This window comes from Homarus americanus, unplaced genomic scaffold (genome assembly GCF_018991925.1).
Source record: "Homarus americanus isolate GMGI-L3 unplaced genomic scaffold, GMGI_Hamer_2.0 scaffold11794, whole genome shotgun sequence".
NCBI classification, from domain to species: Eukaryota; Metazoa; Arthropoda; class Malacostraca; order Decapoda; family Nephropidae; genus Homarus; species Homarus americanus.
Window position 1 is genome coordinate 270,545 of NW_024739301.1, and position 144,179 is coordinate 414,723.

The 144,179-nt window shown below is 38.9% G+C and overlaps 6 protein-coding genes, 2 long non-coding RNA genes and 1 other non-coding gene across 32 annotated transcripts in view; 6 read left to right on the forward strand and 3 right to left on the reverse strand.

The window, feature by feature from the left end:
* Nucleotides 1–1,359: 1,359 nt before the first annotated feature.
* Nucleotides 1,360–8,884, forward strand: LOC121874508. Its single transcript, XM_042378662.1, has 5 exons — nt 1,360–1,525; nt 4,665–4,778; nt 5,141–5,206; nt 6,182–7,511; nt 8,809–8,884. The coding sequence occupies exons 1-5, from the start codon at nt 1,384–1,386 to the stop codon at nt 8,882–8,884; spliced, it is 1,728 nt and encodes a 575-aa protein (XP_042234596.1). The 5' UTR covers nt 1,360–1,383.
* Nucleotides 8,885–10,003: 1,119 nt separating this feature from the next.
* Nucleotides 10,004–15,936, forward strand: LOC121874466. The gene is made up of 3 exons (XR_006090430.1): nt 10,004–10,132; nt 13,238–13,306; nt 15,860–15,936. It is a non-coding gene; the product is annotated as an uncharacterized LOC121874466 (long non-coding RNA).
* A 907-nt stretch (nt 15,937–16,843) lies between these two features.
* Nucleotides 16,844–26,283, forward strand: LOC121874467. Its single transcript, XR_006090431.1, has 4 exons — nt 16,844–16,915; nt 17,822–17,890; nt 18,166–18,237; nt 26,215–26,283. It is a non-coding gene; the product is annotated as an uncharacterized LOC121874467 (long non-coding RNA).
* Nucleotides 26,284–27,847: 1,564 nt separating this feature from the next.
* Nucleotides 27,848–50,421, forward strand: LOC121874471. Its single transcript, XM_042378589.1, has 6 exons — nt 27,848–28,237; nt 30,197–30,344; nt 31,570–31,690; nt 40,455–40,645; nt 44,623–44,772; nt 47,288–50,421. Exons 1-6 carry the CDS (start codon nt 28,106–28,108, stop codon nt 48,271–48,273), a joined length of 1,728 nt encoding a protein of 575 aa, XP_042234523.1. The 5' UTR covers nt 27,848–28,105; the 3' UTR covers nt 48,274–50,421.
* On the reverse strand, nt 37,985–71,107 carry LOC121874469 (small nuclear ribonucleoprotein-associated protein B-like). Of its 3 annotated transcripts, none has more exons than XR_006090432.1 (6): nt 70,981–71,107; nt 64,380–64,473; nt 61,216–61,382; nt 59,908–60,199; nt 59,377–59,494; nt 37,985–38,033 (listed from the first exon to the last, which is right to left on the reverse strand). XR_006090432.1 is itself a non-coding variant. In XM_042378586.1 (5 exons), exons 1-5 carry the CDS (start codon nt 70,981–70,983, stop codon nt 59,469–59,471), a joined length of 582 nt encoding a protein of 193 aa, XP_042234520.1. In that variant the 5' UTR covers nt 70,984–71,107; the 3' UTR covers nt 56,610–59,468. The 3 variants fall into 3 exon arrangements, 1 of the variants encoding a protein (XP_042234520.1); XR_006090433.1 differs by lacking the exon at nt 37,985–38,033 and adding an exon at nt 38,185–38,236; XM_042378586.1 differs by lacking the exon at nt 37,985–38,033 and having other exon boundaries at nt 56,610–59,494.
* Nucleotides 71,108–72,350: 1,243 nt separating this feature from the next.
* On the forward strand, nt 72,351–72,421 carry Trnag-gcc. The gene has a single exon. It is a non-coding gene; the product is annotated as a tRNA-Gly (tRNA).
* Nucleotides 72,422–76,677: 4,256 nt separating this feature from the next.
* On the reverse strand, nt 76,678–87,378 carry LOC121874470 (selenoprotein M-like). The gene is made up of 4 exons (XM_042378588.1): nt 87,227–87,378; nt 78,534–78,604; nt 77,454–77,523; nt 76,678–77,245 (listed from the first exon to the last, which is right to left on the reverse strand). Exons 1-4 carry the CDS (start codon nt 87,332–87,334, stop codon nt 77,096–77,098), a joined length of 399 nt encoding a protein of 132 aa, XP_042234522.1. The 5' UTR covers nt 87,335–87,378; the 3' UTR covers nt 76,678–77,095.
* A 273-nt stretch (nt 87,379–87,651) lies between these two features.
* On the forward strand, nt 87,652–115,379 carry LOC121874468 (pre-mRNA-processing factor 19-like). Its single transcript, XM_042378585.1, has 11 exons — nt 87,652–87,718; nt 92,888–93,037; nt 95,063–95,204; nt 96,868–97,006; nt 101,251–101,445; nt 102,244–102,366; nt 103,120–103,215; nt 107,759–107,926; nt 108,851–108,989; nt 110,568–110,772; nt 113,241–115,379. The coding sequence occupies exons 1-11, from the start codon at nt 87,700–87,702 to the stop codon at nt 113,380–113,382; spliced, it is 1,518 nt and encodes a 505-aa protein (XP_042234519.1). The 5' UTR covers nt 87,652–87,699; the 3' UTR covers nt 113,383–115,379.
* An 11,196-nt stretch (nt 115,380–126,575) lies between these two features.
* Nucleotides 126,576–144,179, reverse strand: part of LOC121874472 (phosphatidylinositol-binding clathrin assembly protein LAP-like) — a 160,557-nt gene continuing 142,953 nt past the window's right edge. For 13 of the 22 annotated variants that reach the window (XM_042378612.1, XM_042378596.1, XM_042378592.1 and 10 more), the window contains 6 exons: nt 140,655–140,687; nt 136,803–137,036; nt 133,808–134,009; nt 129,891–130,095; nt 128,275–128,405; nt 126,576–128,073 (listed from right to left, as the gene is read on the reverse strand). In XM_042378612.1, coding sequence (XP_042234546.1) covers nt 128,283–128,405; nt 129,891–130,095; nt 133,808–134,009; nt 136,803–137,036; nt 140,655–140,687 — 797 coding nt within the window. In that variant the 3' untranslated portion in view covers nt 126,576–128,073; nt 128,275–128,282. The remainder of the gene's footprint in view (nt 128,074–128,274; nt 128,406–129,890; nt 130,096–133,807; nt 134,010–136,802; nt 137,037–140,654; nt 140,688–144,179) is intronic. The other 9 variants (XM_042378609.1, XM_042378608.1, XM_042378606.1 and 6 more) reach the window with 4 other exon arrangements.

A 144,179-nucleotide genomic window follows, 5' to 3' on the forward strand; every position in this document is an offset into this window, starting at 1 on the left:
ATCACCTGAAGATTAACCACCCGCAGAGCTGTGGGCCATGTCCAATATTCTCATTCTGTCTACTTTTCTCCTCCCCGGCCCGTCACCTCTGCCCCACCTCCCACCTGTTCTCAATTCGCCCCTCGTGTCTGATCAGCTCCGTCCTCCTCACGACCTTCTCTCCAGGGACTACTTTACGAGAGCTCGGTGGTCCTCGTCGCCTAATCCTCGTTGTTTTGTTACGATTCGCTAACCTGACGAAGTGAGAGAGAAAATAAAGATACAAACCTTAATTTTCCTATGATGAGTGACCTATGAGACCCTGTGCTGTATATGTAGTGTTGGTTTTCCAGTTCGTCTCATAGTAATTTCATCTGGGTTTGAACAACACGAGGATGAGATCACGTTCATAGTCTTTTGTATCACCTTATAGAAATTGCTTAGTTCTGAGTTAATAGATATATCAACTTTTACTTAATTTAAAGTAAATAAACAGTTAAACATAATCACTTAACATAAAGCACGAATCCACAGTAGGTAAATAGTGGCTGATTCAAGACCATCGGCCAATCGCTGTTAAGGGCGCCCCCAGTCGTCCCAGCGGAGAATGTTTATGTGAATACAATATTAGGAAGGTGAAAGGCAACGGAAGGAAGTGCTGGCCACTCCCTGTAAACCAAAAACCGAAATCAATTAAAAAAATAATACTAATTAGTTGGTATGTTTAACACAGTAATTTGTATTTTAATTTTACTAATTGTTTCTTGATTCTAACGGTATGCATTTTACCTCTTGCAGATGCCATCAAGTCTGGGCGTGTTTTTACCAGCATACCTACAATAATCACTGAGACGACGTCACACTCGCCAGACAATCGAAAACCGATTAGTGATATCACAGTCCATGTAGCCAACCAGCAAGACCACATTGTGACGTCATAGATTAACCATCCAAACAACACCGAATAGTTACGTCACAGACTACCCAGCAACTAGCAACATTTATTAATACTGTTTACGTAACACACCAGGTAACCAACCAGCAAATGTGACCAGAGATGTTAATTACCAGTTAGCCAATTAGCAACATTAAGCTGTGACGTCACGCCCCAAGTTGACACTCAACATACACCGACATCAGGTACTGACTCACCAACTGAATAATTACGTAACTATCCACCCAGCAAACTAACGAGAGGTGACGTCACATACCCCTAACATTGCCATCACACCCCACCTAGCCAGTCAGAATCACTAAGAAATGACGTTACCCACCAAAAAGCCAACCAGCATTACTGAGTAATGACGTCACCCACTAGCTCGCCAATCAGCTCCGAGCACACAGACCCACCAGCCAAGAGTCATCCAGTCACAGGGTCGGTCACGACCGAAGGAGCTTGTCAACATGGGAGGCTCCGGTGGCTGTAGTGGTGGTGCGCCATTAGGCTTCGGGTCCCTCGGGGCGGGGACAGTGAGGATCCTGGTGGGCGCCCTTGTCGTATTCGTCGTCGTTATCGTCGTCAGCTTGGTCGTCTTCTGGCAAGCGGGTGAGTGGTGGCGATGACGTGGTTTTAGAGTATTAATTCTTGCATGATTGTTTACATTTGTGAATTCATGCATACATACAGTACACCTGCATACACGCACACATGCACAAACCCCCCTATATTCTCATGATTATACAAATATACACAGATACACAAATATACACACATAAATATATACTATACACAGTGTACAGTGGGCGCTGGTGGTAGAGCGGTACCTAGCAGCAAAGTAGGTACCTGCTGTAAATCGAAAGTTGCGAATTCGCATTCAGGTACAAGTTGTTGGAGCTTCCAATAACTTGATGACATAAACCATTGACTCTTCAGGCTTCTACGCCCTTAACTCATGAGACATAAAGACAAGCATGAACTTAGCATGCTTCCCTGTTGGGCTCTGTAGACGCTTCTGCGCTTCACCTTACACAAGGATGTAGGGGGCGGGGGGTGTCCTATGAAAAAAAACAGTGTACAGTCATCCACAAAATTACTGTCACCGCCTCACCTGCTGTTCCACGAACCTCGAGATTCACACATTGACTCGTGAACCTAAAGCTGTAAACTCTGATGCATTATTCTGTCCATAAATGCTTCGGATTCACGAGTCTGAATCTCGGGTTTCGTGGATCAGGGGGAGAGAGGATATGACTTTTGTGGATGACTGTACATATATCAACATGGTATACAATACAGTTGTTTGCACGAGTAATCCCCCCCCCCCCGTGACGAATTCCGTTTATACTGCCACAGTAGTAAACGAGACAGGAGATTCCAACAACAATTTCGACGGATTTTTTATCACGGATACTGAATGTAAACCCGTGTATGGAAATAAATAGTGTTAAGTAGTGAAGTCTTAATTAAACGAATAGCAAGTAATGTGATAAGTAAGTGCTTGTTATTTTGCATCTGTTAACCCCTCATACATCAACCTAGCTGTACAGAGGCAGGTGGGTGGTGACATGTGAGCCCCAGTATAAACAAATGAATTATGCTGTTTAAAAGAGAAAAGCACCATAATGCAAAACTAGTGAGATCTACGGTAAATAGTAATTCATTGTTATGTATAAGGTGAAAGTATTATAATATGTCAACCTTGGCCTCCTCTCGTCATTCACTGAGTTAAATCTGAAGGACAATATCACGTGATGGTTAGTGTCATCGGGTGCCAAATGTTCCCACTTGGCCACCATACTGTTGACTCTTCTGATCAGTTATGTGATCCAAGGGTATAGTTGTTTGTTCCCCTCTGTAGTGAGTCGGGTCTTTCATAGCTTGGAATAGGAAATTGTCTCAAAGTTTCTACAAAAAATAGTTGTAGGATTATTAAGGTCATCTGGTGTAATATCTTCCCTCAGTCGATGACCCCCTGACGTGTATAGAGTTGATCGCCGTTGTGGCTCTTAAATTTCTTTTTCATTAAACTATAATTTGAAGATCTGTAAATACATCCAATAATGAGTCAGTTTAATTTTACACCATTTCAATTCTTCAAAATATAATCCCCTGCGCCCTTCATTGGCTGTCTCTAATCCTTTCTTGTATAAATAATCACACACCTCTTACAGTTTGTCTCAGAGAGGTTCAGGTTCGTAAATGATTCATATCTATCTAGTATATTAAATTCACAGTCCTCCGTGTTGATTTTCCTGTTCTTATACAACAGTTCCACAACACCTATATCTGAGTGATGGGTCTTAATAACTCTTCTTTCTTGTCTTGGAAAGTGTCATTGTTTATATGATTTTTGAACCGGAAATGGCTCGCGTGAGGTCGTGACCCCGAACTTGGTAACAGATCCGACCCTAATATATTCTCAGCAGCTGTCTCATTTACTCTCTTCACCATATTGTGAGGGGTGTTTTTATTTATACTGTACTAGGTGTTCATAAAGTCATTTTCCGGGTTTAAATTATTATTACAACAAACCCAACAGAGGTAGAATGATATAGTGTTTTGCATCATGTTCCTTAGCTAATTCGATTGTGCATACGCCACAAAAAGAGCACACACCCGTGCTCCTTTTGTGGCCCACAACACGTCAAAACGTACTCGGCTTCCCGTCACATGTTCACCAGCATACCACGTGTCACTCCTAATACCATCGGTTATCCGTGAACGAAGGGTTTCAGTGTTAGCAGCAGGTGTCTTGTGAACACAATCGTTCACTTAACCCCACAAGAAGAAGTCTGACGGTGTAATGTCGGGAGAGCGAGGAGGCCATGGGATTGGACCTGTATTGCCCAGTGTTAGTACAGGAGGAAACTGGAGTACCCGTAGAAAACCTGCCTTGTTTGATGCCTGTACTATCACTGGAACACAGCGGTGAGAGACGCGCGTTGCCTCTGTACCACCCACTTGTCTACAAATATAATCTATCACATTTTGTCTTAATTTTGTACATACTAAATGCAGGTTGTACTACCACAAAAACTTTATCCACCTTTATACACATCAGTAAGGACAAATTGTTATTGTTAATCTTGCACAGTGGATTTATGGCCAATGGGGATATACTACCCAGATAGGCGCGGAAGTTTTTATTTACGTTTGTGGTTTGTGCTTGTTTTGGCGGACAAGATCTGCCCAGCAGCTGCTGATGCAAGGAAAGAAACCTGTGTTTATTTGCCCTTTGACGCTCACGTGTTCATCTTGATGATGTCACAAAGACTACCGCAACTCTGTAATGCTCGTGGAATTATTGCTTTGGGGGATTTGAACTTTTTTTCTCACTTCACTTGTACTTTCCCCTCATCGTACACAGGGGGGATATAATATATAATAAATATCTAACATATCTGTCTTTCTATCTAGGACCTCTCAGTTGGCGTCTTCAAGAAATATAAAGTTTGATCTTTACTATGTCAGGTGGCTGGCTCCCCCCCCCCTTCTCTCCCACCCCCCCCTTCTCTCCCACCCCTTCCATTACCACATCCCCTAACCCCATCATCCCCTCTCCTACTTCCCTCCCTCCTCTTCCCCTACTTCTACCCCTCCCCCGACTTCCTCCTCCCTCCTCCTCCCTCCTCTTCCCCTACTTCTACCCCTCCCCCGACTTCCTCCCCTCCCTCCTCTTTACATAATGATGAGGCGAATAAAAAATAGTCATTATTGGTATTGATTTTTTTTTCCTCCATTCTAGGCTGTCCTAAGGGAGGGTTCCAGTGTAGTGATGGCAAATGTTTACCTCGGAGCCGCTGGTGTAATGCCGAGGTTGACTGTGACGATCAGGAGGACGAGCTGGAGGACGAATGTTGTGAGTATTACCTCCTATAACCTCTATCTGGAGGTCGAGTATTACCTCCTATAACCTCTATCTGGAGGTCGAGTGTTGAGTGTTACCTTCTGTGACCATTACTTGTGTTAAGGTAACCCAGTATCTTCTCAGTCTGTATGTGACGAGTGATTTCATATCTTAGTTTGAAATTGTCCGATTACCTGAAGATTAGGCCCCTAGCTTATTTCACTTGATGATGAAACAACCTAATATAACTTAACCTAACCTCCTCCAGGTAGTATTTTAGTGCTTAATCATCAGGTGATATAAACTGAGTGTCTAATCTTCATGTGATCTTTATTTGGTTTACGAAGAATTTCATTTTCGACTCCCCTTTCCAGTGTTACGTCAGAGCACCAAACCCAGCGAGAAGACTAACTTCCCCAAATTCAGCATCACCTTCTGCCGTAAGTTTTGTCGTGAGTCATTGTTGCAAGTCATTTATTTGTCATAAGTTTTGTGTTAAGTCAACCTTGTCGTAAGTTTTATCTTGAGTCAAACTTGTAAGTCGCTTTTTTTCACCTTTGATAGACTAGAATTCATAACGTCACTCAGAAAGACAATAATAGTGTCTAAGTGACTTATATTCACACTTGGCTGGTATACTGGAAGGGAATGCAGTGAGAGAAAGAATTAAGTTGAAGGAAAAGAAGTGGGAGGGAAGGAATTGGAAAGGAAGGAAATGGGAGGGAAGGAAATGAATGGGAAGGAAATGAATGAGAGTGAAGTACTGTGTAGCCACGTGTGAGACACTCGGCTTAACAGTCACTTAATAATGAATGACAATGTTAAGCTGGGAATGAAAGAGCGAGGGATAATACACTGGTGTTGATTGACTCGGCGAAGAGGAGGTAAAGAGGTACACGAAGGACTGGGAGAGTAAGAGGGTGATGAGATTTAAACTATGTTAAAGAGTAATAAAGAGGATCATAGAGCTACGCTGAACACTTTGATTCCAATCGTCTCTTCCTTTCACGGGCTCTATTTATAATGGGTAGGTAGTCATGGAGAAGAAAGATACTCAACAGACGTATTCGAAAATTAAAACTTAGATTTTTTTTTATGAACTCTTTATTCGGTTTTAAGGTTGCTTGTGCCTCAATGGTGTCTAGATTCAGGGTCTGTGTCAGTGTAGTTGTAATTTGTTTAGTTTTTATTGTTTGTCTTTTGTGTTTAGTCAAGTCACTTTGTTATTTAAGTCTTTTTTTGTTGTAAATTAACTTTCAATGTACGTTGTATGCCCTTTCATCCTAAATAAATTCATGTAACAAGTCACCCTTTCCTATACAAAAGTAAATCGATGTAAATTAAAAAAAAAATATTTCACTATCATTCTAAAATATAGCGTTTAATCCTTCTAACCCCATGACACCTCTCGCCAGACCTGTGTGTATGCCCACTGCCTTACAATGTGGAAGACTGTCTCCAGCCTCACATAAACAATAAGGGAATCGTCCAATGCAATGTTACCAGCAATCGAGGCGGACTACAAGCTCCCCATCAGCCGTCCAAGAGAAGTATCAGGAGTGTGCAAACCTCTGATGCTAAGATGAGTGGTGCAGGGAAGAGACGGGTGGATAGAACCGATAAGGAGGACACCATAGACAGAAAAAATAAGACGAATGATATAGAGAGAAGTGAAAAGCAGATGTTGGTTGACTGGGGAAGGCAGAATAGTAAGCATGGCTTGAGTAAACCCTTTCACTATCATAATATATTTGGCTCGGTAGAAGAACCCAAGTGTGTCCGTCCCAACATGAGGCATGAGGGAAAGAGAATACAGGAATATGGTTATTTGAGGAAATTACCATTTAAGATTGGTCATCTATCTTACAATCGGCCATTCAAACGTCAACACAAATCCAGAGTTGCGAGGGACTGCAAGTTTGCTGAACATACTAATAATATAAGGAACATATATCAACAACCTACACCACGTCGGCTGGCAACTCGTACGCAGGGTGTAGACCACAGTAATGTTTTTCTTAACTGGAAGGCACGTACTGACAGCCACACTCTTCGTCCCCTACATACAAGGTCTTTAGAACTCTTGTTTTTTAAAATCCCACAAAATCAAACTCAGACTGAACTTACTAGACCTTATCAAAAGAAGAGTAAATACACGAAGGCTATTGAGCTGCTCTATCACCGTCCAATACTGGAAGGCCGTATTGGCCTCCCTGACACTCCAACAAAAAAGTATGATCAAAGTCTATTTCAGTGGAAGAAAAAAGGAAGACTCCATCTGATGTACGATGCAGTACCTGGCGTGGTTGATCAACCAAAAAATACGAAAGCCTCTGAAAGAGGGAAACGTGACTTGAAAGTCGGCGTGAGTCGGGCTGGTAGTGGGTACAGTGAGGGTGACAGAAGGTTTCCTCATGATAAAGTTCCTGGTCACCAGCAGAAGGAGAAACACCAAAAGGAGACACACTCTGGTCACCAGCGGGAGGAGGTGTATAAGACTGTGGTCAGTTACCATCATGGAGACTCCAATATTGGTGAACTGAATACTGGGCTCTTTAACAATGAGTTGGTCGTCTACGATTACAAGACTGGGGATTACGATCACAAGACAGGCAGCTACGACCAGGAGAAAGTTATAGAACAACTGAAGGACATGTGCTACTGTGAGTTAGACACTCAACTTAAGTGTCCTCACACGGGTCTGGCTCAAGTCCCTCACCGTATCGTTGGTGGCATCACTCTGTTGTAAGTACTGTACAGTACATTTTTGTTTATTAGCTTTAGTGGTAATAGTAGTAGTAGTTTTACTTCTTTTCATTTTTCTTTCTTGCAAGCCCAATCTTGCTACGGTGCTGGTTGACCGAGGCAACATAGGCTCTACCCTTATTTGTCATCTTTCAGTCATTCTGCTATGGTGTTCCCTCCACAGCAAGTCCTCAACACCCAACATATCTCACCCCAAAACCAACTGACTCCATGCTTTCCAGTCATTACACTCACTGCTCCTTCCTGGATGTCCAACACCCTCCTTCCATGCCTCACTGACTTGACTCTATTCTTCCACCCATTTCCTGGCCTTCCTCCTCCCTTTGCTACCCCCTTCTGAATTATACATTATTGTATAATCTCTCTCCTCCAGTTCTTTTATTAATGTCGGCGCTGTGTCTGATGCATCCTTATAATATTAAATATTTTTTGTATCTTATTTTCCATATTTTCATCCTATTCATCCCACACATTATTTCTACTCATTCCAATCTACTTCTTCCTTGTTTGTATCTCCTTTTGTATATTACCCTTTGCTATAAGGTCCTCAGTGCAGTTTTTACCTTTTTCATTTCACTCTTTCTAAAATTCATTTCATCGCCCAATGTTCCATAGGCTGACACATTCACTTCCTGTAACATATTCACTCCTGGATATTGAATGCATTCTCTCTCCCTGTTCCTTTTCTCCCTCTGGTTCTTTTTTTATTCTTTTTTTTACATTCACTATTTGCGTCTTCTACTACACACCTCTTCTAACTCACTCACTAACAGCTGCCATTAAGAGAGCTCTGGTTCTTAATAAGTTCATCCATGTCAGTATTTTTATAATTTTCTCTTTGTATTTGACTCTCTGAATCATCGAACAGAACATCATCTGGATTGTGTTCAACTTCAATGAGTTTCTTACCCAAATTCTTACTGACTATGAATTTTTCTCCGCCCTCCTCCATCACCTGTATTGAAAATCCAGTCTCATACTTTTACGTCACACTGCAAAGAAAATAACACTGATCACCTGAAGATTAGACACCCAAGCTTTTTTTCACTTTAATGCTAACATAACCTGTCCCTCCATCAGTAGTATTAAGGTGTCTTCTCATCAGGTGAAATAAGTTAAGGCATCTAATCTTCAGGTGATCCGAAAATAATGATGAAATATAATCATTGCCAGTGGAACAAGTTCGGTAATGTCTGAAAGAATAACCTTGTTTAGGGTATCACTGTAGATCTTCCATATTGTACGCTAAATGATGTTGATGATCTTTCTCTAACAGGAACATCAAGGGCAGCGAGGTGTTCAGTCTGGATGCTGCCGTCATGTCTCAGTACTCCACACTGACAACACTGTGAGTATCTGAGGAAGTGGTGATTGTCACGGAAGACTTGGTGTTCTGTTATATCATATGCAGTATTGGACTTTCCTCTTCATAGAGTCTGTTAAATAGAGGTTTCACTGTATTTAATGTGTTCTAGTGGCCTTAACGTCAAAGTTCATAGTCACCACAGCTAAGAAACTTACTTCTGTTTCTCTCGCAAATTTTATGGACTCAGATTTTTTTTCACTTAATTAAAACATTACCTGTTATTATCAATTCATATATACTGTATACCTTTCAGATCACTGGAGGAAAACCTATTAGAGTCTCTTTCTCATGATGTCTTTTCAAGCCAAAGTTTACTTGAAAATCTGTGAGTATAAAAAGGCAATTGTGAATGGTCATTTGTTTATCAGTTTCTGTTTTAATTGTGTAAGGCGACGTTAAACTAATTCTTGATAAACTAATTCTCAGGTTGTTTGGATTGTCAATTTATAATTAAATGTCGATAATAGTAAAAATATTGTTACTAATTGTCGTTTTTATTAATTTTATTGTGTTCATGTTATGTTATCGTTTTTCAGAACAGTGTTATACTTCCCTGTTGATTCTCACTCCAGTCTCCACTCACTGTCATACTGGAACACTTATCAAGACTGTCACCTATTCCTGTCTGCCTATCTGTGCATTGATCCATTAATTCACCCACCCACCCACCCACCCATGTAAACATTCATCTAGTCATTCTCCTGTCCATAACTTAATTCATCCATTTATCCATTCATTCGTATTTTTTTCATTCATTCATTTATTCATCCACCCACCCATTCATACAATTTTTTACTCATCCACCCATCTATTCGTCCACTTGTCTGTTCATGCAAAACTGTATGGAAATAGTTGCCATGTAATAGTGTATGATTAAGATTATTCCTGAAGTCTTTGAATGCCACTTAGAAAATTGCCATTAAAAACTACAAAGTTTTTTAAAGTTTCTCCTAATTTATCTAAAGGTATTTACTTCTTGACATAAAAGCTGTATTACGTTTTATTTTAACCTGTATTACAAGTTTTCTATGTTTAAAAATAATCTAACTGCATAAAAGAATCATTTAAGCTTTAAAACCATTTCTTTCAGGTATTTGTCAAAAAACTTCATACAAGAAATACATCACAAGAATTGTTTTGGTTTGAGGACACTACTGCGGCTCTTTCTTGATAGAAACCGATTGTACCGTGTTGACCTGACTTGCTTCATCCACACACCAGCACTTCAGGAACTGTGAGTATATTGACTTGGCATGGCTTATTCTACAGTTATTTGTCTATGATTTTATACAACAGTCTTTTTAGAATTAGAAGCCTGAATTTTCACGTGTAATACATCATTATTCGAGGACTTGTGAGTACATTATATTGACTGGCTTGTCTTAGCTCACACACCAGTCCCTCAGGGAGCATGAGTATACAAACCTGACTTGGTATGACTTCTATACAAACCGACTTTTTTTTCTACTTTGTCAATTCTTCATGACTTACCAAGAATGGGATCACATTAAGACTAACACTCCAGCTTATTTCACCTGAAGAGTGTTCAGTATTGTAGATCAGCACAGAATGTAAAGGATCTATATAGATTGAGGACCCATTTGGGAGAATTCTGGAGCTGCATAAGCCAGCTGTACTGAATTATTGTTCGTTATTTTGTTGGCATGTATGTGACAGGGTAAAGAGTTAGAGACTTTATTGATGTTTATTTTTGTAAGATATAATTACAGGAGGTGAAGTCTGGAAAAGTCGGTCTGTCTGTTGGTCTCTGGGAGGAGTCTTGTGGAGGGGGAGAGGGGGACTGTGCTTATTTAGTATGGTATATTCATCAAGTTATTTTGGTATGAGAGATCATCTGTTTTCTTAAAAACTGAACCCAAGGAAAGGTCTTGGTCACTGAGTTCTCCTGCTGGTGTGAGATGGTATGTGTTCTAAAGAACAGGTGGTCCCCGACTTACGAACGCCCGCCAGTATATTATTTGTAATTCGAAACCCATTCCCCAAATATGTAACTGTATATTTTCAGCCTTCTGGCTGCCAAGCTCTTTCAATAAACAGTTAATTATTATTATTATTATTATTATTAATATTTAAACTTGAAATTTACAGTATTTTATTTACCTGATTACTTACTTTCATTTATGGTATTTTGTCATTCTATTTCTTCCTTTGTCTTAAATTAAGTGATTTTAGATGTATATAAGGACTTGGGCTATGGTAAATTGGATTTTTTTTTTTTTTAAAGTACGGTATGCATATACAGTCAGTTCTGCTATAATGCGATAGTTGTGTTCTTGTAAAACATCGTGTTATAGAAATTCGCGTAATAGAAATAACAGAGCTTATGGAGAAAATAGGGTTAGGTGCAGATTACTACTCGAAATCGAAAAAAAATTTAATAGTTAGCCTAACACAAAGGATAGCACAGTCTAAATAAATGTTGCATTCATATCTAATAATGAAATCATACAGTAAATGTAACACTTTACCTTGAAAAAATATGAATATAACTTGATGGGGGAGAAGGGTGATTTTGAGGTTGATAACATCGAGCTTCTCTTCAAGGGTTATAGCCTTTCTTTTACGATCATCACTGGGAATGCGATCACCAAAACGCTTCTTGGAGATATTCTTCTTTACCATATTCACAGTTAATACCACAAAATTGGAGAAATAGTAAGCAAAAATCGCGTTACAGCAAACAAGCGTTCGCGTTACACAAATATCGTTCCTCTATTCATAAATCGCGTTAGAGCCAATTCGCGTTGTCAAAACACGCGTTATAGCAGAACTCACTGTAGCATGTGTTCTGACTTGTATACAAATCCGACTTATGAACGTCCTCAGGAACGGAACCCGTTCGTAACCCGGGGACACCCTGCATTAAGTTGGTGGGGGATGCACAGGTCCACAATCTCCCAGTGGGCTTTCGGCCATTTTTTTTATACATTCGGGCTACTTATCATTATCCTGAAAGCGCCCTCTGAGCCATACTAAAAAATTTTAAACCAAATGATTTGGTTCGGGTTACTATTTAGTAATCTGAATTGTTATTGGAACATTTCAGGGTAAGTCTTCATGTGTGGGTCGCCACCCGAAGACTTATCCTGGAAGTTCCAACTAGTTATACTGTACATGAACAGAAAGTCTCTGATATACAATATATGTAAATTAAAATGAGAAAATAAAGAAAACCAATATATAAATGTCCTACTAACCAGTTCCAACAGAAATGTATATGTTTACCTTCAACTCCAAAGATTTTTCGTCTCTCCGTCGCACTTTTCACAAATTATCTAGCATTGCATTCCTGCAAACATCCTTTCATAGCCTCCAGTACAATAAGAAACACTTTTTTGTGAGATAAATGTAACGTCAATTGCGGTTCTCCAAAATATTATATCGGAAAGATCCAAGATGATAAAAAATATGTTTGGTAGATTGTTGAGGCAATAGTTTACAACAAGTGTCACCTGTGAGACCGATGCTGATAATTACCATGGATTTTTTTTTCCATGTTATTTCACTGTTTGGGTGGTTGTTCTGGTGGTGCATAGAGTAGGTACTACTGTACCAGTGTTAGTTAGGTTAGATTACAAAAAATATTTAGAGGAAATGTTCAAACCTAACTTACAATCAAGGTTGGAAAAAAGTGTCATAATTGATTAACGGTAAGACACTACTGTATATTAAATCATGCCTTTAATATCATTAAATTATAAAAAAAATACAAATGAAAAACCATGAAAAATGACCAATATATGTTTATCCCCATTCCAGGTTACAGTATATCCTTATTCATACAGTAGTACAGTACAGTACTGTATATAAGGCAGATAAAGACAAAACACTAAGTTATTCTTGAATTTAATTTAAAAAGACCAAGAATTACAATTTTGAGAGGAAGAATTACTTAGTAGTTTTAAGCCCGACCTTACGAAGATAAAATTGGATTGATAGTAAAACACTGAACAATAAATAAATTATTATACTGTACAGTATTGCAAATATTTTCTTAATTCAAAATAATTTTGTTTATTTTGCAAACTAGAATAACGTACTGGACTATAATTAACTGACAATATTCCTGATAATTAATCCGACATTCGGAATTGCTCTTCGGACTTGCTGCCCGCAATTAAAAAAAAAAAGTAATGGCCGTTTGTCTGTTTTGATTTGTCTCAGCCCACAGCTGAAGAAGTTAGCAGTGGGATTTAAAAGTGTATTATTGTATTGGAGTTAATTTATTGTGAGTTTCATTTACATATGTGACATTCATTGCATGGTGAGTCATTTCATGTACAGTACAGTACAGGTCGTTATTTTGTTGTTATTTCAGGAATTTGGCCCACAATGAACTAACACTGGATAATCAAAGTTTCCCTCACTTACCAAACCTCACTAATTTGTAAGTACGTTTTATTTATTTATTTATTTATCTTCGTCTATGTTGTTTACTGACAGTATTTTATTTTAAATGTTTTCTTTGTTTTCTTCTATTGTTTTGTTTTTAGCCTTCGTGCTTATTTCTTCTCCTGTCCAACTGTTGAGAACAAGGCAGAAATATCGACATTATATACCTAGATTTTGTCAAGGCTTTCGACAGCATACCCCATGAAAGGCTGAGAATCAAACCGGGAAGTGTCCTAGCGTGGATAGGAGCCTTTCTGCATGACCGCAAACAGTGTGTGGTGATTAATGGCACGAAATCATCATCCATACCTGTCACAAGCGGGGTTACCACAGGGCAGTATATTGTGCCCGTTGTTGTTTGTCTGCTTCATTAATAATATGCCAGAAGCTATACCTGTACACTCCTGCATACAAATGTTTGTTGACGATGCCAAGTTGTTACTAATATTAAGAACCAAACAGACTGTGAAGAGCTACAGAAAGATCTTTGAGTTTCAAGAATGGTCAAGGAAATGGCTCCTAAGATACAAATGTCACGAAGTACAAAAGGATGCACTTGGGTCGCACCAACAGTAAGGAGGCGTATCACACGTCCCAACAGGATGAAGAGACTGCATTAAATGAGACCGAATGTGAAAAGGACCTGGGTGTGTATGTCGACAATGTGAGAAGAAGGTGAATTAGGCAACGAAACTAGTAGGTCTTGTAAGAAGGTCGTTTAGATATCTGGATGGTTCGTCTCTTGCCACGATCATCAAGAGTGAGGTGCTTCCCCGTCTGGAGTATTGTCACCCTGTCTGGTCCCCGAGGTATGCTAAAGACTGTCAATTGGTTGAAAATGTCCAAAGGAGGGCCACCAAACTGGTGCCTGCTGTACAGAACCTCAGTTACCCAAAGAGATTAGAGCGCCTGCAACTACCTAACTTATACTACAGACGGGCAATGGACAACCTAATCGAAGTGTATAAACATCTCAGGGGGCACTATTCGGTTGAATGCACATACCTGGAGCTGGCGGACGTCTACCCCACAAGGGGTCACAGCTCAAGGTTGAAGAAGCCAAGTCCAGAAAAATGCGAGGGCAAAGTTTTTCGGAGTGAGAATTATGAACTATTGGAACAATCTGCCAGAGAGTGTTGAGTCGGCACTGAGTGTGAGCTCATTCAAGGCCAGACTTGACCAACATTGGAGCAGGTTCCGATATATTCAGGCGCCAGTGCATGCCCGGTATTTGCCAACAGTATGTAACAAACATGACCGACTGCCCAAGCGGCTAACGAACTGATTAGTGGCGAAGAGGATGAAAGTAAAAAAAAAAGTAAAAGACCCGCATCTTTCTGTGCTCTCTTGTTGAAAGTCCAGGTTCCTTCATTCGTTCTTTTTTCATGTTTACCATGAGCTTCGTTTTCTTTATTATTATTTATTTATATTATATGCCTGTAAGTCATTGTCTGGCCAGATCGCCTTGTGTTCACATGTGTCCAATACCAGTGTCGAAACTTGTATGTTTTTTGTGTAAGGTATACTTTTTAAAATTACAGTATGTAACATTTTATATATACCATATTATATATACAGTAAGTCAAGATCTTGTAATTTCCAAATGTTTGCATTACTCAATGTTTTATTTCACTTAAAATTCTATTATTGCACAACAAAACCAAAATAGACATTGTACAGTGCAAAGATGCAGGTACTGTATCTTATTTTTTCCTTAAATTATAAATATTTTTGTTTTTTAATACACCTCAAAAATTGCACTTTAGTAGCACGTAGCACATCCAAGCACTATTCTACTTCGATCCACATGTCAAACATATCCCTCATCACATTACTGACAATTGGTTATCCGTGCACAAAGTGTTTCAATGTCAGTAACAAGATATTGGAAAATATAATCCTTGACATTCTCCCACAGGGAGAAGTCTAAGGGCATCACACCTACACTGGTATATCAGGTCCACTTCATCTACCTGGGAAATTCTCGTTAAGGAAGTTGTGCACTAACAAACTGTTGACTTTGGTAGGTGGAGTTCATGTGAGGTATGGAGATTAATAAACTTTCTAGGGCTGCTTTGGATAATCTCTTGACCATTAACTACAGCTACTTCTAAAACACCTGGACATTCACTCTGTGGACTGTTAGTCATACTTCCTGTCTCCAGAAAATTGTGAAACTTTCTCCTTGTGCTGGTTAGAGAGGGAAGTCCTTGCTATATTGAAGGCGGTAATTCCATTGAATAGTTAAATAGCTTCATACCTCACCTAACCTACCATATATAGTACCATATTTGGCAAATAATGCCAATTGCGATTATAAAGCTCAATCAGTGATAACCCTATTCAGCGTGTTATATATACAGCGCAATACAGGGTATATACAGTATATAAAAATAGCATATACAGTATTGTGTGTTTTTGTGTTACAAGATCTTTACTTAAATACTATATGTTTGGCAGGTATTCATGAGGTTCTTACTAGTTAATAGGATCATATAAGAGAACCAAGAATAGTGTGTGTGTGTTGACAGTGTTTACTTCAACTCAGGTACCTCAACAACAACTCCCTCACCACCATCACTGAGAGACTCCTGTTCAACCTGACTGCTGTTAGAACATTGCAAGTATACTGTACCCCACTAAAGAAATTAGTTGATTATTAACATATACTATACTGTATCTGTATTGTGAGTTTAATATACTGTATACCAGATTACACAAGGATTAAAATCATTTAATTATAATGTTATGAGCTTAAATGCATCAAACCTCACAAGGGGTTAGCATTCCCTCCTTTAGTGTAAAGTTATGACACAGCATGTTTTACTTTCAGTGTTGTGGAAGTTTGCAACACATCCCACAACACAAGTAATGAGTAATATATTTTACGGGTATTGTGAGGTCATCACACACCACAATGCTGTATGCAACATTATTATACAACATTGTATTTTTTTCTTTTGTTGTGAACTTCTGACACTGTCAAAAAGTGTTATACTGTACTGTATGACTGAATGTATGTATGTATGCATGTAAGTATGTATGATGCATATACTGTATGTTTGTATGTAACAATGTATATTCTCTGTTGCAACTATACAAACAAACAGAATGTAAACAAATGATGGCCGGGAGGTGAGAGATAAGGAGGGTGAGAGGGGGAAGTCCTCTCGCTCCCTCATCCAGTGATTTTTCTTGTTTCACAGTCTGGAAACTAGAATGGTACACAAATACTCAGTATGTTGCCCAAGCATCGAAAAAACAGAGGACATAATTATAAAGAGATGGGAGATAAGAGGGTCTTTATATAGGTAGTGCTCAAACATTACTTCATTGATAGGCAGAAGAATAGTGTGTAAATTGTCCTGATTCATATAAGTGAGTTATTGTATTTTATTTCTGGTTAATTTCCCCTGATAATCCAGACACTCATCCAGACACTCCTTTCTCCCCTATTATCTAAGTTATTGAGTATTTCATGGAGATGTTTTGGATATGGTGTATATAACTGTTATCCTTTTTTCTCAAACAGACAGTTACAGGACAACAAGATATCTGTGGTAGCGAAGACAGCATTCCGCACCCTCACCAACCTGCAGTCCCTGTGAGTACCGCTGGTGGTAGTGGAGATGATAGAGTTGCTAGTGGTGGTGGTGGTGGTGGTGGTGGTGGTGGTGGTAGTTTTAATGGCAGTAGTAGTGGTGGCAGTGGTTGTGGTGGCTGTGGTGATGGTGATAAAAGTGATCGGGGTGGTGGTAGTTGCATTAGTAGTAGTAATGGTGGCTGTGGTGATGGTGATAGAAGTGGTCAGGGTGGTAGTAGCAGAAGCAATAGTAGTAATACTTGTGTTACTACTGTAGAAGGTCAGCTCCACTTGTCTGCGGTCCTGACCAAGAATGTACAGTCAAAAAACTAATGGGATTTTAAATTACTGATACTACACTTATTGAAAATAATAATGTTAATTTACATTAGAGAATAAAATATCCAGAACTTAAGAAACACACACACACACACACACACACACACACACACACACACACACACGCACACGCACGCACGCACGCACGCACGCATGCATGCATGCACGCGCACATACACACACACACAAACATATACTGTATATACAGTACTTGGAACATTCTGTCAGAGAGTGCTGTGACTGCACCGAGTGTGAGCTCTTTCAAGGCCAGACTTGACCAACACTGGAGCAGGTACAGATACAATCAAGAGCCAGTACTTGCCAACAGTGCGTAACAAAGACGTGACGGACCGCCCAAGCGGCTAACAAGCCGATCAGTGGTGAAGAGGATAAAAGTAAACGTAATACAACAATGTTGAGCATTATCGTTAAGATCACTTCAAAGACATTCAATTCACTCTACAGAAGCAGGTCGGTGTAAAGCAGTCAAGAGAAGGCCACTGAAGGATAAAACCGTGCAATTTCCTCAGAGACTACACCAATAATTTATTTTTAATTATCGGTTTTTACAAAACATTTCATTTACAGAAGTATGTCTGGGAATCTACTGACGTCAGTGAGAGATCTTTTTCGAGGGTTAAGCTCACTGTATATGCTGTAAGTACATCTTTCAGTTTTTAATTCATTGATATGATAAGTAAAATGTTTTGATTCACATGCCAACAGAACTTCAAAGAAAATTACTCAATATGAACGTTAGCAAACAACTGGCCAGTAGCTTTGTGGGCCATAATGAATTAATGTGGAAAATGTCCATTAAACTGTGTTAAAACTACAATACGTATTTTATTATGATTCTCTCTCTCTCTCTCATGTATAAGTAAGTTACTCTACAGATTTTGGTCAAGCATTTACAGTACTACATTTTACAGAAAGTTGGAAGATCTGGAACTACTTGACATCAGCGAGGACCACTTCAGTTTCCTGTCAAAACTGAAGATTGTGTAAATATTTCCTTAACTGTCTGTAGAATTAGTCTTTGTATATATCTGTTTATCTGTCTTTGTGTTTATCTCGCTTTGTAACTATCTATCTTTGTGTCTCTGTCACTGACTATCTTTATATTTTTCTGTGTAACTATCTCTCTTTATCTAATACTGTATACTATAGGACTAGGCATCTGTCTGTCTGTTCTGGGCAGCCAAAACGGCACAATCGTTTTTCATCAAACTTGGTGGAAGAATCGCAAAAAATTCGTAGGGCGGAACAAACCTGGTCCCATGTCGATGTTTTCTTTAGGAAGGCATTAATTAACCATTTTATTTACGATGGAAAACGATGCAAGTACGGACTTGGCGCACCCTAATTAACCATGCAAGTCTACGGACTTGGCGCACCCTAATTAACCATGCAAGTCTACTGACTTGGCGCACCCTCATTCGCCAAGCACGAGCGTTCAAATTTTCACTGGGCACGAAGGTGCCCCCGATCACTTGTATATCTTTATGTATCTATAGCAATCTTTGTATCTGTCTATAACTTTTTATCTCTGTCTATCAATATATCTATCTATATTTCTGAGGTGATTGAATGATAGGAAAGATTACTGATTGGATGTCAGTTAAGATGCATAATATCGAAGTTTAATTCACTAATATTATTGATTCTGATACACTGATGTTTTTAACTGATTCACTGATATTCTTGATTCTAATTTGCTAATACTGTATTCTTTTGTCTGATTCACTAATATTCTTGATACCTATATTAGCGAGGAATAGAACCAAAAAAATAAATAACTGAAACGCAGTAAATAAAAGTGGGATTTAGTTTACACCACAGACCAGCAAGGGAATGCACTGAGGCTTATAATAGCACAGAGGACAGACCAACCGCTTGACTGACTGACTGGTACGCTGACCTGGTATGAAGAAAATAAAGTAAATAAGAATCATTCAAATATTTGGCAGTTGCAGCAGTTATAGTAAAACATTAATCTCTCTACTTCAGATGAGCTATTTATCATTCATCTTATATGATTGGTTATTTTTATGAACTTGATTTACCTGGCATATTACCCATCTATTATGTACAGTTGGCTCCACTCCCAAGTTTACCAGTTAACAATGCCAATGTTCTCTCTAACTGAGGTGTGAGCCCCCGAACTCTGACGTTTGAATTCAAAGTATATAGGCCCCCCTCCCCCCCAAGTTCGCGGATTTTTATTTCACGGTCCTCTATTATTCGCGCATGACACCCTGGATGTACCCAAGAATTTCTGTGGGTAGTTTTAAAATTGTCTGCATTTTCGCGGCTGGGACAGGGAGCCATTCGTTCTAGAGACAGTAATTTCCTTTACCTGTACACCCACCTCTCGTTTTATGCGGGGGTTACGTTCTTGAAAATCACCGCATAATTAAAAAACCCGTAAATTAAACATATTTTTCCCATAAGAATCCACGTAAATGGTACAGGTTAGGGAAAAATCATATAACTGTCACAATAAATATTCTTTTACCTTACCCATTAATAAAGAAAAACAGTTAATAAAGGAAAAAAATAGGAAATACCTCTTAAATAACACTTACATTGACGACTGGCGACTTCTGCTTGCCCAAGGTGGCGTAGAGGATGGAGGCTACAGAGGTGGAGGCGAGAGTATGGGTGAGTCGGTGGTTGAAGGCAGGGGGTGTGGTATTGACCAATCGGCGTGGAGATTACTGACCCAGACGTCGTTTCAGTCATACAGAGGGAGTTTTTCGCTTATAAAATGTCATTGAATTGACTTAGAAGATAACTTACATTGCAGGAATTCTTGTAAGATAATGATTAATTTGAGTAGAAACATGCTATAGTTTGCACTAGACAAAAAAATTGTAAATATTTAGTATATATCGGTACAATACAGGTTTGCCCTTAGGACAATTATTTCTTTTACTTTTCTCACAATATGTATTTAGGATGGTTTGTGCATGTAAATGAGTAAAAATAAATGAAGAAAGTTATGTATTTCTACCCAAAAATACCAGTTGAAAAACGTGTACTTAAATCTTTTATCCTCTTCACCACTGATCGGCTTGTTAGCCGCTTGGGCGATCGGTCACGTCTCTGTTACGCACTGTTGGCAAGTACTAGGCATGCACTGGCTCCTAAATGTACCTGAACCCGCTTCAGTGTTGGTCAAGTCTTGTCTTGAAAGAGCTCACACTCGGTGCTGTCACAACACTTTCTGGTAGATCGTTCCAAGAGTTCACAACTCTCACTTCGAAAAAGTTTGCCCTCACAGTTTTCTGGACTTGCGGCTTCTTCAATCTTGAGCTGTGATCCCTTGTGGGGCGAGCGTCCGCCAGCTCCAAGTAAGGACACTCGACTGAGTAGTGCCCCTTGAGATGCTTGTACACCTCAATTAAGTCACCCCTTGCCCGTCTGTAATATAAGCTAGGCAAGTTCAGGCGCTCCAATCTCTCAGGGTAGCTGAGGTACCAAAGTGCAGGCACCAGTCTGGTGGCCCTTCTTTGAAGATTTTCAACCAACTGACAGTCCCTAGCATATCACGGGGACCAGACGGGGTGACAGTACTCCAGAAGGGGAAGCACTTCACTCTTGGTAGATCATTACAAGGGACGGACCGTCTAGATATCTGAACGTCCTTCTTATAAGACCCAATTATTTATTTGCCTGATTTACCTTCTTCTCGCATTGGCCCGAGAACTTCAGCTCATTGTCAACATACACACCTAGGTCCTTCTTACATTCAGTCTCAAATAGTGCAGTTTCTTCGTCCCGTTGGGACATATGGTACGCCTCCTTACCGTTGGTACGCCCCAGGTGCATCCTCTTACACTTCGTGACATTGAATCTCAGCGGCCATTTCTTCAACCATTCTTGGAGCCCACAGAGGTCCTTCTGCAGCTCTTCACAGTCCGCTTGGTTCTTGATTTCCCGAAATAACTTGGCGTCATCGGCAAGCATTTGTATGGAGGAGTGTACAACGTCAGGCATGTCATTATGAAACAAACAAACAACAGTGGGCCCAATACACTGCCCTGTGGTACCCCGCTTGTGACAGGTATGGATGATGATTTCGTGCCATTAATCACCACACACTGCTTGCGGTCATGTAGAAAGTCTTCTATCCACGCTAGGACATTTCCCCAAATTCCGTACCCTTCCAGTTTGATTTTCAGCCTTTCGTGGGGTACACTGTCGAAAGCCTTGGCAAAACCTAGGTAAATATTGTCGATATTACCACCCTGTTCCATAATATGGGTCCAAATATCCAATACATTGAGCAATTGCGTTAAGCAGGAGCGCCCCGGCATAAAACCGTGTTGGCAATCCTTTACAAGGTTGTTTCGTAGTAGATGTTCCATTGCGGCATCTCTTATAATACTCTCAAGTACTTTACATATTATGCTGGTCAGGCTCACCGGTCTATAGTTGTTCATGGAGTGCCGATCGCCCTTCTTGAAGATAGGACTCACATAAGCCACTTTCCATTCACTGGGGATCATTTGTTCATCCAGGCATTTACAAAACAGGATCTTCAGGGGCTCGGCAAGCTCGTTGCACAACTCTCTTAGCACTCTAGGATGCTCCATGTCAGAGCCGGGACTCTTATGGACCTTTAGCCTGGACAGTTTATTTCTAATAACCTCTTCTGTGAACACAATGTGGGTCAGTGCTGTGTCGAACCGTCTGTCCTCAAACGCAGGAAGGTTAATCGCATCCTCTCTTGTGAACACCGAGGAAAAGAAGCTGTTCAATGCCTCAGCTTTATTCTGGTCAGAATCTGCGTAACTACCATCTTCAAGCCTCAGGTTTGATACTCCTACTTTCGTTTTTAATTTCGACTTTGCATAGCGGTAAAATGCCTTTGGGTTTGACTTGACCTCGCTTGCAACCAGCCTCTGGAACTCCTATTCAGCCCTTCTACACTCTATCTTTGCTTGGTTTCTGGCTCTTGCATACATTCTCCTGTCCTGCTCATCGTTTGACCCAACCCACGTCTTGAATTTCTGGGTTTTCTTCTTAACTTTGTCGACCACCGCGTGGTTCATGTGTAGGGATCCCCTCGTATTCCTAGAGGCACTGGGTTTGATGTTGGGTATACATTTATCAATCGAATGGGTCACTTTACTAGTTATGATATTCAGCATAGCGTCTGCATTCTTGTGCCTTAATGAGTCAGGCCAGTTGATACCCCTTATCTCTTCCCTCATCCCATTGTAATTTCCCTTGTAATATTTGCACCTTGGCCTGGCCTTATCCTGAACTAGGTAACAGTTAAATCTGAATGACAACACTATATGGTGACTGGTGCCAACTGGGGCAAGGTGTTCCAGTTTGGCCACCATACCCTCCTCGTTTGTTATGATGAGGTCTAGTGGCTTGGGTGTTTGCTCCCCTCTGTAATGTGTCGGGTCTCTAACATGTTGGAACAGAAAATTATCTCTCAGAGTTTCTACAAAAAGAGTAGCAGGGTTATTCAAGTCATTTGGGGTGAACTCGTTTCTCCAGTCGATGTCGCCATAGTTAAAGTCCCCCATGATAAGGAGGTGGCTAGGGTTGAGCATCGCAGCGTTGTCTATTAAGGCTCTAAGTTCCTTTGATTTAGTGGGCCACAGTTTGGGGATCTGTAGATACACCCGACGATAAGTAAGTCCCCTCCCTTTAATTTAATTTTACACCACTTGGACTCTTCAAAAACATCCTCTTCCTGTACCCTCGCCTGGCTGGCTCTAAGATCTTGCCTAGCATAGATAACCACACCCCTCTTGCAAGTTTCTTGAGAAAGGTTCGTAAATGAGTCATATCCAGCAATACTGAACTTACATACCTCTAGGTCGATTCTCCTGTTCTTGTACAACAGTTCGACAACTCCCACAATATCTGGTTGGTGTACTTTCAGTAGTGTTTCAAACTCCTCTCTCATCAAGAAATGTGTCAGTATTAGTGTACATGACATTCAAGCCAGAATTTGTTCTTGGTAACGTCTCTGCTCTTAAAAGTAATTCTCCCTTCACCCCCATTCTCAGAAGCTGCAGCATTTGCTAAGTACACTGTATTTTGCAGGGGGTGGTTAGAAATGTCATTGTTTACACAGCACTCGCCTCCTCCTATCTGGTAGGCGGAGCTGGTGCCAACTCCCGGGTGGGGGATAGAACGGGTGGAAGGTGCGCTGCTGCCCCTTGGCCCTATGTCGGCACACTTGCTTCCACTACCCTCCCCCTGAATATAACCCAGGTACACCCGTCCCCATTCCTCCTTGACTCCTCCCTCTTCTGCTTCAAGCCCTGCAGGAGCTTCTTGTGCTGTTCCCTCTGCAATACCGTGAGATTTGGGTGAATGAATACACTCCAAGATGCCTCGCTCCTTGCTAAGTTTTTTGCCTGCCTAATAACCCCTCCCATTTCTCCTCCTCGCTCACTAGTGTGATCCTGAGGGGGCGAGGCTTATCCCCCTGCTTTTGTCCCAGCCTCCTCATAACCTGTGGGGTTGATGGCATCTTCAGAACCTCTGTACAAATATCCTGAAACTGCATCTTCTCGTGTGTTACCTTACTCTCAGTTCCCTTCGCCTGGCTCTCGGGGACTCCAAAAACTATTACATTGTTCCTGTGCTGGAAACGTTCCCGTTGTTCCTCCTCTCCCGAAACAGTAGGTCCGTTAATTTTCATTTCTTCGACACACTTCTTCAGAGTCCCTGGCTGCTGTAGAACCTGTTCTGATCCTGCATTACTTTCTGCCACCCCCCGTGGCCCTGTTAATGCCTCAGCATAACTGCTCTTAGCAACCACCTCCATTCTGTCGGCTACTTCCTCAGTCTTAGCAAGGATCTCTTTCCCAACTTGCTCTAGTTTGGTAACCAGCAGAGCTCCAGCTTCATCTATTTTCGTCCCTAGGGAACTCGTTTCCTTATGGCTTGCAATCGCCTCTTTCACCTTGACTATGCAGTCCTTTAGAAACACAGAAAAATAAAATAAGCTTTCTTAGGGGCGGTAATAGAATGCCTTTACGGATACAGTAGTCAAGTTTGTTGATTTTATTTATTTTTTTATTTTAACTAGTACTGTATTTCCTTATACTTTTCCTGTTCTCATTGATGACTATATCTCTTTGTGCTATCACTGTGTACACTGTATCTTCCTGTGAATGGTGTATTGTAGGCACAGTTTCAGTCCATGAGAAAGCACACAAACAAAATAACATTTAAAGTCTCTGTGGCACCTATAACACTACTTGGTTTCAGCTGGCAGTGGTGCCTTTCCAGCTAGCTTGCCAATTTGTATTCACTTTAAGTTATTTACAACCTCTTCCGCAGTCATTGATGACACTATGAACTGATTTAACTAAAGGCACAGAACCTGTACTACACTCCCTGGTTGGCTTTTATCACAGCCGTGACCACAACTCCGTAAAAAAATAAAATAAAAGTTTTATCATATGGCAATGATTTTGTGGTTGTATGCCTCTTGACCTGGGCTGTACTTCCAACTCGGTGGAGATTGAGTTTTCAAAAATACAATTGCATCTAGCATTAAAAATCCTTCATCGATTTACACTTTCACATCACTAAAACGATCTTGATGATCTTATGTAATCACTGTCCGATTTATGTTGCCCAACAACGAAGGCCCGAGTGCCGAACACGCTTTGTTACAGAGACGCAACACGACCCGACCCGCCCCTATTATAGGACTTAAATTTTTATCTCTTGTGTAATATATATATGATGTATATATTAAAATTATTCGCTGTCTTGCAAGGATTCCAACAATGCAAGTTATATTGCGCTGAGACACAACTGACGCCTCACACCTACGTGGGTCAAGCTTTGGCTGCGTCGGGTAATGTTCGGCGTCACTCTGGGTATGTAAACATTTTCTTTAAATTTGTTTCTGATTATTTGTAAGAGTATTTTCATATTATTATTTATTTGTATGTGTTTTGTGTGTGTGTCTACGCACATATTTACAATACAGGTAAAAGAAATAATTGTCCTAAGGGCGAACACATAAAGGGAATATACATTTCTTTGTACACAAGAAACTCCGGTCAGCAAATGTTATTCGCAGATTTGGCGATTCGCTGCCATTTTGAGAGCCTAACCCCCGCGAATTTGGGGGCCCCGTGTGTTCACTTTTGAGTGGGAGGGAGAGCAGAAGGGTTTGTTGGGGTAGTTGTCTTTCTTTTTGGGGGGGGGGGTGGATACTGGGAGAGATTACAATACAGAATAACGCTTTGACAATACCAACTGGGTTTCATCAGCTGAGTGTAATCGTCTAGTGCTAGCCAGATGAAAATACTTAAGTTACAATAGGAGGAGAGGGGGATGAATTCATGTTCTAAGTAAGGTGTTCCTTTGCAAAATGGGGCATTTATGAGCAAATGACTTATGGATATGATTGAATCTACAGTGTATCTTGTAGAAGCAGTGAAGTTTTGTTTAACCCCTTGACTATGAGATGGAACTTCCCCAGCTGAAGAAAATCGTCTGATGGTAGCCAGAATAAAATAGATAAGAAGACATACTGAAGGGATTAATTAGCAATCAAAACAATCAGGAAGTAGGCACCACATATTTATTGTAATACTGTACTGTACAAACTTGATGTTCACAGCTCAGTAAGAGAGAGAATTGGCAACACTAAGTGGTAAACGCAAGAGTGGAGCCAAACGTACTGTCACGGAAAAAAGTCTCATCAGTCCTCCATCCACCCATGAACCCTGAGACTCATGAACCTCTGAATCCGAGACATCACACATTGTTGGCCCTGTAGATGGTGGTGTGTGTGTGTGTGTGTGTGTGTGTGTGTGTGTGTGTGTTGTCTCAGATTCATAAGTTCATGATGGACGCAGGACTGACGACTGTTTTTCGTGACTGTACATTTTCATGTGTGTTATTATCATGCTAATAGTTATTTTAATCGGTTTTGTTTACCATGTAACTTGTCAATTATATATGCCTTTTCTTCTCAGATATTTCCACACATTTCGCTACTGCAGTTACGTACCAAAAGTTCCCCAATGTCTGCCTAACTTTGATGGTAAGAAACCTCTCTCTTGTTCTATGATTTTCTCAGCCAGTCAGCTGTGATATATGACCATAAATCATAGCAATAGTACAAGTAGGAATAAGAATTAAGACTGGCTTGTTGTCATGAGTCACCATTGTCATTGTCCTCAGATGATCACCATTGTCTTCATATCATCACCATTATCCTCAGAGGATCACCATTGTCCTCAGAGGATCACCATTGTCTTCAGAGGGTCCCCATTGTCTTCAGATGATCACCATTGTCTTCATATCATCACCATTATCCTCAGAGGATCACCATTGTCCTCAGAGGATCGCCATTGTCTTCAGAGGGTCCCCATTGTCTTCAGAGGATCACCATTGTCCTCAGAGGATCACCATTGTCCTCAGAGGGTCCCCAAAGTCTTCAGAGGATCACCATTGTCCTCAGAGGATCACCATTGTCCTCAGAGGATCACCATTGTCCTCAGAGGGTCCCCAAAGTCTTCAGAGGATCACCATTATCCTCAGAGGATCACCATTGTCCTCAGAGGGATACCATTGTCCTCAGAGGGTCCCCATTGTCTTCAGAGGATCACCATTATCCTCAGAGGGATACCATTGTCCTCAGAGGATCACCATTGTCTTCAGAGGATCACCATTATCCTCAGAGGATCACCATTGTCTTCAGAGGATCACCATTGTCTTCAGAGGATCACCATTGTCCTCAGAGGATCACCATTGTCCTCAGAGGGATACCATTGTCCTCAGAGGGATACCATTGTCCTCAGAGGATCACCATTGTCTTCAGAGGATCACCATTATCCTCAGAGGATCACCATTGTCTTCAGAGGATCACCATTGTCTTCAGAGGATCACCATTGTCCTCAGAGGATCACCATTGTCCTCAGAGGGTCCCCATTGTCTTCAGAGGATCACCATTGTCTTCAGAGGATCACCATTGTCTTCAGAGGATCACCATTGTCTTCAGAGGATCACCATTGTCCTCAGAGGATCACCATTGTCCTCAGAGGGTCCCCATTGTCCCCAGAGGATCACCATTGTCCTCAGAGGATCACCATTGTCCTCAGAATGTCACTCTTGCCAACATAGAGTCGTCCTTGCCACCAATATATTATTTTTGTCCCAGGGATAAGATCATTACCCCAAAAAATAATTTTAACCACCAGAACATCACCATTGCTCCCAGAACATCACCATTGCTTTCAGAACATCTTCCTTACCCTTGGAACATCATCTTTTCCCCAGAACATCATCCTTGGCCCCAGAACATCATCCTTACCTCTGGAACATCATCCTTGCCCCCAGAACATAATTTTCTACTTTACATCATTACCTTGTCCCCTTAACATTATGTAAGTGTTCAAAACATCATCATTGCTCTCAGAAAACCACCATTACCATTACATCACCACCATTGCACCCATCTCATCATCCATGGCCATCAGAACATCGACCATAATTGGTACAAAATATCACCATTATGATGAGAACATGATCATCATCATAGCAGCAGATCATCATTGTCATCAAAACATCAACACTGCTTTTTGCTTTGCTTTGGCAGGGGTGTCAAATTCACGTAATCTGATGGGATGGTGGGTGTTGCGGGTGGGCGTGTGGGTGGTGGCAGCTTTCACGGTCTGTGGCAACATCTTGGTTATCTGCTGTCGAGCCATCTCCAGGAATGACAACAAGATACTAAAGCTTTTCATCAAGAACCTGGCAGGTAAGGGTGGGGATATATATCACTTTACCATCCTCATGAGACTGTAACATACCAATAAACAGTTTACCTGGTGTCCTTCGCCTTCCCTAGCTGCAGACCTGCTGATGGGTGTGTATCTGGTGGTGGTAGGCGTGGAGGATGTCAGAACAAGAGGCAAGTTTCATTCCTACGCCCTCCACTGGGCCTCATCCTATCTGTGTACCTTTGCTGGGATCCTAGCACTCGTTTCCTCAGAGGTGGGTCCCCTGTCTTATTGTCTAATTGGTTTGTTTACCTAGATTCATGTTTTTATATAATTTACTATATATATATTTGTCCCTATATCAATACTCTATCTCTATCACTTTATATATGTCATAATTGTTTTGGGGTCATCTTTTTATCTATCTGTTATGTTTATTTCTTTTTATCTATCTTTATCATCTGTATTTATTTCTCTATGCACTCATGTTTAACAGTCTTCTCTATTTACCTATCGACCTTGTAACTGTCTTGTCATTCTTATTAGTCATTTTTTATTATTCTACTTTTATTCTATTACCAAAATCTTATTTTTTTTATCAATCCAGTATCATTTAGTATTGCCCGCACCCGTCTTCATCACCTTGCACATACCTGTCTACTCGAAGGTTAATTAGGTTAGTTTAGGGTAGGGTAGGTTAGATTATGGTTGGTTAGATTAGGGTGAGTTAGGGATGGTTAGGTTAGGTTAAGGTCGGTTAGGTTCACTTTAGGGTGGTTAATTTTCAGGTGATCTGAATCTTTAATTTCTCTTCTCCTTGACCTTATCCTTAGTTGAGAAGTTACTATCCATAATGGGCACAAGCATCTGGTAGCTCCCCCTCTCCTCCCTGCCCTCTCACAATGTAACCCTCCTATCCTCCCTCCCCTCTCACAATGTAACTCCCCTCCCTTCCCTGCCCTCTCACAATGTAACTCCCCTCCCTTCCCTGCCCTCTCACAATGTAACTCCCCTCCCCTCCCTGCCCTCTCACAATGTAACTCCCCTCCCTTCCCCTCTCCAATGTAACTCTCCTGCCCTCTCTCACAATGTAACTCCTTCCTCCTCTCACAATGCCCTCCTCACAATGTAACCCCCTCCCCTCTCACAATGTAACTCTCCTCCTGCCCTCTCACAATGTAACTCTCCTCCTGCCCTCTCACAATGTCCCTCCATTCCCTGCCCTCTCAATGTAACTCCTCCTTCCCTGCCCTCTCACAATGTAACTCCCCTCCTTCCCTGCCCTCACAATGTAACTCCCTCCTGCCTCTCACAATGTAATGTAACTCCCTCCTGCCCTCTCACAATGTAACTCCTCCCTGCCCCTCTCACAATGTAACTCCCCCTGCCCTCTCACAAGTAACTCCCCTGCCCTCTCACAATGTAACTCCTGCCCTCTCACTAACTCCTGCCCCTCTCCTGCCCTGCCCTCTCACAATGTAACTCCCTCCCCTCCTGCCCTCTCACAATGTAACTCCCTCCCTTGCAATGTAACTCCCTGCCCTCTGCCTGCCCTCTCACAAGTAACTCTTAACTCCTGCCCTCTCACAAGTAACTCCCCCTCTCCAATGCCTGCTCTCACAATGTAACTCCCCTACCTGCCTCCCTCTTCCTGCCCCTCTCCCTCCCTGCCCTCCCCCTCCTCTCTCCCCCTCCCTGCCCTCTTTCCCTCCTTCCCTGTCCTCTTCCCTTCCCTGTCCTCTCGCCCTCCCTTCCCTGTCCCTCGCCCTCCCTTCCATCTTCCCTGCCCTACCATCTTCCCTGCCCTTCCATCTTCCCCCTTCCCTGTCCTCTCTCCCTCCCTTCCCTGTCCTCTCGCCCTCCCTTCCCTGTCCTCTCCTCCCTTCCCTGTCCTCTCGCCCTCCCTTCCCTGTCCTCTCGCCCTCCCTTCCCTGTCCTCTCCTCCCTCCTTCCCTGTCCTCTCGCCCTCCCTTCCTGTCCTCTCGCCCTCCCTTCCATGTCCCCTCCCCCTCCCCTGCCCCTCCCCCCTCCCTGCCCTCTCCCCCCCTCCCCTTCCCCCTTCCCTGCCCTCCCCCCCTTCCCCCTCTTCCCTGCCCTCTTCCCTTCCCCTGCCCCTCTTCCCTTCCCTGCCCTCTTCCTTCCCTGCCCTCTTCCCTTCCCTGCCCTCTTCCCTTCCCTGCCCTCTCCCCTTCCCTGCCCCCTCCATGTTCTGTCATACTTGTGTCTCCTCCAGACATCAGTGTTCATCTTGACGTTCATGTCCCTGGAGCGTTACCTTTACATCAGTGAGGCGCTGGACGACCGAGCACTGTCAGAGAGAAGCGCCAAGATGTGTTTGATTGTCATCTGGCTCACTTCCATCAGTCTGGCTCTGTTTCCTAGTGAGTACACTATGCCTTTTGTATCTTGTAGTACTGTATGCATATGTGACTTGGTATTCATTATTTGGCTTGTGTCCATCCGTCTGACACTTCGTTCACTAACATCCTCTATACAATCAATGTACAGAACCTCAAGTTTCAAGAGTTAAATTAGGACTGCCTAAAAAAACTCGCGTAACAGAGCTTTCACACTGCTCTAGAGATGATGCATAATATATGAAAAACAGGTAATTAAAGGAAATACAAGCTAAAATAGATACTGTAATCACTTTTCAAAAGTGTTAAGATTTATAAATTAGCTCCAAATATGAGAGAAAATAATCCAATTTCATATTGAAGAACTCATTCTTAGCAGAACAATCTAATTGACACACACACACACACACACTGTGCTCCACACAATCATTGCCACCCTGTACACTGAAGACTTGAGGCAGTTGAAGAAGCCACAAGTCCAGAAAATTGTGAGAAAATTTTTTCGGAGTGAGAATTATAAACTCTTGGAACAATTCACCAGAGAGTGTTATGATAGCACTGAGTGTGAGCTCTTTCAAAACCAGACTTGACCAACACTGGAGCAGGTACAGGTACATTCAAGAGCCAGTACTTGCCAACAGTGCGTAACAAAGACATGGCCGACCGCCCAAGCCGCCAGCGAGCCAATCAGTGGCGAACAGGATAAAAGTATAAAAGTTTTATATCACCTGTGGTGTAACAGTCAGCATGCTTGCCTTGCAAACAAGTGGTCTTGAGTTTGATTCCTGGGTAGGGTGAAACTATGGGCAAGTTTCTTTATGCCATATGCCTCTGTCTACCCAGCAGTAATTGAGAACCTGGATGTTAATGAATTTGCAAATCATGTTCCTGGATAATGGTTAGCCAGTGCGTTGTCTGGTCTTCTTGGACTATTCCTTGACATTGGGTCATGCAATTCATTAACTTAGGGTGTGATTGTTGTGTTGGCGACAGCTTCTACACTTTAAACAAATTTACGCATGGGTGGCCCTTGGGCCGGCCATCCTCGAGGGGCAACCATTATTATTATAAATTTCACTACAACAGTCTTAGCAAGTAATTGATTCTGACTGGGAATGTTTTTTTTTTTTTGCAAAATATGGTTTGTATGTATGGTGAAATGTTTCTCTTTTATTGAATTGAATTTCTTTAAGTTACTATATAAAAATGTTATCCCTGTAAGATCTTAACCAGACAGTATCGTTGGCAGCACTGTGGGTGAGCAGCTTCTATGGCAGCAATGCTATGTGCTTCCCACTTCACATCAACGAGCCCTACCTTGTGGGCTGGCAGTACTCGGCCTTCATCTTTCTCGGCCTTAATATTGTAAGGTGAGTAATGACCTTCCTGCATCATGTTAGGGATGACTTCCCTGAGTCATGTTAGTGGTGACCTCCCTGATTCATCTTGGGGGTGACCACCTTGAGTCATGTTAGGGGTGACCTCCCTGAGTCATGTTAGGGGTGACCTCCCCGAGTCGTGTTAGGGGTAACCCATATTCTCAGGAGTGCGTCAGCTGGAGAATATTACCCATCCACATATTTGCCAATGTGAAGAAAAGTTGATTGTATGTTTTATTGTCTTTTCATATTGACCAAATGAAACAAGTCATACACAAAGAATTCACTTTATGGTTAAGTTTGCAGTTTTAAGTACACCTGTGGTATCAGTAACTCCCTAAAGGTGTCGGCACACTGGGCACTTTTCTCCAAACATGTTGCCCGTTTTGCTGGCCGCTGGCCTGACAGCTCAGCAAGCTGCAGGATTATGGTTGTAGCGAAAAATGGACAACGGTTTATTTGGTGAGCTTTGCTGGCCGGGTTAGTGCTCAAATAAGCTTCATATTAGGTGTTGAATATCCAAGTAAAATTTGAAATAAATCATGAAATAATAATGTAAAATATAACACATAAAATGGTGACATGTTTCTATTTATTCGTCACTTTAAAACTTCTTTAGTTGTATTCAATCATTATTCAGGGTCTTCTTTGACCAGCCAGTTGCTGGCACTTTTAAAGAAACTTCATGATGCACCTATTCTCTTTTCTTTAGCTTTTACAGATGCCTCACTTGCTTCAACAATGGAAGAACTATAGCACAATCCTGCAGGGCCTTAACTGTAGTAATGGGATCCTTGGTGAACCTCATCTAGATGCTTAGTTGTTGTTTTCATGGCGTTGAGCAGACGCAAACATCTCTTTGTTTTGCTGGCCTGACTGTGTTTGGCAAACATGTTGGGAGGAAAAGTGCCCAGTGTGCTGCCGCCTTAAGTCTGCAATAGTTAAATAGTGCATTATCCTCTTTTCAAAAAATATTAATGAATTGTCTCACAACCACACAGTTCATAGCACTTGTGTACAGTCTAGGTTATATGAAGAGTGTTATGAGGAACACACCATCTAGGTATATGAATGCCCTTCATATAACACCCAGGTCCTTTTCTCATTTGGTCTCCGTTAATGCAGTTTCTTTGTGAAATGCCTCATTACTGTTGGTATAACCTAGGTGCATCCTCTTGCTTTTCGTGACATTGAATCTTAACAACCATTCCTTGTACCACTCCTTAAGCTGACAGAGATCTTTCTGTAGCTCTTCACAGTCCGTTTGGCTCTTAATTTCCCTGAATAATTTGGCATCGTCCATGAACATTTGTGTGGAGAAGTGTATAGCTTCTGGTATGTTATTTATGAAACGAACAAATAACAATTGGCCCAGTACGCTGCCCTGTGGTTCCCTGTTTTTTGTGGGTACACATGACAATTACAATTTTGTACCATTAATCACCACATTCTGATCCTCACTAGGACTCTTCTAAAAATCCCATACCCTTCCAGTTTAATTCTCAGCCTTTCATGGGGTATGCTGTCGAAGACCTTGGCAAAGTCCAGATATATAGTGTATTGTCAATATTCCTGCTGCCCTCCAGGATCTGGGTCCAAACATCCAGTTCCTTACATAATTGCATCAAGCAGAAGCATCCCAGCATTAAACCATGTTGGCAGTCCTTTACAAGGTTGTATAGTAGTAGATGTTCCATCATAGCATCCCTTATAATGCTATGCTGGTCAGGCTCACTGGCCTATAACTATTTGTAGAGATGCATTCTCCTTGTTTGAATATAGGACTCCCATATCCATTTTCCAGTCACTGGGTATCTTTTGCTCATCCATGCATCTACAGAACAAGATTTTAAGAGACTCGGCAAGTTCATTGCACAACTCCTTTAGCATTTCGGGATGCACGCTATCAGGACCAGCTCTTATGAGCCTTTGGCTTTTACAATTTGTTCCTAATACTGTACACTCTTCTGAGAACATAATGTGCGTCAGTGCAATGTCGAACTATCTTTCCTCAAATGCAGGGACATTATTCACATCCTTTCTTGTGAACACTGAGAAAACAATTTTTTAACACCTCTGCTTTGTCCTGATCCGAGTCTGCATAACTACCATTTCAAGTCTCAGATCTGATATGCCCTCACGTGTCTTTGATTTTGACTTTGCATAACGATAGAAAGCCTTTGGATGTGATTTGACCTTGCTTTCAATCTGCCTCTGAAACTCTTTTTCAGCCATTCTACACTCTGACTTTGCTTGGTTCCTGGACCTGACATACATCCTTCTATCCTGCTCATCATTTGTCGCGACCTATCTCTTAAATTTCTGAAATTTCTTTTTAACTTTGTCAACCACCGTGTATTCATGTGTAACAGCCTCCTTATATTGTGGGGTACGGGTTGTTTGGTTCACACTCGGGATGGGATGGAGAAAGGAAACTCACAATGTGCTCTCTGTATACATATTGTATTAGATGTACAGTGCAGCTTGGTGCTGGGAAGTGGCAGTGTGGTTACAAGCGTGATGTAGAGAGAGCTGGTTGTGAGGATGCTCAGAGGAGGACCAGCTTGTGGGTCGCCATGCTCGCCGGCGGGAGTGAGGGCCGCCAGTCAGGAGCGGAGGAGGTGGTGTTACTTGAAGACTGGCTGTAGGTAGAAAGAGAGCTAGGTCACCATGAGGACAGGTCTTATATAGTGGAGGTAGGCGTGGCTTAATAGTTGACCTCCGTCATGTAAGGCGGCGCTGGTTGACCTAGACCACGAGGCATACACTGGGGAATTCGCGGGGTCGGCTACTCAGCGACAAATGACGTTTGTAGGGGAGGAATCCACTACAATACTCCCCCTTCCCTCCAGGCGGTGTAGGAGACTTGTTGTCTGCAGGGTTGCATGGCACATGTGAGGCAGAACGGGCATGTGAGTCATAACGGCGAGGGCGTGGATGAGCCGGCCGCTAGGGGAGATAACTGTCCAGACACACGAGATCTGTGGGAGAAGAGAGGGAGAAAAAGGGTGTGTGGGGGCGATGAAAGTTGTGCTTCCCTCACGGCAGGTACAGAGTCCTCAGATGCGCCTGCTGAGGTGTGTGGGTCAGGAGCAGGGGCTGTTTTAGGAAGAGGGTCTATGACAGCAGGAGGGTGCATGACAGCAGCAGGGTCCACGACAGTAGCAGGGTCCACGACAGTAGCAGGGAGTACCTGAGGGGAAAAAAAAAAGGGTGTGGGGCCGCACTCAGGCGCATGGGCCGCGTCGGGAGCAGGGGCTGCCAGGCAGGAGCGGAGGAGGGTCCAGGACAGTGGCAGGGGGTACTGCTGGGCCGGGGGCGGCGTCTGAGGCAGGACGGGTGTGCTGGGGTCGGTAGGATGTGGTGCTTGGGGCAGGAAGAGGAGCTGGTGTCAGCTTAGAGAAGCAGTGCTGCTCTAGGGTGTCTAACCTGTGGTGTAGAGACAGTAGCTGTAGAGCCGATGAGAGCTGCCTCTGTGTGGATAAGCCAGTCTTCCATGTTGCTTGAAGACTGGGAGAGTGATCAGTTTCTCCTCCATCCTGTGTGAGTGCGAATCTCCGGGGTTCACCATATGTGGGGTACGAGATATTGGTTCACACTCGGGATGGGATGGAGAAAGGAAATTCACAATGTGCTCTCTGTATACATATTGTATTGGATGTACAGTGCAGCTTGGTGCTGGGAAGTGGCAGCGTGGTTACAAGCGTGATGTAGAGAGAGCTGGTTGTGAGGATGCTCAGAGGAGGACCAGCTTGTGGGTCGCCATGCTCGCCGGCGGGAGCGGTGGCCGCCAGGCAGGAGCAGAGGATGTGGTGTTACTTGAAGACTGGCTGTAGGTAGAAAGAGAGCTAGGTCACCACGAGGTCAGGTCTTATATAGCGGAGGTAAGTGTGGCTTAATAGTTGACCTCCGTCATGTAAGGCGGCGCTGGTTGACCTAGACCACGAGGCATACACTGGGGAATTCGCGGAGTCAGCTACTCAGCGACAAACAGCGTTTGTAGGGGAGGAATCCACTACAATATCCCTGGAGCCAGTGGGTTTAGGCTTGGGTATATATTTGTCAGTCAAATAGTTCACTTAACTGACTATGATGTCCTGGGGGGCAGGACCTGTGTGAAACATTGTACTAACCACGGTCGTACGTGTTAGTTAACGTAAAATCAGACGATTCATATTACGCTCAATAGCCCATAAAACATGTAGCTATAATTTCTTTATCAAGTCCCCCAGTTGAGACGTACATTCTCTCACCGCTTCAGGATGCCTGAATCCTCTGTTTTCTGTCAAGTAGTACCTCCAAGACTCTGATATTTCTTAATACCTCATATCGTGTTCAGAGATTTGTAATTGAGAGAGAACTCAAGTTGTTTTGCCTCAAATTAGATATGTCTGATTACAGATGAAACATTCAAAAGGTCCCTTATGAGTGATGTTGAAAGCTTCAACTGTATTTACTGTCTGTAAAAAAATTAAATAAGTAGTGTCGAGTCTGCCAGTAAAAGTGACGAGTCCCTAATATCGCCCTCGGGGGGGATGCCTGAGTTTCCAACTGATACTGAAGTTAGATCATTTTGATTCCCAATCATCAGAGAGTCTGATGTTTGTATTGAAATTATTGTCAATTATATATTTTAGAAAGTAATTAATCTCTTGTAAAGAATATGCCAGTCTTCTTACCTCCAAGATCTAACGGCACACTCTCTGTAGGCCCTTGTTACCAGTTTGTGCGTTTAACGTCCATTCTAATATTGCCTGGCAAGCTCAACCTCTGACTAGATTGTAACAATAGATGTAAAAAATTCATCTGACCATGACCCTGATTTTCATTTTTTTTATCCTCTTCACCACTGATCGGCTCGTTAGCTGCTTGGGCGATCGGTCACGTCTCTGTTACACACTGTTGGCAAGTACTGGGCATGCACCGACTCCTGAATGTACCTGAACCTGCTCCAGTGTTGGTCAAGTCTTGTCTTGAAAGCGCTCACACTCGGTGCCGTCACAACACTTTCTGGTAGATTGTTCCAAGAGTTCACAACTCTCACTCTGAAAAAGTTTGCCCTCACAGTTTTCTGGACTTGCAGCTTCTTCAATCTTGATCTGTGACCCCTTGTGGGGCGAGCGTACGCCAGCTCCAAGTAAGGACACTCGACTGAGTAGTGCCCCTTGAGATGCTTATACACCTCAATTAGGTCACCCGTTGCCCGTCTGTAGTATAAGCTAGGTAAGTTCAGGCACTCCAATCTCTCAGGGTAGCTGAGGTGCCGAAGTGCAGGCACCAGTCTGGTGGCCCTCCTTTGAACATTTTCAAATATACAGCAACTGATTTAAATGAAATTTATGTTAATACATGAATTGCCCTTTTTGGCATGCTTGAGTTGCCAGTTAGCCTATATATAAATGCGTGCACGAGGAAGCATGACACTTGCGATGCTCCCTCATTGTCTCTCAGGTAATGTAGCCTGTGCCCCAGGCTTGCCATATTAAGTTATTTTAACTCAGTCGAATTTTGTGAATATCAATGTTATGTTGTAACATAGTGAAATTATCATGTGCCAAGTAATAATTAACGTAATGTAAGTATCGTCTGTGTCGTTGTCAAACGAATGATTGTGTGTAATTGAGTTTAGACTTTTTAAGACACTCTTGTGACACTCCCTCATCGGCTCTCAGGCACAGTGTGTTGTAGCTGAATACCCCAGCTACCCTGGATCGTTAGCTGCCTGCCAGCCAGTTGTCTAAGGCAGGATGTCTTTAATTCAGTCAGATTAAAACCAGGGAGTAACGCGCCCTGGGAACCAAGCCCAGGAGATGAGCTCCCTAGCCGTGCGTCGGAGTCCAACCGACGCTAATACCGAGCTTCTTCTGTTGTAGTAAACACCAGCGATGTGAGCCTGGTCTGATAATCTCAATTATATGTGCAAAATAATGTTCTTGTACATGATTGTGGATAATTAGCAGAAACTTATTGGCCCAAATTGATTGAAACCATAAATATTGATAGTACCAGTATTAAAGTTTGTTATATGAGTTGAATAAATCCTCAATGAGCACTTCCAAATTGAAATGCTGGTACTGTGGGGTACGGGTTATTTGGTTCACACTCGGGATGGGTTGGAGAAAGGAAACTCACAATGTGCTCTCTGTATACATATTGTATTGGATGTACAGTGCAGCTTGGTGCTGGGAAGTGGCAGCGTGGTTACAAGCATGATGTAGAGAGAGCTGGTTGTGAGGATGCTCAGAGGAGGACCAGCTTGTGGGTCGCCATGCTCGCCGGCGGGAGCGAGGGCCGCCAGGCAGGAGCGGAGGAGGTGGTGTTACTTGAAGACTGGCTGTAGGTAGAAAGAGAGCTAGGTCACCACGAGGTCAGGTCTTATATAGCGGAGGTAGGCGTGGCTTAATAGTTGACCTCCGTCATGTAAGGCGGCGCTGGTTGACCTAGACCACGAGGCATACACTGGGGAATTCGCGGGGTCGGCTACTCAGCGACAAACAGCGTTTGTAGGGGAGGAATCCACAACAGTACCTGTATTAACTTGATGTTAGAAGGAACATATTAATATCTGTGCTATTAGCAAGTGTGTAAAATTACCATCTTTATTGTCAAAGAAATAATGTAACAGTTGTTTAATGTTGTAACAAATAATTGAAGATCTATTTTGTTACTTATAAAGTAAGACCTAGTGGTTCATTCTTGTCTGAGTTTGTTTGAATTGTCATCTTATTCACTTTTGATTTTAATAAATATTGACTTTGTAAATTGTGAGTATCACCACTCTTTCCCTTCTAACAATTGCTTCTTAGAAAATAAAGTATCTCACACGTGCCTAAGCTTGTATCTACCACGCTACCTAACACCTTAATTGTACAAGTTATATTCTAATAAAAGCCTGGGTGATGGCAGTCTACCCTTCTGAATGTATATAATTATACTAATACAATAGGTGTTGTTAAAGAATAATATGGTTTTCCCAGGTTAATCCATTGTATAGAATATAACCAAGCACTGATAAATAGTGAAAGAAATAAGAGGAAGATATAAGAAAAAGTAATGACAAAACAAATATTTAATATGAAGAAAAGAAAGATAAAGATTATTCAAATATATAAATAAATTAATGACATTTAAAGAAATAAACACTAAGAAAAATAAAATATAGAAGGTAAGGTAATAAGGATATAGAAAAATATATTATCTGAGAAAACATTTATAAAGAAAGTGATATAACAGAAAAGAGCAGAAGAGGGGGAGGGTGGTGAGTCACCGAGACTCTACGGTTGCCTCCTCCTCCTGCGCTGACTGGGGTTCCTTCACAGCTGCTGGCTCCTCCTCTGTTGATGTTTGCTCCTCCTCCGTTGCCGTTTGCTCCTCCTCAGCTGCTGTGTGCTCCTCCTCGGCTGCCGGCTGTTGTGAAGAAGCTGCTTCTGCCGTCCCGAGACGAAAAAATTAATCCAGTGTTGACTGCTTGGTGCTACTCTTCTTCTCCTTATACATCTCAGTGTAACAACCAAGACTGTCATCAATGCTGCGTTGAATCTTTGAGCTACGTTTTGGGTCATCATTTATAGGATTTGCATTCCTTGCTTGATCATGTTGAACGCTGTTGCCATCCTCTTGGAAGTTAGCGTTCGTTGAGGTTCTTCTTTATTGTTGTCGTCTTCAATGGGACTGTGTTTTGTTAACAGTTGCAGATCTTCGTTGGCGAGTTCTTCTGTATGGGATGCCAGGATGTCCTCAATATCCTCTGATTCCAGCTCATCAAAGCCTGCCTGTCTAGCCAAGCTGAGGATATCCCTATTCACTGCTGGGACTAAGTCTGTGAATCCCGTAAAACTGTTGATGCACTTGTGCCACAATTTACGCCACACACCATTCAGGCAACTTTCTGAAACCTCTTACCATGACTTGCCAATGTTGTCAATTGCATGAAGAATGTTGAAGCCGCGCCAATATTCTCGGATCGTAGGTTTATTTTCTCAGTCTGTAGCCTTGAGCAGCCATGGTATGTTGTAAATAATACGCCTTGAATGTTGTGATGACACCTTGGTCCATAGACTGCATCAGTGCTGTCGTGTTGGGAGGCAGGAATACAACTTTACACTGTCATGCAAGTCGTCGAGATTGGGAGGATGAGCTGGACCATTGTCAACGATCTTTTTCTTTTCTTTTATCCTCTTCGCCACTGATCGGCTTGTTAGCCGCTTGGGCGATCGGTCACGTCTCTGATTACTTTTCCTTTTCATTTATCTTCTTCACCAAAAGATCGGCTCGCTAGCCGCCCGGGCAATCGGTCACGTCTCCGTCACGCACTGTTGGCAAATACTGGGCATGTACCGGCTCCTGAATGTACCTGAACCTGCTCCAGTGTTGGTCAAATCTTGTCTTGAAAGAGCTCACACTCGGTGCCGTCACAACACTCTCTGGTAGATTGTTCCAAGAGTTTATAACCCTCACTCCGAAAAAGTTTGCCCTCACGGTTTTCTGGACTTGCGGCTTCATCAATCTTGAGCTGTGACCCCTTCATTGCAGGGATGGTGTACATGTTTAACCACTGGCTAAATATGGCGCCGGTTATCCATGTCTTCTTATTTGCCTTGTAGATCACTGTACATCACCAACAACTGAAAAACTCCATTCAGGCCAAAAAATGCTGTAATAGTGTACAAACCACTGCCACAAACACCCACTCTCTACCTATGAATACCATGTCGAATTAATCACTTCATGCCACTAACTACAATGGCCCCAACAGCATGGTTGTGATCTTCGGGTCGTACACTGGCCTCTTCTTCAACATCCGGGTGACAAGGTTATCAACGCCCTTGTCAAATGACGAGATGAACTTTGCTCTGCGCTTCTTCTTCATCGTTGTCACCAATTGCCTGTGTTGGTTGCCTATCATGTGCGTCAAGGTGGCCGCACTTGCACAAATTGATATCCATCGTGAGTAGTCTCTTAGTCATGTCCTATGTACACCGCCTTTTTATTTTTGTCACCACGTATGTTCCTCTATAAACCTGCTTACATTGTTGCCAGATATTTAAGGGGAAAGTACTATGCTATATTGTCCATATTAGTAACATTACATGTGAAAATTTGTTTGACCTGCTATTTTATACAATTTATTTTGATGTTGGGACACAAAGTTATGTTTGTATTCTAATCATGCAGTGCAACTATTGTACCACATATGTTTGTTACCTAAGCATTTGTGCCACCTCCTGCTTAACTTTTACTTTTACTTTTATCCTCTTCACCACTGATAGGCTCGTTAGCCGCTTGGGCGATTGGTCACGTCTCTGTTACGCTTTGTTGGCAAGTACTGGGCATGCACCGGCTCCTGAATGTACAGTAACTGAACCTGCTCCAGTGTTAGTCAAGTCTTGTCTTGAAAGAGCTCACACTCGGTGACGTCACAACACTTTCTGGTACATTGTTCCAAGAGTTCACAACTCTCACTCTGAAAAAGTTTGCCCTCAAAGTTTTCTGGACTTGCCTTACATGTATGTACAGTACTGTACATATATACAGTATATATATATATATATATTTTTTTTTTTTTTTTGTAAAGCTGTGATATTTTTTAAGTGGCAGTGGTTACTGTTATCCACTGGGCTTTTGCTGACCCCTTTACTGTATTACAGTGGTCGCCAAACTTTTATACAAGCGGACCGTGAGGTGTGTGTGTGTGTGTGAGTGTATGACTGCTGCATGAACTATATTTTAATTGTAAACAGAATTTTGAAGGTAATGAAATTATATTTACAAAAAATCTTCATTTTGTAATACTGCATACTAAATAACTATGAACGGATTCAAAAACATATTACTGTACTAACTGCAAACAGAAACTCTAGGTCTAAGACTTCAGGTTAATTAATGCCTTGAGAACTTTATAAAAATCTGTTTTCATCTTAGAACGAGCAACATGTAAAGTGTTTGCCAGGTGAAAATCTGTAAGAATACTTCATCCCCTTTGTTTAACAAATAATTTTTTAAAATAACTTTTTACATACGTAAATACTGAGGAAGATAGGTATCATCCCCAATGTGTGTGAAACTATTTTAAGATATGTTTATGGTGACACAAATATTACATAGGAAATTGCGATGGGATGAGGAGTATACATTGGCCTGACTTACTAATGAATAAGAATGCAGATACGACACTGAATATATATCATAGCCAGTAAAGTTAACCATTCAGTTGATAAATATATACCCAAGACCAAACCCAGTGCCTCCAGGAATACAAGGAGACTGCTACACATGAACCATGCAGCGGTCGGCAAAGTTAAGAAAACTCAGGATTTCGAGATTTGGGTTAGGACAAATGATAAGCAGGACAGGAGGATGTATGCCAGATGCTGGAACCAGCCCAGAAAAAGAAGCAAAGTCAGAGTGTAGAAGGGCTGAAAAAGAGTTCCAGAGGCAGATTGCAAGTGAGGTCAAGGTAAACCCAAAGGCTTTTTACCGCAATGCAAAATTCGAAATTAAAAACGTGAGTAGGCATATGGGACCTGAGGCTTGAAGAAGGTAGTTAGGCAGATTCTGACCAGGATAAGGCAGAGGCATTGAACAAATTCTTTTCATCGGTGTTCACAAGAGTGAATGCGAACAATCTTCCTGCATTTGAGGAAAGACAGTTTGACACAGTGCTGACCCACATTGTGTTCTCGGATGAGGTTATAAGAAATAAACTGTCAAAGCTGACGCTTCACAAGAGTCCCAGCCCCGATATGGTGCACCCCAGTGTTAAGAGAACTGTGTAACGAGCTTGCAGATCCCCTTAACATCCTGTTCTGCAAATGCCTAGATGAGCTAAAGGTCCCCAATACCTTGTACTGGAAAATGGCTTTTGTGAATCCTATATTCAAGAAGGGCGATTGTCACTCCACGAATAATTATAGACCAGTGAACCTGACCAGCATAGTCTGCAAAGTACCAGAGAGCATCGTAAGAGATGCCATGATGGAACAAATACTACGAAACAACCTTGTAAAGGACTGTCAACACAGTTTTATGCCGGGATAATCATGCTTAACACAATTACTTAAGGTACTGGATGTTTGGACTCAAATTCTAAAACAAGGTGGAAATATCTACAATATACGAGTATATCAAGATTTTGCCAAGGCTTTCGACAGTGTACCTCATTAAAGGCTGAGCATTCTGCATGACCACAAACTGACGATTCATGGCACAAAATCATCATGTGTACCTGTCACATGGGGTACCACAGGGCAGTGTATTGGGCCCATTGTTGTCTTTTTGCTTCATAAATTATATGCCAGAAACTATACACTCTTTCATACAAATGTTTGTGGACGATGCCAAGTTATTTAGGGAAATAAAGAACCTAACAGGCTGTGAAGAGCTACAGAAAGGTCTCTATGAGCTCCAAGAATGGTCGAAGAAATGGCTGCTAAGTTTCAATGTCACAAAGTGCAAAAGGATGCACCTGAGCCACAACAACAGTAAGGAGGCGAAGAGACTGCATTAATTGAGACCGAAGGAACTTAAGTTCTTGGGCCATTGTGAGAAGAAGGTGAATCAGGTAATGAAACTAGTATAGGTCTTATAAGAAGGTCATTTAGATATCTGGATGGTCCGTCGCTCATCACGGTCTTCAAGAGTGAGGTACTTCCCTGTCTGGAATACTGTCAACTCGTCTGGTCCCTGAGGTATGCTAGAGACTGTCAGTAATTGATTGAAAATGTCCAAAGGAGGGCCACCAGACTGGTGCCTGCTCTACGGAACCTCAGTTACCCAGAAAGATTAGACCGCCTGCAACTACCTAGCTTATACTACAGATGGGCGAGGGGGCGACCAAATCGAAGTGTATAAACATATCGGGCACTATTTGGTTTAATGTACATACCTGGAGCTGGCGGACATTTGCCCCACCAGGGGCACATCTCAAGGTTGAAGAAGCCACAAGTTCAGAAAACTGTAAGGGCAAACTTTTTCAGAGTGAGAATTGTGAACTCTTGGTACTATCTGCCAAAAAGTATTGTCATGGCACCGAGTGTGAACTTATTCAAGGCTAGACTTGACCAACACTGGAGCAGGTTCCAATATATTTAGGGGCCAGTGCACGCCCAGTACTTGCCAACAGTGCGAAACAGAGACGTGACCGACCGCCTAAGCGGCTGACGAGCCGATCAGTGGCAAAAAGGATAAAAGTAAAAGTAGAATTCGAGTAAACTCATATCTAAATTGTTTTGAAGTTAAAAGTTGCATTGCATATCTATCAGTTCCATTTTTATCTCTTCTGGAACTGTGTCAATATTAACAATGAATGGAGGTATAAATACCTGTGTTGTAGTTCCATATCGAGAGCACATAGATTGGCAAACCTCGATTCAAATTCTTCTTTTAGATCACACAAATTACTTCTAGATTTTGGCACATCATATATGCTGGTATAATGTGCAGCAAGCGCTGTAAAATGTACTGCATTTTTTAAAATTGATTTTCCCATAAACATTACTTATTTTTCAATCACAATGAAATTTCTAGCAACCTGATCTTTTCCTGAAAGCTTGGTATTCATTTCACTGAGATGAGCAGTCAAGTCCAATAAAAAGGACATGTCTAAAAGCCTATTATTGCTGGATAATTATTACCTGTACAGTACAGTATTGGCTTCCCTTGCATATCACTGAACATTTTATTTCATAAAGAATGTCATAAAGTCTTCTTAATATTTTTCTGTACCAAGATCACTTAAAAATTCTTTAAACTGCCTGTGATGAAGAGCGTGTGTTCTGATATAGCTGACAGTAGCATGCTACCATTATACCACCAACTTACTGTACACATCAACTAGTTGCGACATACTGTACTATATTTTGTCTGAAAGAGTGTATACATCGTTTGTTCTACCCATCAACTTTTGAGAAACCATTTTTTGTCAGAGGGAGTGTATGCATGGCTGGTGGTACTGGTACTCCCCATCAACTCAGCTGTCAACCCTGGCCTCTACACTTTTTCAACCTCACAATTCCAGTCACAAGTCAGCAGTGCCTTCACTGTCTTCCGTAGAGCTCACCAACGGCAGAACTCAGGTCAGCATCAGTCAAGTTATTGTCAGAAATTAATGCTACTATCACTGTTAACCCTTGTGTACGGTGTTGCCTCTGAGCTGAATAAAATCGTCTTGCATTATTCAGATAAAATACTAAAAGCAGCATCCCTGTAGTGAAGGGGTTAACATAGTGGGAATTAACTGTCATTGAATACTGAATTTACCTTTTGACATTGACAGTTGGGTTTAACAAAAAAATAGGCTTCAGCAGTTATTAATTTTTAATATTGAAATTAGCTTTTGATATTAATAATAACTTAATAGCAATGTCAAAAAATAATGCTATTATTGACATTGTCAATGTCTGAAACTAATGTCGCTAACAAACCTGAGGTCACTCAAAAACCAATGTGATTTCGTCCTTTAAAAGCTAATACTGTACTCTACAGTATCAGTGTTAAAACCTAATACAGTACAGTACCACCAAAATTTAGATAAAATTTAGTGTTAACAATCAACAACCTTCTTTGTGGATTTTTTTATGAGATTGGTGAAAATTACCAATATTCTCCGTTAAAAGTAAATGGATGAAACTTTCCTAGGTATGGTAACAGGTTGGTGCCAAATCAGCAACTGTCAAAAGGACTTAAGTCTTAAATTTTATGTGTACTGTACAGTACTGTATTATTGTATTATATTAAGGCTCATAATGATAGTTCATAGAGTGTGTTGCATAAGAAAGGGTTATTTTCATAAGAAAAAATTTTCATTTTGCACTAAGTGATAATTAACAACTGAAGGAGCTGGATTTATTAATCCTATTATTTTAGTTTATTAGCAAAACTCACCTTCTCACAATGATCCAATAACATCAGTCAACACAAATAACCAGACCTTTCTCACATTTAGTTAGAAAAAATATATTTGTCAGGTTCAGACTCATAGGATGCTTCCTTATTACAATACAGTACTCTCTATTAGTGTGGCTAAAGCAAATCTTGAATTTTTCACTATTGAATCTCAGTATTCATTCTTATAACCAGACTTGAAGCCAGCACAGATGGTTCTGAGAAATAAGTTGTGATAGGTAAGGCATCTAGCCATAAAGCTTGCCTGATGCCCACACAAGCATGGAAAATGGCCACAAAATGATGATGGTGCACGTTCCTTAGTTTAGCCACATTATTTGTGATATCAATTATATTCACTTCATCTCTACAAATGTTCAGAAAATACATCATGTCATGTGTTTCTATATTTTCCGTGTTATCTGATTGATTCTTGGGGACTCAGAACACAACACTATGGCTCTTACACTCTAAACAATCTTGAAGTTCCTGCAGCCCAATGTTCATATTGACCTTAATTTTCTCCACTCTCCTGCAGGACCCCTAACTGTTACTTGACCTCTTCTAATCCCACATCCCTCACACCTGCATCATAAGTTCCTGCCACAACCTAAGTGTTGCTTTGGTAAAATTTTTCCTCTAGAGTATTCTAATAGCACTTGTTTCCCCATCTGTGATAAGAATCTTCATACCGTATCAACAGAACTGCTATTTTGGATTTTTTTCTGTTCTTATGGTCTGCAATATCTTTGTCAGTCTGGTCATACAATCAAGGCAGCATCAACAGCTTACAGAGGATTTTATTATGTATTGTTATTTTTACTATCCTCAGTGTTAGCACAACCCTTGCTAAACCCCTCACCACAGTACAGTAATTGTATGCTAGCAGACTCCTTAGTTGCTTGTCACACCCAAAACCACAGCATGATTACCATTTTTAACTATGGCTCTGAATGCATGCTATGTTTATTTAATTTATGATATTTATGGTTTGGGTGATTGTCACTTGAGGGCACAAGTGACTTGCTTGTGAGGTGTTAGTGCCAACTTCAAGGTCATTGGAGTTTAATTCAGTGTTTTTTATTTAGTTACAAGTCTCTTGCTGCTGGGCTTACCTTCCTCTTAATCACAACTCACTACATTATTTGATATCAATTAATTATATCCTATGATTTTGTGCCTTAGCTGTATTGTTATGATAACATAAGCCTCAATGCCCCTCTCTGGTGCTTTGCTAACTGACCCAGTGTTATTTTCGTGAATTTGTTAAATATTTTTCCCCCTTTTTTTCCAGCTGTTATAAGTATCACTTTGTGCTATACATACTTCAATATTTCCCCACATAGATTATATCCATCAGTCTGTCATGATGTCTGTTGTACTCACTGTCATAAATAACCTTCATCAAACAAATTGTCTACTGATCACTGGCCCTCAGCTGCTCAAGACCCAGTACTGTAGTGGTTTTTGAAACAGCTAATAAAATGTTTCATAATAGGGCTTAACTGTAAAGTGATTCAGTTGTTTTCAAAGGATACTTAAAGGATGAAGTAGCTAAAGTATAGAGAAAATTTTAATATAAAAGGAATATACCAAAGAATAGAGTAAAGGAGTCAATTGTTGCCATTATGAATGTGTGTATACTCTTGTTATGTCCAACTTTAAAATATTTGATGATATTTTTTCACTATTTTTTATTTAACACAGACACAGAGGGATTTCGACATTCCTCTACTCGGGTGTGGGGAAGCAACATCCACAACGCCCAAATCTCTACCCTCCACCATTATCACCATCCACTTTCTGCCCATCCTTTATCACCAATATTGGCTCCTATCAACACTAATAGGAAAACCACTCATATTAAACAAGCTGCTGAGGTTCCAACTACCATATACCAAGCATCTCACAAAGCCGGTGCACTTTCCTTTTCATCTGTTGAAGGTGAGAGAGAAAATAAGTTGCATAAATTCTCTAGCAGTAGCTTTGCAGGTCCTCAGGGAGTGATGCAAGTAGCCTCAGAAGGGTCTCGACAGAGTGGAGGTAGAAGCCAGAAATATAACCAGAGTGTATGTCCCCAGAGTCGAGTAACCTTCAGTGCCAAAGTGACTCAGGTCAGATTAAACACAAATTCCCATGGTGATGGTCAGATGCCTTCCAGTGATCATACACATTCCTCCCCAGTTAAGGGAGAGATAGGTTCAAGTCCTACTCATCTACACCTTGAGTCTTTTAGCCAAGGTCCAAGAGACAACCAGACCTTCACAGATGCCCAAGGCTTCCAAGATATTTGCCTGGAAGCACACGTGTCCAGACATGGCAACATCCATTGTCCTGCAGCATCTACACTGACAACTTTTTCATCATCACCTTCATTCCAGGGTAATCCTCTGTATGTTGACTGCAGTGCCTCTGCTACTTCAGACTTCAAGAACTCAAATGTTTTGCAGTTGAATCTCAAAGTCAGTTACACTCCAGAGCTAATACAGAGTCCTAGCCATAAGGGGTCATCAGGAATCAACAACAGTTCAAGTGTGAAAATGTCTCCAGAAACGCCCATACCAGTGGACATGAACAAAACTTCTCTAGATATTCCACAGGTAATAGTAGGAACAAGTTCTTCTTCCTTAAGACAACCTCCTGCTGCCCTTGAGCAATCAAAGGAGGAGACAGGTGATTGTAGTGAATACTAAACCTCCAAAGCACAAGTACTTTCTCTGAAAACTTTTATAGAAGCAAAATGGGACATTCATCGATCTGGAGCATCGACTCTTTTTCTCCTTCCAGCAGACTCATAAATGTGATATCCTCTTCCCTCTTACACATCTGGTAAGAGAAAAAATAAGTTCTATTCAACTCTCACTCATCTACTTTCCGGTATATATTTTTTAGCTGTTTTTTAATTAATTTTTTGTTACCTCCTCGTCATTTACATTTCATGTTGTTAATTTCTCACTACTTGAATGACCTTCACCACATGCCATGAACACATTTGTTTATAATTTTTTTTCATTCTGATTAGCCTTTTTTCTTTTTTTCTTTTTACATTATTCCCCTTATTCTACACAAAAATTGCTGGATATCATCATAACTAACGTGTGGGAATATCAGATCCAAGACTCGAAGATGGTAGCTATTCGGACTCAGATCATGAGAAGGCAGAGGTATTAAATAAATTGTTTTCTTCACTGTTCACAAAAGAGGATGCAAACAAACCACCCAGCATTTGAGGAAAAGTGGTTTGACACAGCACTAATGCACATTGAGTTCTCAAGAGTGTGTACTGTATTAAAAACAAATTGTCAAAACTAAAGGTTCACAAGAGCCCTGTTCTGCAGATGTATGGATGAGCTAAAGGTACTTTGAGGAGAGGGAACAGTCTCTTAATTTAGTGGGACAGCAGGATTTTAACTCTGTTTTGGGAATACAGAAGGATAATAATGGCCTCATTAAATTTTACTGGGAAATATCCCAAGGCCAGGAAACCATTTATTGTGGTTCCCAGTCTCGTCATAGCTTGGTTGTTTATGTGGCTGGATACCTCCTTGGTAATTCTCATGTAGATAGGAGCTTAATTTTTTATGTTTGAGATGGTTGCAATGATTTCCTTTGAGGTGATTGGTATATTCAGTGGATTGTCCTCACACAGATTCTCCCACCTAATTTCAGGGGGAGGTTCAGTGTGGTGTGTTTGGCCTCGTAGTCCATGAAGGGCGAGCTCCTCATGGGTACTGTTAAATCCCATTCTCTTCATTTGTGATTTGGAAATTGTTACTCCATATATTCCTGAAGATGTGTTCTTTGTATTTTATTGCCTGCGTGGTCAGTTATACAGTACAGTTTATGGTGACTTGGAGAGGCTGGCACCTTTCAGTCTCTTGACCTGGCACCATAACTCCCCTGGGACACTATATGATTGTAAGAGTTGTTTTGGTCCATTTGAGGATACGGTACTTTGTTCCAGAGATCTCGTTTGTATTTCCTCTCATATTCTCCTGTGTGTGTGTGTGTGTTGTATTTTTCATTGTTTTAGCCATGGGTTTTGGCTCTCTGTTGAACAGTTAGAATTGGTTTGTGGGGTGATGAGTTTTGGCATTTGTCATGGATGTGGGAATGTTCTGTATTGCTTATAATGGGTGGCCTCTTGTTAGGCTGTTCTTATGGTATCACACTAGGTGTTAATTTCTTCTTCTATTGTGATTACCGGCTGCTTGTCTGTGATCTGTAGGATTTTTATGTACTTTGATAACATGTTTTGCTCTAATTTTTTCATTGAATAGTTCCCAGTTTGTCTGTTTAGCAATCCTCCTCAGTGGAGTTGGTATCATTATTGGTTTTGTGGAGATGGTCATGATTATAGGTAGGATGTTGGTGGAGGTCACTAGTTCTTGTTAAAAAAGGTAGTTGTGAAAGCACTTGCTGTTTGTTATACAGTACCTATGTCTTAGATAATGGCTGATTTCCTGTTGTAGAACATAAGGAAATTTTGGACAAGTGGCTGAGCTTTTTTATCAGCTATGAGGCCACCGAGGCATCTTCCAAATTTGTTGGCTGTACTCTGACCATCTAATAGAGGATGTCTTGACATTCAGGTCCCCTATGATGTAGTCTGTTGAAGTCAGTGTATGGTAGATAGTCCCTGCATGGTGGGAGGGAAGTTGTTGCTATTATGATTGGTCCTGTTGTCAAGTTGATTTAAATGGCAAGTGTCTCAGAGGTGAAGTCACCTACAGTATAATTCTGTGGTAGATACTGCACTGTTTTACTTTTCCTTTTATCCTCTTCACCACTGATCGGCTCGTTAGCCACTTGGGCGATCGGTCACGTCTCTGTTACGCACTGTTAGCAAGTACTGGGCATGCACCGGCTCCTGAATGTACTTGAACCTGCTCCAGTGTTGGTCAAGTCTGGTCTTGAAAGAGCTCACACTCGGTGCTGTCACAACACTTTCTGGCAGATTGTTCCAAGAGTTCACAACTCTCACTCCGAAAAAGTTTGCCTAAACAGTTTTCTGGACCTGCGGCTTCTTCAACATTGAGCTCTGACCCCTTGTGGGGCGAGCGTCCACCAGCTCCAGGTAACGACACTCGACTGAGTAGTGCCCCTTGAGATGCTTATTACACCTCAATTAGGTCGCTCCTTGAGATGCTTATACGCCTCAATTAGGTCGCCCCTTGAGATGCTTATATGCCTCAATTAGGTCGCCCCTTGCCCGTCTGTAGTATAAGCTTGGCAAGTTCAGGCGCTCCAATCTCTCAGGGTAGCTGAGATGCCGAAGTGCAGGCACCAGTTTGGTAGCCATCCTTTGAACATTTTCAATCAACTGACAGTCCCTAATATATCTCGGGGACCAGACGGGGTGGCAGTACTCCAGATGGAGGAAGCAGCACACTAAGACAAATTAACATTTTAAAAGATCAGAATCACATTGAAATATTACACGGCCCCCGGAAGTTGGTGGATGAGTGTGACGGAGGGGGACTTGGCCGCTCTTGCCGTCAGCAGAGGCAGGAAAGATGAAGTTGTTCGCAGTCACATTACCAGCCTCTGCTGACGGCTGTGTAATATTTCAATGTGATTATGATCTTTTAAAATTTTTATTTGTCTTAGTATGCCTTATTATGGGTAAAAATAAGTATATATTAAATGCGTCCTCCAAAAGCGTTAATTTGCTACCAGAGTTTAACAGTTAATTCATGTATAATACTTATGATAAACTTCCTACGTACTTATGTTTGAAATAATGAATGTATGTAGTATCTTAATATAATTTAGCGAAATATCTTTCTTGTCAGAAACGGTCATCCCAACGGTTTTGAATAAACTCATTTAGAAATACATCATTACTTCAGGATGGAATTGGACAGATTTGCAACAGCCAATCAGCTGTAACTCTTGAGAAGAGGGCGGGGCATCTCTTCTCAGCTGAGAAAAAACGCACTATAGTGCCCTGCCGGTTCATATCCATAATCCTTCCAAACTTTGTTGTTCGATACTCTGGTTTCACCGTATCTTCCACATTTAACACATCCAGTGATTGTAGGAGTTTGTGACCAATGTGATCTCTTACATTATTCTTTAGCTTGTATTTTAGCTTTTGTGTTTAGGCAAAATACCATGGCAAGCAGGAATAGTCAAGTGACATTGTATGAATGCCGTACAAAGGGTCTTATGGGTATCCTTTAGAAGAAAACGTGTTTCTTATCTCAAGAATATGCAAAACCAGGTGGGCAAATTCCAACTTTCTATAAGTTTCATTTTGCGATTTTTCCACGTTTTTGTTGAGTAAATATATTCCCGTCACAGAAAAAGTTTAGAAAATGGCTGGTTATGGGTATTAAGAGATAGTGTCTTAGAGTACTGCATTACCCTGACCTGTACACCTGCAGTACAGGTATACCCCATAAACCAATGTCCCATTAACCGCTGCTTCGCATAACCAATGATTATATATTAGGGAAATATATACTAAACCAACTGTAAACTTGTACAGTATAATGATATCAATGAATAAATATCAGTACTTCTAGAGCAGTTGGCTAACATCAGAAGGATTTGTTTGATTTCTTTCAATTTTTCCACAGATGTTTTTTGGATAATAAGTACAGTATCGTAATAGAAACGAAACAACTTTTTTTATTACAGGTTGACAATCCCTTATCCGAAATCCTTGGGACCAGAGGCATTTCGGATTTCGGAATTTTTCGGTTTTTAGAATGGTTAGTATATTAGCCCATCCGGGCACAAGTTACTGACCCACATTGGGGCCTGGGGGCGAAAATATAATAATAATAATAACAATAATACAGGTAATAATAATAATTCATAGGTCTAGGTCGTGTTTCTCACTTTTTATCTTTTTTCATTCTTGTATTTCTTTATTATTAATACAGTATTATTGTTATCATTATTATTTTGGTGTATTTTTTAATTAAAATTTTTATTTACTATGAATATTATTATTATAATTAGTATTACTATTACATTTTCACCCCCCCCAGGCCCCGATGTGGGTCAGTGATCTATGCCTGGGTGGGCTAATCCCTGCTTTAAAAAAAAAAAAAAAAAAAAAAAATCCACAAAAACTTTCAGTTTTCAGAGCTTTTCGGATAAAGGGTTGTCAACCTGTACTGTATATGAATTTATTTGTAATCTTTTTAGTTCCTCTGTATCTATGATCATAAATCACCTGTAGTGCACAGGGTGTAAAGGATGAGGGATATTGCAGGGTAAAACACCATGAAAAACTGATAAGACACTAAAATTGGTCTCTATATGCTTTGTATGCGAAGAAATTAATTACCATAAATATTCATCAGCAAAATCCACTGTGTCAGTGCGTGTTGTCTTCTGCTGTTTGTTTGTTTACACTTGGACCAAGCCACGATTTCGGGTTACAGAAAAAAACTCGCTTTTATGGAATTTGGGTAATTTTAAGAAAAAATTCAAAATTTTTACCAAAATTTTAAAAATTATTTTGTGTGGATTCTCTGTGGTGGTTGGAAAGCCACTCGCCTCCCCAGTTGCCACCAACTACCACAACAATGGTACTGCTCAGTTAGAATTCTTTCCCCAGCTTGTGTTCAGTTGTGCATCTGTATTTAAGACTTTATTCACCCTTGTGGAATTTTGGTTAATTTATTAAGATTTTCAAACGAAAAAATCACGACATAGACCAAAAAATTTCGTGTGGATTCTGGCTAAGCTCTCCTGTCTCTCCAGCTGATAGTTCCCACAACAACAATGGTGCTGCTCAGTTTGAATTCTTTCCCCAGTTTGCAGTTTGTGTTCAGTTATGCATCTGTGTTACTGTGTACTGTACCCTTATTCAATGTGAATGGAAAAAGACCATCGAGTTCAAGTGGAAGCAGTGGTGATAAAAGATTCCATAAAGAAATTGCATTGGACATTAAACTTGTTTTAATCTCACACCCTCACCTCCTGCAGCACTCAACATTGTTTCTGGTAAGTAAAATTTGAGTGTTTTGTTCATTTACTATCGTGTTACATCATGAATGACTCATTGTATGTGGTTAAAACCATCTGATTTCATACCGACTGGGAACACCCCCATTCCAATTACATTGATTCTTATGGGGAAAATTGCCCAAATAATCGCAATGACTTCTATCCTGTGCGCCAAAGCATCTACACTGCTATGTGGGAGTAATTGGTCCTTCCTCTATATTTCTTGAGACAGAACTTGGTAAACCTAATTTGATATACAGGGATGCGTCATTTAGAGATCGGGATGCGTTCCTGAAAAACAGATCGCTGAACGAAAATAAATGAGAAATAATATCATAAACAAAGGATAATGAGGAATAATATCTGTGGACATAGCACGTACAGTGGTCCCTCGGTTAACGAGCACAATCCGTTCCAGCAGGTTGCTCGTTAACCGAAACTACTGTTTCAATGGGTTTGAGGGTAATTGGTTCCAGCTCACCGAAAATTGCCTAAATTCAACAAAATTTTTAGAAATTGACACGTACCTTGAGGTGTGTATGTAGAAGGCTCCTGAATGATGATGCTGATGTGAATTTGAAGTGGGAGGTGGAGGAGGAGAAGGGAGAAGAGAAGGAAGTGGAGGTGGAGGAGAAGCATTTTACTGCTTCTTGGAAGGTGAGTCACCTTCCATGAAAATGTCAGGAACCTCTGGACTGACATTTTCTCCACCATGAACATCCTCTCTCCTTCTTGAAGTGGAAAGCTGAGGGATAGCATCTTGTTCCCTCTGCCTTTTACTGAAGTGTCAATTGTGGTCTGTGGGGCATCTCTCCTCCTCACCATTAACTTATGTTTAAAGGAGACCATTCAGTCTTCAACATGACCCAAAGTTAGTTCAGTTTTTTCCACATCTGGGTGCTTTGAAGCCAGTTCCCTGAACTCCCAGTGGTATATCACATCTTTCAACTCTTTAGTTGACATATGGTCATCACTTTCAATTTCCTCCTCACCACTGTCAGCCTCTAACATCTCATCCAGTTGCTTCAAGTCATCAGGAGTAAGTTCCTCCTCATGAGACATCACGAGCTCTTTGACATCATCCTCTTCCACTTCAAGGCCCAATGACTGACCAATGGACACAATCTCCTGGTCCAACTCTGTTTCTTCCTCAAATCCCTCAAAATCATGGACTGCTGATGGCCACAGTGCTTTCCATGAAGAATTGAGGGATCTAGTGGAGACTTCCTGCCATGATGACACAATCAATTTTACAGCCTCCAGGATGTTGAATTGTGTCTTCCAGAACTGTTTCAGTGTTAGTTCAGGATCATTGGAAGTTGCCTGATGACACCTCCTAAACATTTTCTTCATGTACAACTTCTTGAAGTTGCTCATCACATTCTGGTCCATTGGCTGTATGATTGATGTAGTGTTGGGAAGCAAAAACAACACTTTCACAAAGTCAAATTGATACTCCAAAGTTCTGGCAAGTTCAGGGTCATGACCAGGAGCATTATCCATGAGGAGAAGAGCCTTTAAAGGGAGTTTATTGGTGGTTAGGTAGCTCTTGACAGAAGGGCAAAACACATCAACAGCCCATTCATTAAAGAGCTGTCTTGTCACCCATGCCTTACGGTTGGACTTCCAATAAACTCCAAGCTTTGTTCTTACCACTTTCTGTTGCTTGAACACCCTGGGGTTTTCAGAGTGGTAGACAAGCATAGGCTTCAGTCGGAAATCTCCTAAAGCATTGGCACCAAGCAATAGAGTGAGACGGTCTTTCATGGGTTTATGCCCAGGTAAAGAGGCTTCATCTCTGGTGATGAATGTTCTTTTGGGCATCTTTTTCCAGAACAGCCCAGTTTCGTCCACATTGAACACTTGCTGTGGAAGATAATTTTCTTCTTCCATCAGTTCTTTAAATTCCACTAAAAACTTTGCTGCCCCTTCCTTATCAGCAGTAGCAGCTTCACCATGCCTAACAACACTGAAAATGTCACTTCTTTTCTTAAATTTTTCGAACCAGCCTTTGCTGGCCCGAAAATCTTCAAATTCTGTGCCTGAAGAACCAGGTTGATCTGTCTTTAAATGTTCGTAAATCTCCCTGGCTCTTTCACAAATGAATTCAGTAGAAACTGAATCACCTTTCATCTGTTTTTCCCTAATCCAGATGAGAAGTAACCTCTCAGTTTTTGCAATTAGGGATCTACTTTTAAACACTCTGGTAGATTTGTCTCTCACTTTCACTTCTTTAAATTTGTCGTTCTGTGCAAGAATTGTCGATACAGTTGATGTCGACATACCATATTCTTTGCATAGCGCATTTGTTCTAATGCCTTGTTCATGTTTTTTTATAATTTCCTGCTTGGTTTGGATTGAAATCACTTTTCTTGATCTCTTAGGCCCCATGCTGGATTCAAACAATGTCAACATGTGATTTTTTAAGTTTAAGCTAGCTGTAAATAAAGAATATTTTCTTTAAAATAACACTGCATTGCACTATTTATTGTCAATATGTAAAATAAATTTCAAAATGACCAATAATTTGCTTGGAAACACAGAAAAAAAGCATTTAGTTGAAGTCTCAAGCAAGATGTTACCTCCACTGAAAACAGAGAGAGACTAATGCTTGTTTGGTGTGTTAAGAGGCTGGATGGCACGCATAAAACTAGTGACTTTACCTTCAATTATGTTCAAAAATTCTTAAAATGACTAAAAAAATGTAATACTAAACTTTTAAAATTATTGAATAGTATAAACTTCTTCATATTTACTAAGATAGTAATGAATTTAAGCCCTAGAATCGATTACTGTATTGGCAGACTAATACTACAGCTGGTTGACCGCCAAGTGCAAGCGAAAACATGTTGAAGGTCGGCTCATAAGAAACTCGTTAACCGAAGTTAAGAATCTTATGGGAGGTAATTCGTTAACCGAGGGATCACTGTAATTGTATCACGTACTTGCCTGGGCGACTCGCTACCTAGTAGCACTCCAGAGCGGGTGAGGGTGTACTGTGAGATTTGTTATTGTTCAACTAGTAATTTTTAGGAGATATAAATAATTTTTTTGTACTCTGTTACATTCACATATTTTTTATTACAGAATGTGCAAAAATAAATAAATATAAATAATTATCATAAGGTCAAAAACATAAAGGGAAGACAGTAAACAGTTCTTATCTGGTCCACCTGTTAGCCAACAAGAGCAGAGGAAGAGGAAGGAGCAATCACTTAGTACAGGGTAATGAACAGTCTGTACACTATACTCAATAACACCAAAGTCACAACAGTAACTGCAATGCACAGTGATCGATAATATACACAGCGATATAGTAAAGCACAGATAGCAATGTTCAAAAGCAGGGTAAACACAAATGTGAAAACAGCTTGGTTTAATATGTGGTGTGCTAGTAGCATACCCCTACAATGTGTGATTTCTATATAATAAACCTAGACAGGTACCCTTCTGGTTACCAAAAAATTTGTTTTTTTGCTAGAAAAGCTAGATTATGATTTTTAAAATCATTTCTAAAATTCAGGTTGGCTAATTCATAGGTAGTATATTATATAGCGGCTCCCTTTCCAAGTGGTTTAGTGTTGGCCTTGAAAATACAACGTTACCATGATATCTGAGTGGGCCGGAAAACATGCAGTATCACACTCGGCATTTATTTTACACCACTTAATTTTGTTATTTCCACCTTTCTTATACTGAATTAGACTCATGATTACCCGTATATAATACTGGTTAGGTAGGTGAATCCCCATTTTTTCGACTTCCCTCCTGAATTTTTTCCAGTGAGTTGATGATCACTAAACCGAACAATTGCAGTGTTAAATAATCAGGGGTGGTAGAAATTTTAAATCACTAAACCAAATTATTGCTAAGTGAATGATCGCTAAATGTCAGATACCTGAACAGCAGGTTAATTTCAGTAGCTCTACCCTTCAGAAGGCATGCTGATCCACTGCAATGTTAAAAAAATCTCTCACCTTATTTCTGAATTTCTCTTTACACCCTACTCATTGTTATTAACATCAAGGCTCTGTCAGGGGATTATTTACCTTGATGGATCTCACAGATCACTTGCATCCCTCATTATTCTTTTCTCTGTATTCCCACATATTTTACTCCATGATAATTCCCTCCCTGCCAGTTTCTATGTTTCACTGTGCATATCTTTCATTTCTTACTAACTTTCTTCCACATGGGCGCTTCTCCTCTTTTATGTACAGTATACTAATTCTGTTACCATCCCATAGTTGGTTTCATCACCACTCCTTTCCCTATAGTACCTCCTCTAATATTTAACTGCTCATTTGCTTACTCGCTTCCAATAACTTTTCATGTTCCTACCTCTTATGTACAGGGGTATATTCAAATCACTTTCACTTTCAGGTTAAAAACAAATATGCTGCAACCATCATTTCATAACCAATAATATTGGACTTTAACCTAGGCTAATATATTAATGAAATGCTCAGTAAGTTTAAAGATACTGTATTTTTATTATAAAAAAAAACAATGGTAGCGTGGTAGTGAAGAAAACACAACTAAGAGATGGAGCTCTGTCACACACTCACAGAGAACTAATGCACCAGTCTTTCTGCATTTGTCAATTATAAACAAAGAAGATGGCATTGTATGTCCTTCATTTTTTTTACTGTAGCTCGTCCCTTGGGTCCCACAGACAGCGATTTATTTTATATAAATATCCTCATTATCGAGTAGAGATCTTGACTTGACCACAGAAATTGGTACAAGCAAGTCAAGCAGAAACGATACATTTTGTCTGAGCGAGATGGGCTAGAAAATTTGACGGAAAAAGTGCTAGTGTGATGCCGCCTTTATTTGTGTTTCCTTCACTACCACACTACCATCTGTCCACTGAACGGTGTAAAAAAATTAAAAATTATGGCACACAATGTGTCAATCCTGTAAAATGATCTCTTATCAGTTATATCTAAATTGATAAATAAAAGTCGGGTAATTTTTTTTGTACATTAATTGTAGAAGTGATCATTAAGGCAGCGTCACACTGGGATTCTTTTGTTGATTTTTTGTCAACTTTCAGAAAATCGACAAACTTTTTGTTGTGCACCGTCACACATGCATTTAGAACCAACTAGGCAGTTTCCCTCAATCAACAACTGTCAACAAACAAGATGGATCCAACTGACAAAGAAAGCACAGCAATTCTATGCCTTTTTTGGTGTATGAGAAGCCTGGTGATCCCAGAGCCAGCGGCGCTGCCTTATCTAGTCCACCAAGAACTCCATGGAGAGGCATGTCCATACTTGGAAAATTATTTTATCTGTTGGTTCCGTCATGTTGTTGTTATTCCCGTATGGTCAAAATGTAAACATACGACATTTTCTTACCTTTTTAAAATTACGAAATTAAACATAATAAATGAGTAATCTTTGGAAGAAGAGCAATAATTACTTTATAGTAATTTCAGCTTTATATTTAAGTAAGAGTGTTAATTTTTTATTACCATTTATAGTATCAATTACTCCAGTAAGTTGTCGTCAGTGTAGACGGTCTGTACCATTTGACAGAAAGCCAATGACAATGCCGACGATTTGTGAAAAAATCAACGAGTAATGAAAAAGTTGACAAGTGAAATGCTAGCGTGAAGCCGCCTTTACCAACTTATACACAACTTCCTTTTCTGTGTATCAACATCACTTCTAAAAATAAATCAATAAAGGGGATAAGGGAAAGGGTAGTTGTGCAACCTTGGAACTTTACGGTACTTATGGCCGTTGTTGTCCTCTGACTAGCCACAATCACCCTTGAAAGGAGGAGAAAAAAAAATCTTCACAGCTACTATACTGTACCTTTCCTGTACTGATCATATGCTCTTATAATAAATTTTCGGGTTTGGATATGGAACACTTTGAAGCACTTGTGATGGCAGCTGGAGGTGGATCTAGTAGGGTCGCCCTCCTGGGGGGCCTGAAACAAATAAGCCAACAATGAACTGAAACTCTCAATGTCAAACAAATGGTAAGAGCTCTAAAAAGACCAACATAGAATGGGGCTGTAAATTTTTTTTTTTTTTTTTTTATCCTTTTGGAAAAGTCTGCCATTGTGGCTTGAAGGTTTTGAGGTGCTGTGGGATATTTTAATTCTACTCCGGACTGGGACACCTCACCGATTGTTACAGGTGGCTACCATACCACTGGATACCTTACATAACTCCAGGGGTAGTCAATTGGGAGAGGAGCTTACTTAATGAGGGTTAATAGTGAATGCCTACAAAGCTGGAGATGAATTCTAGTAAATATTACTCTGATGAAATAGACATCTACGACAAAGAAGCATGGACACTGAAAACAATGATCAAGGTTTTCATAATAAGTACCCACCTCCTCTCATCATGGAGCTACCTGGTGGTGCCATAGGACCACCACGACCCATGTGGGGAGGCATACCACCCATCATGTGAGGTGGCATACTTCCAGGAGGTCCTCCCCTTGGGGGCACATTAATCTGAGGACCAGCACGAGCTGCTGGTTGCATCATTTGCTGTGAAGGGCCACCCACTCCACGTACTGGTCCCTGCAAACCAGTTCCTCCGGTCCCAGGCATACCACGACCAGCAGGACGACCAACACCTGGTCCTGGAGCAGCCCCTGGCAGATTTACTCGGGAACCATCCTAGTTTGAACAACAAATGGCCCACGTTAAACATAAATACCTTTTTAGTTTCTTCATACATAGCTAGTGGTTTATCCCATCCCTTGGAAAAATGCTTGTCTATCACAGTGTTATTCCACCACCAGCAAGCATACCTTATAATGTACTCATTCTATTGCTGTGTGCACAAGGGCTAGTATATAAGGAGAGAACCCAATCCTTCACTCCAGCTGGGAATTGACATTATGACTATTCACATGTAAAGCAGTTGCTCGACCACCAAGCTATAGCACCAGTTTTTAAACACCGTTAAAACAAAATATGATTACTGTCGGCATGAACTTTGTCAAGTTCTTCAGATATGATACTTAATGACCTCAAACTTTGACCTGTTAACCCCAGAACTAGTCATAGGTAAGGTTAATGCTTATATTTAGGGTTTTCAATGAATGTTGAGGCAGAAAGGTCAATGAGAATCTGAAAAGACATTGAATAATGGGGTCCATGCATACCTAATACATATATGTCATCATATAGAAGGAACAAACGACAACAACCAGTCAAAATGAATACAAAAGGCTATTGATACTGTTTTGAATAATTTGTCCATTTGTCAGGTCAACATGAATATCAAGGTTTATTTAGTCTAATTATTCCACAATGAGGTGAACAAGTCCACTGCCATACTATAATAAATTTCGAAGGGCCATAACTAGGGACTGATGACAAAAACTGCTGATTATTGAACTAATCTTAAATCTTGTACTGTAATACATATCCTAGTATGATTATGATATTGCTATGTCTTGTTTGTATTGCTTGTTGCATGATATTGTTCTGATGCATGGCTTTGTGTTCCAGGTATATGGTGGGGCTTAAAATATATTCTGAAACCAGTGAACTGTATTCTGAATTAATCAACATGCACATACTAAATGGTGAAAATCCATTGTTATTACAAGATGTATGAAGATAAAGTATGTACTGTACAGTATTCATCTCAACCCCAATCAAGACATTGGAAGGCAGCAACAAACCTCAGCTGGGGGAGGACCTTCCAGAGTCATGGTCACAATGGTTTCACCTCGTAGTAACAGTAAACCCATTGTCCGCTTCTCCTGTTTTTCTTCTTTATTCTTTTTTCCACGTACACAACGAAATTCCTCACAATCAGCCAGGATTACATTCATGTGCTTGTCAAAAGCTGGAAATAAACAAATTACTGTACACTCCAATTTAACTAAAATACAAGGGTATGAAATAATGAAGCACAAGAGATCCCCTCAATACCATCCACTATCATTGTTTTCATTGATGAAATGGCTGAAATTCAAGTCATATATGACTGGGACTTATTGAAAAATGACAATACCCATAGGGATATAATAGTTTGCCTACCAGGAAATTTGGTTTTTGTCAGATAATCTTTGATTACCTGAGGAAGGTGAAAGGGGTAAATGCAAGAATTCTCACTTTGAAGCTACAGGCAGTGAGGAATTTGAGATTAAAGTAATCCATCAAGGGTCTGTCTTGAGTCCCCTTCTAATTAATTTAGCTTCTTCACGTGGGTACCACTGTCCAATTCAAGTGGTCCTAGAAAATGCTGCAAAACATCAAAACAAACATAATATGGAGTTAACTTCAGTTTGAGTTACTGGAAGGGTACAGCATAAAGATGGTTGTCACTGTTTTGAATGAGTGGTGGAAGCATATCTCCTAAGAAATTTCTTGAAGCTGTATGGAAAAATGTATGACCAGAATGAGTGTGCTCCTTTATTGGCTTTGGCCAAGAAAAAGTGAGTGGGGGTCCCAAAGGCATGGCTACCCATAAGGGACAGTGTGGATTGAGCACACTGTATACTAAGCCTTCAGTACACAAGGAGGCAGCATGGCTGGTACAGCACTTGACTGCATACACTTCCCCAAGTTGTAAACTTAAGTAACCATTTACAGCTGGGTGAATTTAAAGTGCCTGGGGATCGAACCACCAACCCCTGGAACAGGAGGCAAGCGCCGATTCACTCGGCTGTTGCAGGACCTTAAAAGATGTCGTCAAGAGTTTCTTGTATCACCCCTAGTCACGGCAGGCAAAGATGTCAATGGGCAGCTCCAAAGTTATCATGAGGAGTTGACAGCTCTGAGGTATGCCAACAGCTAGAGGAAGAGATGTCAGCAGAGCAGTTGACCCAATCCAGGGCTACTTAGAAGGATGAAAAAGAGGATACTGAAGTAAGGCAGAGAATGATGATATTACAAGAAGGAAATGGTACAATCATCAGCAATAATAAAATACTGTTAACCATCCTTGGTGATCTCAAATAGTGAAAAATAACAAGATTTTTCAGCCACCAACAATAAGAAAAATGTAATCAACTCCAGTACATCAATCACCCACTCCACTACTTCAGTTATAAAATGGGGGCTTTATTCCTGAACCAATTTGATCCTCTTTTGCCTTTGCCTCAAAACCCAAACTTTTTCCTTCTTCTTAGAAGCATGCCTTGGTTCAGCCCATCCCAAAGGGTGAACATCCTAATCTCTCTATCACCTCATTGCCCTAACTTCATCCCTCTTTGACCCTTTCACTGCGTGTCACGCGCTTGCCATTTTATCCTGGCTACCGCCAGACGATTTTACTCAGCTTAGGGTGACCCCCGCTGTGAAAGGGTTAAAACCTATCTCGATTAAGCCTTTCACTGCGTGTCACGCACTTTCCATTTAATTCTGGCTACCACCAGACGATTATATTCAGCTAAGGGTGACCTTCCACTCTGAAAGGATTAAGATTTTAAAATTTATCCTAAGCTCTCATTTTCTCAAACACCTTGAACGCCTCTATCTTTTCTCGGATTACCAGTATGGTTTCCACCAAGCGAGATCTACTGGTGATCTGCTCTTCTACTGCACCCATCTTTGGTCATCCTCTCTTAGAAGGTATGGCATAAGTCTTTGCTTTCTAAACTTCCTTCTTGTGGTTTCTCTCCCTCTGTTCTCCCATTTATAGGTTCCTTGAGAACCGATCTATGGCAGTTGTTGTCGAGGGTTGTTCAATCTCTTGCTCTTTCTCTACCAAGTGGTGTTCCACAGGGGTCTGTTCTTTCACCTACTCTCTAACTTCTTTTTACCAATGATTTACTTCACACTACTACTAAGTCTATCCATTCTTACGCTGATGATTCTTCTCTTCACTCTTCTCATTTTTCCCTAACTCTTAAACTAGACCTGTTTCTAGAGCTAATATCGTTTCTTCTATCAATGCGGATCTCCGAATGAGGAGGTAGGAATTTGGTCAAATTCAACAGTAAGAAAATACAGTACAGTACTGTATTTACCAATTATACTTTCCAAAATAGAACATCTCCCACCAATCATATTTCAGGATACAACCATTTTGCCAAATTCTAAATAGATATGTTAGGCCTCACCATTTCCTCTAATATGTCATGGAAGCCACACATCTACAACATAACTAAAGTTGTCTATCAAAAGCTGGGGATATTGTACAGATGCAGTAGCTAATTCACTGCTGCTTCAGATTTATAAGGGATTCATTTATCCTAACTTGGAGTACTGCTCTCAAATCTGGGGAGGCTCTTCTTTTGTCCAACTGTTAGAAAGGTTGGAATGAAAGGCAGTGTTGCTTCACCCTCTCTCTTTTACAGGTACATTAACGGGCATTCTAGCTACTGCCGCCAAGGCCGTGGGCTCGTAACACTCGTCTTGCCGCGGTGTCCACCGTTTCTGTGTGGATGTCGGTCACACTAGAATAACCTGTTATAGTAGTTCCTTCTTTCCTCACACAGCCAAACTGTGGAATACTCTGCCTTCTGTGTTTCCATCGTCTTACAATCTGTTTCACTTCAAAAAGCTCATTTTCTGGCCTCTTCATGGTGTAGAATAATATACTCTTCTTCCTCCTCTAATTCTTATTTACCTTTTTTGCCCCATTGTGGGTTGATGACTTGTGCCCGGGTGGGCTATTCCTCATTAAAAAGGTTAAACATGAGCAAATTTGTCATTTTGGCTGGAGGTCAGTTTGAATTAAATCCCCTGATAAAAATGATACTGTTGACAGTTGAAACAGGCCTACTTTAAAAACTTATAATGTTATATATCATGAACCTCATGCTTCCAAAATCCACTAAATATATTATCCTTTAAAACAAAATTTTGAACAGGGTTCAGGCTCCCCTCCCCCAACCTTTGAAGATTCCGATGAATGTCCGGCTGTCCAGCATGGTCACCTTCATGCGGTAGCCAATATGGCTCAACATCTTGTTATTTTTGGAGAAAGTCTGAAAAAAAAAAAGGTGAGTTGTAGATAAGTAAACCAATGACTTTCCAGAAAATCAGATTACCCAGTAATCTATACTATATATATAAAACAAAGAAGTCTGTCTGTCTGTCTGTTTGTGTCCGCACGAGAATCTCGGAAACTACTTTACCGATCTGGACCAAACTTGGCATGGATAGCAAGTGTCATGTGGGGATCTCAAAAAAAAAAAAAAAAAAAAAAAAACCAACCAACCAACCCGATCCGAAACACTCAACCCGACCCCATCCCGACACGCCTGAGAGAAAGAGAGATTAACGGTCAGCGCGGACGCAAACACAGAAAAGTCGTATTCCCTCCTATGATTTACAGCTATTTTGATCCTTAGGTTCTCTTTCATTATGGCTTACTTTTCTCTGCATCTAACCTCCATCCGTTACACCACACAGAGGTTGAAAAGTCGTATCCCATCGAACGTATTATAGCTAATTTTGTCCTTATGCTCGCTCTCTCTCTCTCTCTCTCTCCGTCAAAAATGTGGTCTACCCTAATGCACTACAGTGAGACAATGTGTAGCCTCCTGGAGGGTGGCGTTCAACTGTGGCCTAGCGAAAGAGCGGGCGTTTCTGCTAGTATATTAATAAATGTAGGACTGAAGTGTGAAATCGCACTGAATGGTGTCCCAAATTACTCTCCTTTCTCTTCACTGTGGTCAAACTCTTTTACTTTGTGGTGTAAGCCCAAAACTCAATCACAAAACAAAAATAAGATCAAATGGAAAATTGGATTACGTATGTCAGAACTGGTGATTAACTTCAAGATTCACTTTGAAGGGTTTTGAGAAAAAAAAATTAATTGTCAAGGTTTGCTTCAATTGAAGATTTTTTAACTAAACAAATTTGAAACATCAGAAATTATTTTATGCATCAACCCTGAGGCTCTAGTAACATCCACAACTCCTCCTCCCCTTTCTCAAGATGCCTTAATGCACCCACTTTCACAACTAAAAATTTTCCTTTGTCTCTTCTGCACATGACAACATTCTTATTGTATTCTTGTTCACTGTTTTAAGTTTTTGTGTTCATATTCCACAGTTTGTCATCACTAGAGGTAATTTGAGGTTAAAAAAAAGAAATATGGGGTGAGGAGGAATGCTCTGGGACATATTTTTGGGTTCTGCAGTCCCTTATCCTATACTACAAGTACTTCCTACTGATATACTGTACCTATACTTTAATCCTGTTAACAGGAATTTTCGATCACCCGATTTTTATTATTATTTTTTTAGCATTCCAAGAAAATTCTCTCGGTTCTATGCATTAGAACAAATTTCTGAGAGATTGCATCATGAGCCGACACATGCCAAGCACAGGGGTGAGTAGACTCAAGGGTGTTTGTGAGCTACAAATGTCATGTGACTTCAAGGAATGCTTATGATTGGCTGATGTATCTTGCAGCCTATCTCCTCAAACTGTCGCATCATGACACTCTTAGTTCAATGTCTGCTGCCATTGTACAAGCTCGTTTGCTCACTCACTGTTGTTTTTGCATACAATATGTGCTGTGCAGTACTGTTCATAACTGTACCAAGATATAATCAGCCAAGAATATTGTTAAGAGGTAAAAGATTACAGCTACATGTACAGTACTGTATTGTACATTCGGTAAGTATGAAAGTACTGTATGCACAGTACTGTACATAGGAGAGTGGACAGTGTATGCCTACTGTAGGCTAGTGTGTAGAGGGTGTATGTACAGTATACATGTATAATCTCTCCTTCATGGAGGAAAAGAGTGAGCTAGCCACACCTGCTACAGTAGCTGGTACAGGACAAAGGCAGGCCATCCTGTATCAATATATCACCATTTGACCTGCCTGCATCACAAGCTCAAGACAATTATACAATGGATCTTTGTATGATCAATCTGTTTTACAATGTAAAAAAAATAACACCATTTACTGCTATGCGATGATTAAGATCAGTTTTAGCAATGGTTATGGCTCTAGATACTTGTTTACAAAACCTAATAAACACTTACAATATTAATTTATAAGATATTTTTACAGTACAGCTCCTCCCCGACTTACGACCTACTCGACTTACGACCACTCGCACTTACGACCTGCCTCAGTCGTACAGGTTGACAATCCCTTATCCGAAATCCTTGGGACCAGATGCATTTCGGTTTTTGGAATTTTTCGGTTTTCAGAATGGTTAGTTTTTTTTTTTTTTTTTTTTTTTACAGGGATCAGCCCACCCGGGCACAGGTCACTGCCCTACAGTACATTGGGGCCTGGGGGCTTATAATAATAATAATAATTCATAGGTCTAGGTTGTGTTTCTCACTTTTGATCTTTTTTTCATTCTTGTATTTCTTTATTATTATTATTATTATTTTATTATTACAGTATTATTGTTATTATTATTATTGTTATCATTCTTATTTTATTTTTGTGTATTTTTTATTAAAAATTTTATTTACTATGAATAATTATTATTACAGTATTACTGTATTATCATTATATTATTATAATTATTATTACATCCCCCCCAGGCCCCGATGTGGGTCAGTGACCTGTGCCCGGGTGGGCTAATACCCGAAAAAAATAAATAAATAAATAAGAAATTGCTCCACAAAAAAAAAAAAATAACGGTTTTCAGAGCTTTTCGGTTTTTGGAATTTCGGATAAAGGGTTGTCAACCTGTACCAAAATTTTGTCAAATTACATATTTTAGAGTCCCAATGTAAGTACACATAGAAAAAAATTTTTTAATTCACTTTAAAATGGCTGGCAAGCTTAAAAGTGAGAGTTTTGTGGTGCTGAGAAGAAAAAGTGACACCCATTTTAGATTTTCTACGTATTATTTAAGCATTTTCGACTTACGACCTGGATTTGGGTCCCTAACCCCGTCGTAAGTCGGGGAGGAGCTGTATTAATTTCCTTACTCTAAACTATTGCTTACTGTACTGTATTATGAATTTGTGTGACATGTATATAAAGACAGCTGTTGACTCTGTACATCATTGTCAAGGTTCTCATGGAATTTAACCCAATATACAGTATTAGACAACTCTCAACTGACGGTTGGGGAATTTTATTTATTTTTTTGGATTTCGTGTATGGTGGAAATATTACGAGTTTCATTGAGTTTACAAAATTATCACAGGTGCATGTACTGTATTGTATTTGAAGCAAATACACCAAATAAAAAGTATTGTCAAGATGACTGAATTAGAAAGTTCCAATGAATCAAATAATGGTGGTTTCATTGGAACTCATATAAATCCAGGCATATTATATATACAATATTATGGTATAATTATATTACTATTTGGAATGGTTTGTTGGACTATGATACCATATGTAAATAGTAAATACATGTACTGTACTGTACTGTACAGTAATTAGTTAGTACACTTCATTTAGTTTCCATTGCTTATTATAGCCATTTGACTAGTTACGGTTGTTCCAGTAATGAACACCAGAGGACCTTAGTTTCCTGCCGTCCACCTGTATGGTAGGATGAATGCCGGCTGATGTTCAGTTTTACTCCTGACACCGACTGCTGTGCATCGGAGCTACTTCCACAATTCTCTTGGTGATGTCTGGATATATTTCTTCTTACTTATGTGACTGACCTGTATTCAACTCAACAGATAAGTTATTAGTACAGTATTATTATTTTTAGATATATGATTTAGGATGTTTAAGTAAGAATTTAAATTACACTACCATTCTCTTTTGCTTTGTAATGAATTCATGTTATTTATTTATTTTTGGGGTAAATATATTAATTTGTTTTCATATGCACAGTATTTCTCATTCTGGGTACTGTACAGGATTCCGTTCTTTACCATTAAACAACAATTGACCTCTTGAACCCACTCTAAAACACCAATAAACAATAAGTGTATTATCATACTATTTTTACAGATCAGTACCTGTATTCTCCCAACCTGACTTAGATCTGTAATAGCATCTAATACAAATAAAATAAAAATACACAACTTTAAATTCTTTCCAAATACAAATTTTTCTGTACTGCATTTGAAAATGCAAATACTGTACAAAGATGTACAGTACAGCGAGTTCTGCTATAACGCGTGTTTTGATAACGCGAATTTGCTCTAACGCGATTTATGAATAGAGGAACAATATTTGTATAACGCGAACGCTTGTCTCCTGTAACGCGATTTTTGCTTACTATTTCTCCAATTTTGTGGTATTAACTGTGAATATGGTAAAGAAGAATATCTCCAAGAAGCGTTCTGGTGATCGAATTCCCGGTGATGATCGTAAAAGAAAGGATATAACACTTGAAGAGAAGCTCGATGTTATCAACCTCAAAATCACCCTTCTCCCCCATCAAGTTATATTCATATTTTTTCAAGGTAAAGTGTTACATTTACTGTATGATTTCATTATTAGATATGAATGTAACATTTATTTAGACTGTGCTATCCTTTGTGTTAGGCTAACTACTAATTTTTTTCGATTTCGAGTAGTAATCTGCACCTAACCCTATTTTCTCCACAAGCCCTGTTGTTTCTATTAAGCGATTTTCTATAACACGATATTTTGCAAGAACACAACTATCGCGTTATAGCAGAACTGACTGTATTTGGTTCCATCCCTGGATAACAAACAAATGTATTGGAACCCATTTTTTAAGTACTGTACTGTATTACAAACCCTGATGAGAACCTTAATCGTTTCATAGACAGTACAGTCAACCCTCGCTTTACGCGGTACCCTGCCGAAACCGGAATGCTCACTTTCCGCGGTGAGTGTACCCCTTTACTCGGAGAGCGGCTGGCAGTCCTCTCGCGCCGCGCCATTTTTGGATCCAAACCTCCCGCCATCCGCCATGTTGTGTAAGCGGCACGAGTAGGTTGCGCAGTGTATGTCTTTGTTGCGTTATCGGTGACGTCATATGACATAGCGGACTGTGATTGGGCAAAGCATCCTTACCTCCCTCCCTGCTATCTGTGATTGGTTTAATGTAGTACTATGACGTGCCCCGCCACGGGAGCGTTCAAGCCCCTCGACCTACCGCGTCAGTTACACCCCTCCAGGCTACACCGTGTATATCGGTATCCATTGTTCTATAAGAATGGCTTCCACCGGACCACCACCACCACCACAAAGAAACCTTGCATTACCTGGACCCAGCCGCCCTAAGCCAAAGAAGACACGACGTTCGACGTTCCTTAAGCTACGAAATTAAATATAAGATCATACAAGAGTTGGAGAAAGGAACAAGACAGGTTGATCTCGCGCGCCAGCATGGTGTTAACGAGTCTACGATCAGGACAATTAAGAAGGATGCAGCCAAGATAAAGGAGCACATGAACATCACAAAGTCTACAGGTGCTTCTATGATCAAGTATTGCCACAACCAGGTGCTTCTTAAGACAGAAAAATTACTTGTGAGGTCTTACTGTAACTATATCTTGCACTAGTCAGGCCACACCTCAATTGTGCAGTTCAGTTCTGGTGCCCTTATTATAGAATGGATATCAATTCACTGGAGTCGGTGCAGCGAAGAATGACGAAAATGATTCTGGGAATTAGAAACCTTCCATATCAAGATAGGTTAAAGAAACTAAACTTGCATTCCCTAGAAAGACGAAGAGTGTGGGGAGATATAATAGAAGTATTTAAGTGGGTGAAAGGAATCAATAGAGGCGATATAGATAAAGTTCTTATAATATCCAAGCAGGATAGGACTCATAGCAACGGATTTAAGTTGGATAAGTTTAGGTTTAGGAGGGAGATAGGAAGGAACTGGTTCACAAATAGAGTGGTGGACGAGTGGAACAAGCTTTGCAACTTTGTAGTAAGTGCTGGAACGCTGGAAAGTTTTAAAAGGAGGCTAGATAGATTCATGGACGATAGAGAGTGGTAGTAACTCTCGACAGGAGCTGCCATGCACAGGCCAACCAGCATATTGCAGACTCCTTATTTTCTTATGTTTAAATGACCTATAGTTGGTGGTTCAGAAGTGAAGTAGATGTAAAGAAATGCCATAGATATTACCTATCAATGTGACAAGCATGGTAGGTCTTTTGCATGTACTGTACATACAGTATTCCAGTTTCCTCTTGTACTAATGCTGGGCTGAAGAGCAAAGTCATCAGGATCAATAAGATATTAGGGCAGTGGCCTTACATCATCCGTCACAGAGGTAGCTTGAATTAAGAAATACTTGGACTAAGATATGGATTCGAAAATTGCAGGTAACATTACTGATACATTTCCTTGGATCATGTCTAGATTTTAATACTTTTAGTCTAAATTGCAGTACGAATAATACACCGACATTGAGGTACAGGCCCGGTTCATAGTCACAATTTAATATATTTTTATTAAAGTGCCGTACAATCAAGTTTCATTAGTCCTTCCTTATCACACTGTGAGAGGAAGCATCACTCAGTTATCATTACTATAGAAATAAAATGTTACAAAACACGAAATATTAGCGACAGAAATATAAACTACAATACCTCCTCTGAGAATACTTACCATGTTTTTGGGTCCACGTGGGTAATTGTCCCACAAGAGAGTAAAACGTTTTTCCACGCCGAAGCTTCTGACGTGTTTGTTGACACCGCCTGGACAAGGTGGCTAGTTAGTGTTAGGATAGCACGACGAACAGCCTAAAATTTATGAAAAAATTTGTTTATAAATCCATAAAATAAAACATAGATATGAATAAAATTATAATCTTATGCTACTTTCAGGCTAAGTTAAATGGATCACCTAAATACTCACCAACCCTTAGAGTCAGGGTGATTGTCCTTCAGAAGTTCAGATGTAACCTTCAGGTGGGTAACCGACTAACCGAGTATTATGGTTCATTGCAAATAGTTCAGGCAAATGATGCAACTCTTCTTCCTATCATACAAACAGTGATTAGGTCAGGGTCCATCATATGTAGTGACGAATGGAGGTAAGAGAGCATACTGGAAAGCTGTTATTTACAAGGTCAGTACCGTTTATGTATTCATTGTAGTAACACCATTGACGTGTGATGGAAGGGTTACTGAGGGTGCTGTCCAGTTTTATTTTTATCCTTTTCGCCATTGATTGGCTCGTTAGCTATTTGGACAGTCGGTCATGTCTCTGTTATGCCCTGTTGGCAAGTACTGGGCATGTACTGGCTCTTGAAATGTATCTGTACCTGCGCCAGTGTTGGTTAAGTGTGGTCTTGAAAGAGCTCGCACTCGGTGCCTTCACAACACGTTCCGGCAGATTGTTCCAAGATAAACTAAATGTTTTAGAGGTAATTATAAAGGACTAACCCGTGAGCGAAATTGATTGAAAACAATTATAAAAACGCCGGATTTACATTGTTACATTATAGTGGACACTTGTAGTTTGTGGAAATAGGTTAAAAGTGGATATTTTAAAAATAAACGTTACTTAACATTTGTGGGTGTGAAGAACAGACCTAACCATCCAAACTAAATAAACCTACCTAACCTTACCTAACTTCCCCCGTATATTAAACAGAAAGAACTTACTATGATATGGTGTGAAATTTGAGGCATTTTCTGGACGTGAGATGATACGGCCGCATCGGCGGGTTAGTCCTATATTGTAGATTAACCGTTTCAGAGAACAACTGCAGTTGGCGTGCTAATACGAGGCAGGAAAACATGATTGTCCTTGCAGGAGAAATACGTTGCCTAGGTAAAGCAGTGGTATCTCTGCCTGTCACGCAGGAGACCAGGGTTCAATTTTCCGTCGGGATGCCACTTCTCTTGAACCTTATTTAGTGTGAGGGAGGTGACGGCTGTGGGCACTCTAAAAATATCTATGGAAACAATGATGTAAATTTTCAAAGTCTTTCGAGCACAGTTAAATAGTATACCATTTGCTATTACATTATAGCATCGGTGGTTCAGTGGTAGAATTCTCGCCTGCCACGCGGGAGGCCCGGGTTCGATTCCCGGCCGATGCACGTTTTGTTAATTTAACACCTACAGGCAGGCGACGTAATAAATGTCTGTAAGCACCTTGAGACATTACTTTATACTTTAGTCGACAATATATATATATATATATATATATATATATATATATATATATATATATATATATATATATATATATATATATATATATATATATATATATATAATATATATATATAGGAAGATCCCTTGATTTAAGTGCCAGCGAAATAGTCTTTCCTATCACTCCATTCAAACGCTCGCACTGGCCATTTCCTTGAGGATTATATGGTGTTCGACGAGTTGAAATGTCACTTTCATTCAAAAACTGCTTCAGCTCAGAAGACATAAAAGCAGACCCACGATCTGAGTGGAGAAAGGCCGGCATGCCAAGAGTAGCAAACAATTGAGTCAAACATCTAATCACATTTATAGCAGATGTATCAGTACATAAGAATGCAAAAGGGAACCTAGAGAATTCATCCACCACAGTAAGCAGATAGCGATTAACTGTAGCATTTTGTAAAGGACCCTTAAAATCAATACTAAGTCTTTCAAAAGATTGAGTTGACTTTATCAACTGAGACAGCTGCGGATGATAAAACCTGGGCTTGCATTCAGCACATACTCGACAAGAAGAAAACTCTATTGACATCATCAGCAGAATAAGTGAGATTACGGGTTCTCACAAAATGAACTATTCTTGTCACTCCGGGATGGCAGAGAGAGTTGTGGAACAGGAAGATCCCGGTGATCTTTAAGACGTTCAGGATCAGGTTTAATATCTCCATTAGAAATTGGATATCCCAACAAGTTGACAGACTCAGTAGAAAAGGTGCATTTATCATAATTGAATGTGAGGTTATTTTTTTAGACAGTTTCGAGAAACTTATGCAGATTAGGCAAACTTTTTCGGAGTGAGGGTTGTTAACTCTTGGAACAATCTACCAGAGAGTGTTGTGACGGCACCGAGTGTGAGCTCTTTCAAGAGAAGACTTGACCAACACTGGAGCGGGTTCAGGTACATTCAGGAGCCGGTACATGCCCAGTATTTGCCAACAGTGCGTGACAGAGACGTGACCGATCGCCCGGGCGGCTAGCGAGCCGATCTTTTGGTGAAGAATATAAATGAAAAGAGATGTGACCGATCGCCCAAGCGGCTAACAAGCCGATCAGTGGCGAAGAGGATAAAAGTAAAAAAGTAAAAATATCATGTTCTTTTGTTCTACCGCTTAATACATTGTCTAAGTAAGCAAAAGTACCAGAAAGAGAGTTTCCAGCAATGAAATCATCCACAATACGCTGAAAACAAGCCACACCATTGGCTACACCAAAAGGCAATCTGCAAAACTGATACAATTTTCCACCTGCCTCAAAAGCAGTATAAGGCCTATCCTCCTCACGCAAAGGAATCTGATGGCAGACTTCAAAAAAATGGTTGTAAAGAACCGGTACTGTACTGTGCTCCTTTATTGACTAAGAAACCTATACGAGGTCGTGGGTATGCCAAGATGAGCTAGGTTCAATAATGCCTTCTAACAGTAGTCGACTTGCTTCTGATTCAACGATTTTCTGATCGGCGGTGCTGTACTGTCTAGATTTGGTAGCAATGGGCTTAGAATCAGGCGATACATAGAGAAAAGAGGTGGAGGAAGAATTGATAAAGTGGTCAACCCATTTATTGTTAAAGGGGGTTTCTTCCCTCCCAATTTCACACTTACATAATCATGTTGTTGCATAAAATCCTGATCTAATATAACTTCACTACACAAATCAGGCAACACAGATAGATTGACATTTTGTAAACATGACCCTGCAATTGTAGGTTTACAATACAATAACTTACCACTTTAGTCGAGAGAGATGAGGTGGCCATAGAGATTCGGCTATTTCTATGATAGTGGTATATCATAATACTTCGCCAACTTTTCACACAAAAAGCTCCCAGAACTTCCAGTATCCAAAAGAGCATCTACCTTATTACCATTTCAGCTTCCATCATTTTCTCCACGGAAAAAAAAAACTTGAAACTGTAATGACGAGAGAGAGGGGATGGTTGGAAACCGTAGAGATTTCGTTCAGTTTTCGGTCAGTAATAAAGAAACTCTCCTTTCCTGTGGCTTCATGTTATGCATCTTGTAATATCTGTTTCTTATACTTTAACTATAAAAACATATATCACATAACTTTAGACTTTTTTCCTAACCAGTGTACTTAGGGCAGTGGTTCTCAACCTGGGGGCCATGGCAAGAATTTAGGGGAGCCACGGCGAGCTGTTATAAATTGTACGTTTCCAATTTATGTTGGGAATCTGAATTAAACAAAACTTGTATTGACTTGACAGAAGAGAATTTTCCTTTTTTTTAATCATAATACAATTTTAATATCTACATACTCTGGTGCTAATTTTTTTAACGTATTATTTATGATTTCACAGGTCCAGTCCCTGTCTGTGTGACAGGCGCTGGACCGAGCTGCTGAACGGACTTGTTCAGTACGTGTCATCCCTTTGCAAGTGGTGATAGGACCGAATGATCTCAGTCTGGCCTGGGATACCATCACGAAAACAGTGGAGTGTATTGTATCTGAACCATATATTGTGCTTGAGCTTGACTCAGCATAATATACTCGTAATTGGTGTTACTTATTTTGTTTCATAATTCATGTGGTCGCTGCTTTACGTGGGTGAAATATTTGTACACTTCCTGTATTAATTATTTCGTTATTTATTGGTGCCATTGTTGTTCATACTCATATAATCCTACCATTTTTAGTGCTAAATTGGTATGACTCACTAGTCTTCCAAGTTGGGCAGTGCTTGTCAAAGGAGGCGTGTTCTTGCTTACAGAAGTGCACTTCAGCTTGCTTGCTTAAGTGTGGATGTTTACCTGTGTGCATGACTATGTGTGAGTGCATGGGCGTGTTATGTATGTGAATGTGTTTTTGTCATTCTAACTCTTGTCCTTTATCATTCTTTAGTCTTTATCACTTGTCTGTTCTGGGAGAAAAATGAAGGAGGCCACGAGGATGTTGAAAATTCCTCAAGGGGGACATGGATTGAAAAAGGTTGAGAACCATTGACTTAGGGCAAGTCTTCAGTTCCACAAGCTCATTCTTCTGAATCGAGTACACTTGCTCACACTCGTATACTTCAACCTTTTCACTACTGAGGCACTAGCTAGCCGGCCGGGCAGGCAAATATCCACATCATCGTGCTCATATGCACACACTTCTCCAATTCACGACTCCATGCTTATATTTATCCCTAGTCCTGATATACTCATGTTATAATTAAACATGCTCCCAAACATTCATGCTGTCACAAAGACAGTATGCTCTCAAACATTTTTTAACACAAACATGCTCTCGAACACCCCTTTACTTAATTTACTGTTGCTGGGGTAGGAGGTTGCAGGCTTGTGTAGGATCCCCTATGTTCTCGACTTGTCCAGGGCCATTTTGAAGCCCAGTACTGATTTTGCTTCCATGGCATCAGCTGGTATAATGTTCCATAGATCTACAATCCTCTCGAGGAAGTACTAATTCCTTATTACCTCTGCATGACACCCTAACGAGCAGAAAGCTGTGACCTGTTGTTTGACACCTAAATTTAAAAAAAATTGTTTTTGGTTTGTGTCTTAATTTTGTATAAACGAGACGAATTAATTAAAGAATAATTTTTGATAATCCGTGTTGCATCTTTTCTAGAGTTGTAAAGTCTTTCTGTAGGCAAGGTTTAGTAAAGTATTTTGCATGAACGGCCTCTTATAATGTTACATCTGAGAAAATCGGGTGAAAAATCATAACTACACATGCACAAACCGTACACACACGCAGTGCATATATACACGTAAGTACAGTAGCCTACATACTCGAGTGCTGTGTGCGTGTGTATGAACAAATGTGTATTTATTTCACCTGATTTTCTGAATCGTCTCACCATAGCACAAGGAAGATTGTTTGCTAGTACGTGGCGGATAGACATTGAAATTTGCGAGTTTAGTAATCCCCGCTTCAGACCAAAGATTCTACAGCACTGTATATTATAGGAGGATGGCTAGCTCCAATGAGCAAACACTCGCCCCCGAAATGTGGCCGCTGTGTATAAAACGCAGCACATTGCGCCATACATGATATTGTGCGATAACACCATATGATTCAACAAAAACTATTTATATACAATAGTGTCAAAAGATTATTGACACATGGAGATTGTTCAGATGTCTACACATGAACACGTATAAGGAACAAATAGAAGGATCCATGAAGTCATTTTTTTTATTCAAACTACAAAACCTAGTGTGCACAACATACCCATCAGTACCCGAACCCATTTACTTCCGAAAGTAGCGAGAGCTAGAAGCTCTTTACACCCCTCCCATCATAGTAGGTTCATATTACTGCTCAGTATATTGTTTGTGCTTTGGTTATAATCAGTTGAAAAATCGTGCTTCTCCAAAAAAAAATTATATAAAAGTTAGTTATTGCAGACTTTACTTAATACTTTATCATAAATTTTAATGTACAGTACCCCAATCACGAAAGACTAATGTCTCCTAAGTTCTAACATAGTCCGAAATTTATAATAAAAAAGTTATAATGGAAATACTCTCAAGTAAGTATCCCAAATCAATCGACACACTGCAATAATAATCAAATACTATAAGTAGTGATGACTTCATCTAGAGCTCTTCCTTCTCCTTGTATGGGCCAGTGCGGAATTCCTCTGGTACCTCTTCATCCTTGTCACTCTTCTTGTAGAAGCCTTTCTTTAGTAGAACCTGATTGCATTCTTCCCGATTAAATTTTTCCAAGGGGACACGCTCCACCACCTTTGCATAAAGTTCATATTAGTGAGTCTTAAGATAAAGCTTGCTTACAGTTCAGTCTATAAACACTTATCTTGCTTATCTGAAATATGTGCCCATCCCATTATTCTCCCACTTGGACTGGTATTTTGTGAGTGGAATTTGTGGTTACATATAATTTGAATATAGCACAAGCTTTTATAATATGCAAATACAGTACATGTATACTAACCTGGTCGAGTTTGTTTATGAAGTTCATCACTGGGGGAGCACCACCAATGTGCATATACTTAACATTATGACTGATCTTCTTGTTAGGAAAACAAACTGCAATTGCTTGTCAGAGAAACTGTTACATGGCACTATAGGTAATTATAATGGAAAGTACACTACAGGTTAAGGAGAGGAAACTGGCAACGTGGGAAAATAATATTTTCAAAGCTATGCTTTGTTGCAGGATCAAAGTAATGGGCCCCGAGCCAAAACTCCTATACCTTAAACCCTTAACTATAACAGACCTACAAAATACGGGTCGAGTATGCAGAGCACCTGATTGGCAGGCAAGTCAGCTGACCTGCTACTACCTCAACCCATCTTACCAATAACCCACAAACTTGTGTTTAGTTACCACTTAAAATTTTAGCTACCCCACAAGATTAAAAATCCAAGCAACAACTACGTAGTGATAAACAGTGGTGCGGGTGACAATGTCTTCAATGCCGAAATTTACTCTTGTTTTATTTTCAGTAAAGTGTTTACAACAGATCCAAGCAAACATTACCCAAACCTAAATGATTTTAAAAGGTACCTAAGAAGCCATGTTTACTGTAAAAAATAAATAAGTTAATTAATGCAAGAGTTGGGGAAGGTGGTGTGATAAGGAACAACATTGACATGCCAGTAGATGAAACCAAACTTCAAAAACTAAAATATTGAGGATTATTGTATATTAATGTCGCCGAGTTTGGTGGAATTTACAACCAGGAGTGTGTTGGGGCTCCAGTGTGATGGCGCAGTGATGCCAAATGGAAATCTATGTTCCCGGTTAGAATTATTACGAGATAAATGTATTCGAAAGAGAAAACCCCAAGTAACCTTATATACATAACCCAAATAAAAATTTAAGTACATATAATGTAGAGAACCATTTTCGTAAAGACAATTGAAATGTGTTACATACACGTCAATACAGATTGCTAAACAGCCAATTATAAATTATTTTCTGCTTTACTTCGTATTAGTGGATAGGTGTGGGTGGGTGTTATTGGCAAAACATTACATTCAAATTATATATATTGCAATGAAAGGATACAAGAAAGGAACGTCCTCGTTGATGAATTTCTTCACCTCGGGGAGCCTGTTCAGCTGTCATCCACCGCAGCTCTGAAATAATTAAAAAGTAAACTTGTTAACTTTGTAAATAACATTGATTATGTGTTAAAGGAATATCCTTCCTTCCTTAGGCTTTAGTAAGCCCCTTTATAATATTTATACTGTATATACTTGTCACACTTGCCAGATGCTTCTGGTGTCATTGTACAGGGGTACCTAGTGACCACTAGGATCCCGCTTCCTCTATCAAGGAATAAACAATTGAAATTGAAAAAAAAATGAACTTGTTAACTCTTGGAAAAGTGTCTGCTCATGAAGGAGTGGATTGATGTACAGTAAAATAAATGGAAAGACATAGGGCAAAATACAGTAATGAATACTAAAGGTATTTAATTTACTAAAATTTGTTGACAGAATTTCTAACATAACTGGGAATACAGATATGTAATTACCGAGTGGTGCACTTAGTAACTTATTAATGACAAGTACAATAAAGTACCTTTAGGATGCGTTCACATCAAGGCCTTAACCAGATATGTGACGCCGCATGTTACAAGTTTCTCAGCTAATACCTATCACACAACTCGCAATCTTTCTAGGAAAGGAGAAACTGTCTTCCCGCTAGGATAAAATTTGAAAGATTTAAATAAGATGCGATTCGAATATAGTGAGATTGGTGTAACTAAACTTGCTCGTTCGGACAACTCGCGTCAGGGTATGTCCGTTCCGGCCTTACGAGCCCACCAGAAAAAAAGTATTGTTTGTACACAATTTATGTACACCGATCAATACACAAATAGCTTTAATTTCCTCTGATCTTGTACTGTAAATAACCTAACCGTGTTGGCTACGGTAGATACAAATCTCTCTGAAAACTTTAACGAGGGTTCATTATTTATTCTACATTTGAAATATTCAGTTTAACAATTAAATATCCTGGGGACTCCATGGATGTATTATTAACCTCAGAAGTGATCTAGGATCTGTCGAAGTTGGTATAACGGAAAGTACTTTATTAAGAATTCATATGTCGGCAAAATTTTAGTTCGTGAAGCAAAATCAGAAAATACTTTTCATATCTCGTTCTTCCATAATTCGGGTCTCGTATGATAAACTTTTATAGATTCACTCACGCTATATTACATTGAAGAGAAGGTTGTCAAGCGTTTCAATTTGAACGTTGTTATAATGGCTGAAATTTCACATGTAATATATTGTAAATATTAAAGTTTGTAGTTTGATTGTTTTCTGTGCTTGTACCAAAAATACTTCTTATTTTATCTTGAAAGATTTACTCCATGTTCTCAGTCCCGATTACTGAACAAAATGTGGTAATTACTGAAATCATCTACGTCACACGATTGAACACACACATCACATTAGCCAACTTAGCGACGCGACGTCTACTGACCCCCCCCCCCAAAAAAAAATAAATAAAAATATATAAATAAAAAATAGATAAAAAGTAAATAATTGTTGTACGTACATGAAAGACGTAATAAGAAAATGAGACAGGTCACCGGAGTGATGTAGTTGTGTACCGACTTGTTGCGGCATATGTTGCCTGACTATATGACACCAATAGTAAACCTTATTCAGCAAGAAATGTTATCCAAAGTTTAAATTTGTTTTCCCTATAAATGGCAAACGTTTTGTGTGGTAATGTGTTACCAATTATTGCATCAATAACTACCTTAAATACAAAGAAAACTCGAGTTAAGAGCCCAGACATAACATGGGTACACCTTCACTCAGCTCCACCAGCATCATGAAATACGGTACAGTATTATCTATTAAAGTTGATTATATATATATATATATATATATATATATATATATATATATATATATATATTATATCACACGGGAAAGGGAAACGGAGCACCTTAGCTTTCGTCTTTATTCAAGACATCTTCAGAGGCAACTGGATTACATGGACAGGGTGAGCTTATTAAACATGAGATCAGGTCATAATGTCATCCACTAATCCCCACACCAACACACACGTAGAGGAGCTTAAGAGAAGGGGGGGGGGGTGACGTGACTCGTCATGTCAAAAATAAGGGACCCACTAAATAACTATCCTCTTGTTTTCCAAAAATGCATCTAGGACACTTTAAAAGGCAGCATGGATTTCCAACAAAGCAGCAAATAGCAATGAACGAGAACCTTAATGAATAGGGACGTGTTTTCACCTCTGCATCGCTCCGTCATTTGGTGTGAGGGATGGTCAGTGTGTGCACAAGGACTACCTGTACTGATATGACTTAAGTGTTGCAGGGTTACACTGTTTTGGGTGGGGTCATGGTCCTCCCTGGCACCCACCCCCGGCCCTACCCATCCTTTGTAACATCATCTGCAGGAGGGATAGTAGTGTACTGCCTCTGAACCTACCGATGGGCTGTGATTATAATCTGATGTATTCCTCTTTGTACAAAATCTTAAACCCTCAAATAATTAGTAGCAATCCCTAACATTCACAAAATTTACTCTCCTTGCTCAAGTTGGCAATTATTGCCATGGATAATGCCACGTTCTCTGCGTATACCGTACAAAGCTTCATTAAATTATTCTATTCACAAAATTAACATATGAGTACGAAGTTAAGTCCTTACTCAATATTAAAAATAAATATATGGGCATAAATGACTATTACATACATTGACATTTGGTGGGGGTAACAAAAGCTTTCATTAGAGAGGTAAAGGAAGATACATATTAATGTTTATAGTGAAGGTCTCGTAGGTCATGCGCGCTGGGGTGTTGAACGGCAAACACGTAGTGCAGTAACAGCCTCAGATTGTGTCGAGGGGCCTGACGTGGCGTAATTCCCTAACAGGTGTTTACATAAGCAGCACAAGTTTGTTATGCATACATATCCCTTACCTATGTAAATAATTAACTACACCTGTATGTATATAATTAACTACGCACCTGTATGTAAATATTTGTGACCAGAATCACCTGTGAAGGCTGTGATCAGCAGCACTGCTAAATGCCTTGTACCATCCAAACCAGGGCTCTCGTTACCGCCATACCATTACCACCATTTACAGTTAGCCCATGTAAAAAAATTGCAGTATATAATGTATTTTCAAGCGAATTCTTAAAAGGCAATGCGGCCAAAAAAAAATAAAAAAATATTTAAAGACTTCTGACAATGTCAGAGGAGTACCCGACCAGCGACCAATACAGGTACAGGTACTGTACTTTATTTTTGCTGCTTAATAAGTTAGTGGCAAGTGTAAAAAAAAATGATTTTATTGATCATTCAGAAATTATGCCAAAGGACACCATGAACCGGATCCTTTAAAATTAAATAATGGAACTCTTCCCCAAAGAGAAGGGGGTCAAGGACCCAGTTTACATTTATATAACCTAAGCATATTGTTACACAGCCATTTTCCACGTTTGCTTGGATAAGCCCGGGTTAACTGATAACAGCTCTCCATACCGCACAGATTCGGTTTCTCTTAAGTTCATAACTCTTAATGCCACTCCTCCCCATTCAATAATCGATCCTAACTTTTTTCCAGGTATCCTCGATTTCCTCGTTAACAACCGTGTTACCAGTCATTTCTCACGCACTGTTCACTAACAACCCTGTTTATCCACAGTTTGAGTCTGCATTATTCAACATATCCGCGATTGTGTCCTGTTCATAGCCTTACAACTCTTCTGGCCTTCCTCCAGGCACTCCACCTTGTTACCAACCATCTTCCAGACCTTCTACAATCTCCTTTTCGCCTTTTATCGCTCTTGGGCATTTCAACATTTATAAGGTAGTAGGCAGCTACCAAACAGGGAGGTATTACCGCCTGGGAAGATATTGGAAGCATTGTGTGTTATCTAATGGTAGACCCTGCTGCCATATGGCATCACGAAAATTTTGACCAAGTCCCAGGTTGCTGATATGACTTTCTGCCTCATTTACACACAATTGCAGGGTCTAGGGTTTTTTCTCTTACTTGGACAACACAACATACATAATGTATATAGTTTCTCACTATTTATTTTTTTCGTTTTTGTATATAATTATGGTTATTATTATTATTAGTAGTAGTATTTTTATTTTTATTAATTTGCTATTTATTTTATTAATTGTTAATAATAATATTAATATTGTTATTAATATTATTACTATTGTTATTATTATTATTATTATTATATTTTCGTCACCCCAGGCCCTGATGTGTGTCAGTGACCTATGCCCGGTGGGCTAATCCCATTAAAAAAATGTTACTACATGCTTGGTTGGCCCTCTGTTCAACCACACATCTCATCAGATGCGCTCAGAGGAACATCCTCTACTTTGGTCCAGCAACTGACTGTCCAACCCCCAGGAGGTTTCCCATTTTTATAACTCGGCATAAATTGCTTCTCTTACATTGTTCCTTCAACTTCCACACTCGTCTCCTCGCAACATATATACACCTTCCTTTCCCTGCACCTTTTAAACAGTATGTCACACCAGCAACCTCACCAGCAAGGAGCACTTTTCCCGTAACTATAACCTTTACATCCCCAAAAAGCTTCCTATCAACAATCATCCTAATCGCCGTGCCGCATACAAGATAATTTTTAATACAACAGTTTAATACAGTATAATGGCGAAATGTGCTGGTTAGGGTAATTTAAGAACCGACTACACTATACTGGAGCGATCACTAATAACTTGTAATATACCTTGTATAGCCAAAGTAAAAATGGGGCTTATTCGTCATCTTTTATACACGTCTCTGCTGTCACTTAGAATCGAATCGGACTACATCCATTCACATGCACACCTGACAAGTGTTCCCATTTATCCGTACCACGAATCACCCACCTTCCTACAAACCAGCCGTAAATAAAAATTGCCAAAATCAGAGAAACTTACGTGTATAAACGGCATAATCTCGGAAAATGGCTGTGTATGAAAGGTCATTTGATTACTTATAGGGACTACGAGTACAGTATTTAAGTCAAAATAGACAGTTACAATATACACACTACTATGTGAAGCCATCCCGGGGTCGGGTTTTTTTTTAAGTTAAATTTGCCTCCAACATGCAAAAGCACTTTAAAACTACGACATAAGGTAACGGCCAACTCGGCATTGAGATTGAATGTTTCTAGTTCATCTGGAGCCGATTAAAAATAAAATAGCATAAAATTATAAAATTACTTAGTTTATCATAAGCTATTATAGTTTATGGAGTCGGCCAGCCTCCTCGATAAACTTAAAAGCTCCATCTTCTGGAAACGAGACATCTGCTCCAAGAACCAAGACAGTCTGAAGTAACCATCCTCCCTTGTTCCCCGGAGATGCTGCCTCCCTAAGGTTCCCCCAGACTAGGACACTCTTACCAGCAAATGTTTACTAGTCAAGAGGAACACAAAGTTTTCACCTACTGGGTCAATAGGTAGCCTCGTGTTATTTAGCCTACGGTGCCAATGCAAAGTATGGCCAGGGCTGGCTCGCTCTCCGTTGTAATCTCGAGATAGTGCCGGGACTAAATAAGCCACCCGCTATCTTCCTCTATCGGCGTTAAAAAACAATCCTGGAAAAAAATCCTTTCCCCTAAAATGACGTAGTAGAGCACGCGCTGTGAAGAAAAACATCCCCTTGCAAATGACCTGGAAAATACCTAACCTACCCTTCTAGCTGTAACCCCGCATATACAAGTCATTTGCGAGGGAAGCGTCATAGAAGTTTCTTGGAACTGTCTAAACTATTGATTGCACATACAAAATTCCCGGTACTCTGTACTGGATGACTTCTGCGATGATAGAGAGTGGTAGTAACTCTCGACAGGAGCTGCCATGCACAGGCCAACCGGCCTATTGCAGACTCCTTATTTTCTTATGTTCAATCAGAGAACCTCGTAGTGCCCAAAATGCCCCGGGGGTGGGGGTTTCCCCTACTCCTGATTAAACCAGGATGCTCAACTAAATCTAGCTTAATGTAATCGTCAAATTCAATTTCTACAAGAATCGTGCAGTCGTGCAGGTTCGGTGATTTTGTTATGACCAGCAAGTAAAAGTTCAACTTGATTAATTTAGAACAGAAAAAGGTTTGTTGATTAATTAGTTTTCCGAAGCTGAAGTTGCAGCCAAGACTGTACAGTGTACAGTATCTACGAACCACGCAATCAAGCAATGCTATATTACGGTTTCGTGGCAAAGACCTCGGGAAAAAATTACAGTAATTTATAATTATGCTCAAGATCTCGCATTTCTTGTCCCGCCTTGATCACAAGCTTATCTATGCCTCACCTTTCGATGAACACCTGTGTACAACCTATGCATATGTTTCAGCAACTGCGCAACATGTGTACTGTACATTTATAGTGGCGCAACACGTGTACATCTATACAGTAATGGTTTAACACCTGGCGCAGCAGCGCATGTATATGGGTGTATTGTAACCACATCACCAAAATCCCGCGGAAGAATATAAAAAATGAGCACTAAATTTACTGTAACCTTTACAACCGTGGGTTACGGTGCTGTCTTCTGTTTTAAGTTCCACAGTGAGATTCCACCTTTATGATTTATGTGTTATTACATAATTTCTTCAGGTGTGTGTATTATAACACGAGAATAGCAAATGATTAGCTCCTGGGTTATATTCTCCCTTTGGTGGACTTTTATTGACGAGCAGTGTTAGTGAATATAATACAAAGACATGGTGAAGTAAATATAATTAAAAGCAAGTGAATGGCATACGAGATTACCAACCCAATCAACCAAAGTATTGTATGTACAGTACAAGTATACTGCTCAGCTGGAGTACGAGCGTAAAAACCCTGAAACCCCCCAAAAATTAAATGCGCTTCATTATCTGATTGTAGCAAACTATTATAAGTAGCCATATAGCGGATACAACAGTGAACCCATTCTGGTTATCAAAATATGCATTTACCTTACTTAGTTTGATCAAAATCGGATAAAAATAATTTCTTTAAGAGTCATTAAAGGCGGCGTCACACTAGCATTTCTATTTAAAGGTTAGGTAATAAGTTAAGGTTTTCAAAGGTTTGCTTGGTGTTCTTCATAGTATTTTACCTCACAATTTCCCTCTACATCAAAGCTCTGCCCACTTTGAACAACCATCATTGTTGCTAATTGAGTAAGAGGGGGGGGGGGCTTATCTCCATAACAGCTCATTTGTATCGGAAATTAAGGTCAGATTCGTCTGAAGCAGTATAAAATGTACCATGAAAACCCATTTTTTAAATAGTTTTCGTGGTGTAACTAAATCGAATCTTTACCTGGAGTACTCAAGAGTACTATCACTCGTTTTCTTGCTTGGTTGGGCAATCTCTGTACTTTGGACAGTGGAGTGCTTTGGATTCCTTTTATCCATTGTCCACTGTGTCCTCCTCCATTCCGTCTCCAGGTGTCTCTTGAGGTGCGAGGCGGTGTACAGTATATCAACCCACCAATCTACCACTTTATTTTATTTACGAAGTGTCAAAAACCCGTAAGCCTAAGTTTACTTGCCAATTCAAAGTGTTTCGCAGATACAACAACTGAATGGTTTACTAACCACAATTTCAAGTGATATTTAAACAATACTACAAAAACTTTTTTCAGTGATGCTCCAGTAGTAAAATAATATAGACCTTATTCAATTAATTTAACCCCTGCTTATAACGTACCACAGTACCGTACATGTATTCTGGGTGATGGAAGTGAACCTAAAACTTGGTGACAAAGAAGAAATATCCGGGGTAATAACCAAATAATAGCTTTAAGAATCACCTAATTACCCAGAGCGCTAGTATTTAATACGTATTTCAATAAGTAGGACACAGTTGTATTTGTATGCATGCGAGCCGTGACACGTGGCGGCTCACTCGTACTTTACAGCTGAGAAACAACAGCTGTTTATCCTCGGGTAACAGCCAATAGCAGTGCGAAACGTAGGATCCACTTCCCACACTACTGCCTGAGGGTTACACGGGGTCATTTTCGTGGAATATAATACTGTAATATATTTTACTAACCCTACGAAACTTCATAAAATAAATAATTGTGGCTGTTCCATTATATAGTGAGATTTCGGTATTTCACTTGTTGCCACTAAACGAATCTCTAATTTTATAGTTGCAATCGGCACTTTTTACAATTCGATACACTTTTCTTCAATGGCATTTCTTGTGCAAAATACGTACAGCATAAGCGAGATATTTAACATTTTATGAAGTATGTTGTTCGTACATGGCGGTACACTTCCAGAACCTCGAACGATGTAGCGGGGTACACACCCAGAACATAACTGTGGAACCCCCCCCCCACCCCGTTTGTTAGATATAAATCTTGTTCCGATAGTGTTTGATGTTTTGAACACTTGTTACCATGTTTATTGCATTGTTTTAACTTCCTCGAATGGTGACAACAGTGAAATTTACCTGATTTTCTATTTTACAGGTCAACCTATTTAGACAACTCATTATTATTACCCACGTCCTCCATATAATGTAGTTTGGGAATCGGAACGAACTAATCATAAAATTGGGGCCAAAATTTATTGGTTCTTCAAATCGAACACGGTCTATAGTTAACGAGTATAAAAATCCTACATACTGTCAACACAACGAAGGACAGCAAGCATCGTCTCTTATCCAAAGTCTCTATCAATGTTACCTGTACAGTATAAAAGTTACACATCTATATGTACATTACCTCAAGCCTGGCTCGGACAATTTCTTTATCCTCTACGTCTTCCACTTCTCCGGTAGCAACACACACAGCCCCCAGGAGGAGTGCTATTCTCAGTCCTCTTATCGCCATGGTGGTCGTCCGTCGAGTGACAGCGGTCGTGCTGATAAACCTAAACCACCCCTTTATAATATGAAGTACAAATTTTGTATAAATTCGGGAAGAAGTTTGTATTTAAAAATATTTTGAATATTTTTATCTTCACTAATAAATTGTATGTATCGTTTTATATGTTGTAATTGATCAGAATAACTTCTGATTTGATATTTAAAAACTATTGATGAAAAAACAATTTTTACGATGAATTATACGTTAACTATATTAAAAGCGTTTGAATTTGATTTTAATAACTATAGTTGGTACAAAATATTTTTTCTATTGATTTCATATATCAACTCACTTTTGTAAAACATCTCGATTGACTACATAAACAAAACATGTCTCTCATATGCGCAAGTAAGTGGTTAATTTAAATCATATTTTCCCTGAAACTACGGAAAACTACTTGTTTAACTTGTTTCAGTAACACCTACAAGTACTTAGGTTATGACCAAGAAGATTAATTTTATCGTATATTTAAGAACTGTACAGAAAATTCATGTTGAAAATAAGCGCGGTATTCGCCGACTCTGTCAGCCACTGGATGCTTTGGGACGATACACGAAAAATACCCTTAAAATAACCTCCGGAAACCATATGTTATGACTTTCAATGATTATATGTCAAACATACTAAGCATACATTTAATAGGATGCATATGGGTGATAGTTTAATAACTCTGATGTTTATGTAGGTTATAATAGGCGGCGTTGTTGAGGGTCCAGTGTGTGGCTTCAGTCTACAGCGTGTCCTGGGTTTTGAGTGTTTCCAAGTAAAGGTTATGAAAAAGAATTCTTTCTTATATCTTGTATTTATTATTAGATCATTATGGTTGTTTTAATATACTGAATACAAATTTGTGGGAGAAAGAAGGAAAAGGATAAGCGGTAAATTTGCAGTTTTGTACAAACCCAGAATTTTTAATAGAAAATGTGCTTTTCCGAATTCCGATAATTCAGACAATTATAAGACACTTTTCTTCTATGACGTTTTCCTCGGAAATAACTTATATATGCCGGGGGTTCGACCCCAGGCTGTGTTTTCTTTCAATATCCTGGTTTTAAAACAGGATAATTATATAGGGCTCACCCGTCGGATTTTCATTGTTATATTATAGTGGACATTGTTGTAGTTTGTGGAAATATGTTAAAATATTTATATTTTTCAAATAAATGCTACTTAACATTTGTGGGTATGAAGAATAGACCTAACCAAACAAACCTACCTAACCTTACCTAACTTCCTTCGGACCCCCGTTATATTAAACAGAAAGAACTTACTATAATATGGTGAAATTTGAGGCATTTTCTGGATGTGAGATGATTCGGCCCCATCGGCACTATGCAACCCTGGCGGGTTAGTCCTATATATTAACTTAAACCAATATTATACAGGTATATAAGATTTTAGTATTTTTTCTTAAATTTATTACCATGTCTCTGAATTAAGTTTGGCTAATACTGTACAGTATATGGTTTAAACCCATCCCACAGACAAAGAAATACTATGTATGAAAGTTTTTGCTAATGGATATTGAATAGGCAAAGGTTATTTGTCTGGTCGTGTACCTTTACTGTAGTTATTTGTCCGGCATTTGTTCTAATAGATCAAAGCTGATAACTCTGATTCTAGATTGCTGGATTTGGTCACTTGTAAACCAAACCTAATCCAGTATTATTTTAGTTTCAGTCATCTGGGGAATCGGTTAGGTTACATTAGGTTAGGTTGGATAGGTTAAGTTAGTTTGGATATCTAAATACATGGATGACCAAAACCAAAGTTTTACCCCTAATCCAACCATGTTTGCAAATGGCTGAATTCTGTGATTTAGATCGTCAATGTTATCAACCTCAGCCAATTAGAATGAATGCTGGATGAATAGCAGAAGACGGTAAAGGTCAGTGACTGAACACACAGCAATTTCGTACAGTATTAAGTAATACTGATGAGCATTTGTATTCCAAAACACTTTAGGTTACTTTTCTCTGGCCTGGTGCACCACCTTCGTTGTCACTAGGATCTAACCAATGACTGTTGAGGAGTTGCTTAGATTTAATTACTTTAGCCAATCATTTGCGAGTAGCACTGGATCTGACTAAAGAAAATGTTGCTACCTGTTCCCCTATTGATATGTGAAAGAAGTGGCACCCCTTTTTTCACTATTGGCATAATAGTGCTACTATGTTGTGCCACTACTATTAATGGCACTACTCCCAGCACTGGACACTTGACACAAAACTGGTCAACAGAGCACACTACAGCTTCCAGTCGACAATCTCAATTTTCGTTGGACGTGTACAGGGCATTTATTGATTCTGACATTTCTCTTTGGAAACTGAAAAATAATCCTGAAGTCTTATTTACCGTAAGGAAATTTACCAAGGAAAATATACTGTACCAAGTGAGGCTACGTTATGGAAAAAATTTTGTGGCCATCTGTAAATGTAACTTATTTTTCACATTTTCTCTCAGAGCAGTAACAAAGTTTTAAATGTTAAATGTGAAAAATAAAATTGAAAAATTTAGCAAATTGATGGTTAACTATCGTATTTTACTAATATTGTTGTGATATTTGACATAATATTATTTTAATTGGTTTTTAAAGTAAAACATTACCTTTTTTCAGTTTTATGCTGCCTATTTTTGCTTATTTTACTTGTTTGTCCTGGTTATTTGCCTGCCTTCTTTAATGATTTTATGTGGCTGAAAATCTGGCCTCTAATGGTGATACAGAAATGATGTACAGTACAGCTCCTCCCCGACTTACGACCTACAGTGACCCCCTCGGTTAACGAACTCAATCCGTTCCTGAAGGTCGTTCGTTAACCGAAACCATTGTTTCAATGGGTTTTTGGGTAATTGGTTCCAGCTCACCGAAAATTTCCTAAATTCAACAAAAATGGTAGAAAAGTTCACTTACTTTGAGGTGTGTATGTAGAAGGCTCCTGGATGATGATGATGATGATGGGATTTAGAATGGGGTGGAGGAGAAGGAAGAAGAGAAGGCATTGGGGTGGAAGAGAAGTCACCCCATGGCGCCATTTCACCCATAAAATTTTAGCTCTCTTGGTGTAATTCAAGATTATTTTCTTTAAATCAACACTGCACTGCATTATATATTGTCAATATGTAAAATATATTTCAAAATGACCAATAATTTGCTTGGAAACACAGAAAAAAGCATTTAGTTGAAGAGAGTCTCAAGCAAGATGTTACCTCCAGTGAAAACAGAGAGAGATTAACGCCTGTTTGCTGTGTTAAGAGGCTGGATGCCGCGCATTAGACTAGTCACTTTACCTTCACTTATGTTCAATAATTGTTAAAATGACTAAAAAATTGAATATTAAACTTGTAAAATTATTGAATAGTATAAACTTCTTGATATTTACTGAAATAGTAAGCCTTAGAACCGATTAATGTATTGGCGGACTGATACTAAAGCTGGTTGCCCGGTCAGTGCAAGCGAAAACATGTTGAGGTCGGTTCGTAAGAAATTCGTTAACCGAATTTTTGTTCGTTAACCGAATTGAAGATCCTTATGGAAGGCAGTTCATTAACCGAAATTTCGTTAACCGAGGCGTTCGTTAAACGAGGGGTCACTGTATTCGACTTACGTCCACCCGCACTTACGACCTGCCTCAGTCGTACTAAATTTGGTCAAATTACGTATTTTCGAGTGTCAAAGTCAGTACACAGACAAAATTTTCATCTGTAATTCACTTTAAAATGGCTGGCAAGCTTAAAAGTGAGTATTTTGTGGTGCTGAGAAGAAAAGGAGACCCCCATTTTCGATTTTCTATGTGTTATTTAAGCATTTCCGACTTACGACCATTTCGACTTATGGCCTGGATGTCGGTCCGTAACCCTGTCGTAAGTCGGGAAGCATCTGTACTTTAATTGTTTTAATATCTAGCACTTAATGAACTGGAATTCTCAGGAAACTAGAATATACTCTGACAACCCTGAACTGTACTGTACTCTACAAAGTCATATTGCACAAGTTCTAGCTGAGTGAGTGTGTTTACTGTGGTGCTAAATGGAGCCTGTGGTCTTTCTCCGGCAGTTTTGGTGACTTCATTTTTTAACTACAGTATTTTTATATCCAGTTGTCTACATTTCTATATACAATACAGTATGTAAATACATTCCTGTACAGGATATTACCAGTAATGTTAACTTTGTTGAAAAGATATGTGTATTTAACAGTACTGTATGTCAGCATTTACCAGTTGAATACTCCACTGTTCTCCACACTTTTTAAGAATCCAGAATGGCAAAGGTCTTGAGAAATACAGACAGCTATGGAAGAGTTTACCGTATTGTACAGTAAAGTATTAATAGTGCTTCGAGATGTTCGATCATCAGATAAAGTTAGCTGATATTTTGGTGATCCTAATTTGTTGTAGATGAAATAAATTTTGTTTGTTAATGTAGTACAAATAATTATGGATATTGTTTAAATAACATGAAATTTAATAAATGAAATTCATAGCCTCTAACTCATTGTGCATGGATCCCTCTGAGGTGAATAAAATCGTCTGGTATTAACCAAACAAAATATTAGAGGTGGCGTCCTCGTAGTGAAGGAGTTAATTTCTGAAGAGGTGAGTGTAATCATCTGGCAATGTGGCTTTTTTTTTTTTAAACTACCTCACGGTTTACATTATTATTATGCAGTGTTAGCAGTAAATATATTGTAGTAACTTGTAATGCTACTGTACACAATTTTCTTGTGAGAGATCAATTATGCTATTGCAGTAGTACAGTATGCTACAGTACAGCTAAAACATATTCCAGAATCTCAAAAATTCCTCTGCAGTTCAGCTTTATTGAATTAAGAATTCCTCCTAATTTGAGGCATTTTAATATTTATGAAATCATGATTTGGAATTTATTATACCTCCTAATACAGAAATATTGCACCTGAAAGCAAAATGGCTAATTCTATTCATTTTGTAATCATTCCAGATGTTAATTATGCAATTTTTAATTACTGTACTGGACTGTAATTTGTGTAATTTTTATTGTAATGTAGTTATCTAATTACAGTATAGAAATACAGTACAGTACTGTAATCAGCAATACATTATGCAGTGAGTATTTATATCATACTGTACAAAATTTGCATGAAATTTTTAATGCATTTAATTCAGTCAAATTACAGCACAGTTAGATTTAGATTCAAGAACTAGCTCCTTTAGTCACAGATGAATACTTTACTTGTACAGTACTTGTGTTTATGTGACTCCCACTCCTGCAGTTTGAACCTCAACCCGCCTTGCGCTCTTGTGATTGTATACACACTTCTTCATTTTGGTTTCAGTGATATATTCAATGCATCAGAAAATTCGGTCTTCACCAAATTCTGAATTCTAAATTCAGAAAGGTTTGCCCACCCATTAACCCCAAATTATGAAGGGATCACTGTACAGTACAGGTATAGCAAGCATTCTGTCTGTTCACATCCATTATCCTACTGCCTAATATGCAAACTAAATTTAGGTTTTCCGGTTTTGTCATTTTCAGTCAGCAGTGAGGTGCCAGATCAGCCGGTGGTGTCACCTCTGTCTGGTGCTGTCTTTGAACGCCGGCTACTGGAAAAATATATTGCAGAGAATGGCACGGATCCTATTACTAACAAGGAACTCACAGTAGACCAGCTGATTGAACTAAAAGGTAAGCTCAATCTTTACTCCCAGTGTGGTGTGTACTTAACCCTCTCGTGTTCTTTCAATGCATGCGTTGCTAAGTGCTCCCGTTCAGCAGTATCTCACAGTAAATGCACCCCTCCCATAAGCAGAAATGCTGGAACAGTGGACTGGTCCTATCTACCACCTAAGTTCCTCCCACTAGCCTCTTGGGCTGGCAGATGCATCTCTAAGGTTGGAATTTGGGTCTGGATCGCTCTACCCAATATTTATTAAAATGGAAAAACCGTTCCTGTTTCCAGCACAACCTGCATCAAATACTGCTAAGGGGTGATATTTCCGACCATGGCCAAGAGTACCAAAGGGTTAATGGGGGTTCATTTAAAAAAAAATTAGGCAAATTATAGAAAAGCTGGAAAAATCATGTCCAGTGAAACCTCATTAATTCAAACTATTTGAGGTAAGGGATTGTGGAATTATTAAATAATTCTTGCATCTGGATACAACAAAAACAGATTTTAACAACAATATCCAAATATGTTGTTAGAGGACAGTGTAGGGTCACAGGGGGTAGGGCAGTGTAGGGTCACAGGGGGTAGGGCAGTGTAGGGTCACAGGGGGGCAGTGTAGGGTCACAGGGGGTAGGGCAGTGTAGGGTCACAGGGGTAGGGCAGTAGGGTCAGGTAGGGCAGTGTAGGGGTCACAGGGGTAGGGGCAGTGTAGGGTCACAATGGAGAGAGTACAGCAGTGTAGGGTCACAGAGAGGGTACAGCAGTGTAGGGTCACAGAGACACAGTGTAGGGTAGGGCACTGCAGTGTAGGGTCACAGGGTCACAGAGAGGGTATGCAGTGTAGGGTCACAGAGAGGGTATGTAGTGGGTCACAGAGGGGTGTAGGGCAGTGTAGGGTCACAGAGAGGGTAGGGCAGTGTGTAGGGTCAGTGTAGGGTCACAGAAGTAGGGTGTAGGGTCACAGAGAGGTAGCAGTGTAGGGGTCACAGAGAGGGTAGGGCAGTGTAGGGTCACAGAGAGGGTGCAGTGTAGGGTCACAGAGGGGTACGGCAGTGTAGGGTCACAGAGAGAGTAGGGCAGTGTAGGGTCACAGAGGGGCAGGGTCACAGAGGGATGCAGCCAGGGGTCACAGAGAGGCTGCAGTGTAGGGTCACAGAGAGGCACGGCAGTGTAGGGTCACAGAGAGAGTAGGGCAGTGTAGGGCAGAGAGAGTGCAGTGTAGGGTCACAGAGAGGGCATGCAGTGTAGGGTCACAGAAGGGTACAGTGTTTGAGGGTAGGGCAGTGTAGGGTTGGGGGGGGTGTAGGGTCACAGAGAGGGTACAGCAGTGTAGGGTCACAGAGAGGGTACAGCAGTGTAGGGTCACAGAGAGGCAGCAGTGTAGGGTCACAGAGAGGGTACAGCAGTGTAGGGTCACAGAGAGGGTACAGCAGTGTAGGGTCACAGAGAGGTACAGCAGTGTAGGGGTCACAGAGGGTACAGCAGTGTAGGGTCACAGAGAGGGTACAGCAGTGTAGGGTCACAGAGAGTGGCAGTGTAGGGCCACAGAGAGAGTAGGGCAGGGGCAGTGTAGGGTCACAGAGAGGGTACGGCAGTGTAGGGTCACAGAGAGGGTACAGCAGTGTAGGGTCACAGAGAGGGTACAGCAGTGTAGGGTCACAGAGAGGGTACAGCAGTGTAGGGTCACAGAGAGAGTAGGGCAGTGTAGGGTCACAGAGAGGGTACGGCAATGTAGGGTCACAGAGAGAGTAGGGCAGTGTAGGGTCACAGAGAGGGTACGGCAGTGTAGGGTCACAGAGAGGGTACAGCAGTGTAGGGTCACAGAGAGAGTAGGGCAGTGTAGGGTCACAGAGAGGGTACGGCAATGTAGGGTCACAGAGAGAGTAGGGCAGTGTAGGGTCACAGAGAGGGTATGGCAGTTTTTCAGTTATAATGTGCAGTATGTAGTAATGAAACTTATGTAAGAAAATGTGATGTTATTTGGGTCATACATTGTTTGTGTGATTATCTAATATAATTCATTTAATTTTTATTTTTAACAGTACCACCAGTTGCAAAGCCAAAACCTCCAAGTGCCACAAGTATTCCTGCCATCCTAAAGGCTCTACAGGATGAGTGGGATGCAGTGATGCTTCACTCCTACACACTTCGCCAGCAGCTCCAAACTGCTCGCCAGGAACTAAGGTTTATGTCTCTACAGTTTATATTTGAGGGACTCAAGGATAATGTTTTTCAAATTCTTGTTACTGACATTGAAATACTGGTTCAAGTATAACCAATTGTTTCAACAGTGTGATGAGGGAAGTGTTGGTCAACATATAAAGTGAAATACAAGTGTATTGCTTGGTTGTGCATCGTCCTACTAAAGGTGCACATGTTGAGGTATACTGAAGAACACAAGAAGTATTATAATTCCTGTGACAATATAGAAAAATCAACAGTCGTGAAAATTAGCTGTAAAGTGATGACAATGACACTTGCATACACTTATGTTTCCTTTCTTCTATTCGTCTTCAATGTCAGGAATGGATAACAAAATTAGGCTTCATTTTTGTGGAGATACTCATACATTATTATGACAAAATTACAATCAGTATTTGTTGAATTTCTCTGATATTTGTATAAGCAAGTGGAAATGTCACATAAACATATTCGAGCATATTGCAATGTTATAACTTACGTAAATCACCCAAAATAGTGCATAAACAGTCTCAGTAAATGGACATATAAAATGCATCTGTTCACATAACCTTCCAGCTTTGTATTGTTTACATATAGTGCTGCAATGCGTGAAGTTGCTACTTGGTGACTGCACCCATTGATTAATGTTTAATGGACGATTTATACTGTACCTGTATTGTAGAGTAAAACAATTATGGAGCACCATGGGGTAATTCCAGTTGCTGAACTTCATGATTATAAATGTTCAAATAGAGGTACTCACCTGCTACAGAGAAATGGTTAAAAAATTACTTCATTTTTCTGTATCCTTTTAAAACTCCATTTGAGAGTTACTTATATCTATTAATAACTAAAGTAATCAGGCCAATTCAACCCACACACACACTGCTAAAGCACATGTTTCTCTGGCATTTGGTAAGAGGTGAATACTGTACACGAATACACTCCAGGTAATGGGAAGAGGCAAGTGACCACCAGCTAGAACACTCCCCTAGCATAACAACAGCTCATACTGCTTCCTTGGATTAATTCTCTGTAAACTACATAGTAACTCCTTTCCTATTGAACGTTGAACCAGAATCAAACCAATGATTCCACCTCTTTACTCAGTTGTTATTTCAAAACCCAACAATGCTTCACATTTACTGGGGTAGACTCTGTCGGCCACTTCCCTTACAGCTTGAATCTCTAGCACGAGCAGCAATTAATAGGAGCTCCATATTTCAAACCCTCTCAGTTTCCTGTTGATTAGGAATCCTACCAATGGATGGAAACTAGGTCACTTATCTCCTCCTCTCAGCTACATAGTGGGATAGCCTGTAGGCCATAATGGAGTGACCTGTAAGATTCTAACCGGTAAGAAACTGGATGGAGGATATTTTTTATCAATTGAACTTACCTAATTCACTCCCAGCTAGCTCATATGCACCTCAAGAATCCTTATAGATACGGTATATCTTGTAATGAAGACCTTTGCAGAAAACCAAGCTCCTTGTTCCAGGACAGATAATGGTATGTTGTGCCTCAGTCCCTCATTTTTAAATGATATCAACTATCATTCTCTTCTCTATTATGAAGCAAACTTTTATCACTTTTATTTTCCAATTCGCTTCAAGAAATAAGGAAAACTTGATAAAACAATAAGATTAAAAATTTTTCTTGTCAGCCATGCTCTGTATCAGCACGATGCTGCCACGCGTGTGATTGCCCGTCTAAACAAAGAAGTAACTGCTGCTCGTGAGGCTTTGGCAACACTGAAGCCCCAAGCTGGCATTGCACCAGCTGCCCCTGCTGGACCAACAATTGTAAGTTCACGCCTGATTCCAGTATTAGTAGATAGTTAGCTATGTTTGTTTAAAGAACATGTTGTTTTAAAGTTAATATCTTGTTTCAACAGATAATTTATTTGTTTTGAATGGTTACTGAATGTGTCATCTTGCAATTATACATCTGATTGACATATGATGGGGCATAAAGTCTGGAGTGCCTGAAAGGGTAGGAGCAGATGTGGTAATGTTGATGAGTGATGAAAGGTTGAATTGTGTGATTGAATGCAAGGGGTTAGTCCCAGAGTATTATGTATCAGACTTAAAAGAGGGTATGAGAGGTAGGTAGATCATTTGTGAATACAGTATATAAAACCCTCAAGGAGTGTGAGAAGGGAAGAAGAGAGAGGCTTTGGGGAAACAAATGATTACATTGAAGTTTTCAATGTCAAAGATAGAGTATGAGTAATGAGATATTTGGATGCAGCAGTGGATGATAGGAGAGTTAGAACAAGTCCTTTTCTTGGATGAGCTCTCTGTTGATCTTCTGTGGACCTATCTGCTATGGCAGACAATTCCCAGCTGTCTCACTCATTGCATCCATGGGCCAGAGCTTATGGAGGGAATATTTTCTCTAGACAGGGAGGGAGGGCAGCTTCACCATAAGGTTGGCCATGTAGGAGAAGCTATTGCTTAGATGATGATTAACAGGTTAGCTCGGGCAGATGTTAGAGACTCAGCCCAAAGACCTCAAGGACCCCAATTGTAGTGGGCTGCTAGAAGGGGACTCCAGAATCAACCTTGCTTTTCTACCTCATTTGATTTGAAGCCTCCTCCTCCATTCCAACTATGATTTACATGTTGACTAGAAGGCAACTTTCTGTTGTAGTTCTCAGTTCAATTTAAATTTGATTGAATATAAGGATTCTGTGATTCCCTTGTCTTTTTATATAGGAATTATCTAGTTTGATGATGAATCATTGAGGGAATTTTTGCTATTATAAGGTAGTCTTTCTTTTCTCTTTGTTTTTAAATTGTTATCTTTGGCCTACAAGGCTTACTTTTCAGGTGTACTTTTAAATAATCTGTAAAAAAACATATGCCCCATGGATTTTACCAGAGGTTCCAGGATATGACCAGGTCTGTTCAGTGTGAGGGTTAGGGAACGGAACTTTGTCCTGGTTGATAAACAAAAGGCCAACTATCATTGGAGTGCTTAGTTGTCCTTTTTTTGGAGCTTCTGTAGCAACTCTTCCTTCCTCTTGTTTTGTTAACTTATGATACCCATCTGGCTAAGAAGGTCAGAAATTAAGGATTAATCCTGAAATGTCTTTTATTTTATTTTTATTTTTTATTTTGTGTGTGTGTGTGTGTGTGTGTGTGTGTGCGCGCATGGCACTCTTGGGTTGAAATTGAATTCAGTTGATTGTCTCAGCCTGGATTCATGTTAGGTCACACATTCATAGAGGACAGAGCCATTACCTTGCCTGAATTGGACATTCCTGACTGTAATAAGACCTACGGTCTGTAGAGACAACTGCTATGTCAAATGCTGGGTGCCTTTCATTTGAAGAAGATGCTGGCACAGGGGATTAAGAAGGTGATTAGTTTGTTCTTAGGAGCAACAGATTATTCTAGGTTGATTTTGGTGGAGTTAGGTTTCTGATGGATTGTTGGTAAGTTATTAGTATTGTGAGAGCTTCAGCCTTTGACAGAAAGAGTGATTTTTGGGTCAATATTCTTCCTTTTGTTCTTTATTCCAGCCACCCAGCAGTATTAATAGGAAAGGCTTGAAGAGTGAAAAAAATAAATGTAGAGCTCAGTTAGTAGCAATTTTTCTTTGCAGGCAGAGGGTAGTATTTCATTTGTGTACAGAAGCCCTTATGTACTCCACAATAAATGGATACTGTACTGTACAGGTGTACTGTACTTGCTGATGGTGGAAGAACCCTTTGGTGAACTAGGATCTTTCCTGTTAAGGGAGTGGGGTAATCTTACTGCTGAATGTTAAGAATCTGGAGATGAGCACTTGCTTGGCCAACCTCTATCCTAGGAGGATGAGGTGTGCATGAATGGAGAAAAAAATGTATTGTAGGATTTAAATGTTAATCCTTTTTTATTCAAAAGTGGCTAACTGTTTATTTTGTTTAGCCTTTTTTTTAATCTGCTATAGAATGTTACCCCAATCAATGCATCTGTATGTAATTCATTTGCATCAGTAACTTTTGAAAGGCTGTGCAGACAAAAAAATAAAATTAGGCTGAGATCAGTAATCAGCATTTTTCCGACTTTAACCACTGAAGTTATGTTGTTCTCGGTGTAAATCTTATGTATTGGACATGGGTGCAGGGTTACATCTGTCCCTGATATTAGTATCTCTTCTATCTAATATACTATAGGACTATCCGTTTGTCTGTCTGTGCAGCCGAAACGGCACAATCGTTTTTCATCAAACTTGGTGGAAAAATCGCAAAAAATTCATAGAGTGGATCAAACCTGGTCCCATGTCGATGGTTTCTTTGGGAAGGCATTAGTTAACAATTATATTTACGATGGAAAACGATGCAAGTCTACGGAGTTGGCGCACCCTCATTCGCTGTATGCTGTCAGCCCACGATTGCAGTTATCGTACGGCTCCCTCCTCCTCCCCCCACTTTTTTCTTAGCCTTCTTTTTTTTATGTTGTTTGGATTAGTAAAGGACAGAAGATGAGTAAATAGAAGAATAAAGAAGGGAAAAGAGAAAATAGTTAGAGATAACAGGTGGGGGGGAGCTGAGTTTCATCATGCGTCTGGATGCGCAGTTTCAACGTTACCAGACGACCTTACAGCTACAGTGTATACTTATTCCTGTGGGTGACTGTATATGGAAAAGAGATAATAACAGGATTGCATGGAGAAAATGACTACAATAGACACAGGATGAATGTAGACAGTGAAACAGACAGGAGGTTGACAAAAATAGACAGATTCATACATGCACAAATAGACAATATGGCAACTAACATGACAGACAGACAGCTGACTGACTGGTTCGCATTACACAAACAGGCAGACACATGCCAACAACGGATAAGACAGACACATTTGACGACACAAAGAGTACGGATGGGCTTACATTCAAACACCACGCAGACAATCAGACAGTTGGGATGGCAATAGACAGGACGGATAGACTTGAGACAGATTAGAAGGCATTTATAAACAAGAATAACATCAAATTGATCATAGCTGCGTCAGTGAGGGTAGGAGGTCCTACATCCACCAGCGTAAATAATAAGACGCATTGAAAACTAACACCCTCGCGCGGAAAAAACATCGATGGGCGGTCAGTCATGTGAGATGGGCCCAAAACTGACTATGATGACTTAACATAGGTGATGACTTAAGCAGATGGTGACTAATATAACCAGAATCAAGGTCACTTCTCTTCATAATATAATTTATCTCGGAATGATCATCGGTGATACATAATAATTTTTTGTTTTATGATTTTAACCTCTCCTTATGGCGAATATTTCTTTAATTAATTATTCTAACGTTTATTCTATTCCTTCTTTTAGTATATTAGATACTGTAAGTATCACGACCACGACCATGATTATAACAACCACGACCATGATTATAACAACCACGACCATGATTATAACACCCACGACCATGATTATAACAACCACGACCATGATTATAACAACCACGACCATGATTATAACAACCACGACCATGATTATAACAACCACGACCATGATTATAACACCCACGACCATGATTATAACACCCACGACCATGATTATAACAACCACGACCATGATTGTAACAACCACGACCATGATTATAACAACCACGACCATGATTATACCACCCACGACCATGATTATCTCATATACTATAGGAATAGCCATGTGTCTGTGTGTGTGTCTGTTCTGGGCAGCACAAACGGCACAATTGTTTTTCATCAAACTTGGTGGAAAAATCGCAAAAAAAATCGTAGAGTGGAACAAACCTGGTCCCATGTCGAAGGTTTCTTTAGGAAGGCATTAATTAACTATTTTATTTACGCTGGAAAACGATGTCGCTGTACGCTGCCATCCTTCCTGCGGTTGCGCACTAGCCAAGCACGAGCGTTCAAACTTTCACGCTTTGGTAAACTGTACCACCGGACTCACCACCGGACTCGCCACCGGGCACGAAGTGCCCACAATCACTTGTGTACAGTATAGTATATTGTAGTTATGTATTTAATGTTGTACAAATTAAATAATTTTTTATTATTGATAATTAACAGGCTGCCACAGCAGAAGCTGGTGGTGCAGCTGACGTGCCTAGTGAGGGTGCCGGGCTGACAGAGGAGGTTGTGGCTCGCTTGCAGGATACTGCTACTGTCTTGACACAGGAGCGAAAGCGACGTGGTCGAACAGTTCCTGAGGGACTCACTCCTGCAGAACAGATCAGGGGTTTCACCACCCTTGCTTCTCATCCAGTATGTAAATGATATACCACCAGCTTTTCTGTAAACCTTTTAGAAATTAATATGAATAATTGTGACAAATTTTGAGTTTATTTTTTAATCTATAGGTTATTGACAACTGATCTGTGAGTTTTCTGCACTGGAACATCCTGTGTCAGTGTCTGTTGGGGGTCTGGGTTTTAATTCATCACTGTACAATGGGTTGGCATAAAATTTCTGCATGACTTCTTGTCCGGGAATCATCAAGCATTCTATTGACTTAGATCTTCAGTCCAAATACTTAACAATGCTCCATAATATTTATCACCTTATCTCTGCCTCCAGTGCATAATTTTTGAAATGATTACATCTTTCTTCATGTAATATAAACAGGTGATGGAGAAGGTAAAAGTAGTATACCGTACAGTACTCTACAGTGAAGCCTTGCTAATCCATACATCCATGGTCTGGACTTCGCTAATCTGGACTGGGTTGTGCCAAGTGTGCCCACATGGTGTCAGTTCATGTTTATTTAATCCTGTGCTGAGTAGATGAGTGTGTACAAACAGTAGCATGTCACTTGTAGGCCCTCAGCTTCTCATCTGCCACCCTTCTGGTCCTTTCATTTGCATTCTTACTCTTACTTATGTCAGTTCAATAACCCCTGATCTACCTTTGCAAATATTTGAAAATGACTCGGAATAAAATGTGTTTTAAGATTTCCAGTGGGATAATTGGTAAAAATTAATTTATCTTGGTAGGGAGCAAGTTAAATTATTTATATTTATTGTAGGGTGAAAGATGTCATACTTAAAAACATTTTCTTTTCAGGGATTACATAGTGCATCAGTACCTGGTATCTTGGCTGTGGACGTGCACCAGAAAGACACCAGCAAGATAGTCACTGGTGGTAGTGATAAATGTGCTACTGTTTTCAATAAGGATACAGAGCAGGTCAGGATTTTATTTTCCACTTTCAAGTTGTTCAAGTTTTTTCCTATTGTAATGTAGGATGGATATAAACAAGAGTAAATATACTGTACACATAAATTTTTCCTGTATTCACTTATATATGAATTCTTACTGCAATGTTAGATGTGTTCTACTGTGATATTCCCTTATCACAACAAGCTCCTAAGTATTTTTTATCTATATCAACGTTACCATGGTCATTTCATACAACATAGCATCTCCCATCAGCAGCTTATCCTTCCCTTAAAATCACTCAACAGAAGGTCTTTGCACACACACACACGCACACACAGAGCTGAGTCTTGTTTGTTCACCCCCCCCCCCTCGCTGTACATAAATATTGTGGTAATAGAATGAAAATTTTCTCAGGGAGGTAAATTACAGGACATGAATCACACTGCTTTTCTGTCATAAGATATAGAAATTTCTTCTGAATTTATATTGAAACTGAAACAGCTTATTTGGCAAAAATTTTTCTGATATAAGTTTTACAATATCAGCAATATTATTCACATGGCAGAGCATTTTAAGAGCTATAGATTTTTACAAGTATAGTACTGTACTATGATTCTTATGAATCAAGGAAGATTTGCCATCATAGGTACTGCAGCATCATATATCCCCACTTTTTTTCCTTAATGCTGGTACAGTACAGTAATCAATTTGTTTTTTGTTTTTTTAATTTGATTTATTATTATATGTAATTGTAAACAGCAAAATAATCTTTCTTTTAAGGTTGTTGCTATCCTTAAAGGGCATACAAAGAAGGTGTCATGTGTGGTGTACCACCCAACAGAAGACACCATTATAACTGCATCACCAGATACTCAGGTGTGTTACAATATAAAATTACTGTGATTTATCTTCTGCTTCTCATTACAGTACATACTTGTTCAGGTGTTGTGTGACAGTTTAAATGTTGATACAATAAGTATCAAATATGGTAGTACAGTACATAGAGTCTGTGATGACAGCAGGAATTATGTTAGGCATAGTGTGTGGCTTGATGATTTAAGTAAGGATAGAGGTTAAAACTGACAAGGATGTTTTTGTCTTTTTTTTTTTTTTTATTTCTTGATATATTATTTTAAACTCATCAGCTCCTGCCAAAGCTCAATTTTTATCTAGAGATGTCAATCATCACATATATTTACATATTTTAATAAGAATTCTCTAAATATTTTTAACATGATGCCCTCCACCAAGCAGCTCTCTAAACTCTCCTGACTGATGGTTTTAGAGCAGTAGACCCATATCTTTGTGACTTTGGATGGATTTTATGGCTGTTCATCCTTCCCCATTGCAACTTGTTGGCCTGAAAAGGGGAGATCTTATAAAAGCTGTCTTCCTGTCCAGTATGACACTCACCATCTTGAATTTCACAATTGATTTTTCAGTTTCCAGTTGCTTCCTGTTGTGAAAATGATCATGTTCACTCTAGCCCTCATTTTTACAAACTGAGTGCCTTTTCACATACTTGTGACACTTTAAGGTGTAGTTAGTGGAGTTTCTCATGGTCTATGTGTTATCATTCTGATAAGATTGTATTAATAGTGTTAGTATTTGCCATTCGTAAGGGCTGTTTACATTTTTCTGCATCTTGTAAGTCCTGGTGGGCATTCTAATACCCTGTAGTGGATTAGCTGGTGTATGTGACCCAGATTTTCCAGACATGGTACCTCAGTTTACTATCTCTAACTTAGCACCTATTAATGTGCATCTTATTTTGGAGTTTTTCAGACAGTAGATAACCTCCCCAAGCTAGCAGCTGGGGACTGATCTTATGCTAGTTCATCCCTCCCTGTTGCAGCTCTCTGATTTAGAGGATTGGAAGCAAAGGTTCCCTAGCCACAACATTTTTTTCTTTTTTAACTGGGATTAGCCCACCCGAGCACAGGTCACTGACCCACATCGGGGTCTGGGAGGCAGAAAAAAAAGTTGAACCATAAGTAAATAAAAAAATAAATATAACAAAGTAAAACATATCAAGAGTGAGAAACAATATACGTATACTGTATGTTGTGTTGTCAAATTAAGGGAAAAAACTATTGAGACCCTGCAATTGTGTGTAAATGAGGCAGAAAGTCAGTCAGATCAGCAAACCTGGGATTTGGTTATTATGCTTCCAATGACTTTTTAGGCAGGAGTACCTCCCTGTCTGATAGCTGCCTACTACCTTGACATCAAAGTCAGTCTGCTGTTTTGGATGCAGCCTCCAATTGCCAGCCACAGTGAGCAAATGTCTCCTTCTAAGCTCTGCCTACTAGTTTTATATTGTTTGATGACCCAACTTGTCTGTGCTTTATGGAGGAGTTATTATTAAAGTAAGACTGATTACACCATTGTATAAGGTTTGTTTACAGATAAATATCCCTTTACAGACTGGTCTAGTATGTTAGCAAGTGGACTGGCTTTTGTACTTTGGTCTTTAATTGCAGTTACCCTGGTGGGGCAGAACCTGAAGCCCCCCCCCCCCCTCTCTTTTTCCACATAATTATTTCTTGTTCTTTTTGTGATATACAGTAGAGAGGCCCAGGACTTACTCTCTACAAAAATTACAGAGAGCCAACTTATGGTTTCAGGGGAACCACATGTTATTCCTGGTGATTGAATCAACTTACATGGAGTTTCAGCAGCTTTGCATTTGATATCCCTATTTGCTATTAACTAAAGGGTTGTATTTTCTTACATCTGATTTTCATTGTTAGATTACATGTAAACCCTTCATGGAATTTGCAAGGAGGCATGGCTAGATTTAATAAGTTTACTTTCATTAGGATTGGCCTTTGAAATCCTTCTATTAGTTTTCAGCAGCTGAAATACTCCTCCTTTGATACATTTGCTGACACCAGGTCATCCCTGCAGCCAACATTGGTTTTGCATGTGTTTCGAAATTGCACTCATTGTGCATACTGTGGGGTTAGCTCTTGTAAAACTTATGGCATATCTACAGCATTAATAATTTTACACCTATAAATTTCATGCTATGAATGATAGATATGCTTTTCAATGAGTCTGAGCCTTGATACATCGTACAAGTCAGGCCTTGCTAGGATGTCTTGTTTCCAAGAGGTATTAGTGGAGTAGATGGCAGACTGTGGGATGTTATTGACTTTAAGTTCTCTGTATATGTGCAGGTAATTGTCTGCTCACAGCAAGGCTAGAGAAACTCAACATTGGGGAAATGTCCCTGGACTGTGTTGATGAATTCCTGTTACTTGGCTGACATGATTAGTTTTGGTGGGGGTACTGAAGCCTGATCACTTGCAATTGTCAGAAATAGCTGGAAGAAGTTTAAGGAACTCCTGCCTTTATTGATGGCAAGAGTACCTTTCCTCCGAGTGAAAGCAAGAATGTATGTGGTTATATAAGCTTTGGGTAGAGTTCCCTTTAACTTGGCTAGAGACAGGGGCTAATACATGGCTGGTGTGAGTATTGATATTGTATGGCAGTAAAACATGATCAGTTAAAGAGGATGACATAAGTAGAATTAAGCAAGTTAAAATTATGTTTGTTAGGTGGATGTGTAATGTGGCAAAATTCGGTGGAGGGGCAGGCTGAGGTAATTTGGGCATGTGGAGATGATAAGACCAGTAAGGTCAAGAGATGCCTGAACTTAAATAATATGGAATTGGGGGGGGGGGCATGGATAGGCAAAAAATATGATATAGGGAGAGATTGTAAGAAATAAATTTAGAGTTAGGAACCTGACAAGAGAGAGAACAAAAGGCCATGCAGCATGGAGAACTAACTATCATTGGGTAACAGCAACTAACCCGTGGAAACCTGGAAAATGACCATAAAACGACAATGATGATGGGAACTGTATGAGGCTACAGTAGGCTCTCGCCAATAACTACTTCCACAATAACGTTTTCGACAATAACGGTAAGTTACAATAGATACCCATTTCCGATAATAACGTCTGGATTCTCTTGAATAACGTAAATTTCGCGGGAAGCGTCCGAGCGCATCAATGATAGCGTTTGTTTGCCGCCTTGTTGATGACGTAGTTGTCCGGTCCGCCTCACTCTCACTCACGCTCAGTGGAATACAGCGCTGCGCACACGTGTGAGTTTTTGCCTCTATAACCAGTGGTTGTTAGGGTTGGTGATCAATAATGGCTTCTGCATTTTTGCCTGTGGGGGCTAGGGGAGGTGGAAGAGGGAGTGATTTGCCACCTGAATGACTGGGAACTTTTAAAGTGAGGAAATTGAACTGTCCTGAGTCTACAGTGCGAAATATTAAGAGGAACTTAGAGGAGACCAAGAAGAGTATTGCGCTGGCTAAAAATATTTCGGTAGTGATGGAAATGCGAGGCGAGCTATGAATGATAAAGGCGATAGAAACAGGTTGTTAGTGATAACCGAGCATTTTCTTGTGAAATGGTTAGCTTGTAGAATGAAAGACAGTGCAAGTGTTCGCGGCCCTCAGATACGGAACAATCATCACACCAAGCACTTCTAAAACTCCCCCAAGCTAAGTGTTATATTACTCAAACTCTTTATTTTGATGATTGAATAGCAATTCTTTTTATTTCAGCTTACAAAAAGTGTTAGGAGGGCTTCAAGGGGGAAAAATGGGTGAAATTCTTGTGGCGGCAGCACCAATAAACCCTTGTTTACATGTATTTTAATGTCACACAAATTACGTTTTCGCTAATAACGGTGTTTTTCAGGCACCTATTAAACGTTATTGGTGAGAGCCTACTGTACATGTCTAACATTTCCTACAAGCTAGTGTTATTAACATGGTGCCACAATGAGATGAGTGGGATAGTTTCATCTTATCCCTCCGATAAGGTTGTAGTGACATTATTTCCAAATTGGCTTAGAGACTGGGGATTTTCTTACAAATTCAGTCAGGTGTAGTTGAGTGGAGTGTTGGTCTCCTAAATATGAAAAGGCTACATACTGTATGTGACACACAGGTTGAAGCTGGTTATATATATTGAATAATATTAAAGTTGATGTCTATGATGGGCAGAGAAATTTAAAATGTGGTATACTGTATAACTTGGTTATTAGTGAAGATTGAACAAGACAGAAGTCATGTATAGAAGAAAGGAAAAATTAAAATACTGTGAGATACTGTAGTGTAAGTGTGTAAGTTGTGGTAGTGTACAGTATATGATTACAGAACTGTACACTGAATTATTTAATGGAAGATGCATTTGGAATATGCGTAGGGCATCACTGCTCAATGGAAAATGAGGTGTCAATTGATTTTATATATAAATCTTTAGATATTGCATAAATGTGTGTTCTTACTTGAATTTACTTAATACTTTAGTATAAAAGTTTTATGTAATTGTGCTCACCACTTAGCAATCTTCATCTTTTATGTTCCTATTCCTAGAACCTTCTTTTCTCAGATCCGTGTATGGAATGTTGGCACATCCCAGACATTGCAATTGATCCGTGCTCACGATGAAGCTGTCACTGGACTATCTCTCCATGCTACTGGCGATTATCTGCTTTCTGCATCCCGTGATCATAACTGGGCATTTTCTGACATAAGGACTGGTCGTGTATTGTGTAAGGTGAGACCAAACTTTCTGACGTGGCCAGCAGATAGGAATATGTATTCATTTTATTCTTACTATAAGTCTTATCATCAACAGTTTCTTGAGAATGAAGATGATAACACCAGGGCTTGGCTTTGATTACATTTTTGGCAGGGTGCCCATTTGGGCACCCCCATTTTATCACTTTCCACTTTTGGGATGCCTAAAAGACAAACCTGGTTGTCCATGAAAAAAAAATATATATAATAATGATTGTTAAGACCTCAACTTGAACCATTTTAATTCTGGTAGAGGTTAAGATAGAAGCCATGAATGTAGGGTTAATACAGTGCAACACACACTGTTGTGGGCAGTTATTGTTGATGATGCAAGTTGTTACACCTGTTTAATTATTCACATTCATTCAGTCAGTCAGAATGAAAAAAGGAAGCTTTTAATATTCAAACCATTAGTGTTTAGTTGTTAACAGTCATGGTAATCAGACTGATGTGACCTCTGAGTATTTGTTGTCAGAATCTCTTACATTGCTTATTACAGAACCCCTATTGTAGGCTGCTATTGCAAGCAGAATTACATGAGGTGCTAGGTCATTTATTTGCATCAAATTCTTGAATTCTTTACTCTTGAGTGGGTCATACCGGTAGATTTAAGCCATTCAGCTGTTCTACTGAGAGTGAGCAGCATTTTTTTTTTTTTTGTATGCAACTAGCTGATTCTTTCTTGGCAGTGTACTACTTTTATAATACCCTGTACATCCCTTCACTTTAAGTACAGTACCGTATGTCTTGTTAATGATAACACAAGTAGTGAGTGGCTGTAAAGTTGTTTTTCTTCATTACTGTAATGCAAGTACTGTACTAATAGAATATAAACATTATATTTGAATTGTTAACATTATATATACTTTATGTACTTATGTCTTATTGTATTTATCTACAGGTGAATGATGCCTCCGCTAGCTCACCTTTAACTGCTGCACAGTTCCACCCTGATGGTCTTATTCTTGGCACAGGAACTCAGGATGCCACAATCAAAATTTGGGATCTGAAGGAACGTTCAAATGTTGCAAATTTCCCAGGTAAATTGTACTTCTGTATAGTGTATCAGAAGATTTTCTTTGTTTTTAATAACTTATTATGGGTGTATTTGTATTCAGGTGAGGGAAAAACACACTTCTACTTTTCATACATATATTGTTCACTGAATCTCTTGGCCACAAAATTTTGAGGTATAACATGTAGATGGGGGAGGGGGATTTAGGGTGAGGTGGATGAGGGTGGTGGTGTCAGATGCTGGGGGTGAGGGGCTGAGGTCTCCGTGTGCTACCATGTGTGTTTTAATTTGATGCTTCTGTGAAAGAGGGAAGTGGTTTTGGTTTTTATGTATGTACAGTACAGTATATGACTGGACTTTTGACTAGGGAACTAGCATGATGATCCCAGTCTCTTTGTGATAGTGTGATGAAGTTGTGTTTAGTACTGTATTGATATCTGGTCGTTCACTAAGGCCAGCTACGTATCACTTTTCTTCTAACTTTTCAACAAGTAATCCACTATCTCATTTAAGTACTTACTAAAAGTCTTAAAATAAATTAATTATTAAATATTCATTCAGGGCTTATATGGAAGGAGCCAAGAGAGATCTTGGGTACTTAAACATAGCAATAAAAATGAACTCACTTTATGAAATTAATTAATAGAAAACAAATTCACAGGGGTTAGGTTCTCAAAATGGCCGTGAATCGCCAAATCCATGAATAACATTCGTTGACCAGGGGGTACATTTTTACTTGTGTACAAAGAAGTGTATGTATTTTATTGTATATATATATATATATGTGTGTGTGTGTATGTGTACACACACACACACACACACACACACACACACACACACACACACACACACAAAACACATACAAACAAATAAGAATGGGAAAATCCTCTCACAAATACAGTTATCAGAAACAATTTTATTAGAAATGTGAGTCTACCCTCAGGTCTACTCTGTGCTTTGTTATTAATAAAGCACTGAGTAGACTCACATTTTTAATAAATTTGTTTCTGATTATTTGTGAGAGGATTTTTCCCATAATTATTTATTTGTATGCGTTTTGTGTGTCTACACACACACACATATATACAATACAGGTAAAGAAAATTACTGTCTTTAGAACGAATGGCTCCCTGTCCTGCCGCGAAAATGCCAGCAACTTTTAAACAACCAGCAGACATTCTTGGGTACATCCAAGGTGTCATCCACGAATAAAATTCCGCAAATTATCCAGGCGTACTGTACTCCCAGTCTCCAACAAACTCAACAAAATTCCACTTATACCTCCCAGTACAACCATCCACAAACATACATTAAATAGCACAGAGCACATCTCCACCGCATATGCACCTCTCTGAAACTATTCTCCCCAGGAAATGAGAATACCGTTCTGTATATCTTACCTCTAAATCAAATCACTGTCTTTACAAATCCAACTTACTCAAAATCCACTGTGTCCACATTGCAGTGATGCCTTGATTCACTACATACATGTACCGGTACTCAAAACAGACAAACCCTCAGTATAATTTGACAAAAGACCTTCAGGAGAGAGCAAGGTTTTTTTCTTTTTCTTTTTTAATAAAACATGTTAAATTTTTTCTAGGTCACAGTGGAGCTATTAGTTCCATTGCCTTCAGTGAAAATGGTTATTACCTGGCAACGGCTGCAGAAGACTCCACTGTAAGGCTCTGGGATTTGCGGAAACTCAAGAACTTTAAGACCATCCAGTTAGATGAAGGATATGAAGTCATGGACCTTTGCTTTGACCAGTCAGGCACTTACCTAGCTGTTGCAGGGACAGATGTCAGGTAAATGTCCAATGGATGAGGTTCTAAAAACATTTCTACTATGATACTGTAAAGAGAAATATGGATAGAAAATTTATAATTCAGAAGTTCATATTCAGGAGGGAAAAACAAAGTATTTGTTGGAATGGTATGGGGATGTGGGGATGGATGCACTAGAAGGGAGAGGAACGATATCCAGAAATCAGAGATGTATATGGTCGGCTCTGCAGTGTGATATTATGCCCTTCATAAAAGGATGCCATATTTAACAATTATTTAGATAACTTCAGACGATTTTATTCTTCAGCACCAAGAGGTTCCCTGTATATGAGGGGGTTAATTAGATTTTAATTTTACTGTAAATTCTTTTAACTGGACTTACTGTAACTGAAAGTCTTCTATGACCTGATTTGAAAACACTCCATTGTTTCCCTTTTTCCTGTGAGATTTTATCAAAGTTTATCTTATCCACATTTTCATTGTGGATCTACATGAATTATATATATATATATATATATATATATATATATATATATATATATATATATATATATATATATATATATATATATATATATATATATATATATATATATATGCAAGTAAATCACTGTAGGTGAGCGTGATCCAGGTATATGCTGATAACCACAAGGAAAAAGAAAACACGAAGTTCCCAAGCGCTTTCGTGTAATTCACATCTTCAGGATGAGTACAGTCTGCACCCCTGAAGATGTGAATTCACAAGGTTAGTGGTTATCAGCATGTATATATATATATATATATATATATATATATATATATATATATATATATATATATATATATATATATATATATATATATATATATATATATATATATATATATATATATGCTGATAACCATGAAATATCAAGAAGTTTATACTATTCAATAATTTTAAAAGTTTAATATTCAATTTTTAGTCATTTTAACAATTATTGAACATAATTGAAGGTAAAGTGACTAGTTTAATGCGCGGCATCCAGCCTCTTAACACAGCAAACAGGCGTTAGTCTCTCTCTGTTTTCACTGGAGGTAACATCTTGCTTGAGACTCTCTTCAACTAAATGCTTTTTTCTGTGTTTCCAAGCAAATTATTGGTCATTTTGAAATATATTTTACATATTGACAATATATAATGCAGTGCAGTGTTGATTTAAAGAAAATAATCTTGAAATACACCAAGAGAACTAAAATTTTATGGGTGAAATGGTGCCATGGGGTGACTTCTCTTCCACCCCAATGCCTTCTCTTCTTCCTTCTCCTCCACCCCCATTCTAATTCCCATCATCATCATCATCCAGGAGCCTTCTACATACACACCTCAAAGTAAGTGAACTTTTCTACCATTTTTGTTGAATTTAGGCAATTTTCGGTGAGCTGGAGCCAATTACCCAAAAACCCATTGAAACAATGGTTTCGGTTAACGAACGACCTTCTGGAACGTATTGAGTTCGTTAACCGAGGGATCACTGTATATATATATCTTGATAAAATCACACGGGAAAGGGGAAACAACGGAGCACCTTAGCTTTCGTCTTTAATCAAGACATCTTCAGAGGCAACTGAAGTTGTCTCTGAAGATGTATATATATATTGTATAAGTAAAAACAAAATGCGGTAAAGTACATTTTCTTTGAGGTTTGTATGTAGAAGGTTCCTAGTTGATGATGGGAATTAGAGGTGGGGGTGGAGGAGAAGGGAGAAGAGAAGGAAGTGGGGATGGAGGAGAAATCACCTTCCAGGGGAACCATGCTTGATGCAGTCATTTCACCAATAAAATTTTAAGTTCACTAGGTGTAATTCAAGATTATTCTCTTTAAATCAACACTGCACTGCGCTATATATTATCAATATGTTAAATAAATTTTAGAGTGACCAATAATTGTACTGTAAAAACATAAAAATACTCTGTGTTCAAGAGAGCCACAAGCAAGATATTTCCTCCACTGAACAGAGACATAAACAGACGCCTTGGTGGGTGAGTGAAGTGGCTGATGGGCGCACCAAAAACTAGTTCTCTGTACTGCAATTATGTTAAATAAGTGTTAAAATGACTAATAATTTTAATATAAAACTTGGAAAATATTGAATAGCACAACCTTCTTGATATTTACTCCAATGGGAAAGAATGTAAGCCCTAGAACTGATTACTACTGTATTGGCGGACTAATCTACCAGCCGATGAGCAAGCCAAAACATGTTGACATGTTTTCGTAAGAATTTCGTTAATCAAATTTTTGTTCGTTAACCGAATTGAAAATTCTTAAGGAAAGTAATTCATTAACCGAAATTTCGTTAACTGAGGCGTTTGTTAACCGAGGGACCACTGTATATATATACGTGCATACTGTATATGAGTTAGTTATGCATTATTTGTATAATAATAAAATTATTTGGATCACTGTCAAGTTTCCACCTACACACACAGGTGTATATCATTTAATTTTGTGATTTCTTTCTTCCAGAGTGTACCTGTGTAAGCAGTGGAATGACCTTAGGATATTTAATGACCACACAGCCATGGCCACTGGAGTTCGGTTTGGATCAAATGCTTCCTATTTAGCATCTACTTCAATGGATCGAACACTTAAGATCTATGGACCTTAAAGAGCTCAGACATACTTAGGACTTTTGTCAAGATAGGATAATCATGACTGATGACAATATCAGTTTCTTATATTTTTATGCAATGTCTGCAAGTTTTAGGAAGGTGAAAGCATTGTGTGAGTGACAGTCATTGTGTTTATATATAAATATGACTATGTGCTTTTCATCACAAGTTTGACCATTGTGAAAGAAGATGACAGCCATGACATGTAAGTTGTAACCATCAAATCATGTGCTTACATCTTGTTCTTATTAAGAATTAAATTAATTCAAACTAAAGTTTTGTATAGTTCCACTACAAAAAATACTGTAATTGAATACCGAGTAGGCTTCATTTTTCTCTTTTTTTTTTCAATTGCTTGTTTTGGATGTGATTGATAATCATTATCAGAATAGGCAGGTGTAATTCCTCTGTACTCATGAAAAGTTTCATCAAAGTTTAATGCCCAAGAAATATTGTTTTTGAACAATCTTTAAATCTTTCTTTCATCGAAGTTTCAATTTTCTGATGCTTCTCAAGAGAATTCTTGTTTTCACTCTTACAGTACAGTATAGATATGCAGTATGTTCTACTGAACCTTTTGATTGCATAAGCAAGACCATTTCACAGTTTCTTGTTTTGTTAATTTGTTATGTATTATGCTTCATTGTTGATTACTATTTTCTTAGTATTACTATGAGTGCATATGTCAGTCTTTTGGTAAAATACTGTATATGAAATATCTCATTATATTGGGTTTTCCCATATTCAAAAGAGGATGACATTCAGAGGGTTTCCTGGCAGTCTTAAACCCTGGTACTGTACTGTATATTAAAGTCAGCTTTAAAGCTATTTGTGGAGATTATGTGCTATTGTGACTAATTAAGCAGTGGCCACCTGTGAGCTCTAACAAATGACTGTGGAAATGATGCAAGTTGTTACAGCAAGCTTGCACACATAAGGATAATGCCAAAATCTTGATGGAAATACATTGATAACAGTATGTTAATAAGAAACAGTGGAGGATAGATAACAAAAAATAGTGCTCAATGAAAGTATAGTTTAATAGTGAATATACTGTATAAGACATATTATCTTTGGCCAAGGAAAAATATAATCACTGATAAAAGTGTTGTGAGCAGCTGAGGTCACCAGATCTACTTCTGTAAAATATTATCTGTTGTCATGAAAGTATAAATGCAAGATATACTGTTAACTGTATTAGTTTGGGGGAGGGTTGTTAGGCTTTTGATATACTGTATTTCATAAAATTTGGAATTTTAATTTTTAAACAATTCTGTCAATATGATTTAGTCAATTTAATGACTTGATATTTTATTTTATTTATTTTTTTTAAGAATTACAGATAGTTATCTTGATGCCTTTTTGTAGTGTAGGGTCAAGTTTTAAATATTAAGTATGATTGGTCGAGATGCTTGCCACATCATTCAAGGAACATAAGGTGATATTTGATCAGGAACTAGAGGAAGTGATACATTATTTAAAACAAGCCCAGGGTGGAAAAGTCTCTATTGTCTTAGAGAAACTACTCTTCACATGCACAACTCTGGTTAGGAGGGCAACTCTAGACTAGTAAGTAGAACACCAGAACAAGAGCTTGTCTTAATATTAAGTAAACTAAAGTCACTAATGACACAATAGACTGCTTAACTAATGTAGCAAAAGATGAAAGCTAAAAGTTGATTGATTCCCACAGCTGAAGTTATAGCATATGAAATACTGTGTGAAAAACTTGATTAAATATCCTTGAAGCAAAAGCGACATTTAGTGTAAGATGTTGAATCCGAATCACTCTTACTCCTGACAAAACAAATTTTTACCAGATATGAATGTGGGATGACTCTTTCCAAATTAAGTTATGTATCTTGTACATTGTGCCTTTGTGTTCCTGACTCACCAATAAAGCAAATTTAATGCCCCCAAACCGATAAATGTCTTTTAAAACTTATGTGACTTGTAACTGTAATGTTCAATAAATAACTGGAGGTGTATTTCAGTGGGAATTTCATTGAATCTATCTTGAAATGATAATTAGAATTTCCAATAATGTAACTGCTAACCAGTGGCATAGCTAAGAGGGCACGTGCCCCCCATGAAAATCCAATGTCCCACCCCCCCCACCCCCAACAAGAAAATTTCCATCTATGTTTAGCAAAAAAACAAAAACAAAACAGTGCTTTGATTTGGAAACAATCTTGCATAAGCTACTGCTGCCTTTAGAAATGTTTGGCAATGAGGGAAAGCAGACATTGGTTCTGTTGTGGAAATACAGGTAATATCTAGGGGCAATGTATTTATGTTCAGGTCTTTTACGTGTGCAGTGATGCCTCGAGTCTGGCTATGATTTACAAGAAGAGAAAATGGAATACTTTCACTGAATTTAATTGATACCTAAACATTTCATTTTATTTTTCACTACATGTTTTTCATACTACTGTACTGTCACTGGGATAGATTTATACAGAGAATAAATGATTATTTGATCATGGGCATTAGGTAATCTGGAGGCCTAAGAATGTTGCGATGTTGTCATCTCTTTATTCTCTTGGGTTCTAAATTTTAAGTTCAGAGGTCTGATTGTGTGAACAGTCCAATTGTAATTGTGCGCCTCACCTTATATATCTGATGTTGCACCCATCAGGATGCTTTACTATACATAGAATGCAACACATCAGCAGGTAAGACATTATTGTATGTACAGTATAAACAAGAACTAGTCATAGAGAGTGTTAGCACTTTTATCCAAGGGTATTTTAAACGCCTTAGTTAAGAACGTTCAGGTTACGGGCAAGTCGAAGGGAATGATTGAAACCTGTCATTTGACGCATTCAATATTTATTGATGTGGTCAAAACCTGCAGAGGAGAAGGCGTTCATAATATTACAAGGTGATCCATCTGATACATAATTAGTTAGTCTCACAATTTTATCTTAATTACAATTTATTAAACATACTGACATAACACAAAGTTCATAACTCTATTAATCTTAGCTTCGCTTCATTCTGCATTGTCTTATTACTCCAAGTTAGGCAGTACCGAGGGGTATGTCATCACTTAGGCTGTACTTACAAGTGCGGGTCAATGCAGATAAGAATGGTGTTCCAAGACAAAACAGTATTGCGTAAATCGTCCCAGCACAAATTCTCGGACAGGAGAAGGCTGGTCTTTACAGCACCACTAGAGAGGGTGATCTGTCTCATGGAGGGGCGGGCAGTCACTGTCACCCTACTAAGACATTCCACTCAGCAGAACCAGGACTTGTCTGTAAACACTTCTCCATCTGGCGAGGTCCCAGGTCGAAAGATTTAATGGCATCACACGCCAGCACTGTAGCTGAAGCCAGAGGCGACAACACATTTGAATAAGTAATAATGCAGATATCAAAATTTGGTTTACAGATCCTTAATCAGCATGTTCAGGAGTATCTATACTGAGATTTTGAACAAAATCTATTTTTGGGCCAAAAATCCTGTAAGGCATAAACTTAAAATTTTTGTAATTTTCGACCAGAAAATAAATTTTGTTCAAAATCTCAGTATAGGTACTCCTGAAAATGCTGCTTAAGGATCTGTTAACCAAAATTTGATAGCTGCATTATTACTTGTTCAAATGGCTTTTAGAAATTTTTAATTATTTTTGCAATGCTAATTGCTCGCCATTTTGGGTTTTCAAGGTCATTTCTTGGTGCTTGTGTACTATTCTGGATGTGCTTAAGTAGTTAAACACATAAAATTTTAGTTCTGAGAGAAAAAAGTATTGTTGGCCAAAAATCCTGTAAGGCACAAGACTTGCAATTTTTGTAATTTTCTGCCAAAAAATATATTTTGTTCAAAATCTCAGTATAGGTACTACTGAACATGCTGATTAAAGATCTGTTAACCAAAATTTGATATCTGGATTATTACTTGTTCAAATGGCTTTTAGAAATTTTTAATTATTTTTGCAATGCTAATTGCTCGCCATTTTGGGTTTTCAAGGTCATTTATTGGTGCTTGTGTACTATTCTGGGTGTACTTAAGTAGTTAAACACATTAAATTTTAGTACTGAGAGAAAAAGTATATTTGGCATTTCGTCAAAAAATAGATTTTGTTCAAAATCTCAGTATAGGTACTCCTGAATATGCTGCTTATGGATCTGTTAACCAAAATTTGATAGCTGGATTATTACTTGTTCAAATGGCTTTTAGAAATTTTTTATTATTTTTGCAATGCTAATTGCTCACCATTTTGGGTTTTCAAGGTCATTCCTTTGTGCTTGTGTACTATTCTGGGTGTATTTAAGTAGTTAGGAACATTAAATTTTAGTTCTGAGAGAAAATGTATTTTGGGAAAAAATCCTTTTAGGCGTAAGACTTACAATTTTTGTCATTTTCGGCCAAAAAATAGATTTTGTTCAAAATCTCAGTATAGGTACTCCTGAATATGCTGTTTAAGGATCTGTTAACCAAAATTTGATATCTGCATTATTACTTATTCAAATGACTTGCAAAATTAATTAAAATTTTCTAAAAGCCATTTGAACAAGTAATAATCCAGATACCAAATTTTGGTTAACAGATCCTTAAGCAGCATATTCAGGAGTACCTGTAATGAGATTCTGAACAAAATCTATTTTTTGGCCAAAAATTCTGTAAGGGGTAAGCCTTACAATTTTTGGCATTTAGTCCACAAATAGATTTTGTTCAAAATCTCAGTAAAGGTACTCCTCAATATGCTGCTTAAGGATCTGTTAACCAAAATTTGATATCTGGATTATTACTTGTTCAAATGGCTTTTAGAAACTTGTAATTATTTTTGCAATGCTAATTGCTCGCCATTTTGGGTTTTCAAGGTAATTTCTTGGTGCTTGTGTACTATTCTGGGTGTACTTAAGTAGTTAGGCACATTAAATTTTAGTACTGAGAGAAAAAGTATATTTGGCCAAAAATTCTGTAAGGGGTAAGCCTTACAATTTTTGGCATTTAGTCCACAAATTGATTTTGTTCAAAATCTCAGTATAGGTACTCCTGAACAAGGTGATTAAGGATCTGATACCCAAAATTTGATATCTGCATTATTACTTATTGAAATGACTTGCGAAATGAATTACAATATTCTAAAAGCCATTTGAACAAGTAATAATCCATATATCAAATTTTGGTTAACAGATCCTTAAGCAGCACATTCAGGTGTACCTATACTGAGATTTTGAAGAAAATATATATTTTGGCCAAAAATCCTGTAAGGCATAAGACTTACAATTTTTGGCATTTTCGACCAAAAAATAGATTTTGTTCAAAATCTCAGTATAGGTACTCCTGAACATGCTGATTAAGGATCTGTTAACCAAAATTTGATATATGGATTATTGCTTGTTCAAATGATTTTTAGACAATATTAATTACTTTTGCAATGCTAATTACTCGCCACTTATCGGTTTTCGAGGTCATTTCTTGGTGCTTGTGTATTATTCTGGGTGTACTTAAATGGTTAGGCACATTAAATTTTAGTTCCGAGAGAAAAAGTATTTTTGGCCAAAAATCCTTTAAGGCAAAAGACTTACAATTTTTGTCATTTTCGGCCAAAAAATAGATTTTGTTCAAAATCTCAGTATATGTACTCCTGAATATGCTGTTTAAGGATCTGTTAACCAAAATTTGATATCTGCATTATTAGCCTACTAATTCAAATGACTTGCAAAATTAATTAAAATTTTCTAAAAGCCATTGAACAAGTAATAATCCAGATATCAAATTTTGGTTAACAGATCCTTAAGCAGCATATTCAGGAGTACCTATACTGAGATTCTGAACAAAATCTATTTTTTGGCCAAAAATTCTGTATGGGGTAAGCCTTACAATTTTTGACATTTAGTCCACAGATCGATTTGTGGAATTTTTTTTAAATTTTTGGAAATTTCCCCTTTTCAAAAAATTTCCCTAGAATTTTCAGAAATTTCCCCACATTTTCAAAAAATTTCCCACAAAGTTCCAAATTTTTCCAAAAATTTTCCGAAATTTTCCATTTTTTTGGAAAATTTTGGGAAAATTTTGGAAAAACTCACCTAAACCTAACCTAAACCTCACCCAAACCCAACCTAAACCTAACCTAAAGCTCAGCTAAACCTAACCTAAACCTCACTGAACCTAATTTTTGGAAAATTTTGAAAAAATTTCTGAAAAATTTTGGCATATTTCTGAAAAATTTTAGAAATTTTTGGAAAATTTCTGAAAAATTTTGGAAAAACTCACCTAAACCTAAACCTCACCTAAACCCAACCTAAACCTCACCTAAACCTAACATAACCTAACCTAACCTAATTTGTGGAAATTTAAAAAAAAATCGAAAACTGAAAAATTTTGGCATATTTCTGAAAATTTTTGGAAAATTTCTGAAATTTTTTGAAAAACTCACCTAAACCTAACCTAAACCCAATGTAAACCAAACCTAAACCTCACCTAAACCTCACTTAAACCTAACCTAACCTAATTTTTGGAAAAACTCACCTAAACCTAACCGAAACCTCACCTAAACCCAACCTAAACCTCACCTAAACCTAACCTAACCTAATTTTTTGAAATTTTTGAAAAACAATCGAAAATTTCTCAATTTTTTTTGCATATTTCTGAACATTTTCGGAAATTTTTTGAAAATTATCTTAAATTTTTGAAAAACACACCTAAACCTAACCTAAACCTAACCTAAACCTCATCTAAACCTCACCTAAACCCAACCTAAACCTCACCTACCTGTAAATCTAACCTAAACCTCACCTAAACCTAACCTAACCTAACCTAACCTAACCTAATCACGGTATAGGTACTCCTGAGCATGCCAAGTCCGACCCTATCATCGACAGTTCGATTGCGGAATAATTAGTGGTCGTAATTACACTTGAACCATTTTAGTGAAATTTTTCTCAGTGCTTATTTCAGTACTCGCCAACTAATGGTTTCTCAGGTATTTGGGTGGTGTTGTTATGTTCTTCTGGATGTACTTAATTACTGAAATTAATCCCACCAAATTTCAAGTCTGAGAGAAAATCATATTTGGGTGAAAAAACGCGATAAATGTGATTTTGTTCACAATCACAGTATAGGAACTCCTGAGCATGCCAAGTCCGATTCTATCATCGAAAGTTCGTTTGCGGAATAATTGGTGGTCGTAATGATGCTTGGAATATTTTAATGAAATTTTCTCAATGCTTAATTCAGTACTTGCTAACTACATATTGGTTTCTCAGGTGACTGGGTGGTGGTGTTATGTTCTTCTGGATGTACTTAATTACTGAAATTAATCCAACCAAATTTCAAGTCTGAGAAAAAATCCTATTTGGGTGTATAAACACGTAAGGGTCCCTCCTTACGCGTTTTTTCCAGGGTCGAGACAAAACGCGATATACAAGATTTTGTTCAAAATCACAGCATAGGTACTCCTGAGCATGCTGATTCTGAGCCTACCATCGACAGTTCGATTGCGGAATAATTGGTGGTCGTAATGATGCTTGGAATATTTTAATGAAATTTTTCTCAGTGCTTATTTCAGTACTCGCCAACTAATGGTTTCTCAGGTATTTGGGTGGTGTTGTTATGTTCTTCTGGATGTACTTAATTACTGAAATTAATCCAACCAAATTTCAAGTCTGAGAGAAAATCATATTTGGGTGAAAAACGGTGTAAGGGTCCCCCTTTACGCGTTTTTTTCAGTGTGGAGACAAAACATGATATACGCGATTTCGTTCAAAATCACAGTACAGTGCTCCCTCGGTTAACGAATTACCTTCCATAAGAATCTTCAACTCGGTTAACGAACAAAAATTTGGTTAACAAAATCCTTACGAAATCATGTCATGTTTTCGCCTGCTCACCAGCTGGGGTAGTAGTCCGCCAATACAGTAATCGGTTCTAGGGCTTAAATTCGTTACCATTTGAGTAAATATCAAGAAGGTTGTACTATTCAATAATTTTCCAAGTCTTATATTAAAATTTGTAGTCATTTTAACAATTATTTAACATAATTGAAGTACAGGGAACTAGTGTTTAGCGCGCCAAACAGCCACTCAACACACCAAGCTTGGCGTCAGTTTGTCTCTGTTCAGTGGAAGGAACATCTTGTTTGAGACTCTCTTGAAAATAAACTATTTTTTCCATTTTACAGTGAAATTATTGGTAATTTTGAAATTTATTTTACATATTGATAATATATAGCGCAGTGCAGTGTTGATTTAAAGAAAATATTCTTTATTTACAGCAATAAAACTTAAAATTTTAGCATTGAAATTGAGTCCAGCATGGATCCAAAGAAATCGAGAAAAGTTATTTCAATCCAGGTAAAACAGGAAATAATAAAGAAACATGAACAAGGCATTAGAACAAATGTGCTTAGTAAAGACTATGGCATGTTGGCATCAACCGTGTTGACAATTCTTGCACAGAAAGACAAGTTCAAGGAAGTGAAAGTGAGAGACAAATCTACCAGTGTTTAAAAGTAGATCCCTAATATCAGAAACAGAGAGATTACTTCTCATTTGGATTAGGGAAAACAAATGAAAGGTGACTCAGTTTCTACTGAATTTATTTGTGAAAGAGCCAGGGAAATTTACAAACATTTAAAGGAAGATCAACCTGGTTCTTCAGGCACAGAGTTCAAAGAGTTTAGGGCCAGCAAGGGTTGGTTCGAAAAATTTAAGAAAAGAAGTGACATTTTCAGTGTTATTAGGCATGGTGAGGCTGCCAGTGCAGATAAAGAAGGAGCAGCAAAATTTTTAGTGGACTTTAAAGAACTGGTGGAGGAAGAAAATTATCTTCCACAGGAAGTGTTCAATGTGGACGAAACTGGGCTGTTCTGGAAAAAAATGCCCCAAAATACACATTCATCACCAGAGATGAAGCCTCTTTACCTGGGCATAAACCCATGAAAGACCATCTCACTCTATTGCTTGGTGCCAATGCTTCAGGGAATTTCCGACTGAAGCCTATGCTTGTCTACCACTCTGAGAACCCCAGGGTGTTCAAGCAACAAAAAGTGTTAAGAAGACAGCTTGGAGTTTATTGGAAGTCAACCGTAAGGCATGGGTGACAAGACAGCTCTTTAATGAATGGGCTGTTGATGTGTTTTGCCCTTCTGTGAAGAGCTACCTAACCACCAATAAACTCCCTTTAAAGGCTCTTCTCCTTATGGATAATGCCCCTGGTCATGACCCTGAACTTGCCAGCACTTTGGAGTCTCGATTTGACTTTGTCAGTGTTGTTTTTGCCTCCCAACACTACATCAATCATACAGCCAATGGACAAGAATGTGATCATCAACTTCAAGAAGTTGTACATGAAGAAAATGTTCAGGTGGTGTTATCAGGCAACTTCCACTGATCCTGAACTAACACTGGCACAGTTCTTGAGAGAGACAATTTAACATCCTGGAGGCTGTCAAATTGATTGTGTCCTCATGGCGAGAAGTCTCCATTAGATCCCTCAATTCTGCATGGAAATCACTGTGGCCATTAGCAGTCCATGATTTTGAGAGATTTGAGGAAGAAGCAGAGTTGGACAAGGAGATTGTGTCCATTGGTCAGTCAATGGGCCTCGATGTGGAGGAGGATGATGTGGAAGAGCTTGTGATGTCTCATGAGCAGGAACTTACTCCTGAAGACTTGCAGCAACTGGATGAGATGTTAGAGGCTGACAGTGGTGAGGAGGAAAAGGAAAGTGATGACCATGTCTACTTCAGATTTGAAAGATGTTCACTACACTAAGAGAAGTTCAGGAAACTGGCTTCAAGGCACCCAGATGTGGATACAACAGAACCTATTTTGTGTAATGTTGAGGACAAAGTGCTCTCCTTCAAAAATCAGTTAATGATGAGAAATGCCCCACAAACAAAAATTGACAGTTTCTTCACTAAAAGGCAGTGGAAAAAAGAGGCTACCCCTCAGCCTTCCACTTCAAGGAAGAGAGAGGATTTTCCTGCTGGAGAATCTGTCAGTTCAGAGGTTCCTGACAATTTCATGGAAGGTGACTCGCCTTCCAAGAAGCAGTAAAATGCTTCTCCTCCACCCCCTCTTCCTTCTCTTCTCCACCTCCCACTTCAAACTCACATCAGCATCATCATCCAGGAGCCTTCTACATACACAGCTCAAAGTAAGTGTACTTTACTGCATTTTTTTTTTTTTACTTTATGTAATTTTCAGTGACCTGGAACCAATTCCCCAAAAACCCATTGAAACAATGGTTTCAGTTAACGAAATTTTCGTTTAACGAACAACCTTCTGGAACGAATTGTGTTCGTTAACCGAGGGACCACTGTACAGGTACTCCTGAGAATGCTGCTTCCGAATCTATCATCAACAGTTCGATTGCGGAATAATTAGTGGTCGTAATGATGCTTGGAATATTTTAATTAAATTTTTCTCAACGCTTACTTCTGTACTCGCCAACTATTGGTTTCTAAGGTGATTGGTTGGTGTTTTTATGTTCTTCTGGATGTACTTAATCCCACCAAATCTCCAGTCCGAGAGAAATTCAAACTTGGGTGAAAAAACGAATAACGGGGACCCTTACGCGTTTTTTTCCAGTGTCGAGACAAAATGCGATATACTTGTTGGTAATGGGAGGGAATTCAGTTTGAGTTGGTAACTGTTTATAGCATCAACTGTTGTGGTGGTCGTCATGGCCAAGATGCTCTGGTGTGAATCTGGTGTATTGCTACAAAATATGTCTAGGATTGATTATTTGTTGTAGCTTTCAAAAGCTAGGGTAAAATTTAACAAGAAGTACTGTACTGTATGTGAAAAAGCAGGATTAAAAAAAAGGGGGGGGGGCTGTCGAATTACACACGTCTATATACTGTAAAACAGTGGTCCCCAACCTTTTGTAGGCTGTGGGCCACATTTATCATTGTAATTGCAGTGGAGGGCACCTAAACTTTGGAACTCCATTCAAGAAAAAAAATCTCATACGGGTATATACAGTACAGTTATTTACAGTTTTACACATCTAACTGTTACCAGTTACATACTTTTACATTTACTCTTGGACAGAACGTGTGTATTTACTCCAGTGAGAAGGCTGGCTCTCTCTCTGGGGGTAAATACAAGTACTGTACACGACAGTTGTATCAAGTCATTACATATTTTCATTAATTTCACTCTTACAAAGAATCCCAAATAATTCACAATTTTCTAATGAACCCTTGCAGGCTCCATAAAATGGTATGAACCACAGGTTAGAGACCACTGCAATAAAAGCAACTAAAAAAAAAATTATAGTAACATATATTTTCCTTTAAATATTTAAACTTCAAAAATCAGAGAATCCAGCCAGAATTCATGTAAAGGTACAACAGGAAATGTGAAAGTTACTTATCAACCTATTGCTGTGTAGGAGTACGACAAGTGATTAAAACAGGTCAACCATCTTCAACATTTATTCATAATTGTTCCAAACGCATCACATGTCCATCATGTATGAGACTGCGACTGCATGCAAGACCACTAATGATGACTATTGATGCCAAGTCTTGCAGTATTACATGATGTAACAAAGTAATAAATAATCTCCCTTTCAGGACCAAATGATTTTTGTTCTCAACCGACTACCACAACACAGAGGCTGCCACTGATGCTAGAGAAAGATGAAGAGTGTCTGGGAATGCATAAACAGAATTAATCAGGGCTTTACAGTAAAGGTCCCTTTTACCTATGTGTAATAAGGCAGAATGGAAATTGATAATGATGAGCTTTAGATATTAAGAAGGAAATAGTTTCACAACCTATTGTAGATACAAACATGAGCAAAAAACTAAACCATTCATATTGGACAAGTTTTATGGTTTAAAGAAGAAAAAATAATTATAAATAATAATTCAAAGTAAACTCTGCACATATTCATAATTTTCTAAAATTTTATCCTGAGGATGAAAAAGAAAAACGAATATCTGGCTAAGCACTTGACACTCTCCTTGTTTACAGCAGGAACTGGCATCACCTTAATGATCATATTATTCAACATGTAACATTCCCAGATCCTAGTTTACCTTGCTTGATTTTGTTTATGCACAACCAACACCAGCTTGTGAGTTAACTCTCAGACCAAATGTTTATGGATCCTAAAATTGTGAGCTTGGGTAAAGAAACATGGCAGTTACTTACATTTTATATATTTACATATTTTTTTTTCGTTTTTTTTTACAATTCTTCAGCACTTCAGTTCTGAAACTGACTTTGTGTAATGAATCATGCCTGAGAATTCCTCACACCTCGGAACTGAATGAAATTATATTTATTTATATATACTGTGTGTGTAAATATATATATATATATATATATATATATATATATATATATATATATATATATATATATATATATATATATATATATATATATATATATATATATATATATATATATATATATATCTATATATATATATATATATATATATATATATATATATATATATATATATATATATATATATATATATATATATATATATATATATATATATATATATATATATATATATATATATATATATATATATATATATATATATATATATATATATGTAATTTTATGTAAGCACATTTGTGTGTGTGTGTGTGTACATGTGTGCAAGTGCGTGTATTTATATATAAATCACTTAAAGATCATGTTACATATGGAATAATACTTATCACTAGTTATTAAACACCAGCCCCCTTCAACATAATCTACTGGTCATAGGGCTAAGATTATATCTTCGTTACCAGTACTGCTCACACATACATTTCTAATTACAATGTGGCCCTTGTACTTCCCTGCAGGAATCTACACATTGCATAAACCAGGCATTACCTAACACTTATATACCATCTACTGTACAGGATACCTCACTCCCATACTGATAATAAACAAGTAGAGCAACGTACTGTACCTCCTCTTACTGCATACACAAATTTAAAACAACGCTAATCTCAATGTACAGTACTACAGGTCACTCGTAATGTAATGTTTTGAAGATGTTCAAATTAAGGGAAATATCAGCATCTCTTTATCTAAGGATAGAGTGATAGAGTACATATATGTGTGTATGTATGTATGTATATGTGTATATATATATATATATATATATATATATATATATATATATATATATATATATATATATATATATATATATATATATTATATATATATATATATATATATATATATATATATATATATATATATATATATATATTGTATAGTATTTCATATTTGTGTACATGTATAAGCACATAAATGAATATATACTGTAGATGAATGGATTTGTGTATTACTTTTATACATACATGCATACATACATATTATACAATATAAAAGCACTGCCATTCAGGCTTCTTGAAGGAGGAGTTTAAGGCGTCCTGTGTTTATGGTGAGAAGCCGCAGGATGTTATTCATGTTCTCTACAATTCAGCCAACAATATAGTAATCCCTTCTATTAGGGATTTTCACATGAATACTTCAAATGATATTTTGACAACGTTGCTAACACATATACAGGTTGTAAATACGAGTCAACCAACCCAGTTACTTACAACTTGACTTTAAAAATTATAACTATGTGCCTATCTCACAAATTGGAATGCACACAATTTATCTTTGCAACAACTACATCCACTGCAAACACCATTCTCTCCTATGTACAACTACTATTTTTCTAATTACTTAGATATGAGTAATAAGAGCTTGGGTTCTCCCTGTGTGGTCATCTCCACATTCTTGTCTCTACTATACACAAAAGTGGAGTCAATTTCTGGTTTATCTGTCAATATGTCTACTCTCCTTCACTTAATTCTTAATTATCTAAAGAGTAAAACAAAAATTTTGATGGTTGAAGTCTAAAGCTACCCCAATGATTTCTTGCATAGTAAAAATTTTTCTCCTATCGGTCTTGGCTCTGGATAAACAGCACTGTGATACTTAAAAAGTGGAGACAATTGGAAGGCATTACACTCAAGTGCCCATTGTGAGCAAATTTCTTTCCCTTGAGACTTATGTCGGCAACTTAAATTCATTAAACTGGTCCTTCACCTTGGCAGCAGGGCATCACTGATGTTGAAGAGAATAAATATGATACAAAAGATGCACCACACAGCAACACCTCACTACATCCCACAAGGCTGAACTTTTGGCTTGCAGTCATTGGAATGTACAATTTATATAATACACCTTTGTATATTACTTAAAATTAATTCCATGCTATACATTAGAAGCCTAGTTGATAGTTACGTGTCTGTTGAGTGGACAAATGGTAATCAGTCATATAAACAACATTACATCATCTGGAACGTTTTACATATCAATTATACATGAAGAAATGGACACCAGGCAACTCAATAATGACAGCATGATTTAAATCTCGTGTTCATGTGGGTGATTTTATCTGGACAACATTTTCTTGTGGTGACATGATCTCTACTACCATCATAGAAATTCATATTATTCCAACAAAGTAGTTCACCTTAAAACATCACAGATTCTACACTCTGAAGTGAAAAATACAACATGCATTTGGCATGACGACAGCAATCAGCTCTACTAGCACACTTTTTAATATCTCCCTTGTCCTCAGTCAACACAGAGGCAAAGGATCACAAAAATGAAGCCACAACACTGAACACGTGGTGACAATGAAGACTGATGTTGTTTCATTACTGCCAATATTATGCATCTATTATGTTCGACCTGAAATAATTGGAATATATGTAAAAACAAATTTCTAATAAGCCTTCATAATAAAAAAAACAAAAACGCCAAAGGCAAAAATGTCGCACGATGTTTAATTTAACAAAACTGGGAACTTCATGTTATATTCACAATCTTTTGGCATTATGAGCAATATCATTCTTTTCTAATATGATCAAAATAAGCCAAGCATTACACTACCTGGACTGTTACAGGGCACCAAATGGGTCAAACCCAGCAGGTTGTGTGGGTTGGGTTGGCTGTGTTCCTGGTTGAGCTCCACCTGCTGGGAACCCTGCAGGCATAACACCACTACCCATACCCATTCCTTGCTGAAGGACCAGAAACAATTCATAATTAATAGTTATATATTTTGAGGTTAATGGATGATATTACTTAATAAAATTCGGATAGAAATTGTATAAAATAATTTTTTTTATTTAAATGTGAACTTGTACTTTAGAGAATTTCCTTGTAATTTTTCTAGGATAAAATAAAAATAATTAAGTTTAAATGATGAAGAAGAGTACTGCACCACAAACACCAAATAACACACCTATTAAGAGAGAGAATCCTGGATTTATATTGTTAGCCAAATTCAATAGGCGTCATTCTTTTCCATACAGGAAGACTAAATTAGTTTGATGGGCGAAGGTTAAACAAAACTAATATTATGGTCCAAGAGCAACCATACTGTCTTACAATAAACACCGGCCAAACACTGGATGACGTGGCAAGTTATGCTGCACAAAAATAAAATTATATATTATTTTTTTGGTATCATTTTGATCTCTGATCGTCTTAATAAAAATAAAGGTCCTTTTGTGTAACCTTAAGGGCCAGTCCTTGTTAAAACTTTATAAAACTAGTGTCATCATATATTTAGACGATGAAATGGCATAACCTTCAGCTATCTTGGCAAGTATGCTTTTATTGCAAATTTTTTCTTCATATTTTACCATCTACTGAAGTGGTCCCCAACCTGTAGTTCATGGGCCGCGGAATATATTATGGAGCCCACAAGGGTGTATTAGAAAATTGTGAATTATTTGGGATTCTTTGTAAGAGTGAAATTAATGAAAATATGTAATGACTTGATACAACTGTCGTGTACAGGACGTGTATTTACCCCAGAGAGAGAGAGCCAGCTTTCTCACTAGGGTAAATACATACGTTCTGTCCAAGAGTAAATGTAAAAGTATGTAACTGGTAGCAGTTAGACGTATAAAACTGTAAATAACTGTACTGTATACAGCTACTCCTCGACTTACGACCACCCGGACATACGACCGCCTCAGTTGTACCAAAATTTTGTCAAATTACGTATTTTCGAGTCCCGACGTTAGTGATTGTGCTGTGTACTGAAAAAATTTTCATTTGTAATTCACTTGAAAATGGCTGGCAAGCTTAAAAGTGAGAGTTTTGTGGTGCTGAGAAGAAAAAGAGACACCCATTTTCGATTTTCTATGAATTATTTAAGCATTTTCGATTTACTACCAATTCGACTTACGACCCGGATTTGGGTCCCTAACACTGTCGTAAGTCAGGGAGAGACTGTATACCCGTATGAGATTTTTTCTTCTTGAATCCAGAGTTTTGGTGCCCTCCACCACATTTACAATGATAAATGTGGCCCACAGGCTACGAAAGGTTGGGGACCACTGATCTACTGTATAACAGGTAAATAATTTTATTTTATTTTTATTTATTTAATTTTTTATTATTATTGTTTTTCTTTTTAAAGTTTTATCAGAGCACCTGACCCACCACATAAAAGGTTAAAACTCCATTCCAACACAAGTACAACAAGAACTCACCATGGGTTGCTGAGGGAAAGCCCCACCCATCTGCATTCCACCACTCCACTGTCCTGTTTGACCTGCTATTGGTTGGGCTCCTGGGGCAGCCATTGGCTGTCCTGGCATAGGTGGACGAAAACCTCCAGTGGCAGATACTGGGGCAACTGGGGTCCAACCAGCCCCACCTGTCTTACTTTGAGTCTTTGGGGAGTTCCACTGACCTCTGTTAAGAAGATAAGTCAAGTCAAACACGCTCCAGTCATCATCAGATTCAAAGAAATTTACAGTATAATGAATTACTGTACGTACTTGTGAATACTCAAGTTTGTGACATTAACATACCTTATTTTATGGCATACAAGACCTCGCCACCCATTTCAGCAGGGAGTATTTAGGAAAAAACTTTTGTGTATTTTCCTCCTGTAGCCATAGTCTTCTTAATATAACTCTGTTTTTTACAGTAACAGTATATGTGAGGAATAAATAAAAATATTACCAATAAATAAGGTAGTACAACAAAAAATACAGAATTGCCAAACCAGTAAATAAAAGCCAAGTGAAAGTTTAACACAATCACCATTTGCATATACAGTAGTCCCTGGCTCACCTTAGTAATGCAGACGCCACCTCCGCCGATTCCCTAGCAATGCTCCACCCACCCCCACTAAGCTAACCAGCTAACTTTTGTTTAAAGAAATGTAAGTGAGTAAAAATAAATGAAGAAAGTTATGTATATTTACCCAAAAATAAGAGATGAAAAACAACCATAACCCCAGTAGCCTGGTGGTTACAGTGACGAGTCTAATCTGGCTACAATGCAGCCAGAGATGTGAACAGATGCAAATGTGAAAAGAAAGTTATATGTAAATCTTCATTTGTATCAGGTATTTGTAGATTTAAAAATAAATATTGCAAGTATGTCATTAATAGATTGTAATACTTGTAACGTTCAGAAATGGTTACTACTTAGCTACCTCTGAAGAGTTGGGTGTCTGCCGTACGGACGTTAATCGTCTCGGGTTATCATCATCAGTTATAAATCGAGCTTTTATATTTACAATAATTATTTTTTAATTAATTAAAAATAATAACATGTTTAAGTAAGCAATAACATACTTTTAATTCTGGACTTGGGTTAGGTAGAATTTACCCCACTGGAGACAGCAATTAGGGGATTCATTAGCTTATGGGAGACCTCAAATTCACATAAAAGGACACATGCTGATTTTTTTGCCTTTTTTTTTTCAGACAAAAAAGTGCATCTTATATGCCATAAAATATGGGATACCTTTTTTTTAAGGTGCACATCTTTAAGGTAAAACATAAAAAATTACCTTGCATCTGCTATCATATGATCAGTATGCCAGGAGAGTGAAAGGGTGTCCCATAAGCCTAGTGACCCATTAGTAGTGTGGATGTATCTCAATGTTACAAAGCTTTTGGTTCACAAGAAGGCAGTGTGGCCATCACCACTCAACTGCCATTACCTCCACAGCAGTAAAGCTTTGCCCTCAACACTATCAGCAACCCTCAGGACTTGAGTCAAGCACTGTACAGTATCCACCACACCCCTAATATTGTAGAATAGGTTGCAAAAATAAAAAAATAATTTAATTTTCAATCAAACATTTTCACCCAAATTTATACATAGCCACATAAAATACATTTAAATAACATCCTGTAGACCCACATTTCCACCAGCATAGATGATAAAGAAGATATAGAGCTGAACTGATTTACTGCTTGCCATCTTGTTTACCTACCAGCTTGACTTTGGCAAAAAACCATCTGTTGACGGCGTTTCATACTGTAGATTACCAAGTAACTTGTAATGTAAGCTTCATGAATAAATGGCAGACACAAGCTTTATTCTGGCAAAACATTTGAGGTGGCCATAATGCTTAAACTTGCTGCTTTAGTGGTGTGACAGTGATAATCAGTACTTTAACCCTCCCTTAGAAAACTGACGGTAAGTGTCTCAACTGGACTGAAGCCTGTGGTAGGGAACACTCACAGCTTAATGAAAATAAATAGAGGAGATACAATTGTCAAAGCTAAACATTCTTAAGAGTCCCAGCCCAGATATGGTACACCCCAGTGTTAAGAGAACTGTGAAATGAGGTTGCAGAGCCTCTTAAGATCCTGTTCTGCAAATGTCTGGAGGAGCAGAAGGTCCCCCAACGACTGGAAGATGGCTTATTTGAATTCTATATTCAAGAAGGGTGATCCCCATCCACGAACAAAGTACAGTATTAGAGAACATCGTAAGAGATGCCATGATGGAACATCTGCTACGAAACAACCTTATAAAGGAATGTCAACACAGTTTCATGCCAGAAAGATCCTGCTTAACACAATTACTCAAGGTACTAGATGTTTGGACTCAAATTCTAGAACAAGGCAGATATATCAACAATATATACCTAGATTTTGCCAAGGCTTTTGACAGTATACCCCATGAAAGGCTGAGAGGGGTACAGGATTCGGGGAAGTGTCCTAACGTGGATCGGAGACTTTCTGCATTGTGAGAAGAAGGTGAATCAGACAACGAAACTAGTAGGTCTTGTAAGAAGGTCGTTTAGACATCTGGATGGTCCATCGCTTGTCACGATCTTCAAGAGTGAGGTGCTTCCCCGTCTGGAGTAATGTCAACCTGTCTGGTCCCCGAGGTATGCTAGAGACTGTCAATTGATTGAAAATGTCCAAAGGAGGGTCACCAGACTGGTTCCTGCTCTATGGAATCTCAGTTACCCAGAGAGACTGGAGCACCTGCAACTACCTAGCTTATACTGCAGACAGGTGAGGGGCAACCTAATCGAAATGTATAAACTACTCAGGGAGCATTCGCTATTCGATCGAATGTGCATACCCGGAGCTGGTGAAAGTCTGCCCCACAAGGGGTCACAGCTCAAGGTGGACTCTCCCAGTGGAATCTGTAATACCTAAGGCACATTTACACGTGCAATTTTGTTTGTGTGAGTGCTGTCATGAGAATAACATGTACAATATTCTGCTTTAACGATGGTGATGTATTAAAACCACCCCCCCTATCTACAACGTAAGCAATCCACATTAATGATGGTCATCATCTGGCCAAAGCACTTTACAGTCACAAAAAAAAAAAAAAAAAAAAAAACCCAGCAAAAAATCACTTTACAGTCACTTGAACAGAATACAACGAGAACATGTAAGTGATGTCCTTTCACTATAAGGCATATACTGTACAGCATGCCCTTACAATTTGCAAATTTTTAATTTGCAGCCTTCGATTATTTGCAGATGACACCTTGGATGTACCCAAGAATGTCTGCAGGTAGTTTTAAAGTTAGTAGCATTTTCGTGGCCAGGACTGGGAGCACGCAAGTTTTATGGCATCCCTCAAGGTGTCACTCTTGTCCCAGGAGGCTGGGCCACGTGCACTCAGTCCAGGTTGAACACTTGTCCTTCGCTCGCGTGCAACTCTGCTCCTATTATTATTTATTTTTATGTGTTGTGTGTGTGTGTGTGTGGGGGGGGGGGGGGCTATACACAGTACAGGTAAAAGAAATAATTGTCCAAAGGGCAAACACAAGGGAATATACATATCTTTGCATACAACCAAATTTACAGTTATCCTGAGCTCCCTTAAACAAAATAACCCAAAAGAACTCAGAGTCCCGATCAATATGGGACACAACCTTAAAATTATAGAAATGAAAACTTCCTACAAAAAAGAAGTTCATTAACCTGATACAATACATCAGGCTTATGTATAATGACATTTTTGGGTTACTGTCAGTCTTTCCAGTTACAATCTAATATACCAGTACCCATGAAATAACTTGAGAGATGTGTACAGCAGCTGTTATTCTAATAATAACAATCTCTATACTGTACAGTCTTCATTAGAAATCAAAGATGGAAACAATTCACAAAGTTTCTCTTCTTCAACTCACTTTTGTGGTACAGGACCTTTAATGTTGAGATTGTCGACCAGGGATGATAAGGACATATCTAAATCACTGCTGATGAGCTTTCCAGGCTGTGAAGTGGGTGCTGTGGTTGGGACACCCACAACAGGAGCTGCTGGGACACCACCTGCACCACCACCACCCACACTTCCTTCAGGTTTCAGAATGTCCCCAAATCCATCAAATGCTGTGGTAAGTTAAGAAGATTAGATCACACATAACTGGTGCTCTAACTTGCAGATAATATAAGAATTTAAACAATTCCAAAAACAATGAATAAAAGTGGCAGTTACATATGATGGAACTAAAAAAATTTGCAAATTTAAATTTCATTATGATTAATATTTTTTCCAATTACTAAATACTAATTGCACTATTCTCTTTCTTTTTTTTAAAATGAATGACATATATTGCAGGTCAATAATACATAGTGCTGAAGAATTAAGATTATATAATACAGTATCAAGAGTGAGGGTATCATGGGATAAAATGATCTCACAAAAAAGGCGGTTTCTTCCAATTAGAAAAAGGCAGTAATTGCTGGGGATATATTACACCATATACTAATATTAAACGTGCAAAAAACATGATTACACATGCATAAATAACCAACAAAAACCACAAACCAGTACCAGCAACATTACATTAACACTAAGACACGTTCATTACAGAACAACTTACTATGACACTTTGCCTCTCTTCGAACCCCTACCAACATCAGGCATTTCTGGCCCCAGCCAACTTCAAACTCTCATAATAGACTTACAGTGTACACCACAGTACAGTACTAACTATACTAACAGGTTGAGTAAGTTAAGAGACATCAACTAAGGCAGAAAGTCTAATAATTTATACAAAGTGGGAAGAAAAAAACATGCACAGGTGAAGAAGAGAGGCAGAGAGACTTAAATAATCCAAGAAGAGTTTATTAAACAATAAATTATATTCTAGTCTGGATTATATTCTAGTTTGGATTAGGCAAGTTTATGAAATGAAGTACTGTATAAAGGTGTTTCAATTTTTTACAAGATTTAGTTTTTGAAGAAGGTAGAATAGTTTGTTAATATTTTGTTATAGTTACAGGAAGCAATGTGGGTATGATAAATACTTTTAATTAATTGTAGGAAATATTAATTTTATTGGTATTTAGTGTCAACAGTCTGAAATGATAACAGTCAGCATACAAAAAGAGCATAACTAAAATACATTTGCATCAGATTTGTGTGCGTGTGTTCATGTGTGTGCTGACAGAAGCCTTGTAGGCGGTGCACAGTGCTAGGTGACCCATGCCACGTGCAAGTGTTAATAGTGAACACATACAAACTTGACACTAATGTGGAGGTGCTTATGACAGCACAGTGCTTACTGGGTGAAACTTCACAATAGGCACTTGCTTTAACTTATCAAGATGCTGATGGTGGTGGTTATATGATGTCATATGTCCAGATGGTAGTACAGTAGCAATGCGTGTGTAAAATAAATAAAAAATAAATAAATTAATTAATCAGCATTATTGGTGTACTGGCAAGAGAGGGAGGTGGATGAGGTTAGGTAAGCCCATACGGAGTGAACCAAGGGAACAATGTGGATGTGATAAAGTGTGACAACAATCAACAGGGCAGTGGTGGTGTCGTTGTTTCAGTAAAGGTGTGAAGATTGATGTGGCTGGGATCTGGTTGGCATGGTTGACACATTGGTATGAACATGGTGAAAAGGTAACAACCATGATCAGCATAAAAATTTTCGTATGGTAGTCATGTGTCTCATGATAGATGAAAACAGTATGGTAGTGTAGTTGTAATGGTAAATGCAACAGTGTGGTGCTGGTGTGATAAGTCATGGTGGATGTGACATTCTGTTGTTAAGATGAAGGTCATGGTGGATGTTATACTGTACTATGGTGGTGGTGTGGTTCCTATGGTGGATGTTACATAATGGTAGTGGAATGGTTGTTATTGTGTGAGTAATAGTAAGGTTGTGCTGTGGCTTTCATGGTTTGATGGATATAAAAGTACATTATGGTGGGTGTAAAGTTGTGTGGTGGTATAGTTGTGTGGTGGTATGGTTGTCATGGTGGGTGTAAAAGTTGTGGTGGTATGGTTGTCATGGTGGGTGTAAAGTTGTGAGGTGGTATGGTTGTCATGGTGGGTGTAAAGTTGTGTGGTGGTATGGTTGTCATGGTGGGTGTAAAGTTGTGTGGTGTTATGGTTGTCATGGTGGGTGTAAAGTTGTGTGGTGGTATGGTTGTCATGGTGGGTGTAAAGTTGTGTGGTGGTATGGTTGTCATGGTGGGCGTAAAGTTGTGTGGTGGGTATGGTGGGTGTAAAAGTTGTGGTGGTATGGTTGTCATGGTGGGTGTTAAGTTGTGTGGGTGGTATGGGGTGGGTGTAAGTTGTGTGGTGGTATGGTTGTCATGGTGGGTGTAGATTGTGTGGTGGTATGGTTGTCATGGTGGGTGTAAAGTTGTGTGGTGGTATGGTTGTCATGGTGGGTGTAAAGTTGTGTGGTGGTATGGTTGTCAGTGGTGGGTGTAAAGTTGTGTGGTGGTATGGGTTGTCATGGTGGGTGTAAAGTTGTGTGGTGGTATGGTTGTCATGGTGGGTGTAAAGTTGTGTGGTGGCATGGTTGTCATGGTGGGTGTAAAAGTTGTGGTGGTATGGTTGTCATGGTGGGTGTAAAAGTTGTGGTGGTATGGTTGTCATGGTGGGTGTAAAAGTTGTGGTGGTATGGTTGTCATGGTGGGTGTAAAAGTTGTGGTGGTATGGTTGTCATGGTGGGTGTAAAAGTTGTGGTGGTATGGTTGTCATGGTGGGTGTAAAAGTTGTGGTGGTATGGTTGTCATGGTGGGTGTAAAAGTTGTGTGGTGGTATGGTTGTCATGGTGGGTATAAATGTGTGCTAGTGGTATGGTTGTTATGGTGAGTGTAACAGTATGGACAAGGTGGGGAGGGTGACAGTATTGGTGGTGGTATGGTTGTCACCTTGGGACTGAGCAGGAGGCATGGTGGATGCCTGGGAAGACATGCCACTGCTGCCAACACCTGTCAGGGGATCCAAGCCACCCAACAGGTCAGCTGCCCCAGTGGTAGTGGTACTGGTGGTGTCCTGAGAGCTGACACCACCCTGAGGGGGAAAGGAAGGAGCAGGGGGGCCTGACACGCCAAAGTCAGCAAAAGGATTGACGTCGGAGTCGGTGCCACCTCCTACCAGAGCAGCTTGCAAGAAAAGAGTAGCACAGCGGTCACACAACAGCTTGCTCTCTCTTCCATTCCTTCCACCAGTGAAACACCACACTCGTATCAGATGTACCAGCACTCCCATTAATGCATCCTTGTCACAAACTACCTTTGCATCAATCACCTCTAAAATGACAGGCTAATGATAATGAGTGTTAAGAGGACATCAAGGAAGCACTGCATTAAAAATATATATACATCTCATAATTATCATGAAAGCTGACAATCTACCTCTTTTCATTACTACAAAGATCTCCACTCAAACAGACTATTTTTTCCCTACTCATATTCTAGCACCCCCACCCCCCCAAAAAAAAAAATTCTCATGGGCCATGTATGCTGTTACCTGTACTGTACGAACAAAGAAACAAACAAACAAACAAACAAACAAACAAACAAAAAAATATATATATATATATATATATATATATATATATATATATATATATATATATATATATATATATATATATATATATATATATATATATATATATATATATATATATATATATATATATATATATATATATATATATATATATATATATATATATATATATATATATATATATATATATATATATATATATGCCTATTATTATTTGTTAGTACAGTACAGGTAACAGCAACTGGTCTCAGCTCCACATAAAATAACAAAATGAACATGTCAAATTCTTCACCAAGCCTAACAAAGAAAAAGAATAAAAAAAAAACTACCAGTTTTTGAGACTTACTGCAGTACTGTACAGCTCTAACATAATATATAAGCAGGTGGATGGTTTACTTCAATCTTCTTTATTCTATCTAACTTCTCTCCCCACACATTTCAGTCGTCTCAAAATCATTATAAAAAATTATGAGACTAACTGGCAAGTCAAAATTAGATGCAAATATATTTTCTCTAACTTATTTTTCCCCAATACAGTACAGTATACATACATATTGTGTATACTGTACTCTTTACTTTTTCTTATTTCAATTATTAAAATCTGATAAGAGGTTATACAGGTCAGTTTCATATTTGGAGACATTCATCTTAATTTTTATTTAGTTTTGTATTTTTTTTTCAAAACTAATGATAAGCTCTGTGATATTCTCCTGAATATACTTTACACACAAGAGATGCAGCATCACTAGTATATCCTCTGAACATACACCATCATATAAATCAAGTGTAAAAAAATCTACAAAAACCAGTTTAGAAGCAAGTTAAATCTTACAGGTTAAAGGACAACTGATATCACACAATTTTGAAAACATTCAAAAGGAAAACTGTGCATACAGTAGAACACTAATGTACTACAGCCAATACCTCGACAATTACCTTAAATTTTCAGAATGATGGAGTATATGTATTTTATTATTATTCACAAGTGGTGCAAACACCTTAACTTTAAGAAGAAAAAAAAATCCCTTCTGCCCAATACTTCCACAATATTAGTATTTTTTTACCAACCACATATAAGAATTTAGTTTAAGAGTTTTATACCCAACATAAAGCTCATGTCCAAGGCACAAAGTTCATAGATTTAGCAGCTGCAACGTCTTGATCCTCAAAAATGAATGAATAATCCCAAAATCTGAGTTTACAATCGAGCCTGGATGAGGCAATTCACTTACTAGTCTACAAGTTGTAAATCCTTGAACCATCAACATTAGTGACCAGAACTAAATACCTGATTAGTATACAGTATACCTTCTTGTCATATCCAGGTATCTTAGGTACAAAGGTTACCATTCAAGGCTGAGGGTAAACACTAACATCACAATTCAGGCACACACCATGGCCATCTGGAGTGTGCAGTACACTCACAACTTGAAGAATATACATAGTCCTGGTCCAAACAACCAAATCCTACTTTACCAAAACCCATGTTATGTTCACTAAGTCTACAAGGAGTCAGGACAATGAATTGACTTTGTAATCAACTATGTAGCTTGCATTGTAAAAGAAATCACAAACAATTCATTATTCTCAAAGAGTAATTAATGAAAAATGGGAAATATGTCTTCGTTTCCTGTGTTAACAGGCCTTAGAGTAAGCCTACAGTGTATGTCCCTCACTGTGGTGATAATGTTACTGAGGGACAGTGCATGCCAAAAGGGCCAATCAGCTGCCTGCTCTTACTGAATGATGCAATCTAGCAACAGATGGCTATCATGTCCCTGAAAGAGCTTCTCTAAATTCTTATACAAAATTCAAAAGAAGACAAGAATCTCTTGAAAGTGAATATAATGTACAGGTCTAACAACTTCGAAGGTGGGATATCCAACCTCTAAAAATTCCATTTCAGACCATACCATTGTCTTCCCTTTTCAATCCCAACCCAGACACCTACATCTGCAATGAAGAGGGCCAGAATATGCCAAGCTGAGCCATGTAGTGTGAAATAAGGTTTCCCCTTGATGTGGTGCAGGGTTTTGTTGAGGACATATACCAACCTGGCAACTAACCTCAAGATAGGTCATAAAACAATTACAAATACTCTTGTACTTCATATAAAAAAGGGGGGGAGGGGGCATTACCTTTCATTAATACCAATCTTTAGAACTCTGGCTAGAGCAAAATCATGCACCGAGTTAAAAAGATAAGGTGGTGTACTGAGCCTCTGTCAAGAAACAAATTAACAGAGAAGCAACAGCTCAGTCAGAACTGATGTTTGGCAGTGACTGTTTGTAATGGTTGTGGAACACACACTTTAGGGTAATGGTAAGAATCACTGCCTTAAGCATCAAGTTGTAGCCTTTGTACCCATTGGTAACTGGATATGGCAGGAAGGTATGAACTAAGTAATGAATTAGTTTCAATCATTAATATCAAGAGTCACTGGGTGTTCAACCTGTAGCCTTAGTTGATAATACCCGAGTTGCCCGAGCCACTCATTAGGTTTTACAGGTATAATGTTTTCTTTAGTTGTAACTAAATCAACCACATGTCATCATTGCTTTAAAACTTTTATGAGCAATTCAAATTTATATTCCTCTGGAAACTAAATTACTCATTTGTAATGTAATGTATCATTTCTTCAGTACTTTTTTTAGATAGTTTGTGTTCTACTGTATTAAATACATTTTGTCATCTGCACATTACAGTGTCCCTGCAAGAATTTACTATGCACTCAAACCTGCTCCAATACATTCAGAAAACAGACTTTAAATCTAAATACTTAAATAATCCTACTAAAGTAACATTTCAATTATGTGGTCACACACTAAAAAATGCCCAGAACATCTCATTATAAGACAATTAATTCACACCAAACCCTTCTTAAGGACATCACAACAAAATAAATCAACTATTATCTGTGTAACTAAAAAAGTAGTAGTTAAATATGGTTAATTCAGTGTGAATATTTACAAACTGACTGTGGATCATCTTTTAACTTCAAAATTCATATCATTTATTACTGGCAAGGCGTATCACTACCAGTATAACCAGCAATATATTAGTATTCAAAATTAAGTTGGTGCATTACCCTGTGTTGTTAGCACTTGGACTGACAGCAGTGGTAACATCATGTGTTAGTAGTGGAAGCTTACAAGAGTTACCTGTAACCCAACATTAAGAGTTAGCTAAAACAGCAAGACTATTACCTGGCCAGCCGAAGGTACCGCTCACAACTGTGCCTGTCACATGCAACAATGGTTCATTCTATTAGTTCAAGTCAACTAGTGCAACATACTTCACAAGCATAAAATTTTACAATGAGATGGTGACCTATTGTGAAAAGGTGCACTACATTTTTGGTAATTGTGAAGCCATCCAGAGGAAGACTATGGTATGCAACCATTAAAAATCATAAGAAATCACTTATATAATCTACAGCACAAAAAAAAAAAAAAAAAAAAAATTTTGTACTGAGTTTGATAATTTGAACAGAATTTAATCTTAAAGAACAAATTACACATGAAACAAAAAATAAATATTCATGGTGTTGACTTAAATGGAAAATATCAAAAGCAGAATAATACTCAATTCAATTTCAAGCAAAAAATATTCAAGCTAAGAAATCTTCCTCTGAGATGCCGAGGTCAAAAATATTCCACACACACACACATATATGGTAATACTTAATACACTACTGTACTCCAGATACAAATGCTGTACTGTAGAAGTAATCAAAACTTTGGAATGAATTTAGGAATAATGAATCTTCACCAATTACTTCACAACAGTAGATTGGCTCACAATTCTTTGTTACCTTCAAACTTCTAAAAGAATTCCAATAATCTTTAACTGTTCAGACAAGTCATGGTCAGTGGACATAATGTCTGGATTACAAGTGACCTCCATTACATATCTAGTATAAATAAAAATTAAGATAAATACAGATCATTCATTGATGGTGCCACAGAGAATCATTCCAAAACATCAATGATTATGCAGCAGTTTCAAGATGTGAACCAGGTCATTCTCAAGAAATTGTCAGAGAAAAAGATCTTACTCAGTAAATGTAAGGTTTATATAGAGGGGATAGTCACGACTGCATAGGAGATGAAATATAACCAGTAACAGATCAGAACACAACGAGGGAATAAATTTTCTGAGCAAGTAAATATTGTCTACACATTGCATACTAAAGTACTGTAAAATAAAAGACAAGCCTAAAGTCTAATGAAGAATCTTTTAACCTTACAGTTTGTATTTACTTGTTGACGGTAACTATCGTATATAATAAAAATAGTGTTTTACAACATATCAGTTCTTGATAATCTGGTATTTCACTTCTATGTATAAACTTGTTTGAAGCTTTTAAATATAGTGATTATCAAAGCAATACTAGAATAACTTTAGCTAATGAATATGTATGTATGTATACTGTACCGTATATCTCGGCTTATAAGACGGAATTTGAACATAAAAAAAATCTGCCCAAAGTTAGGGGGTTGTCTAAATCACCAAGTATAAAATTCTTACCTCTTAAATATTGTGGTTTTGTGTGTCAAGAGTGGTGATGGAAACATCGTAAGCCACTCACAAGGTCTTACCACTAATTATTTTATACTGAAACTTACGTTTGGCAAGCTGGATTCAAATTAAGATTACCGGTACAGTATATTAAAATAATAAAAATGTATTATAAACCTGTCTAACATACCGTAAAAGAGAATTATACCCGTAATAAACACAGCTATCATCACACACCCCTCCCCACGCCCCCCCCCCATTTGCCAGTGAGGAGACAAGAAAGGGAAAGTGACCGCGAGATTGGGCTATTTTTAGCAGTGGAGGTGGTCAGTAATGCATATCGGTATATTTACTGATAATAATACTTATCTCCTATAAATAATTATTTTAAAATTTATTTTTTTACAAGGAATATTCAGTAAATGACTGCATTAATTCTTGAAACTACTGACAGTTAAATACAGACGCTTAAGTGACGTCACTAGTGTTTACACTACACCAGCTGGTAACATTTGATGCCATTACTTGAAGTGAATTGGCCTTATTTTAAAAAACCAAGGATGGTTGGTAAAGGACTACTGAGTCAGTGGGTAAGTGTTACATTTGGGGTACTGGTCTTATACAGCGAATAGAGCTCAAAAGCTACTTTTTAAATGGAAATTTGGGGGGCCGTCTTATGCACCCCGACGCCTTATAGGCCGAGATATACGGTACTTGTATATATTTATGGAGAAACACAAAGGTAAGTGTTTGTAGGAAGAAGAAAAAGTAAATAAAATATTGAGTACATGTGTATCACTGTATGTATCTGTAACAACTTATGAAAAACTCATCATATAAAAAATAAAATAATATTCTTAACTTTTCCCCTTATATATTAGTGAAAACTCTTAACTGAGGTTTGGTACCTCAGGGACACACAGCTTATTCCAAGCACTATACTACAGGAGAGTTTTCAAGAATTCTTTACCTACTCAACTGACAACACCATGCACAGTTGGCAGTTTCCATAAATATATACAGTAAAAGCTTCGCTCGTACATAAAAAGTTACCTCTGCCAAACAAAGGTTGAATCTTACGGAAAATATGCCATTTTTATTGCGACTTTTAGCAAACCAATGGATAAACCAGGAGGCATACTGTAAAGTGATTCATAAATATTATTCTTTGTTCAATGTTATGCATAATCTCACTGATAACATGAATACCACAAACTGAAAGTGGGACAATCCCTTCAATGAACCTTACACACCCCTTGTTTCCTTATTGTCACATTAAGTCAAGCATAAAGTTTGTTAACAACAAAGTTAACATATGTTTAATCTACCTGAAAATTCATAACTCCATTTCCATATGCATGTGGTAAACCAAATGCATAATGCATCAAAAGACACATATATGCATCCACTACAAATATTCATTGGAAACAGGGCAATAAATTCTCAACCCTAATAGTCAGATGGCTCAAATTCCAGGAGGGAATAACGTCCCTTGAGAAAACTTTAAAACTCTCTTATTGAAATTTCTTATATCTGTTTCCTGTGTGCCAAAAATAATTTCAACAATGTTTTTTCTTTCGAAGCCGACTTGTACAGTAACCCCCCCACCCTCCCCGTTAAACTGGACTTCACTAATCATAGTATCTGGGTGAACTGGACACTACCTGGTATATATGAACCTTTTGAAGACAAACTGGGAAGTTTTGAAATATTTGGATTTACAGCAATGTTAGTCCAGGCTAAACAAGTCAGCTCATGCCAACACCAATGATCCATTCACTCATAACTCCAGAAATTTGAAAATTATATATTATTCCAAATTCCTACATATATTAGTTCATTATCTCATCGCCATATGCCTCGAGGGATCCATCTGTGTCAACCCATTTTAAACTGCTCTCTGCAGTAAGGTGAGTGCAAGGCCAAAATGAATCCAAAAGCCGACACCTACCCTACTGTTGATACACTAATGTAGCCACTGGTTTACTACTTACACTTCAGCAGGTGTAAACTGGTTCATATAGTTCAATTACTTCCCATAATGTACAGTACTTTTATGTGTTTATGTCATATCAATGTATTTGTTTTTCATGTTTACTGGAGAACAAATACAACAGGGAACAGTACAGTACTGTAAATATTTTTAAAACAGCTGTAAATTGATGTGTGTAAAACAGCAGTAAATAGTCTTATTGCATGATCCACAAAAC

What these genes read in the sequence shown, in the direction of transcription:
- LOC121874508 (XM_042378662.1), top strand. Translation starts at nt 1,384, where the DNA reads ATGGGAGGCTCCGGTGGCTGTAGTGGTGGTGCGCCATTAGGCTTCGGG. An exon ending in ATTCAGCATCACCTTCTGCC is followed by an intron (nt 5,207 to 6,181) that starts GTAAGTTTTGTC and finishes ACCTCTCGCCAG; the next exon opens with ACCTGTGTGTATGCCCACTG. An exon ending in GTTGGTGGCATCACTCTGTT is followed by an intron (nt 7,512 to 8,808) that starts GTAAGTACTGTA and finishes TTTCTCTAACAG; the next exon opens with GAACATCAAGGGCAGCGAGG.
- LOC121874471 (XM_042378589.1), top strand. Translation starts at nt 28,106, where the DNA reads ATGGGTGTGTATCTGGTGGTGGTAGGCGTGGAGGATGTCAGAACAAGA. An exon ending in CAGTCTGGCTCTGTTTCCTA is followed by an intron (nt 30,345 to 31,569) that starts GTGAGTACACTA and finishes TATCGTTGGCAG; the next exon opens with CACTGTGGGTGAGCAGCTTC. An exon ending in TCACCAACGGCAGAACTCAG is followed by an intron (nt 44,773 to 47,287) that starts GTCAGCATCAGT and finishes TATTTAACACAG; the next exon opens with ACACAGAGGGATTTCGACAT.
- LOC121874469 (XM_042378586.1), bottom strand. An exon ending in ATTCATCGGAATCTTCAAAG is followed by an intron (nt 61,383 to 64,379) that starts GTTGGGGGAGGG and finishes GTTTATTTCCAG; the next exon opens with CTTTTGACAAGCACATGAAT. An exon ending in TAGCTCCATGATGAGAGGAG is followed by an intron (nt 59,495 to 59,907) that starts GTGGGTACTTAT and finishes TATTTGTTTCAG; the next exon opens with GCCCCCCAGGAGGGCGACCC.
- LOC121874468 (XM_042378585.1), top strand. An exon ending in CCAGCTGATTGAACTAAAAG is followed by an intron (nt 93,038 to 95,062) that starts GTAAGCTCAATC and finishes TATTTTTAACAG; the next exon opens with TACCACCAGTTGCAAAGCCA. An exon ending in TCAATAAGGATACAGAGCAG is followed by an intron (nt 102,367 to 103,119) that starts GTCAGGATTTTA and finishes CTTTCTTTTAAG; the next exon opens with GTTGTTGCTATCCTTAAAGG.